We start from the raw sequence: 144,179 nt of genomic DNA on the forward strand, positions 1-144,179 counted from the left end.
GCGCAACGCAGCGCGACACAGGCCCAGGGGCGCGTCAACTTTGGCGTAGTCGGCAGGATCTCGTGCCCGCAACCACCGGGTACTGCGTGCCTGAAAAGCAAAGACTGTTCAAACTTACCTGTGGTGAAGATTCCCGCCATCCGGCGCCATCTTCAGCCTTCTTCCCGCCATCGGTGAAGTTTCCCGCCATCCGGCGCCATCTTCTGCCTTCTTCCCGCCATCCGTGGAGTTTTCCCGCCATTGGACGCCATCTTGAGGACGCCGCGCGGGAAGAAGAGGGGCGTGGACTCCGAAAGCGCGCGAGAACTGAAGCCCCGCCTCACGTCCGGACGTTGCGTAAGGTCCTGGAAGGAGCCCAGCAGACGCCGACGTCACCGGAGCGCGACGGAAGGTCCTCAACCCTGACGATCCACTGCGGAGCCGCGGCCTACGGAACACGATCATCGCAAGGTAGGCCACGGTCCACTAGGGGGGAGGAAGATGTCGGATACGGAGGAGAGCTTCACTGCCTCAACCCCCGCCAGCGCCACCGCTGCTGCAGTTATGCCCTTCACCATGCCCTATATCCCGGGAGCAGCTTGGCTACCCCAGTACTCAGGGGAGTCACATACCCTGAATGACTTTAGAGAAAAGCTGGATAGCCTCTTCCAGGTGTACCCCCTCACAGAAGAGCAAAAAGTGAGCATCCTGGTGGCCCAACTAACTGGGGCAGCCAAAAGGGAAGTAAAATCCTGGCCACCTGGGAGGAAGACTGTCGCAGGGATACTAACCCGGCTGAAGGACACCTTTGATACCCGCACCTCAGCCGAGATTAAGCTTAGATTCTACGGGTGCAAGCAGCGAGCGCATGAGAGTATAAGGGACTATGCACTAAACCTACAAGAGGCCCTGAGGGCCATAAAGTAGACCGACCCTGATGGGGTGGGAAACGAGGACAGGCTGTTGACTGAACAATTTAAAGAGGGTTTATATTGCAATGCCCACCGAACCCAGTTGCGGGCAATGGCCTTACAGGATCCCCATCTGGACTTTGCACAGTTCAAGGACAGAGCCATCCGGGTGCTCCGAGAACCGGCACCGGGTGGCGTTGTGACCCACAGGCGCCCAGCTATCACTTACCACCAGGAGGCGGCGCCCTTGTCGGCAGGGCCTGTGGGAGCTGATGCGCAGGCTTTGGACAATGACCCGGCTCCAGACCTACGCCATCAGGTCCAAGAGCTAGCTAAGAGCGTTGCTGCGCTAACCCGAACTGTGCAGTCTTTACAGGTTTCCACCCCAGGGAAGATCCAGCTGGCATCCGGACCGGAGGACATCCCGTGGCGTCGACCAAGGAGGACCCCACCGGCCAGAGGAAGACCCAGTGACCGATACAGCGAGGACGGACGACCCATCTGCCGCCGCTGCAATCAACCTGGACATATGGCAAGGTACTGTTCTTTAAACGGGCACAACCTGGGGTAGAGGGCCAACCCCCAGGAAAAAGATCACCAGGCCCATCGAACTGGCGCGACAGATATGTGGGAGGACGTCCAGTCTTGCCTGTGGTACTGGATGGCATTCCCATGAGTGCCCTACTGGACACCGGGTCACAGGTCACCACCATCCCGTACGTGCTCTTTAAGCAGTACTGGAATGACTCGGATATTACCCGCTACCCTGACGACGACTTGAGTATCATCGCCAGCAATGGCCAGCCCGTGCCACAGATCGGATTTAAAGAGGTGACCATCAAAATCGGTAGAGTCGAACTGGCAGCACAGGGACTGATCATTGTAGATATTGACAAGCATGAGAGCCACCCAAAAATAACTCTAGGAACTAATGTAATTGAGAATTGTCTTGCAGAAGTGATTTTCCTTCTACAGCAGGTTGCCAAGAACGCCAGCTCCGGCGAGCAGCGAGTGCTCCAGAAAGAGATCCGGGCACTGATGCGACGGCAACAGGTGGAACTCTCCGGCGGTGAGATTGGTAGCGTAAGAATGTGTGACCCTTTCCCTATTGCCATGCCCCCAAAAAGTGAAATGATGATTTGGTGCCGGGCAGCTATTGGTCTGAGAGGTAGAGATTACCAGGCAATGGTAGAACCAGTTTACTCAGACAGTAGGCCCACCATTTTGACAGCACGGGGGGTGGTCAATGTACGCCATGGGAGGGTGCCCGTTCGCATAATCAATATCGGGGAGAGGGAAGTGTACCTGCCCCGGTAAGCCACGCTAGCAAAATTGTATACCATCAACCAAAACTCTATACAGTCTGTGGAACCCTTGCCTCCATCTCACCCGGAGGAAGGTAACGGCTCTAAGAAAGTAATGGAGGATTGGTGTCAGCAACTACACTTGGGAACTGACTCCACTCCCTCCCACCAGAAACAGGGAGTCTACCGGGTGGTTCAAGAGTATGAGAGAGTGTTTAGTAAACACCCGTTAGACTTCGGGCGAGTCAAGGGGGTAGAACACCGCATCCCCACGGGAGATCATCCTCCCATAAAAGAGAGGTATCGACCCGTACCCCCTGCACATTACCAACACGCCAAGGGGATGCTTAGAGACATGAAGGAGGCTGGGGTAATCCGGGATAGCTGTAGCCCCTGGGCAGCCCCGCTAGTTTTAGTCAAAAAGAAAGACAACACCATGAGGATGTGTGTAGATTACCGGAAAATCAACCGTATCACACACAAGGATGCGTACCCCTTACCAAGGATAGAGGAGTCATTGGCTGCTTTAAGGTCTGCTAACTTCTTCTCTACCTTGGATCTCACTAGCGGGTACTGGCAGGTTCCTGTAGCAGAGGCGGACCGGGAGAAGACCGCATTCACCACCCCGATGGGACTTAGCGAGTTCACCTGCATGCCGTTCGGACTCTGCAACGCCCCAGGAACCTTCCAACGATTAATGGAGTGCTGTCTGGGCCACAGAAACTTCGAGACGGTCCTGTTGTACCTGGACGATGTCATTGTATACTCCAAAACTTATGAGGACCACCTGAAACACCTGGCGGAGGTGTTCGAAGCTCTGGCGAGTTACGGCCTAAAGGTGAAACCCTCCAAGTGTCACCTCCTGAAACCAAAGGTGCAGTACCTGGGACACGTGGTGAGCGCTGACGGAGTGGCTCCCGACCCCGATAAGATCACCGCAATTAAGGGATGGCCAAGCCCCTCCAGCGTAAAAGAAGTGCGGCAGTTCCTCGGGTTGGTAGGCTACTACCGAAGGTTTATTCCCGGTTTCACCAAAAAGGCAGCGCCTATGCAGGACCTCCTGATAGGCCAGTCCCGGAAGGCCAAGAACCAGAAGCCGCCCTTCAAATGGGAAGAGCTAGAAGAAGAGTCCTTCCGCCAGCTGAAGATGGCCCTCACGGGGGATGAAATCTTGGCGTACCCGGATTATAGCCAGCCCTTCATCCTCTACACCGACGCCAGTAACATCGGGCTAGGAGCCGTACTGTCCCAGATCCAGCAGGGGAAAGAACGAGTAATCGCCTACGCCAGCCGAAAACTGCGACCCACTGAAAGGAACCCCGAGAATTATAGCTCATTCAAGCTAGAGTTCCTGGCCGTGGTATGGGCAGTCACTGAGCGCTTTAAGCATTACCTTGCTTCTTCCCGGTTCACCGTGTACACGGATAACAACCCGTTGACACACCTGGACACGGCAAGACTCGGTGCCCTGGAGCAGAGGTGGATGGCCCGTCTGTCCAACTACGAGTTCATAATCAAATACCGGGCAGGGCGCTCCAATACTAACGCGGACGCCCTGTCCAGGATGCCCAACCTGCCGGACGAAGGAGAAGATCCGGAGGGACTGGAAGAGATTGAACTCCCTGCGTTCCACCGTCATGGGACTATCCAGTATTCCCACCGGGTAAGGAGTAAGCAGGCTGCTACGTTGAACCCCTTACCTCACTACAACTGGGCGGAAACGCAAGACAGCGACCCTGCCGTCCGACTGGTGAAGGAGATGCTGACTCGGCCGGAGGCTCGCCTTGAACCAGACGCTCCGGAGGAAGCCAAACAACTATGGGCAGAGAAGAGTCGACTGTTCCTTTACAAAGGGAAGTTGTGCCGCAGAATGGTTAACTCCCGGACGCATGAATTACTCTGGCAAGTAGTGGTGCCACGAAGAGACGCAGCCATGGTGATGGAGGCATACCACGACGGAGCTGGACACTTCGGGTGGAAGAAGCTGGAGTTCCTGCTGCGCGAGCGATTCCACTGGGTAGGCATGAGGGGAACCATTGAGAAGTGGTGCAGAGACTGTGGCCCGTGCAACCTGAGAAGGAAGGACCGCGCCAGTCAGAAGACTCCCCTGCAGTCCATCGTCACCCGGCAACCGTTGGAACTGGTAGCCTTGGATCATGTAAAACTGACCCCAAGCAGAAATGGCTACGTCTACGCGTTAACCATCGTGGATCATTACTCCCGGTTTCTGGTTGTCGTCCCCGTCAAGGACTTAACAGCTCAAACAGCAGCTAGAGCCTTCCAGCAGCACTTTTGCCGTCCACACGGGTACCCGGACCAAGTGCTGACGGACCAGGGACCTGCCTTTGAAGCGGAGGTCTTCCAGGAATTCTGCAATCTGTATGGCTGCCGGAAGATAAGGACGACACCCTACCATCCGCAGACTAATGGACTTTGTGAAAAAATGAACCAGGTGGTAATGGATCTTCTAAAAACGTTGCCCCTGGAAGAACGCAGTCTGTGGCCTGAAAAGTTGCCGATCTGGTGGACCTATACAACCACATCCCGGTAGGTTCCACCAACTGTACCCCGGCTTACCTAATGAGGGCAAGACCTGGTAAGTTACCTGTTGACCTGGAAATGGGAGTCCTGACACCCGAGGACACTTCACCAGAAACAGACTGGGACACAGAGAGGCAGCAGCAGTACCGGAGAGTACAGGAGAGCGTGGAGCGAAGTCTCTGTCAGGCTAGGGAAAGACAAGAGAAAACTTATAACCAGTATGCTCCCGCTGTTCCCCTGGTACCCGGAGAGCAGGTCTTGAAGAGGAAGAGACGGCTCCACAAGTTGGACGACCAGTGGGAGAAGGACCCGTACACCGTACTGCCCTCAAGCCACGAAAACCCGAAGGTCTGTACCATCAGTAAAGACGGAGGGGAAACCACAGCCATTGTATCCCGGGACCACCTGAAGAAGTGTCCCGAACAACTGAGGAACCCTGAAGAGGAACAAGAAGATCATCGACCCGTAGAGGAAAGGGAAGATATGGTTAGTACCGTGCTCGGGGACTTCCCTCGGTCTTGGACTCAAGTCAATGGTGCAGTTGTGGTACCCGTACTCACCTTCCTCCAACCATCATCCCAAGAACCTACGGAGCAACCGGTAGAGCTGGAAGAACAGCCGGTCCAGGAGGCAGAAGACTCTACATAAGCAGACCCGGAAAATCAACCCTCTGCTTATAGTGAGCCTGCCATACCCCTAGTGAGCCAGAGGGCCCATAGACAGCTGCCCAGTTTACCCTTGACAGCTCCTACACCCTGTAGTTCAGGGCCAGACAGTCAGCTCCGTAGGTCCACTAGGGCCACTAGAGGCCAGCTACCCGCACGTTGGAGGATCTAAATGTTTAAGCTATCTTATAATGTTTACTTGTTTATAGTTGCTTGTGTATAATTTTGTGTTTCTAGTTCTTTTTAGGAGTCCTTGGTGGATTTACCGGGAATCCTTGTACATAGTTGGAGCGTAACCCAGGATGGACTAAAGACTGTTAAGGACTCGGGGCAGGACAGGCCCCTACCTGGTTACGTCTCCCTGTTTTGGTGAAATGGACACCTTGCTTTTCAAAACTGCACCCGGTTGCGGACACGCCGTAACCATCTTATGTGTTTTTCTTATTGTATTGTTATTGCTATACCTTGTTATGTTTTTCTAAAAAAAATATGTTTAGTCCCGGAGTACTAAATTTCACTAGGGGGGAATGTGACACCCCAGGGGTCTGGTTGCCACAGTGATAGAGATATTACGTCTGAGAGCAGGTGGGAGGTCCTTTGGTCAGGGATCCTGTGCATGCCACACCTCCTGCCCAGTCTTGGGAGGGGAAGGACTTCCCCTATATAAACCCGGGGCTGAGGCAGAGTGAGTGAGAAAGAAGACAGAACAAGAGTAGAGAAGAGAAGCAGCATAGCAAGAAACATCAGGAGCTCTGTGGGGAGCAGTGTTACAAGGAGTCAGGGGCTGGCAGCTGCAGAGCTCGCCCTGACGGAGAAGATTTCTAACCGGACCCGGAGTCCGAGGCTGTGGGGACTAACTCCTACCCAGCAGCAGAAACCGTCCGGCAGAGGATTTCAGGTCCTCTGGCCCAGAAGCCCGAAGGCACGGTCACACGCGTGGGACCAGCACCGCCATCGTGGAGCGGAAGCCATTAGAAGGCCCCGAGTCACCGGCCATACGGGTGAGCACCACACGGTACACTCAGGGACGTGGGCTACTTATTCCCGCCTCTAGCAAGGTAGCCAGAAGAGTACAGTTAGTTGGGAAGGCCTACAACTCCGCCTGGCCAGGGGAAATCCCATCTGCTCAAGGACTGACCAGGCCCCTATCACTAGCAAGTACTCCGGGAGGGTCTATCTTTGTCACCAGTAAAGACCCTGAACTACACCGCACCGTCTCTGAGTGGTTCCTGCTACCCCCATCATCCACGTCGGCTGCCCTGAGGCCATACCCCTCCCGTTGGGGGTTATACCATCCACGCTGCACCATCCTTCCACCGGCCTCAGCGGTCTGCCCTGCAGCGGCAGCTCCATAGCTGCATTCAACGGGTGGCGTAGTCACCAACCATCTACTGCTAGTACATCGCCGCTCAGTTTGACTCCCTGGGCACGGACCGGGTCGCCGCCACGAGACTACAACCCTCAAGAGATCCGGCTCCGGGTAAGCTCCCGCGTGCGCAACGCAGCGCGACACAGGCCCAGGGGCGCGTCACTTACCTTCCGGTGACTGGTCGCCATGTTGTAGTGGTCGGCACTTGTTAGTGCACATCAAACTGCCATTCAATTGAATGGGAGGCGGATGTGCAGTACCCCGCGGCGGCCACTACAGATGGATGGCCAAACACCGCAGGCAAGTACTTCCGGCCGGTGGCCGCCGCCGCCAGCACCGATAACTTCTGATCGGCAGGGGTGCTGCGTGCAGGACCCCGGCCGATCATACATTGATGCCCTATCTTATGGATATGACTCGCCCCCTTGGCCGTGTGTTACCCGGAATCCGGCAATAGGGCAATAATGGGGGTAGTAGTGGCAACCCGGTCCATGGCTCAGGGTGGTCATACCAAATGTTGTGGCAGTCTATTTGTAGGGTTTTAAATGTCCGACTACGCCACCCATGGATTGCGGTCAGGGTTAACCGCCGCTGCAGTGCAGACCGCTGGGGCAGATGTAGGTGTGCAGCACTAAGTAGTATAACTCCCCACGGGAGGAGTGTGGCCCCAGGGCAGTATATAGATGGATGATGGAGGGGATGATTCTGACCGCAATAGCCAGGAAACGGAGGCCTCTTAAACAGTTCAGGGTCTTTATTAGAACAGGTGAGACGACCCAAAAACAGTCCCGGCTAGGAGGGGGCCTGGATGTCTGAGAACAAGTGGGAAGCTGGCCCTGGTCAGGGTGAGGGTGAAGGCCTACCATGCTCTCTGCGCTCTTTCTGGCTATTTCCCTCCTTGTGGTGTAACAGCCCACGTTCCTGAGCTCACCGTGTCTTCTCGCCCGTATGGCTTGCAACTTGGGTCCCTTTCTACTCTTGGCCTGGTGCAGCTTTGCTGGTCCCTTCTGCTGTGGCGGAACCTCCGGGCTTCTTAGGCCAAGGAACATACAGTCCCCTGCGGGCTGGTTATTTGCTGTAGGACTTGGATTCCTAACAGCCTCGGACACCAAGTCCGGTAGATCAGTTTCTCTCTCAGCCAGGACAGGCTCTCCTCGCCTTCCGTCCCTGGCTCGTGGCTCCTCTACTGCCACACGACCTCCTCAGCTTCAGCTGAACTGGCTCTCCCTTCTCTGGGACACTTCTCACTCCAGAGACAGGTCGTCCAGAACTCTCTAACCCTGCCCCCAGTTCCAGCTTTTATAGGGTCAGCCTGCTCCCCCTACTGACTTGGGACAGGAGGTGCTGCATGCTAATGGTCCCTGACCAGAGAACCTCCCCCTTGCTCTCAGAAACAGCTTTATTATACATTTGTGGCATCCAGGCCAGGGTGACACATTCCCCCCTAGTAAAACTTAGTACTCCGGGACTAACAGGAAACACAAATATAGGTTATAAACAACAACATAACATATGTACAAGTGCATTTTGTCCTTAAGGAAACGGCGCTTCCGCGACCGGGTATCCATTTCACCCAACAAGGCGAAGTCTTTGAGCGATGTGGGGACCTGTCCAAAGCAAACCCCAAACGTTGGGCGTGGCTGCAAGGCAAAACTACCTACTTTGGACCACACGGGGCCACGCCAGACAGGTTTTTCTTCCGTGGCCGTCTTCGCAAGAGGCACCAACTGCAACTATCTACATGATAGTTCCGGTTATTCATCGTCCATAACCTGTCAGTCCATGAGCTAGAAAAACTAGAAAAACATAATTAATAACCAGGGTACAACATAACACATTAAATACATACATTATCCACTTAGATCTTCCAGCGAGCTGGCATTTGCCCCTTAGTGCTTCGGGTTGACCTACGTAACCCACTGTCTGGTGGTGGTCTAACCTGGTTTTTCTCACTAGCGCTCGGGGTGCAGTCACTGGCTAAACTTACAGGCAGGGCAGGCAGCTGTCTGCGGGTCCTCTGGCTTACCGCAGGCATGGCAGGCTCACTGTCAGCAGAGGGTTGACTCTCCTGGGCTGCTGGTACAGGCCCTTCTGCCTCTGGAACTGCTTGTTCTTCTCCACCTTCCTGCTCTGGTGTAGGTTGTTGCTGAGCCGGTTGCAGGAAATGCAGGACGGGTACCACTATGGCACCGTTTATTCGAGTCCAGGACTGAGGGAATTCTCCGAGAATGGTGCTGATCATTTCTTCCTTGTCCTCTGCGGGTTCAAGGTCACTTTGATCCTCTTCTGCACTACGGAGTTGCTCGGGGCACATTTTTAGGTGGTCTCTGGAGATGGTACTAGTGGTTTCTCCTCCATCCTTAGTGACCACGCACACCTTCGGGTTGTCGTGATCAGACTGCAGTACTGTGTAGGGTTCCCTTTCCCACTGGTCATCCAGCTTGTGTAGCCTTCTCTTTCGCTTCAGAACCTGCTCACCAGGTTCCAGGGGACAAGCAGGGACGTGTTGGTTGAAGAGCCTCTCTTGCTTTTGTCTCGCCTGGGCCAGGCTCTTCTCCACACTCTCCTGTACCTTCTTGTACTGCAGTCGCCTTTCCGTATCCCAGTCCGCATCTGGGGAGGTGTCCTTGGGTGTTAGGACTCCCATCTCCAGGTCTATGGGCAGCTTACCTGGTCTGGCTCTCATCAGGTAAGCCGGGGTGCAGTTTGTAGCATTCACCGGGATATGGTTGTATAAGTCTATCAGGTCCGGCAGTTTTTCTGGCCACAGGCTGCATTCCTCCAGGGGCAACGTCTTCATGAGATCAATGACTATATTGTTCATTTTCTCACACATCCCGTTGGTTTGTGGGTGGTAAGGCGTTGTCCGAATCTTCTTACAGCCATAGAGGTTGCAGAACTCTTGGAAGATTTTGGCCTCGAATGCAGGACCTTGGTCTGTCAGGACCTGTTCTGGATACCCGTGTGGGTGGCAGAAGGTTTGCTGGAAGGCTCTGGCCGCCGTTTGAGCTGTCAAGTCTTTTACCGGGACCACCACTAGAAATCGGGAATAGTGGTCCATGATTGTCAGGGCATAAACGTATCCTGACCGGCTTGGAGCCAATTTGACGTGGTCCAGAGCTACCAGCTCAAGAGGCTGCTTGGTGACGATGGGCCTCAAGGGTGTCTTCTGGCTGGTGCGGTCCTTCCTCCTTAGATTACAAGGGCCACAGTCTCTGCACCACTTCTCTACAGCCCCTCTCATGCTGATCCAGAAGAACCGTCCTCTTAGCAGGAACTCCAGTTTCTTCCAGCCGAAGTGCCCCGCTCTGTCATGGTAAGCCTCCAGGACCATAGCTGCATCTCGCCTTGGGACGACTTGCCAGGTCAGCTCGTGCGTCCGGTGGTTGACGAGTCTTCTGCACAGCTTACCTTCATAGAGGAACAGCCTGCTCTTCTCTTTCCATAGCTGCTTGGCTTCCTCTGGGGCATCCGGATCTAGACGGACGTCTTCTCGGGTCAGCAGGTCTTTCACCATGCGGACTGCAGGGTCACTATCTTGGGTCTTGGCCCAGCTGTGGTGAGGTAGGGGATTGATCATGATGGTTGTTAAGTCTTCCTCCTTCACGCGGTGGGAATATTGAGTGGCCCCATACCGGTGGAATGCAGGGAGCTGTTATGAACTGCTACAAACACTAAGGAAAGAAAGGAAAACTGTCCCTACCATAGGACTAAGCTGATTCCCTACGATGCAGCGGGGGACCTGTTCCTTGTGAACAGACCCGCCTAAGTCCTCGGCTAGTCCGAACGCTGACCTATAGATATAAGGGAGGGGTCCCTACAAGAACTAAGGACTGGGATATAGTTGGACACCTCCTAGCAGAAATTGTAGCAGAGCAAAGACAAACAAACAAACAGAAGTACTAGTGGTCAAAAGACCAAGCAAACTACAGAGTAAGGTACAAGGCACCTGGCTAGCTTAAGAGTAAATGTAACACTGAAGTCCTGCAAGGCCAGGAGGGCGGAGCTGGATTATATAGGCAAAAAGTCATGTGACCAGCAAAATAGAAAAAACTAACAGGAGGGTTCTAACAGTACCCCCTCTTCAATGAGGATCCTCCGGATCCTCCAGGCCCAGGTCTATCAGGAAACCTCCTGTGAAACGCTCCGACAAGTCTAGGAGCAGAGACATCATCCGCCCTTACCCAGGAGTTATCCTCGGGACCGAAACCCTTCCAAGCGACGAGATACTGCAATCTCCCTCGATGCCATCTAGAATTAAGAATGCGAGAAATTTCATATTCACCTTCTTCCTCCACCGGAGGAACAGAGACAGTGGCGTCCCTATCAGAAACATCAGCTTTTTTCAATAAGGAAACATGAAACACCGGATTAATCTTCCAGGAGGTAGGAACCTCCAACCTAACAGCAGATTGGTTAACTACCTGAAGCACCTTAAACGGACCTACAAACTTCGGGCCCAATTTCTTAGAAGGAATCCTCAACCGCAGATTCCTAGAGGACAACCAAACCATGTCACCAACAGTAAACAAAACCTCTTGACGTTTCCTGTCAAAGTACCTCTTGGATTTTTTGTTGGCCTCTTGAAGGTTACGACGTACATCAGTCCAAACTCTCTCCAAATCATCGGAAAAATTCTCCTCCTCCTGCACAGCCGATACCAATTTGGAGAATGACCCAAACGACGGATGTCTCCCAGTACAACAAAAAAAAGGAGAACACCCAGCAGAAGAGGATGTATGGTTGTTAAGAGCAAATTCAGCCAGTGGCAGAAACTCAGACCACCCCTCTTGATTGTCAGCCACAAAACAACGCAAAAACTGTTCAACATCCTGGTTCTTTCTTTCTGTCTGTCCATTAGACTCAGGATGATAACCAGACGAAAATGACAAATGGACTCCCAACCTGTCACAAAAGGCACGCCAAAAACGAGCCACGAACTGAGGTCCCCTATCGGAAACAATGTCGGAAGGAACGCCATGGAGCCTGACAATTTCTTTAACAAAAGCCTTAGCGAGTGTCCTGGCGCAGGGCAGTTTGATGAAGGGAACCAAGTGACACATCTTGCTAAAACGGTCCACGACCACCCAGATAACAGTGAAACCCTCAGAGGCAGGAAGGTCAGTAATAAAATCCATAGCAAGATGCGTCCAAGGAGCACTAGGAACCTCCAGAGGGCAAAGCAACCCCGCAGCAGGAGCATGTGAAGACTTAGATCTAGCACACACAGTACATTGACGCACCCACTTAATGACTTCCTTCTGCCACCCAGGCCACCAAAAACTGCGACCTACAAGTCTCTTAGTCTCCGAAATTCCTGGATGACCTGCCAACCGAGACTTATGACAGTCCACAAACAAATCTCTCATAAAGTTCCTAGGCACAAACAACCTTCCATGGGGAGTGTTAGATGGGGCATCCTCCTGGGCTTTCAGAATCCCATCTTCCAAAACGGAGTCCAATGCTGCTATCACAACACCTTCCTGTAAAATGCTCTCCTCCTCCTCGGTACCAACCATGGGAGAAAAACTGCGAGATAAAGCATCAGCTTTTACATTCTTGGTACACGGGATGTAAGTAACAGAAAAATTAAACCGCGAAAAAAAAAGTGCCCACCTAGCTTGACGGGCATTCAAGCGCTTGGCAGCATCAAGATAGATCAGATTCTTACGATCAGTAAAAACCTGAATGGTAAATTTAGCACCTTCCAAGAGATGACGCCAATGTTCAAATGCGAGTTTAATCGCCAGCAATTCCCGATTACCGACATCATAATTAAGTTCGGTCTCAGAAAATTTTTTTGAAAAAAAAAGCACAGGGATGTACTCCATCCTTGTTTTCCTGAGACAAAACAGCACCGACCCCCACCGAAGAAGCATCAACCTCGACCAAAAAAGGCTTGGTCTCATCAGGCTGCTTAAGGATGGGGGCAGAACTGAACCTCTCCTTGAGATACACAAAAGCTTCAATGGCCTCAGTAGTCCACTGAACCGTATTCGCACCTTTCCTGGTGAGATCGGTCAGCGGCTTAACAATTATAGAAAAATTCTTAATGAATTTTCTGCAATAATTGGCGAAACCCAAAAATCTCTGTATTGGTTTCAAACTAATAGGCCTAGGCCATTCCTGCACCGCCTGAACCTTCACCGGATCCATCTCAAAGCCCTCACTGGAGATAATGTAGCCCAAAAAACTAATTCTCTGCACAGCGAACTCACATTTCTCCAGCTTAGCAAAAAGTGAATTGTCGCTTAACAATTGCAATACCTCACGTGCGCTCTGCCAATGAGACTCCAGATCCGGCGCAAAAATCAAAATGTCATCCAAATACAACACCACATTCTTACCGATCAACGGTCTTAGGATGTCATTAATAAGGTTCTGAAAAAAAGCTGGTGCGTTGGTAAAACCAAAGGGCATAACCAGATTCTCAAAATGACCCACTGGAGTGTTAAAAGCAGTTTTCCACTCATCACCTTCCTTCATACGTAACAAATTGTATGCCCCCCGGAGATCAATCTTAGAGAACCACTTGGCCCCCACTAACTGGTTGAACAAGTCAGGAATTAATGGCAGTGGGTAGGAATTGCGTACTGTAATTTTATTAATTTCGCGAAAGTCCAGACATGGACGTAAACCGCCGTCCTTTTTTTTTCCCAAAAAAAATCCAACAACCACAGGTGACTTAGAAGGTCTAATGTGACCGGCGGCCAAGCTTGTCTGTATGTATTCCTCCAAGGCCTTTCTCTCAGGGATAGTAAGATTAAATAAGCGACTCTTGGGAAGAGTTGCTCCAGGGACAAACTCAATAGTACAATCATAGTCCCTATGAGGAGGCAAAACTTGCAACTCCTCCTCTGAAAAAACCTTCCAAAAATCCTGAATAGGTACAGGTAATTCCCCTCTTTCCACAGCAGCAATGCGACCGTTACAACATCTATCATAACACTTAGGACTCCAAGACTTAATTTCATTGGTAGACCAGTCCAGTACAGGATTGTGCAATTTTAACCAAGGTAACCCCAAAACCACTGGAGCAGGCAAATTATTTAACCGGTTCCCGACCGCCCACTGTAGATAAACGTCGGCGTTTGCTGGGCTCTGTGCAGCGCCGACGTTTAAAAACGGTGGGCGGTCTCGCAGCGCTCAGGACCCCCAGGGTCCTGCAAGCGCTGCGATTCCTGTGCAGAGCGTTAGCTCTGACAGGGGACATCATCGGGACCTGATTGGATCAGGTCCCAGTGATGTTAACCCTTTGCTATGTTCTATATGCCGCAATCTATAGTGATCGCGGCATATAGAAGATAGACAGAGGAGAGGGGGTCGTCTTACTTACCTCTCCGACGACCCCTGATACCTTCCAGGACCTGGGGTAGCTATGGCAGCTGGAGGTCACATGACCACCTCCAGATCTGCCAAATAAGGTGTCCTGCCTGGCTCAGCCTGCAGCTGAAGCCTGGCAGGAGACACGGTGTGAAACAGTCAGCAAAGATCTCATGTAATGTAATACATGTCTATTACATTACATGAGATCAGTGATCAGAAAAATAAAAATTAATGTCCCATACAGGGACTAAGTAAAAATGTAAAAAAAAGTTAAAAAAAAGTTTTTAAACTGTTAAAAAAAAATCACAAAATAAATAAAAAATAAATAAAATATTAAACCAATAAATCCGTATATTTTTACAAAACCAAAAAAAGTACACATATTTGGTATCACCGCGTCGGAAACAACCCAAGCTATAAAAGTGTCACACTAATTAACTCCTTCTGTGCACACCGTAATAAAAATAAATAAAAAACGGGGCAAAAAAATATGCTTTTTCATCATATCGCCAAACAAAAAGTGGAAAAAATGCGATCAAAAAGCAAAATAGAAATAAAAATGGTACCGCTGAAAACGTCATCTTGTTCCGCAAAAAAAAAGCCGCCATACAGCTCCATCAGCCGAAAAATAAAAAAGTTATAGCGCTCAGAATAAAGCAATGCAAAAAAAATATTTTTTTCTATAAAATTGTTTTATTGTGTAAAAGCGCCAAAAAATAAAAAAAACACAGTAAGTGTAGCATCGCTGTAAATGTACTGACCCGAAGAATAACGCTGCCCGATCACTTTTACCACACGCAGAACGGCATAAAAAAAACCCCTCAAAAAACAATTCCTGAATTGTTGGTTTTTGTTAATTTTACCTCCCAAAAAACGGAATAGAAAGCGATCAAAAAATGTCACGTACCCAAAAATGGTACCAATAAAAATGTCAACTCGTCCCGCAAAAAACAAGCCATCACATGACTCTGTCAGCCAAAATATGGAAAAATTATAGCTCTCAAAATATGGTGATGCAAAAACTAGATTTTGCAAAAAAAAGCGTCTTTTAGTCTGTGACAGCTGTCAATCATAAAAACCCGATATGATTCTGGTATCGCTGTAATCACACCGACCCGAAGAATAAAGTAATCTAATCAGTTATATCACACGAGGAAAGGAGTAAAAAATAAATAAAACCAATTCTTCACCGGCTACTGATTTGTTTATTATGTCTCCCAAAGATCGCAGTAAGGCTCTGCCCACATTTATCCTGCGCTCTGCGCTGAGCGCTTACACAAGAGTTTCCGTGTAAATCTCTGAAATACGTGATTCAGACAAAACCCATGACGGAAGATTCCCTCTAATGAGGCAGATATAGGCCACTGTGGATGCCGTCTGGCCTGGGATCCCACGGTGTCATTTGTTTTAGGCGTGCATAAAAGTGCGGTTGGCCACAGTTTTGTGCACTTCTGAAAAAAAGGACACCGCTAAACAGAGGCCAGACGGAGTCCAGAGTAACTCTGCTGCCTCATTATAGTGAATGGATCCCGCAGGGGTTTCATCTGAATTACATCACTTGGAAATTTAGATGGAAACCCCGATGTAAGTGCTCAGCCTAGAGCGCCGGATAAATGTTACGTAAAATGTTCCCAATAAAAGCTTCAACTCAGTCCTCAAAAAAAGCTAGTCCCCACTCAGGTCCGTCATCTGTTAAAAATATAAGGGACTTCCAAGTTACTGGTAGCAGAAAGGCTCTGGAAAAGCGAAATGGCCCTTGCCCCCCAAAAGAAATTCAGAAAATGTTGTGCTCCCAAATTCAAATGCCTATTCTACAATAATTTGTTCTCCAATTGTCAAATAGCACTCCGTCCCCCCAGATCTCGCCGTATGGCTGAGCGGTACAATACAGCCACATATGGGGTATTGCCACTTTTAGTAGAAATTGTGTGACACATTTCGGCACCATTTTTACCCATTGCCCTGTGTGAAAATGGAAAATCTGAGGGTAAAACATTTTTTTGTGGTAAAAATATAATTATGCTTTTTTCACTGCCCAATGGTATAAATTTAAAAATTAAAAAATACTCACTACTTCCCTAGATGAATTCCTTGAGAGATGTAGTTTACAAAATGGGGTCACTTGTGGGGGTTTCTGCTGTTTAGGCATGTCAGCGACTCTTCAAATGTGACATGGTGTCTGCCACCTATCCCAGCCAACATAGCGCTCCTTTCTCTTCCGAACCCTGCCGTACACCAAAGCAGTGCTTTTCCCCCACATATGGGGTATCGGCGTACTCAGGAGAAATTGCACAACAAATTTCATGGTGCAATTTATCCTGTTACCCTTATGATAATGCAAAATTAGGGAATGAAAAACATTTTTTGTGGGAAAAATGTGAAAATTGTATTTTTACGGATCAATATTATAAACTTCTGTGAAGCACTTGGGGTGCAAGGTGCTCACCACACATCTAGATAAGTTTCCTAAGGGGTCTAGTTTCCAAAATGGTGGCACTTGTGGGTGGTTTCCACTGTTTAGGCACATTAGGGGCCCCCCAAATGCGACATGGCGTCTGCTAATTATTCAAACAAATTTTCCATTCAAAAAGTCAAATGGCGCTCCTTCCCTTTCAAACCCTGCCATGCGCCCAAACAGTAATTTGCCTTCACATATGGGGTATCGGCGTGTTCAGGAGAAATTGCACAACAAATTTCATGGTGCAATTTATCCTATTACCCTTATGATAATGCAAAATTAAGGGATGAAAAACGGTTTTGTGGGAAAAATGTGAAAATTTTATTTTTACAGCTCAATATTATAAACTTCTGTGAAGCACCTTGGGGTTCAAGGTGCTCACCACACATCTAGATAAGTTCCCTAAGGGGTCTAGTATCCAAAATGGTGTCACTTGTGGGGGGTTTCCACTGTTTAGGCACATCAGGGGCTCCCCAAATGCAACATGGCGTCCGCTAATTATTCAAACAAATTTTACATTCAAAAAGTCAAATGGAGCTCCTTCCCTTTCAAACCCTGCCGTGCGCCCAAACAGTGGTTTTCCTCCACATATGGGGTATCGGCGTGTTCAGGAGAAACTGCACAATAAATTTCATGGTGCAATTTATCCTATTACCCTTATGATAATGCAAAATTAAGGGATATAAAACGTTTTTGTGGGAAAAATGTGAAAATTTTATTTTTACAGCTCAATATTATAAACTTCTGTGAAGCACCTTGGGGTTCAAGGTGCTCACCTCACATCTAGATATGTTCCCTAAGGGGTCTAGTTTCCAAAATGGTGTCACTTGTGGGAGGTTTCCACTGTTTAGGAACATCAGGGGCTCTCCAAACGCAACATGGCGTCTGCTAATTATTCAGACAAATTTTACATTCAAAAAGTCTAATGGCGCTCCTTCCCTTCCGAGCCCTGCAGTGCGCCCAAACAGTGGTTTTCCCTCACATATGGGGTATCAGCGCGCTCAAGAGAAATTGCACAAAAAATTTTGGGGTCCATTTTTTCCTGTTACCCCTGTGAAAATAAAAAAAATTAGGTCTAAAGTAACATTTTTGTGAAAAAAGTTAAATGTTAATTTTTTTCTTCCACATTCCAAAAATTCCTGTGAAGCACCTGAAGGGTTAATAAAGTTCTTGAATGTGGTTTTGAGCACCTTGAGGGGTGCAGTTTTTAGAATGGTGTCACTTTTGGGTATTTTCTGTCATAAAGACCCCTCAAAGTGACTTCAAATATGATATGGTCCCTAAAAAAATGTTTTTGTAAATTTTGTTGGAAACATGAGAAATCGCTGGTCAACTTTTAACCCTTATAGCTCCCTAACAAAAAAAAAATTTTGGTTCCAAAATTGTGCTGATGTAAAGTAGACATGTGGGAAATGTTATTTATTAACTATTTTGTGTGACATATCTCTCTGATTTAAGGGCATGAAAATTCAAAGTTTGAAAATTGCAAAATTTTCAAAATTTTTGCCAAATTTCCGATTTTTTCACAAATAAACGCAAGTGATATCAAAGAAATTTTACCACTATCATGAAGTACAATATGTCACGAAAAAACAATCTCAGAATCAGGGGAATCCGTTGAAGCGTTCCAGAGTAATTACTTCATAAAGTGACAGTGGTCAGAATTGAAAAAATTGGCCCGGTCACGAAGGCAAAAACAGGCTCTGGAGCGAAGTGGTTAAAACATTATCTTTCTTATTATTCTAACATTTGGCAAATATTAAAAATTATGGTAATCCTAATTGACCTAAAACGGGAAAGGTTTATTCTTATTTCATGTCAGATTTTGAGAAAAACATGCATATGTGTCTTTTTATATAGTGTATGTAAACTTCTGGTTTCAACTGTATATATGTATATATGTGCACATCTCATTGCTATAGCAAATCAGTGGGAGTCATCAACAGTGATAAAATAATAGAAAAAAAGGAAGAAAATTGAATCCTTAGAGGAAAAGTAAGATGATTTGTCTAAAAAATGCCAGTGTAAGGAGGCTCGTAAGCTCCCCGGGGAGCCATTGCATGGTTTATAAGCCTCCTTACTCTGGCATTTCACTCTCCTCACTGGGATCTAAGGGGTAAAGTTTTTCCTTCTGAAGTCTCTCACACAGCTAAATCAGATCTCATGCTTTGCACTGCTGAGGGGCAACACCCCGAAACACCATGGCTGCAAATTGAGATTCTAGTTTCCCATTTATCCTAAATCATGTGGAAAGGCTTGTTAAAAGGTTGATATTGACTTTTAGGATTGCTACTTCCAATAGGTGGCACTGGAAGAGACAGTTTGCAAGTTTTGGGTAGAATTTCTCTTCAATAAAAATACTTTTTGATTACACCAGTGATTTTTTTCCTTTCTTACAGACTGGACCAGTCATTGGGGAAGCCGTCACTGTTTCTTTCTGGATAGATTCCACTTCCTACCACTATGAAATGGAATAAATGCTATGTTTTAGAGAAATTAACAATAGTAATGGTAATAATCTGACACCATATGATAGCAAATCCAAGCAACATGCCGTCATTTGTAACAATGGGAAAGCCTTTTTTTTAAGAGGTTGTCCAGAATAAGGATGCCATATTTCATCGCTTTGTGGAAGAATAGGTAAATCGTTTCTCATGTTATATTCTCTGAACTGTAAATCGTAAACAGTTTCACAAATTTGGTTGAATGCCAGTAGACCCAAAAAAATGCTAATTTCTAATAGTAAATTTAAAAATGACTTTTTTTTACTTTTATTTATTTCCAGATAAAGTGAAAGATCGAGGCTCTAATACAATTGGGTCAAGATTGAACCGTGTCGAGGACAAGGTAAGAAAATAAGATAAAACCATATATATTTATATTATGCACAGCTACTACTTACACATACACACATGGAGTACAGGATATACAGACAATTACCACATACTACATACAGAATATTCCTCACTCTCTGAAAAAGTGTAAAATACATAATGGTGCATCCAGACACCAATTCTACAGCGCTGCTCATACACTGCAAAGAGTCTAAATACCTGTGGTCATCTGTGACTTGCACACACAAGTTAAGGTGGCCACACACAATAACTGAACGTTGATTGCTGGTTCGGCCGTCCACTACCTCTCCCAACTCTCATACACGAGAAGTTTTGGCTTGGTTAAATGTTCATGTGTTTTCAAAGTGGAGAACTGTGAAAATCACTGCCAAACGGCTCTGGCAGCAGCTTATCACCTGAATAACAAAAGGGTCGGGCATTAAGGGTCAGGCAGTTTGAATTTTACCTCCTCTGACCTCATCTGTCAGGGAAGAGTCTGGATGTCCCCTTAGACTATTAGCTTAGTCTATTGTGTATGGAGGCTTAAAGGGGTTTTCCATTACTCAGACAACACCTTCTCAATCCATATGTGTGTCCCCCAGTAAAATAATAACACCTATACTCACCTCCAGTGCCAGCACTATTCCAGCGGTGTCTGCACTGGCTCTCCTGGGGATTGCATGTGTCATGGGTGTGTCAGAAGTGACAGACAGTCATCCTGCAGTTGGTTGCAGGAGATCTCTTCATTTGGCCTTACAGACTTCTTAGAATATGTATCTCTAGGACCCAGGGGCTAGCTTCCTCGGGCTAATTAACACCCTGGCCTGGATGTATAAATACCTGTTGTGAGCCAGAGGGAGGTGCCAGCGATATTCATTGCCCCTTGTGAAGGCTTGAGCAAGAGCAGTACTTCTATCTCTCTGGTGCTAGAGAACGTGTGCGCATTTGTCTGGAGTCGAGTAAAGCTAAGCGATTTTCCCTTGTTTGTCCCCCCTTGTTGTCTTTAGTGTTCAGTGGGGATCAACTAGTGCTCATCCTTTCTGTTCCCTAGCCTGAGCCTAATGCCAGGGATAGACAGGCTGAGGTATGCGTGCGGCGATTGGTGAAGAACCAATAAAGGGACATTAGTGGAGACAGGGTGACACTAGATCAGCCTAGGAGTTCTCCACTCCCCACTTTCCCTAGTCTGGGTTCCCTTTCCGTTTTACCTTTGTGTTGCACTTAGTCTTTCCCACACCTTGCGTGACAGCATGACATTATGTCTCATGATTCCTAGGGGCAATCAGTGCTGACTTTACTCTCCCCGCCTTTGGCCAACTTGCATACATCCAGAGGAAGTGAGAGATGTTGCTGCTCTTACTTCCTCCGGATGTACAGGTATGTGCTATAACTGGAGGCAGGAAGAGTGAAGCCAGCGTTGATTGGCAGCAGGGATCACTTGACATAACAATGTCACATGATCCCAAGGAGAGCCAATGCCGACACGGCTGGAACACTGGAAGGGAGTATAGGTGTTATTATTTTACTGAGGGCAAAAATATATATATGGAGAAGGAGATGTCCGAGTAGTAGAAAACCCCTTTAAGTGTTGGCTACTACTTTCATGGATGTGGACAGAAAGCTCTTTCTGAGTTCATTAAGTAGTTCAATCTGACAAAGGTTTCCAATAGAGTTGGTGCGAGTCAATTCGCAGGACCCAGTCCATCAGCCACATCCATAATCTGTGACGGCTGCATCGGAGCCCTGAGAACCACCTCCTGCATCCCGGCATCCTCAGCTGTTCTACTGATTAGCCGGCCTGATGCAATGTCACATATGCATCATGCTGTAACCATAAAGATGCAGCTAATCAGAAGAGAAGCAGGGAATCTTGGAAGGTAGAAGGCAGGTCTTGAGGCTCCTGTCCAGCATCCAAAGATTACTGACATGGCTGATGGACCCAGTGCTGCGAAAAGAATCGCACCAACTATAGTTTTCAATTAAAACAACAATGTCTAAATGGCTAACCAATATTGCATTAAAGGATCTATCTACTTTATTTCTCCCCAAAACTGTGCCTCTCTTGTCCATGGGGTGTGTCTGGTATTGCAACTCAGTGCCCCATTGATTTGGTTAGGGATAAGCTACAATATCAGGCAGCGCTCACGGGTAGTGTGAAATGTGTATGGAGTGTGGTCTGTATCTATGCTATTCTCTTTGTTTGAATTTTTTTTTATACATTTGTAGGTAACTCAAATGGATCATAAACTCAATCTCATAACCGATATGATTCACCACCTGATAGCAAACCAACAAAGCGGTCAGTCTACCAACAGAACACCGCACCGGAGCAACTCTCTGAACGACGGGAGCAACCTCTCCAGTACTCTGCCTACCTACCAACAGTTAACAGTGCCAAGACGAGACCAAGATAATGCATCTTGATGAACAAACACAAACTAGTTCTTCTACTGTCCTCAATGCAGATATTCATTATTTTAATGAATGCATTTATAAGCAGAAAGTAAAATGAATGATGAAATTAGACTGAGTATCGAGTAAGTGAGTAACACTGTAAAGGACGTCTTGTCTATTCTCTGTAGATCCTATCAGGGCTCATTGAAGGTTTCTTAGAGGAAGGGACATGGAACATATGGGTATTGCTCCATGTAGAAACATGCAAGAAAGCATCTGATACATTGATGAATCCTTTCTCAGGAAGATTGTAGCTCATCGGCCTGTGGGATCGTAAATCGCTACGGGTCGTGCTGTAAAACTGGCAATACAACTGAACAATTACCCTGATTTTTTTTATTGTATTAAAATACACTTTTTACATTGATTTTCAATTTTTGGGGGGCCTAAAATGAAAATTCATTTGAGAAAAATAGAAATAAATATTGTACTGTAGAAAATTACACTTCTTTTTTTTTTACAATGTATTTTTGGTAAAAATGGTATTAAAGAGTTAATTTTTCTTTATGATTTCTGATCACAATTTTTTTTTTCTGGAATATTTTTTGACATCTGATCAAATGTATTGTATTTTCTCAAAAATGTTGATATTTGCACATTGATTGGTTTAAAACAGTGATGGCGAATCTTTTAGAGACCGAGTGCCCAAACTGCAATCCAAAACCCACTTATTTATCGCCAAGTGCCAACACGGCAATTTATCCTAAATATTGAGGTTTTACTGATACAAACAACTGATACAAAGAGCAGGCGAGGGCAGCATAGAGCAGCCACAGACAGGAGCAGGGGTAAGAGACTGCAGAAATAAAGAATGTGCTGACCCACATCCTGGTATATATGCTGGCCCTCCCCTCAATCCTGGTATATATGCTGGCCCTCCCCTCAATCCTGGTATATGTGCTGGCCCTCCCCTCAATCCTGGTATATATGCTGCCCCCCCCCCTCAATCCTGGTATATATGCTGGCCCTCCCCTCAATCCTGGTATATATGCTGGCCCTCCCTTCAATCCTGGTATATATGCTGGCCCTCCCCTCAATCCTGGTATATATGCTGGCCCTCCCCTGAATCCTGGTATATATGCTGGCCCTCCCCTCAATCCTGGTATATATGCTGGCCCTCCCCTCAATCCTGGTATATATGCTGGCCCTCCCCTCAATCCTGGTATATATGCTGGCCCTCCCCTCAATCCTGGTATATATGCTGGCCCTCCCCTCAATCCTGGTATATATGCTGCCCCCCCTCAATCCTGGTATATATGCTGGCACTCCCCTGAATCCTGGTATATATGCTGGCCCTCCCTTCAATCTTGGTATATATGCTGGCCCTCCCCTCAATCCTGGTATATATGCTGGCCCTCCCTTCAATCCTGGTATATATGCTGGCCCTCTCTTCAATCCTGGTATATATGCTGGCCCTCTCCTCAATCCTGGTATATATGCTGGCCCTCCCCTCAATCCTGGTATATATGCTGGCCCTCCCCTCAATCCTGGTATAAATGCTGGCCCTCCCCTCAATCCTGGTATATATGCTGCCCTCCCCTCAATCCTGGTATATATGCTGGCCCTCCCCTCAATCCTGGTATATATGCTGGCCCTCCCCTCAATCCTGGTATATATGCTGCCCTCCCCTCAATCCTGGTATATATGCTGGCCCTCCCCTCAATCCTGGTGTATATGCTGGCCCTCCCCTCAATCCTGGTATATATGCTGGCCCTCCCCTCAATTCTGGTATATATGCTGGCCCTCCCTTCAATCCTGGTATATATGTTGCCCCTCCCCTCAATCCTGGTATATATGCTGCCCCTCCCCTCAATCCTGGTATATATGCTGCCCCCCCTCAATCCTGGTATATATGCTGGCCCTCCCCTCAATCCTGGTATATATGGTGGGCCTCCCCTCAATCCTGGTATATATGCTGGCCCTCCCTTCAATCCTGGTATATATGCTGGCCCTCCCCTCAATCCTGGTATATATGCTGGCCCTCCCCTCAATCCTGGTATATATGCTGCCCTCCCCTCAATCCTGGTATATATGCTGGCCCTCCCCTCAATCCTGGTGTATATGCTGGCCCTCCCCTCAATCCTGGTATATATGCTGGCCCTCCCCTCAATCCTGGTATATATGCTGGCCCTCCCTTCAATCCTGGTATATATGTTGCCCCTCCCCTCAATCCTGGTATATATGCTGCCCCTCCCCTCAATCCTGGTATATATGCTGCCCCCCCTCAATCCTGGTATATATGCTGGCCCTCCCCTCAATCCTGGTATATATGGTGGGCCTCCCCTCAATCCTGGTATATATGCTGGCCCTCCCTTCAATCCTGGTATATATGCTGGCCCTCCCCTCAATCCTGGTATATATGCTGGCCCTCCCCTGAATCCTGGTATATATGCTGGCCCTCCCTTCAATCCTGGTATATATGCTGGCCCTCCCCTCAATCCTGGTATATATATTCTGGCCCTCCCTTCAATCCTGGTATATATGCTGGCCCTCTCTTCAATCCTGGTATATATGCTGGCCCTCTCCTCAATCCTGGTATATATGCTGCACCTCCCCTCAATCCTGGTATATATGCTGCCCCCCTCAATCCTGGTATATATGCTGGCCCTCTCTTCAATCCTGGTATATATGCTGGCCCTCTCCTTAATCCTGGTATATATGCTGGCCCTCCCCTCAATCCTGGTATATATGCTGGCCCTCCCCTCAATCCTGGTATAAATGCTGGCCCTCCCCTCAATCCTGGTATATATGCTGCCCTCCCCTCAATCCTGGTATATATGCTGGCCCTCCCCTCAATCCTGGTATATATGCTGGCCCTCCCCTCAATCCTGGTATATATGCTGCCCTCCCCTCAATCCTGGTATATATGCTGGCCCTCCCCTCAATCCTGGTGTATATGCTGGCCCTCCCCTCAATCCTGGTATATATGCTGGCCCTCCCTTCAATCCTGGTATATATGCTGGCCCTCTCCTCAATCCTGGTATATATGCTGGCCCTCCCCTCAATCCTGGTATATATGCTGGCCCTCCCCTCAATCCTGGTATATATGCTGGCCCTCCCCTCAATCCTGGTATAAATGCTGGCCCTCCCCTCAATCCTGGTATATATGCTGCCCTCCCCTCAATCCTGGTATATATGCTGGCCCTCCCCTCAATCCTGGTATATATGCTGGCCCTCCCCTCAATCCTGGTATATATGCTGGCCCTCCCCTCAATACTGGTATATATGCTGGCCCTCCCCTCAATCCTGGTATATATGCTGGCCCTCCCCTCAATCCTCATATATATGCTGGCCCTCCCCTCAATCCTGGTATATATGCTGCCCTCCCCTCAATCCTGGTATATATGCTGGCCCTCCCCTCAATCCTGGTATATATGCTGGCCCTCCCCTCAATCCTGGTATATATGCTGCCCTCCCCTCAATCCTCGTATATATGCTGGCCCTCCCCTCAATCCTGGTATATATGCTGGCCCTCCCCTCAATACTGGTATATATGCTGGCCCTCCCCTCAATACTGGTATATATGCTGGCCCTCCCCTCAATCCTGGTATATATGCTGGCCCTCCCCTCAATACTGGTATATATGCTGGCCCTCCCCTCAATCCTGGTATATATGCTGGCCCTCCCCTCAATCCTGGTATATATGCTGGCCCTCCCCTCAATACTGGTATATATGCTGGCCCTCCCCTCAATCCTGGTATATATGCTGGCCCTCCCCTCAATACTGGTATATATGCTGGCCCTCCCCTCAATCCTGGTATATATGCTGGCCCTCCCCTCAATCCTCGTATATATGCTGGCCCTCCCCTCAATCCTGGTATATATGCTGCCCTCCCCTCAATCCTGGTATATATGCAGGCCCTCCCCTCAATCCTGGTATATATGCTGGCCCTCCCCTCAATCCTGGTATATATGCTGGTCCTCCCCTCAATCCTGGTATATATGCTCGCCTTCCCCTCAATCCTGGTATATATGCTGGCCCTCCCCTCAATCCTGGTATATATGCTGGCCCTCCTCTCAATCCTGGTATATATGCTGGCCCTCCCCTCAATCCTGGTATATATGCTGGCCCTCCCCTCAATCCTGGTATATATGCTCCTCTCCCCCCCCCCCAGCCATTGTGCATCCCATATTAAAAAAAAAAAAAAAACATAATAAACCCTCCTCCTCACCTTCCTTCTTCTCCCGCGCACCGTCCTCTCCTGTAGTCGGCATATCTAGCTGAAGTGTATTGCCGCACGTACTAGCCAGGCCCGTGCGCGCTGCAGTACACGCTGCCGGCCAATCAGAGGACAGCGGCCGCTGGCCTCTGATTGGCCAGCCGACGTCATGCTGGCCTCTGATTTGCCGGCAGCCGCTTCTGATTGTCCGGAAGTCGCTAGCCTCTGATTGGCCGGCCAACGTCATGCTGGTCTCTGATTGGCCAGAAGCCGCAGACCTCTGATTGGCCGGCCGAATTCATGCTGGCCTCTGATTGGAAGGAAGCCGCTGGCCTCTGATTGGCCGGCTGACGTCTTTCTGGCCTCTGATTGGCCGGCAGACGCTGGCCTCTGATTGACCGGTCGACGTCATGCTGGCCTCTGATTGGCCGGCAGCCGCTTCTGATTGTCCGGAAGCCGCTAGCCTCTGATTGTCCGGCCGAATTCATGCTGGCCTCTGATTGACCGGCCGACGTCATCCTGGCCTCTGATTGGCCGGCAGCGTGTATTGCAGCGCATGGGCCTGGCTAGTTCGTGCGCTGCAATACACTTCAGCTCGATGTGTTTCCGTCCGAGAGAGATCGCACATCTAGCTGCAGTAGCGGAGCTGGTGCCGGCACTCGGCGGCTCAGAGTTCTCCCCGCCGGCCCGATCCAGTAGCGCTAGTGCTGCGGCCATGGTGCCCCCCAGGAGGGCTCTGCTGCCCCCTCTGCACGCTGCCATAGGTTCCCAGCACTGGTGTAAAGCATTTCTTCTTTTACAGCTGACGACCCAAAATTGGGGATATTCTGAAAAAAAATAAAATGGCCAGTCTGCATTATATATGGTGGAAGTGAGAATGTATCATCTGGATAAGGGGGTGGTCTTCACAGAGGGGTCTATGGAGAGATGTCTCTTTATAAGGAGCACATAGCATGGAATACCGGGGGGAAGCCTTCTGGCTCCTTATGTTGCTCCAGTCCGGAATGCTCCACTATGGTCCATCCTTCTATAGTTCTTCTCTTACACTTTCTGCTGGTCGGTATATGGACGTATTCGCTCTATGCTGACAGGCGCTCCCTTAGTATAGCTCATGTAATGCACGGCACCACAATGTTGTAGGTTTTGACTACTGTGTAAAAAAACACCCACCCAGAGACCGGCCATAATCTTATAGTCTGGGTGTGAATACGCTGTAGGTAGAGCTACACTTTTGTTGTGGAAATTTTGGTAATTTTATTTACCTTTTTGCATTTAGGCTATGTGCCCACGATGCAGAAATGAAGCAGAAAATTTCTGCAGCATTTCTGTATCTCCCTGGCAGAAAAAACGCATGCAGATTGACAAGCGCTTTCCAGGCGATTTTAGCATCACTTGGAAAGTGCTTGACAACTAGGTTACACTGTATAAATCCATGGAAACAGCATGGATTTATACAGTGTGAACCGTAAAAATGAAAACAAATAAAGCTATACTCACCCCTGATGCCCGACGTGGCTGCAGCGCTCATTCCTCTCTGGTTCCTGGATGCCGGCATATCGCGAGACAGAGCGGTGAAGGGTCTGCGGTCACATGACTGTGACGTCACCGCAGGTCCTCAAGCGATGCCGGCATTCAGAGAGAAGCCGCCGGACAGGTGAATATAAACTTTATTTGTTTTTTTATTCTTTTTTTACAGGTACAATGGTACCCAGGTCTGGATGAGAGTCTCCTCTCCTCCAGAACTGGGTACCATCTGCACATAGAGACGCATAGAAGCCGCTTGTAAAAATGTACAGTCGCGGTTTCTATGCGTCTCAATGCAAGTCAATGGCGGGAGTTCCGCTGCGCTTCTGCAAAATTAAATGACATGCTGCGGATTTTTGTACGCAGCATAAACGCTGCGGAAAAATCCGCAGCATGTGCATAGAACATGCGGAATCCCCTTGGGGACCATGGGGTGCGGATTACCTAGCGTTTCACAAGCGTTTATGCTGCGGAAATTCCGCAGCATAAACGCTTGAAAAACGCTACGTGGGCACTCAGCCTTACCCGAATGAGGCTTGTGAGAAATCCTTAAATATGCAGCAGATTTCTCCTGTATGATGCTGACCAATCATAAGCAAGCAGCAACACTCAAAGAAAAGAAGAACACGCCCCCACCATAGCTCAAAGCGGGTTTCTTAGGGTATAAAGCTACGTTCTCACTATGAGTTTTTAGTGAGTTTTTACGCTGCATATTTTAGAAATAATGCAAGTAACCTATCTTAATGGGTGCAGAAATTCTGCAACATCAAAAACTCACCAAAAGCTCATCGTGGGAACCTAGCCTAAGATGTGTAATGATGGAGAGTCCTGATCTCCTGGTCTAACCTTCTGCATGATTAGAAAGCAGAGGTAACAGCTCTTAGACAAAGAAGGAGCCGCACAGCTGAGTTTCTCTGTGTCACATTACAAACCCTTTTATTGACTCTCCTGATTATGGAGTGTGCCAGTATCACACTTATGTCTTCTGTGCTCAAGCAACTTGTATTCTTTCTGCAGTGATATTAGGCTGTTATTACACCTCACACAGGAGCAGTGTGTTCTGGGTTACTTCTATGGTGAAATGCAATGACAGTCTGCTCTAATCTCACTGCAGAATGAGTACAAGTTGAGCACAACGGATCTAAGTGTGATACTGACACTGTGCTCTCATTTCTGGACAGGCAGTTTGGGATAGGCGCAGAACAGCAGAGGTGAGAGTGCCATAAGAGGAGGAAAGCTGTTTGAAAGGTTTGCAATGTTGCACAACTAAACTCTCTTGTGCTGCCCCTTCACCCACAGAGACCTTAACTGAAAGGTATTAGTCAGTTGTGTGCTCTAATCATGCAGGAGGTTAGCCCAGGAGACCAGGTCTGTATCCTTACATCTTAGACACTGAGAAATCTGCTCTAAGCTATGGTGGGGATGTGATCATCTTTCTTTTCAGTGTTGTCGTCTGCTTATAATTGGTCAGCATCATGCAGGGAGAAGAATTTCGCACCCCCAGTGAAAACTCTGATAACATCTACTTGGACTTAATTTTTTTTAACTCATTAGGCGCCAAATACTTTCATTGCTAATATCTCTGCAAATGAAAGATAAAATAGAAAGAGCATGGATGAGATACCAGGACACTGTGTGTGGCACTTTATTATTATTATTATTTATTATTCTAGCTCCATTTATTCCATGGTGCTTTACATGTGAAAAAGGGGGTATACATAGCAAACACAATTGCAAAAATCTTGAACAAAAACGCAATGGCAAACTGGTACTGGAGGAGAGAGAACCCTACCTGCGATGTCTCACAATCTTCAAGGGATGGGTGAGGATACAGTAGGTGAGGGTAGAGCTGGTCATGCAGCGGTGTGGTGGAGCAATGATTACTGCAGGTTGTAGGCTTTTCGGAAGAGGTGGGTTTTCAGGTTCCTTTAGAAGGTTTCCACGGTAGGCGAGAGTCTGATGTTTTGGGGTAGAGAGTTCTAGAGTAGGGGGGATGCACGGGAGAAATCTTGTATGCAATTGTGAGAAGAAACGATAAGAGGGGAGTAGAGAAGGAGATCTTGTGAGGATCGTAGGTTGCGTGTAGGTGTGTACCGGGAGACTAGGTCACAGATGTATGGAGGAGACAGGTAGTGGATGGCTTGGTATGCCACGGTTAGGGTTTTGAACTGGAGTCTCTGGGCAATGGGGAGTCAGTGAAGCATTTGACAGAGAGGAGAGGCCGGGGAGTAGGCGGAAGGCAGGTGGATTAGTCGGGCAGCAGAGTTTAGGATAGATTGGAGGGGTACGGGAGTGTTAGCGGGGAGGCCACAGAGCAGGAGGTTGTAGTAGTCGAGGCGGGAGATGATGAGGGCGTGCACTAGTGTTTTTGCAGATTCATGGTTGAGGAATATGCGGATCCATGTTTTTGAGTTGGAGTCGGCAGGAGGAGGAAAGGGCTTTGATATGTGGCTTGAAGGAGAGGTTAGAGTCCAGGGTTACTCTGATGCAGCGAGCTTGTGGGACTGGGGAAAGTGGACAGCCATTGATTTTGATGGATAGGTCAGATGGGGAGGCTGAGTGAAATGAGGGAAAGATGATGAATTCTGTTTTATCCATGTTAAGTTTTAGAAATCTAGCAGAGAAGAAGGATGAGATAGCGAACAGACATTTTGGGGTTCTGGTTAGTAAGGAGGTGATATCAGGTCCAGAGAGGTAAATCTGTGTGTCGTTAGCATAGAGATGATACTGAAAGCCGTGGGACTCTATGAGCTGTCCCAGGCCGAAGGTGTAGATGGAGAAGAGCAGGGGTCCTATGACTTAACCTTGGGGAACACTGACAGATAGGATGCGAGATGAGGAGGTGGTGTGTGAGTGAGAAACACTGAAGGTTCTGTCTGTTAAGTATGAGTAGATCCAAGATTATTATGATCTGCAACATAAACTAGGGAAAGAAGGGGAGAGCTGTCCCCACAGTAAGACTAAGCTGAGTCCCTACGTTGTAGCAGGCAACCTGTTCCTTGTGAACAGACCCGCCTTCGTCCTCGGCTAGTCTGAACGGAGACCTATAGAGAAAGGAAGGGGTCCCTAAAAGAACTAAGGACTGGGACAAAAATGGGACACCTCCTAACAGAAGTTGTTGCAGAGCAAAAGAAAAACTGACAAAAGTACTAGAGGTCCAGAGGACCAAGCAAACTAGAGATAGATAGGCACAAAAGCACCTGGCTAGAAAGACAGTCTAAACAACACTGAAGTCTAGCAAGGCCAGAAGGGTGGAGCTGGAATAAATAGGAAGATGGTCACGTGACCGCAAAACACAAGATAGAAACAAAAACAAACAGGAGGGTTCTAACAGTACCCCCTCTTTTATGAGGATCCTCCGGATCCTCCAGGCCCAGGCCTATCTGGAAATCTCCTGTGGAAAGCTCTGACAAGTCTAGGGGCAGAGACATCATCCGCCTTAACCCAGGAGTTATTCCTCGGGACCGAAACCTTTCCAAGCGACGAGATACTGCAATCTCCCTCTATGCTCTCTGGAATTCAGGATACGAGAAATTTCATATTCGCCGTCTTCCACCACCGGAGGAACTGTGACAGTGGCCTCCCTATCCGATACATCAGCCTTTTTCAACAAGGAAACATGAAACACAGGATTAATCTTCCAGGAGGAGGGAACCTCCAACCTAACAGCAGACTGGTTAACCACCTGAAGCACCTTAAAAGGCCCCACAAACTTCGGACCCAATTTTTTAGAGGAAATCCTCAATCGCAGATTCTTTGAGGACAACCAAACCATGTCACCCACAGTAAACAAAACCTCTTTACATTTCCTGTTAAAATACTTCTTGGACTTTTTGTTAGCCTCTTGAAGGTTACAACGTACATTAGTCCAAACTCTCTCCAAGTCACCGGAAAAATTCTACTCCTCCGGCACCGCCGACCGCAATTTGGAGAACGAACCAAAAGACGGATGTCTCCCAGTACAACAAAAAAAGAACACCCAGCAGAGGAGGATGTATGGTTGTTAAGAGCAAATTCTGCGAGTGGCAGAAACTCAGACCACCCCTCTTGATTGTCTGCCACAAATCAACGCAAAAACTGTTCCACATCCTGGTTCTTTCTTTCAGTCTGTCCATTAGACTCAGGATGATAACCAGACGAAAATGACAAATGGACTCCCAACCTGTCACAAAAAGCACGCCAAAAGCGAGCCACAAACTGAGGTCTCCTATCAGAAACAATGTTGGTGGGAACGCCATGGTGCCTGACAATTTCCTTAATAAACGCCTTAGCGAGTGTCTTAGCGCAGGGTAGCTTAATGAATGGAACCAAATGACACATCTTGCTAAAACGGTCCACGACCACCCAGATGTCAGTGAAACCCTCGGACACAGGAAGGTCAGTAATAAAATCCATTGCCAAATGCGTCCAAGGCGCACTAGGAACCTCCAGAGGTCAAAGCAACCCCGCAGCAGGGGTATGGGAAGCCTTTGACCTAGCACACACCGTACACTGACGCACCCACTTGATGACTTCCTTCTGCCACCCGGGCCACCAAAAACTGCGACTGATAAGTCTCTTAGTCCCAGAAATTCCTGGATGACCTGCCAACCGAGACTCATGATACCCCACAAACAAATCTCTCCTAGAGGTTCTAGGCACAAACAATCTCCCATGAGGAGTGTTAGATGGGGCATCCTCTTGGGCTTTCAGAATCCCTTCTTCCAAAACAGAGTCTAATGCTGCTACCACAACTCCTTCCTGTAAAATGCTCTCCTCCTCCTCGGTACCAACCATGGGGGAAAAGCTGCGAGATAAAGCATCGGCTTTAACATTCCTAGTACCAGGGATATAGGTAACAGAAAAATTAAACCGAGAAAAAAAAAGTGCCCACCTAGCTTGACGGGCATTCAAGCGTTTGGCAGCATCCAGATAGATCAAATTCTTATGATCTGTGAAAACCTGAACAGGAAATTTAGCACTTTCCAAGAAATGATGCCAATGTTCAAACGCAAGTTTAATAGCCAACAATTCCCGATTACCAACATCGTAATTAAGTTCGGTTTCTGAAAATTTTTTAGAAAAAAAATCACAGGGATGTACTCCATCCTTGTTCTCCTGAGACAAAACTGCACCGACCCCCACCGAAGAAGCATCAACCTCGACCAAAAAAGGCTTGGTCTCATCAGGCTGCATAAGGATAGGGGCAGAACTGAACCTCTCCTTGAGATACACAAAAGCTTCAATGGCCTCAGTAGTCCACTGGACCGTATTCGCACCTTTCCTGGTGAGATCAGTCAGTGGCTTAACAATTATAGAAAAATTCTTAATGAATTTCCTGTAATAATTGGCGAAACCCAAAAATCTCTGTATCTATTTCAAACCAATAGGCCTAGGCCATTCCTGCACAGCCTGAACTTTCACCGGGTCCATCTCAAAGCCCTCGCTGGAGATAATGTAGCCCAAAAAACTAATTCTCTGCACAGCGAACTCACATTTCTCCAGCTTAGCAAAAAGTGAATTATCACTCAATAACTGCAACACCTCACGTACGCTCTGCCAATGGGAATCCAGATCTGGTGAATAAATCAGAATGTCATCCAAATACACAACCACATTCTTGCCAATCAAAGGTCTCAGGATGTCATTAATAAGGTTCTGAAAAAACGCGGGTGCATTGGTAAGACCGAAGGGCATCACCAGATTCACAAAATGACCTACCGGAGTGTTAAAAGCAGTTTTCCATTCATCACCCTCCTTCATTCGTAACAAATTGTATGCCCCCCGGAGATCAATTTTATAGAACCACTTGGTCCCCACTAACTGGTTAAACAAGTCTGGAATTAACGGCAATGGGTAGGAATTGCGTATGGTAATCTTATTAATTTCATGAAAGTCCAGACATGGACGTAAACCACCGTCTTTTTTTTTAACAAAGAAAAATCCAACGGCCACAGGCGACTTAGAAGGTCTAATGTGACCAGCAGCCAAGCTCGTCTGTATGTATTCCTCCAAGGCCTTTCTTTCAGGGATAGTCAGATTTAATAAGCGACTCTTGGGAAGAGTAGCTCCAGAAACAAACTTAATGGTGCAATCATAGTCCCTATGAGGAGGTAAAACTTGCGACTCCTCCTCTGAAAAAACCTTCCAAAAATCCTGAATAGGTACAGGTAATTCCCCTTTTTCCACAGCCGCAATGCGACCATTACAACATTTATCATAGCACTTAGGACTCCAAGACTTAATCTCATTAGTAGACCAGTCCAGTAAAGGATTGTGCAGTTTTAACCAAGGCAAACCTGCACATGCGGATTTCAATTGGGGAACATTGCTGCCCTTCTACCATGCGTTTTTCATGCGTTTCCGCGGCGTTTCTGCAACTGCAAAAACGCCGCGGAAACGCATGAAAAACGCATCGTGTGAACTCAGCCTCAGGCTATGTGCCCACGTTGCAGAAATGAAGCAGAAAATTTCTGCTTCATTTCTGCAAGTCCTCTCCCGGAAAAACGCATGCGGAATTCCGCACGCATTTATCGCGCGTTTTTCATGCGTTTATTTCGCGTTTTCCACATGCGGAATTGTCTTGCGTTTTTAATGCATCGCACAAGGCAATTCAGCTTGCGGAAACGCAAAATTAATTGACATGCTGCGGATTTTTGAACGCAGCATAAAAGCTGCGGAAAAATCCGCAGCATGTGCATAGAACTTGCGGAATCCCCTTGGGGACCATGGGGTGCGGATTACCATGCGTTTTACAAGCATTTCCGCTGCGGAAATTCCGCATCAAAAACGCTTGTAATCCGCAACGTGGGCACGCAGCCTAAAAGCAAAAGTATAAATACTAATTATTTATCAAAGCTGGACAAAATCTAGAAACCATATAATAAAACTGGCATAAAATATAGTGCTGAGCAAGAGTTTAGGGAGAGATGTACAACTGGCACTGGCCTTTAAAAGGGATTGTGTAATCGCACAAAACTAGCAAAAATGTAAAGTGCCTGTAAAACAAGGAACGTGCAATTTACCTCTTAGTAAAAATCCTATTCTTTCTCAAGAACGGGAGGAATTTTAATTTCATGATTTTTTTTTAATCAAATAATTTTTATTGAAAAACTCCAAATACAAATTTTCCATCTTTCAAATAACATACATGACATAGTAATTCCATAGTATAAAACATGAACAAAGTATCTGAACTTCAATTCCCTAACCCACCCTAAACCCAAATCCCAACACTCCAGAGAGAACCATTTTCAGAGCAGTTCTAGAATAATGGACTACAGCATTCGTAGAAGGGGGAAGAAGATAAAAAAGTGACTAACAAAGGGATAGCAGCGTTTTAATTTTATCATTTACTGCTTGATGCCTGAGCCGGGAAGTGCACGCTTGAAAACTGTTGCAGGCTGCTGTAATCACAGGACACAAGCAAACAGCATGGCATTTCCTATCAGCAGGGAGGAAGTAAAGGGAACAGTAATGAAAGTCTCCTCCTACTCCGCTCCATAATGAAATGAACAGTGTGCATCCTACAAATGCGATGCATACAGCAAACAATTCATTTTCCATACACAGGTTGTGAGTTGACCACTGGATATATACATGTGTATAACTAATTACCAGAACTGGAAATCGAAAAAAAAGACGAGCAAGTTTGGGGTGAATCCTGCCTTCATTACTGCACAGCCGCTCATAGAGGGATCGGTGCTAGGAACAGCAGCAGTGCCGGCGATGTTCACAGATTTACCTGCTGCGGGACTGAAGGAGTCTGATAGTGTTCGGCTCTAAGCTTTTTACCTTGTTTACGACAGGAATAATTGAAAGCTGTGCTTCAAAGGCGAGGAAGAAGTTGGTCACTGTCTGCGCTTGAATCCCCTTAAGGGGGGAAAAAAATATATATACATATATACAAATACTGAAACATCTAAATGCATTAGAACATCAAACCTGGTGAAGCGGTAAATGACTTGTCCTCCAGGGATACAGGCTACTGTCATTCAGTAATTATTTAATAGGAATTTTACATTTTATGTGATCACCACGCTAGAATGTAAATGATGAAAACACAACACAACTCCTCACCATATGAAGATATTTTGTGTTTTAGGCTATGTGCCCACGATGCAGAAATGAAGCAGAAAATTTCTGCAGCATTTCTGCATCTCCCTGGCAGAAAAAAACGCATGCAGATTGTGCATGCGTTTTTCCTGCAGAATACATGCGGATCCACATGCGGATTCACATGCATTTCCGCATGCAGATTGACAAGCACTTTCCAGGCGATTAGCATCACTTGGAAAGTGCTTGACAACTAGGTCACACTGTATAAATCCATGGAAACAGCATGGATTTATACAGTGTGAACCGCAAAAATTAAAACAAATAAAGCTATACTCACCCCCGAGGCCCCGGCGTGGCTCCAGCTCTGCTTCCTGGCTGGTTCCCGGCTGCCGGCATATCGCGAGACAGAGCGGTGAAGGGCCTGCGGTCACATGACTGTGACGTCACCGAAGTTCCTTCAGCGCTGCTGGCATTCAGAGAGAAGACGCCGGACAGGTGAATATAAACTTTATTTGTTATTTTATTCTTTTTTTTACAGGTACAATGGTACCCAGGTCTGGATCAGAGTCTCCTCTCCTCCAGAACTGGGTACCATCCGCACATAGAGACGCATAGAAGCCGCTTGTAAAAATGTACAGTCGCGGTTTCTGTGCGTCTCAATGCAAGTCAATGGCGGGAATTCCGCTGCACTTCCGCAAAATTAAATGACATGCTGCGGATTTTTGTACGCAGCATAAACGCTGCGGAAAAATCTGCAGCATGTGCATAGAACATGCGGAATCCCCTTGGGGACCATGGGGGGCGGATTACCTAGCGTTTTACAAGCGTTTCCGCTGCGGAAATTCCGCAGCATAAAGGCTTGAAAAATGCTACGTGGGCACACAGCCTTATAGAACAGCATTTCTGTGGAATAACACGACTGATTTACTGTGTATGCACCATAGCCTTCATTTGATGTTGACGCGCCCCTGGGCCTGTGTCGCGCTGCGTTGCGCACGCGGGAGCTTACCCGGAGCCGGATCTCTTGAGGGTTGTAGTCTCGTGGCGGTGACCCGGTCCGTGCCCAGGGAGTCAAACTGAGCGGCGATGTAACAGCGGTAGATGCAGGACGACTACGCCACCCGTTGAATGCAGCTATGGAGCTGCCGCTGCAGGATAGTCCGCTGAGGCCGGTGGATGGATGGTGCAGCGTAGATGGTATAACCCCCAACGGGAGGGGTATGGCCTCAGGGCAGCAGATGTGGATGATGGGGGTAGCAGGAACCACTCAGAGACGGTGCGGTGTAATTCAGGGTCTTTACTGGTAACAACGATAGACCCTCCCGGAGTACTTGCTAGTGAACGGGGCCTGGTCAGTCCTTGAGCAGATGGGATCTCCCCTGGCCAGGCGGAGTTGTAGGCCTCCCAAACTGACTGTACTCTTCTGGCTACCTTGCTAGAAGCGGATATAAGTAGCCCACGTCCCTGAGTGTACCGTGTGGTGCTCACCCGTATGGCCGGTGACTCGGGGCCTTCTAATGGCTTCCGCTCCACGATGGCGGTGCTGGTCCCACACGTGTGACCGTGCCTTCGGGTTTCTGGGCCTGAGGACCTGAAATCCCCTGCCGGTCGGCTTCTGCTGCTGGGTAAGAGTTAGTCCCCACAGCCTCGGACGCCGGGTCCGGTAAGAAAGCTTCTCAGTCAGGGCGAGCTCTGCAGCTGCCAGCCCCTGACTCGTAGTAATAATGCTCCCAATGAGCTTCTGCTGTTTCTTCCTATGCTGCTTCTCTGTCTCTACTCTCCTTGACTGACTAACCCTGCCTCAGCCCAGGGTTTATACAGGGGAAGTTCTTCCCCTCCCAAGACTGGGCAGGAGGTGTGGCATGCACAGGATCCCTGACCAAAGGACCTCCCACCTGCTTTCAGACATAACATTACATTACTGTGGAAAACCAGACCCCTGGGGTGCCACATTTTCCCCTAGTGAAATTTAGTACTCCGGGACTAAACATATTTTAGAAAAACATAACAAGATATAACAACAATAACAGTACAATAAGAAGAAACACATAAAGGTGGTCACGGCATGTCCGTAACCGGGTGCAGTCTTTGAAGAAAAGCAAGGTGTCCATTTCACCAAAACAGGGAGACGTAACCAGGTAGGGGTCTGTCCTACCCCGAGTCCTTAACAGTCTCTAGTCCATCCTGGGTTACGCTCCAACTATGTACAAGGATTCCCGGTAAATCCACCAAGGATTCCTAAAAATAACTGGAAACACAAAATTATACACAAGCACCAATACACAGATAAACATAAATAAAACAATTTATACACTTCAAATCCTCCAGCGTGCGGGTAACTGGCCTCTAGTGGCCCTAGTGGACCTACGGAGCTGACTGTCTGGCCCTGAACTACAGGGTGTAGGAGCTGTCAAGGGTAAACTGGGCAGCTGTCTACCGGCTCTTTGTCTCACTAGGGGTACGGCAGGCTCACTATAAGCAGAGGGTTGATCCTCCTGTTCTGCTTGTGTGGAGTCTTCTGCCTCCTGGACCGGCTGTTCTTCCAGCTCTACCTGTTGCTCCGTAGGTGCTTGGGATGCTGGTTGGAGGAAGGTGAGTACGGGTACCACAACTGCACCATTGACTTGAGTCCAAGACCGAGGGAAGTCCCCGAGCACAGTACTAACCATATCTTCCCTTTCCTCTACGGGTCGATGGTCTTCTTGTTCCTCTTCAGGGTTCCTCAGTTGTTCGGGACACTTCTTCAGGTGGTCCCGGGATACAATGGCTGTGGTTTCCCCTCCGTCTTTACTGATGGTACAAACCTTCGGGTTCTCGTGGCTTGAGGGCAGTACGGTGTACGGGTCCTTCTCCCACTGGTCATCCAACTTGTGGAGCCGTCTCTTCCTCTTCAAGACCTGCTCTCCGGGTACCAGGGGAACAGCGGGAGCATACTGGTTGTAAGTTTTCTCTTGTCTTTCCCTAGCCTGACAGAGACTTCGCTCCACGCTCTCCTGTACTCTCTGGTACTGCTGCTGCCTCTCTGTGTCCCAGTCTGTTTGTGGTGAAGTGTCCTCGGGTGTCAGGACTCCCATTTCCAGGTCAACAGGTAACTTACCAGGTCTTGCCCTCATTAGGTAAGCCGGGGTACAGTTGGTGGAACCTACCGGGATGTGGTTGTATAGGTCCACCAGATCGGGCAACTTCTCAGGCCACAGACTGCGTTCTTCCAGGGGCAACGTTTTTAGAAGATCCATTACCACCTGGTTCATTTTCTCACAAAGTCCATTAGTTTGCGGATGGTAGGGTGTCGTCCTTATCTTCCGGCAGCCATACAGATTGCAGAATTCCTGGAAGACCTCCGCTTCAAAGGCAGGTCCCTGGTCCGTCAGCACTTGGTCCGGGTACCCGTGTGGACGGCAAAAGTGCTGCTGGAAGGCTCTAGCTGCTGTTTGAGCCGTTAAGTCCTTGACGGGGACGACAACCAGAAACCGGGAGTAATGATCCACGATGGTTAACGCGTAGACGTAGCCACTTCTGCTTGGGGTCAGTTTTACATGATCCAAGGCTACCAGTTCCAACGGTTGCCGGGTGACGATGGACTGCAGGGGAGTCTTCTGGCTGGCACGGTCCTTCCTTCTCAGGTTGCACGGGCCACAGTCTCTGCACCACTTCTCAATGGTTCCCCTCATGCCTACCCAGTGGAACCGCTCGCGCAGCAGGAACTCCAGCTTCTTCCACCCGAAGTGTCCAGCTCCGTCGTGGTATGCCTCCATCACCATGGCTGCGTCTCTTCGTGGCACCACTACTTGCCAGAGTAATTCATGCGTCCGGGAGTTAACCATTCTGCGGCACAACTTCCCTTTGTAAAGGAACAGTCGACTCTTCTCTGCCCATAGTTGTTTGGCTTCCTCCGGAGCGTCTGGTTCAAGGCGAGCCTCCGGCCGAGTCAGCATCTCCTTCACCAGTCGGACGGCAGGGTCGCTGTCTTGCGTTTCCGCCCAGTTGTAGTGGGGTAAGGGGTTCAACGTAGCAGCCTGCTTACTCCTTACCCGGTGGGAATACTGGATAGTCCCATGACGGTGGAATGCAGGGAGTTCAACTTCTTCCAGTCCCTCCGGATCTTCTCCTCCGTCCGGCAGGTTGGGCATCCTGGACAGGGCGTCCGCGTTGGTATTGGAGCGTCCTGCCCGGTATTTGATTGTGAACTCGTAGTTGGACAGACGGGCCATCCACCTCTGCTCCAGGGCACCGAGTCTTGCCGTGTCCAGGTGTGTCAACGGGTTGTTATCCGTGTACACGGTGAACCGAGAAGAAGCGAGGTAATGCTTAAAGCGCTCGGTGACTGCCCATACTACGGCCAGGAACTCTAACTTAAATGAGCTGTAATTCTCGGGGTTCCTTTCGGTGGGTCGCAGTTTTCGGCTGGCGTAGGCGATTACTCGTTCCTTCCCCTGCTGGATCTGGGACAGTACGGCTCCTAGCCCGATGTTACTGGCGTCGGTGTAGAGGATAAAGGGCTGGCTATAATCCGGGTACGCCAGGATTTCGTCCCCCGTGAGGGCCATCTTCAGCTGGCGGAAGGACTCTTCTTCCAGCTCCTCCCATTTGAAGGGCGGCTTCTGGTTCTTGGCCTTCCGGGACTGGCCTATCAGGAGGTCCTGCATAGGTGCTGCCTTTTTGGTGAAACCGGGAATAAACCTTCGGTAGTAGCCTACCAACCCGAGGAACTGCCGCACTTCTTTTACGCTGGAGGGGCTTGGCCATTCCTTAATTGCGGTGATCTTATCAGGGTCGGGAGCCACTCCGTCAGCGCTCACCACGTGTCCCAGGTACTGCACCTTTGGTTTCAGGAGGTGACACTTGGAGGGTTTCACCTTTAGGCCGTAACTTGCCAGAGCTTCGAACACTTCCGCCAGGTGTTTCAGGTGGTCCTCATACGTCTTGGAATATACGATGACATCGTCCAGGTACAACAGGACCGTCTCGAAGTTTCTGTGGCCCAGACAACACTCCATTAGTCGTTGGAAGGTTCCCGGTGCGTTGCAGAGTCCGAACGGCATGCAGGTGAACTCGCTAAGTCCCATCGGGGTGGTGAATGCGGTCTTCTCCCGGTCCGCCTCTGCTACAGGAACCTGCCAGTACCCGCTAGTGAGATCCAAGGTAGAGAAGAAGTTAGCAGATCTTAAAGCAGCCAATGACTCCTCTATCCTTGGTAAGGGGTACGCATCCTTGTGTGTGATACGATTGATTTTCCGGTAATCTACACACATCCTCATGGTGTTGTCTTTCTTTCGGACTAAGACTAGTGGAGCTGCCCAGGGGCTACAGCTATCCCTGATCACCCCAGCCTCCTTCATGTCTCTAAGCATCCCCTTGGCGTGTTGGTAGTGGGCAGGGGGTACGGGTCGATACCTCTCTTTTATAGGAGGATGGTCTCCCGTGGGGATGTGGTGTTCTACCCCCTTGACTCGCCCGAAGTCTAACGGGTGTTTACTGAACACTCTCTCGTACTCCTGAACCACCCGATAGACTCCTTGTTTCTGGTGTGCGGGAGTGGAGTCAGTACCCAGATGTAGTTGCTGACACCAGTCCTCCATGTTTTTCTTAGAGCCGTTACCTTCCTCCGGGTGAGATGGAGGCAAGGGTTCCACAGATTGCATAGAATTTTGGTTAATGGTATATAATTTGGCTAGCGTGGCATACCGGGGCAGGTACACTTCCCTCTCCCCGATATTTATTATGCGAACGGGCACCCTCCCATGGCGTACATCAACCACCCCCCGTGCTGTCAAAATGGTGGGCCTACTGTCCGAGTAAACTGGTTCTACCATTGCCTGGTAATCTCTACCTCTCAGACCAATAGCTGCCCGGCACCAAATCATCATTTCACTTTTTGGGGGCATGGCAATAGGAAAAGGGTCACACATTCTTATGCTACCAATCTCACCGCTGGAGAGTTCCACCTGTTGCCGTCGCATCAGTGCCCGGATCTCTTTCTGGAGCACCCGCTGCTCGCCGGAGCTGGCGTTCTTGGCAACCTGCTGTAAAAGGAAAATCACCTCTGCAAGACAATTTTCAATTACATTAGTTCCTAGAGTTATTTTTGGGTGACTCTCATGTTTGTCAATATCTACAATGATCAGTCCCTGTGCTGCCAGTTCGACTCTACCGATTTTGATGGTCACCTCTTTAAATCCGATCTGTGGCACGGGCTGGCCATTGCTGGCGATGATACTCAAGTCGTCGTCAGGGTAGCGGGTAATATCCGAGTCATTCCAGTACTGCTTAAAGAGCACGTACGGGATGGTGGTGACCTGTGACCCGGTGTCCAGTAGAGCACTCATGGGAATGCCATCCAGTACCACAGGCAAGACTGGACGTCCTCCCACATATCTGTCGCGCCAGTTCGATGGGCCTGGTGATCTTTTTCCTGGGGGTTGGCCCTCTACCCCAGGTTGTGCCCGTTTAAAGAACAGTACCTTGCCATATGTCCAGGTTGATTGCAGCGGCGGCAGATGGGTCGTCCGTCCTCGCTGTATCGGTCACTGGGTCTTCCTCTGGCCGGTGGGGTCCTCCTTGGTCGACGCCACGGGATGTCCTCCGGTCCGGATGCCAGCTGGATCTTCCCTGGGGTGGAAGCCTGTAAAGACTGCACAGTTCGGGTTAGCGCAGCAACGCTCTTAGCTAGCTCTTGGACCTGATGGTGTAGGTCTGGAGCCGGGTCATTGTCCAAAGCCTGCGCATCAGCTCCCACAGGCCCTGCCGACAAGGGCGCCGCCTCCTGGTGGTAAGTGATAGCAGGGCGCTTGTGGGTCACAACGCCACCCGGTGCCGGTTCTCGGAGCACCCGGATGGCTCTGTCCTTGAACTGTGCAAAGCCCAGATGGGGATCCTGTAAGGCCATTGCCCGCAACTGGGTTCGGTGGGTATTACAATACAGTCCCTCTATAAACTGTTCGGTCAACAGCCTGTCCTCGTTTCCCACTCCATCAGGGTCGGTCTGCTTAATGGCCCTCAGGGCCTCTTGTAGGTTTAGTGCATAGTCCCTTATACTCTCATGCGCTCGCTGCTTGCACCCGTAGAATCTAAGCTTAATCTCGGCTGAGGTGCGGGTATCAAAGGTGTCCTTCAGCCGGGTTAGTATCCCTGCGACAGTCTTCCTCCCAGGTGGCCAGGATTTTACTTCCCTTTTGGCTGCCCCGGTTAGTTGGGCCACCAGGATGCTCACTTTTTGCTCTTCTGTGAGGGGGTACACCTGGAAGAGGCTATCCAGCTTTTCTCTAAAGTCATGCAGGGTATGTGACTCCCCTGAGTATTGGGGTAGCCAAGCTGCTCCCGGGATATAGGGCATGGTGAAGGGCATAACTGCAGCAGCGGTAGCACTGGCGGGGGTTGAGGCAGTGAAGCTCTCCTCCGTATCCGACATCTTCCTCCCCCCTAGTGGACCGTGGCCTACCTTGCGATGATCCTGTTCCATAGGCCGCGGCTCCGCAGTGGATCGTCAGGGTTGAGGACCTTCCGTCGCGCTCCTGTGACGTCGGCGTCTGCTGGGCTCCTTCCAGGACCTTACGCAACGTCCGGACGTGGGGCGGGGCTTCAGTTCTCGCGCGCTTTCGGAGTCCACGCCCCTCTTCTTCCCGCGCGGCGTCCTCAAGATGGCGTCCAATGGCGGGAAAACTCCACGGATGGCGGGAAGAAGGCAGAAGATGGCGCCGGATGGCGGGAAACTTCACCGATGGCGGGAAGAAGGCTGAAGATGGCGCCGGATGGTGGGAATCTTCACCACAGGTAAGTTTGAAAAGTCTCTTTTTCAGGCACGCAGTACCCGGTGGTTGCGGGCACGAAATCCTGCCGACTACGCCAAAGTTGACGCGCCCCTGGGCCTGTGTCGCGCTGCGTTGCGCACGCGGGAGCTTACCCGGAGCCGGATCTCTTGAGGGTTGTAGTCTCGTGGCGGTGACCCGGTCCGTGCCCAGGGAGTCAAACTGAGCGGCGATGTAACAGCGGTAGATGCAGGACGACTACGCCACCCGTTGAATGCAGCTATGGAGCTGCCGCTGCAGGACAGTCCGCTGAGGCCGGTGGATGGATGGTGCAGCGTAGATGGTATAACCCCCAACGGGAGGGGTATGGCCTCAGGGCAGCAGATGTGGATGATGGGGGTAGCAGGAACCACTCAGAGACGGTGCGGTGTAATTCAGGGTCTTTACTGGTAACAACGATAGACCCTCCCGGAGTACTTGCTAGTGAACGGGGCCTGGTCAGTCCTTGAGCAGATGGGATCTCCCCTGGCCAGGCGGAGTTGTAGGCCTCCCAAACTGACTGTACTCTTCTGGCTACCTTGCTAGAAGCGGATATAAGTAGCCCACGTCCCTGAGTGTACCGTGTGGTGCTCACCCGTATGGCCGGTGACTCGGGGCCTTCTAATGGCTTCCGCTCCACGATGGCGGTGCTGGTCCCACACGTGTGACCGTGCCTTCGGGTTTCTGGGCCTGAGGACCTGAAATCCCCTGCCGGTCGGCTTCTGCTGCTGGGTAAGAGTTAGTCCCCACAGCCTCGGACGCCGGGTCCGGTAAGAAAGCTTCTCAGTCAGGGCGAGCTCTGCAGCTGCCAGCCCCTGACTCGTAGTAGTATTGCTCCCAATGAGCTTCTGCTGTTTCTTCCTATGCTGCTTCTCTGTCTCTACTCTCCTTGACTGACTAACCCTGCCTCAGCCCAGGGTTTATACAGGGGAAGTTCTTCCCCTCCCAAGACTGGGCAGGAGGTGTGGCATGCACAGGATCCCTGACCAAAGGACCTCCCACCTGCTCTCAGACATAACATTACATTACTGTGGAAAACCAGACCCCTGGGGTGCCACAATGTCACTTACTGTCACCTGTCACCTTGCCCCAACTCTGCAATCCCCAATATCAGTCCATGACCTCAATGGGGTCACTATAAAATTCTAAAGAGGACTGGTCATGTCTCTATTAGAAAATAGATAAACTTAGGATAGAAACAATATGAGCATATACCCTGCTATAAGTAAGTAAAAAGCAATAGTGAATATATATAATATAGGGTACTTAGTAAACATGGTTTTTGATTTAAAAAAAGCCATCCCACCCGCACCAAGGTGTATCCAGTCAGTTATGTGAAATATATAATAAAATACACTTTAGTACAATATTAGTGTTTTGTCCCTTTAAATCTGCTGCTACTTCTGTCACCATGGTAACTGCATTCATACTCAGCCAATAGGATTGCTCGGTTTGAATTTGGAAAAAAAAAAAAAAGTCCTATATCGTCAGTTTGTTCCTTCTCATCTGAGTGTGAAGACAGACACCTGCGATCAGCGAGAGATTATAGGTATAAGACGTGATATAATATAACGGACGGAGCCACATCCCATCACACGCACTCAGCGACCACAACTGACAGGAATCAGCACATTTACCAGACAATAAGTTATTATTCCCCAACACATAATACGCTGAGACACCAGTGGGGGGCGCCGCACTCGTTACATCTCCCATCTGGATGGATCCAGCGACGAGATCCTGATATTTCCCCCCAGCTCCGCTCCTCCATAGGGAATGGCCCAGATGCACGCAGAACGGACCGAAGTGTAATACTGCTAGAACTCTGCATGATATCACATCCTCCATATATACCACATAATAAAGGGGTGCTCCCACTGGGACAGGTCATCACCTATCCAGAGATCAGTGATAACTTGTTCCAACTAGACATCCCCTTTAATGGAAGAGATCACATCTCTAACAGTCAATACGCTATTCATTCCCAATCTTCCCTGGCCCAGTAATGCCCCTGAGTATATCGCCAATATGAGCCAATCATCAAACCCTCTGCTGACTGTTCCCGATGTTTTATAGAGTTTGGAGACGTTGCTACAAGAGAAGATATCAGCGGACACCATGGGGGTGGAGTATTCTGCCAGCGATGGAGCAGGTAGTATCCACCAGTCTGTGATATCTGGCCTTCCTCCATATTCTGCTCTTACATGCGTTTCTTCAGCTTTACCCCTTCCCGACATAACCAATTTATGTTTTTTTTCTGTTTTTTCCTCCGCTTTTTCCAAGGGCTATAACTTTTTGATATCTGTCCACATAGTGTGAGGTCTTGTTATTTTGTAGGATGAGCTGTCCTTATAAATGACACCATTCATTTACCACATAGTGCTAGAAAACGGGAAAAACATTTCAAGTGCAGTAAAAGTGCGAAAAAAAAAGCCTGACATTGTTTTTCTGGGAACGATTTTAACGGCGCACATTGTGTGGTAAAAATGACCTGGTAATAGGATCCTACTCCTCAGTGTGATTACAGCAAGACCAAACTTCTCCAATAGTTTTGGCAAAAGAAAAAAACTTTTTTTTGATGCTGTCACCATTTTTTCTGAGACCCGAAACATTTTCAGTTTCCAGGTTGATGGAGCTGTGTGGGGGCTTATTTTTTGAAGGGCAAGAGGACTTTATTGATAACATTTTGGGACACATATGTCATGGTCATCGCTTCTTACAGGATTTTCTGCAGTATTGAGGCGAACGAAAAAATGCAATTTTGTCTTTTTGAATTTTTTTCTGTGTTCACTGATCGTTTTTTTTTTTTTATATTTTGATAGATTGTATTTCTCTGAAAGAGACCATACCACAAAATGTGTATATTTTTATTATCTTTATTTTTAGTGGGAGGTGAGTTGAACGTGTGGGGTTTTAATAAATATATATATACTTTTTTTCACTGTATTTGTATACATCATCTGATTGCTTGTGCTATATACAGCGATACCACAGTAATGCTCCATATAGCAAAACCACGGTCTTCTTTACAGCCCAAATGAAGCTTTATGATGACAGGCACGGAGGCTTCAGCAGACCCCCGGATGTCATAGCAGTCCATCGGCGCCCTATGATCGCGTCACAGGAGCGCCGGTGGGCGTATGGAACGACGCGTCCCAATGCTGGCACACTGTTAATGCTGCTGTTAGAGATTGACAGCAGCACTGAACAGGTTAACAGTGGTGGGCAGATCTTCGCTCCACTCGCAGCTGTTAGAGGCAGGTCCTGGTTGTTTGTCACAGCCACTATCTGCCATGTACGGGGCGAGCTGACCCTGCTCCATACACCCGCTACTGACTTATACCATACATGTACGGCAGATGTTGGTAAGGAGTTAAAGCGGTTGTCCAGCTTTGGGGCCATTTTTTTTACTTTAATGCAAGTATTTGGGGCTAAAATCGATTTCTGTAATTGAGTTTCATTAAAAATGTTGCCTTCTGTAGCATCTGTGCTGCACTGTCTATTGCTGGCTGCAAAATTAGCTAACTGAGAATCTATCAGTGAGCTCCTTAGTCTTAAGGGAGAGTTTGTAGATCTTTAATCTGTTTTTTTTTCCTGAGTGCCTATTAGCTGATCTATGCCCAAAGAAAACACAAAACTTGAATGTGCAGGGAAACAATAAGTCTGTAATAGCCGGTGAAAAACACTTAATGAAACCTAAATGTAAAAAATTACTTTTAGTAGTAAATACATGACATGAGAAAATATACACTGCTCAAAAAAATAAAGGGATCACTTAAACAACAGAATATAACTCCAAGTAAATCAAACTTCTGTGAAATCAAACTGTCCACTTAGGAAGCAACACTGATTGACAATCAATTTCACATGCTGTTGTGCAAATGGAAGACAATAGATGGAAATTATTGGCAATTATCAAGACACACTCAATAAAGGAGTGGTTCTGCAGGTGGAGACCACAGACCACATCTCAGTACCAATTCTTTCTGGCTGATGTTTTGGTCACTTTTGAATGTTGGTTGTGCTTTCACACTCGTGGTAGCATGAGACGGACTCTACAACCCACAGAAGTTGCTCAGGTAGTGCAGCTCATCCAGGATGGCACATCATTGCGAGCTGTGGCAAGAAGGTTTGCTGCGTCTGTCAGCGTAGTGTCCAGAGGCTGGAGGCGCTACCAGGAGACAGGCCAGTACACCAGGAGACGTGGAGGGGGCCATAGCAGGGCAACAACCCAGCAGCAGGACCCCTACCTCTGCCTTTGTGCAAGGAGGAACAGGAGGAGCACTTCCAGAGCCATGCAAAATGACCTCCAGCAGGCCACAAATGTGCATGTGTCTGCATAAACGGTTAGAAACCGACTCCATGAGAGTGGGATGAGGGCCAGACGTCCACAGATGGGGGTTGTGCCCAATGCCAGACCTCATGTGGCTGGAGTATGTCAGCAGTTCCTGCAAGATGAAGGCATTGAAGCTATGGACTAGCCCGCCCGTTCCCCAGACCTGAATCCCATTGAGCACATCTGGGACATCATGTCTCACTCCATCCACCAATGTCACGTAGCACCACAGACTGTCCAGGAGTTGGTGAATGCTTTAGTCCAGGTCTGGGAGGAGATCCCACAGGAGACCATCCGCAACCTCATCAGGAGCATGTCCAGGCATTTTAGGGAGGTTATACAGGCACGTGGAGGCCACACACAATACTGAGCCTCATTTTGACTTGTTTTAAGGACATTACATCAAAGTTGGATCAGCCTGTAGTGTGTTTTTCCACTTTAATTTTGAGGGTGACTCCGAATCCAGGCCTCCATTGGTTAATAAATTTGATTTCCATTGATGATTTTTGTGTGATTTTGTTGTCAACACATTCAACTTTGTACAGAACAAAGTATTCAATGAGAATATTTCATTCATTCAGATCTAGGATGTGTTATTTGAGTGTTCCCTTTATTTTTTTGAGCAGTGTGTATATATAATATAAATAATTACTGCAGCTTTAATGCTATTTATTACGTCTCAGGAGGAGGACGGAAGAGGAAGAGGACGGAAGAGGCGGAGGACGGAAGAGATGGAGGACGGAAGAGGCGGAGGACGGAAGAGGAGGAGGACAGAAGAGGAGGAGGACGGAAAAGGAGGAGGACGGAAGAAGAGGAGGATGGAAGAGAAGGAGGACGGAAGAGGCGGAGGACGGAAGAGGCGGAGGATGGAAGAGGCAGAGGACAGAAGAGGCGGAGGACGGAAGAGGCGGAGGACGGAAGAGAAGGAGGACGGAAGAGGAGGAGGATGGAAGATGAGGAGGACCGAAGAGGAGGAGGACGTAAGAGGAAGAGGACGGAAGAGGAAGAGGACGAAAGAGGCGGAGGACAGAAAAGGCGGAGGACGGAAGAGGCGGAGGACAGAAGAGGCAGAGGACGGAAGAGGCGGAGGACAGAAGAGGAGGAGGACGGAAGAGAAGGAGGACGGAAGAGGAGGAGGACAGAAGAGGAGGAGGACAGAAGAGGAGGAGGACGGAAGAGGAAGAGGACGGAAGAGGAGGAGGACGAAAGTGGAGGAGGATGGAAGAGGAGGAGGACAGAATAGGAGGAGGAGGACAGAACTGCACCTTAAGATCCCTAGGGGGAAAGGGATGGTAGTAATATAGTGGTAGTATATCCGTATTAGTGTAATATGAGTAATAATACTAGTGATAATAGTAAGAAAGTAATAAAATAACAGTAGTAATAGTAGTAGGTAGAATAGCAGTGTGATCCAGGGTCCTAGGACTGATCGCCTTTTCCCGGGGTCAAGAAGGAATTTTTCCCCTGTGACACAAATTGGCTGAAGGTGTCCTGGGGTTTTTGCCTTCTTCTGGATCAACACTGTAGGTATAGGGCAGTATTAGTAGTGAAAGGAAAGAAGAATAATACTGTAATAAGATAGCACAATGTAATAATAACCATATCAAATAGATTTATAAAAACAAATTAAAATAACTCCAGTAGTACAATAATTAGTGTAATATTATATAACTTGTAATAACATTATTAGGTTTGATCCAGGGTCCTAGGACTGATCGCCTTTTCCCGGGGTCAAGAAGGAATTTTTCCCCTGTGACACAAATTGGCTGAAGGTGTCCTGGGGTTTTTGCCTTCTTCTGGATCAACAGCTTTAGGCATAGGGATTTTAGTAATACCATTATTAGAATCACAAGGTTAATTAAAAAAAATTAGAATTACATTTTTTTAATTCGTTTTATAACAGTTACAATTAATTGCATTAATGCAATAATAATAAATAGTAAAAATGGTGGTAATAATAATAATACAAAAAACTAGTCCCAGTTAGTAAGTTAGTGTAATGTTAGTGTAGGGACCCATCTGAAGAGGTCGCCTTGACGTTGGCAGATGGGCTCGCACAATTTGCTCAAAATGTGCGCTAAGAACCTCATATTTCTATGTACAGGAGATCTAGCAGTAATACCATTCAGTAGATATCTGTGTACACACATTTTGTTATATACTTTTGTGCAGCACACAGGGCAGGTATACAGGTACAGGGCGAGAGTGTTACAGTGATATTATAACTCGGCCTTAAGGATAAAATGCTGATAACTACAGATCCTGGAAACACATTCGAAACTAGACCTTGTAAGTAACTGGTTCCCAGCTAGTGGTAAATATGTACAGGGCAGTCCGGTACCAAGACCTGCTCTATAGGACACATTATCATCAGGCAGGTCCTTACAAGATCTGCGGCAGAAGTGTGGCTGTGTAACACAGTCCTGCTCCTGCCTCAGCTGCCCACAGTGGAGCCAACCTTGATCCTGGCAGCTTAATCCATTGTATGACACAGTAGGGGGCTTCCACAGCATTTAGGCACTTTAGACAGGAGAGGGAGGCATGATCATGGTGCCAATGAGTTTCTATGGCAGCTGAGATCTAACAATGGACCCCATGACGGCCATTTTACTGCTCCTATTAGACCCCGGCTGAGGAAAGGTCTATGAGGACACCGGTCAGACTTATGTCGCCTGCTCTGCACATATTAGAAATACCTAGGGCTGATTAGTTTGCCATTTGTAAATCTGATCCAGCAGCGTTGGGCTACCACTGACGTGATCAGGGCTATTGAGCTCCTAGATTGGGCAGAGGAGCTCAGTATTCAGCAGGAGCTGGCCGAGGAGAGCAGAGCAACTTGCATGGGGCTGCTGCACAAGAAGCAACTCACAAGGTGGAGATTTACCCGGAGACGCTGTGCTCGGGCTGTGATCTGCTGTGCAGGCTGCATAGTAGATGCCTCGAAGGACCCGAACTTCACCCCTAACAGGCACAGCAGAGCTCGGACGGCTGCAAGTGAACAGAGAGCGGCTGATTAGTAACTGCTGCGTCTCCTGCAGCTCAGATAAGAGCCGCACAGAGCGGGGGTTCAGTAATGATGAATATGGGAAGTGTCCGCCCCTCACATGCCCTAAATGCGGCCTCCAGAGGTAAAGTTTCCCCTGTAACCAGCGCCTCCTCCCACCTTCTCTGCTGGCATGCTCCATTACTTAAAGGGGATGTCTGTAGAAAACAAGTTATCACTTATCCACAGGCTCGGTGATCACTTACTGATCGTGGGGTCTGACCGCTGCGAGCCATCGTCTGATCGGGAAGGAGTGGAAAGTCAGGGATCAACTGCTGCTCCATTCATTCTCTATGGGGCTCCGGAAAAGCCGAGCTCAGCGCTTGAATGCCACATAGGGAATGAATGGAGCGGATCCTGGAGTAATAACATGCCCTCCTCTCCTCAGCTTTCTGTCTGTGTAAGTGGCTCAGCCCTTGTCTCCCCTTCTGCTCCGGCTTCTGTGCTGGTCCTTGTGAGGAAGAGGAAACCCTCTGCCCTTCTGCTCCGGCTTCTGTGCTGGTCCCTGTGAGGAAGAGGAAACCCTCTGCCCTTCTGCTCTCAGTCCTCTGCGACTTTTCACAATCGCTCAGTGCACCCATTATATGTAATAAGGATCATTCTTCATCCCTTGTCCAGCTTTCATCCCCCCCAGTCTGACCAGCGGACAAGATAATAAACATGTGAGTGGAAGGTTCACAATTATTAGATGTGTTGTGAAAAGTCTCCACAGCATTATCCGGAGAAAACTGCAGGGTGACCGCTTGTGAAACCAGCACAAAATCCAGCGGACAGCGCTTCCCTGTCCCCCGCCGGTCTCCGTATCCTGGCATTCAGCTATTCCATTTGGTGCTTATTCTGGAAGGAAAACAAAAATATGATGTTCTTACACAGACGCCTGAAGACGCAGCTTTTCATCATCCATGTTGGGCTGTTGTATGACGTGTGGATTACTCTGCTTGCTGGATTCTTGCATTACCACAAACAGTGCCTTTATTTTGTGATTTCTGTGCCGCTTCCCACTTCTATTGGCACTGTGATATATCAGCACGTGAGGGCTGCCACAATCATGTGTCAATAGGTTATTGCTGGAGCCTGTGATATAGAGACCATCCTGGACCAGGGAAGACTTGGTACAGAAGCACCTAGAGAGGGGGGTACAGGGGCTTCATTTCAATTTTAAACTTAGCTGGATTGTGTTTAGCTACAAGAATGGAAAGTAAAATAATAAAATCTTAATTTTTTTTTTCTATTTGGCAAAATCGTCCATCAGAGGTTTGGCCACTACCAAAAAGTTTTTGATGAACTTACAGTAGTAGCTGGCGAAACCCAAAAAACTTTGTAATGCCTTTAAGTCTTGAATATAATACCAATCCAGTACCGTCCGGACTTTGGCCAGATCCATGCAAAAACGGTGAATGATAAGAACTAACCCTGAATGGAGAACATACATTTCTCTGGTTTGACAAATAATTTATTATCTTTGAGTATCTGTAAGACCTGCCTGATATGTACCTGATGTGACTGGAGGTAAGTAAATTAATATGTCATCAAGATTGGTTTGTTGTGATCTACCTGCCAGATGACTAAAAATGTCACTAACAGTGTTGAAAGAAAGCGGGAGCATTAGTCAACCCAAATGCCATCACAAGCTTTTCATAGTGCCCCTCAGGAGTATTGAAGGCCATCTTCCACTCATCTCCTCAATGTGAATGAGATTATAAGCCCCCCTGAGGTCTAGTTTAATCAAATCGTAGGAGCCAAAGTTTTTTCTAAAGAGGTCGGGGATGAGAGGGAGAGGATATGCATCCCAGACCGTGATCCGATTAAACTCGCGAAAATCAAGGCGGGGGCGCAACCCCCAGTCTTTTTTTTTTACAAATAAAAACCCCACTGCAACGGGAGATGAAGAACGTCTTATAGGGTCCAATGGTAGACTGACTGACCATTCTGTTCTGAACTGCCACCCTAAGATGGCTTCCCATTATATACCTACTGTATAAGTGCTCCCTCTAACGGCTTCCTCCACCCACACCCACTACTGGTTCCCCCTACCTTTGGGTTCCCCCCACTCCAGCCAGGGACAGGGCTCAGCAGCTGCACTCTGCATGTTGGATGCAGGTGTTTTGGGGGGTTCTGTGCAGCACTCCCATCTTACCTGAGTGAAGGGAGACACCACACCTCTGGGTGAGGTGCAGTACCACTGTGGCGACTGAACACTCAGGGGCGCCACATTCCCCCCCCCCGGTAAAACACAGCACGTCCGCGGGCTGGAACAGAGCAAAACCAGTCATAACTGACATGCAAAATTTTTAAGATGCATCAGCATATTTGACCATAAAACAACATTTCTTCCCTTTATGGGAGGCACATTTCTTTTAACGTTACTGGTTACATTATAAAACATCATAAGAGTATTGTCATATAAAACAATTTTCAAGACAGTTCCAGCACCAGGGTGCAACAGTAGCAGCATGAGGGACCCGTCCACAAACCCTCAACGTAGGCCCTAGGCATGGCTGCAGGGCATAGACGATCCAATCCTGGACCTCGTCTTCCGCCACGCCAAACGGGTTTTTGTTCTGAGGTATATTTGTAATTATAAAACCAATAGGATGCACTTTAAGAAGTGCTAAACTATGTACAATGTCAACGTCCGGCTTCTCACAGTCCTCAGCCTGTCAGTCTCTGTACCCTGATGGGTAACTGGGTAGCAAACATGAAGTCAACTGCACCCTTCCGGGCAACTTATGTACAGTCCAGTTAACTAAAACAGTTTAACAGTGGGGCCCCCTCCGGGGGAACCCCTGGTTTCTGCAGGCTGACCCAGCCTGGTCATCAGCCTCAGGCTGCAGGGGGACCAGGGATGGAGCAGCGCCAGCCGCATTTGGGACAGGGACATCACTCCGACCTGCTCCCGCGACTGCGTCAGCTCGGCCTGACACCTCCCGGTCTTTACGCAGCTTCTCTCCACCACCTCTCCTCTTTCGGGGGCGGTCCCATGGCACTTTGCTGTCGGTCACTCCCTGTGTCGGCCTCCCCGCTTTGACGGACACATCTATGCGGACAGTCACTGTTGCAAGGGGCAGGGCCTGCTTTTGGAGCCATTCTGAGACCCGGCCCACGACGGGAGGTTCCTTTCTGTTGTTCTTTAGCACGCACATAATGACGCCCGTTCTTCTGGGGCGGGTGCCACATTCAAGGCAGAAAACACTTCTTTAGGCGCACATTACCCGCAGATGGCAGGCTGGTCACGTATCCTGTTCGTGACGCCAAGTGGTGACTCGCTGCCCCCTGGGCCGCGGGGCACACGGCAGCCGGGCCGTATGGCTGCTTTGGGGAATATCACGGTGGCTGGCCCGGGGCGGTCAGTGCAAAAGGGATTATTTATAGGATTTGTCGTGAAGCCACCTGTGGTGTCTGGTGAGGATCACCAGCGCTGCAACAGTCCTCTGAGGCAGATGTTAGGGCAGCTAGAGATGGAACGGCTCCCCACAGGTGGAGCGGGCCTCAGGGCAGTGTAAATAGATGGAGGGTGCGCTGGGCGTTGTAGTGCAGGGAGGGAAATGGCACCAGTGAAGGAATAGACGGAGGCAACTCAGTGCAGTCGTCCAAGATTTTAATTCACAGTTCTTCAGGAAACACAAAAGTGCAAGTTACAGGTGAAGGCCTCCCACGTTGCGCCGTGTTCACCCTGGCAGGGGTTCAATCCTTCCTCAGGAAGTTTAGGAATGCTTGGCAGAACCCCACTTTCTCGTGTTCCTACTTTGACCGTCTTCACACTAGGTCCTTCTCCCTGCTGCCCTGCGCTGCCCACTCTCAATCCCGCTCGGGTATGCTGAAGTCCTTCCTGTACGTCGGATCCGGGACCAACCTGACCCCCTGGAGATTAGAATGGGGCAACCGGTCCCTCTGTCTTCTGACAGATGCGGGGCGTATGGGTGCTGTCCTGCACGCGCCGTACCCCTGGGATCCCTTCTTAGAATGGAGCCTACTCCCTTCTCCCCTCCGGGGCCTCTATCCCGGGCCCTTCTTGTGGAGCAGAGCTCCTGCTGAGCCTCTGCTCCCAGACAGTCCTCACTGACCGTCTGTACTGTACTGACTGACCATTCTGTTCTGAACTGCCACCCTAAGATTGCTTCCCATTATATACCTACTGTGTGCTCCTTCTAACTGCTTCCTCCACCCACACCCACTACTGGTTCCCCCTACCTTTGGGTTTCCCCCACTCCAGCCAGGGACAGGGCTCAGCAGCTGCGCTCTGCATGTTGCCCTTCCAGCCGGTCTGAAGCAGTGTAATGTTGGATGCAGGTGTTTTGGGGGGTTCTCTGCAGCACTCCCATCTTACCTGAGTGAAGGGAGACACCACACCTCTGGGTGAGGTGCAGTACCTCTGTGGCGACTGAACCCTCAGGGGCGCCACATGCCCACGATGCAGAAATGCTCCGGATTTTTCCTGAGTGTTTCTGCATCTCCCTGGCAGAAAAAACGCATGCAGATTTTACATGCGTTTTTCCTGCCAGGGACAAACGTAAGTGAAGCATTTTTCACATGCATGTCCGCATGCGGGTTGTCAACCGCTTTCCAAGCGATTTTAGCATCACTTGGAAAGTGCTTGACAACTTGGTCACACTATATAAATCCTTGCAACCGGCATGTATTTATATAGTGTGAACAAGTTAATAGTTGAAAAAAAGAATAAAAATGGTAAAAAAAAAAAAATAGAATTAGACTTACCGGTAATTCTGTTTCTAAGACCCTCCACGACAGCACACCTGGAGGTAGCCTCCCCATCCTAATTAGGGACAGGAAAACAAGATGTTAAATAGCCCCTCCCTGCTACAATCCCCAGTGTTTTCAAAGGACCACACAGTATGAATGCTCTAAATATTTATTAACACTAAGGATTTTTCCAATCAAAGAAATGGAGGGAACTACCCATGCTGTTGTGGAGGGTCTTAGAAACCGAATTACTGGTAAGTCTAATTCTATTTTCTCCAATCCCCTCCATGACAGCACACCTGGAGTAATACCAAAGAATGAATTTTAGGGAGCGACAACAGCCTGAAGGACTTTCCTTCCAAATGCTAAGTCTCTATTAGATATTACATCTAGTCTATAATGTTTAGCAAAGGTATGGACAGACGACCATGTAGCTGCCCTGCAAATCTGCTCAATGGATGCACTAGCTTTTTCCGCCCAGGAGACCCACATAGCTCTAGTAGAAAGAGCTTTCAAAGATTTCAGAGGAGGCAAATCTTGAACTATGTATGTTTCACAAATTGCTTTCTTAATCCAATTTGTTAGCATATTTTTGCAATTTTCTTTCCTTTATTGGGGCTTCCATATTGGACAAATAGGTTCTGATCCTTCCTCCAGGTTTCAGTCTGCCTCAAATAGCGGATTATAGTCCTTCTTACATCCAACGCGTGGAATTCTTCTTCCTTGCTATTTGATGGATTTTGACAGAATGACGGAAGAATTATTGGCTGAGACATATGAAAATTAGACGACACTTTAGGTAGAAAAGAAGGATCCAACTGGAGGATGATCCTGTCCTCCAAAATACGACAATAAGTCTCTCTGATAGACAGGGCTTGGATTTCACTCACTCTTCTGGCTGTAGTCAGAGCTATAAGCAATGCCGCTTTCCAAGACAATTTGTCTATGTGTGCCTCGGCTATTGGCTCGAAAGGATGCATAGTTAGGCCTCTAAGAACTACGTTGAGATCCCAAGGTGGAACTATTTTAGCTCTTGTTGGATTAATCCAAGAAGCAGCTATCATGAACCTCTTAATCCATCTGTTTTGGGCCAAATCAGCATCAAAATAGGAACTTAAAGGCGAGACTTGGACCTTCAGCGTGCTTGGTCTTAATCCTTTAGACAGACCGTTCTGTAGGAAATCCAAGATTCTGGCCACGTCAGGCCGAAAGGGATCTAATGGACGAGGCTCATACCATAGCTTGAAAGCTTTCTAGATTTTTGCATAGATGGAAATTGTGACTGGTTTTCTGCTTTTCTGCAGTGTATGTGACTCGCCCCCAGGGGTGTCGCGGGGCACCCGGCAGCCGGGCCTAAGACTGCCTGCGGGGATTATCGCGGTGGCTGGCCCAGGGCGGTCAGTGCCAAAAGGAATTATTTGTAGGGAATTTGTTGTGACGCCACCTGTGGTGTCTGGTGAGGATCACCAGCGCTGCAACAGTCCTCTGAGGCAGATGTCAGGACAGCTTGAGATGGAACGGCTCCCCACAGGTGGAGCAGGCCTCAGGGCAGTATAAATGATGCAGGTTGCGCTGAGCATTGTGGTGCAGGGAAAGCGATGGCTCAGCAGGAGTAACGGACAGAGACAGGGGATTTGCTTCATTTCCTTTACTGGTACAGCTGTTAGGTACGGTCCAGGGTACTCCAGATGAAGGGCGCACTTTTGGACTTCTCCCCAGGGAGCAGGTATAGGGCCTCCTGATCCGTGTCTGTCCCTATGTATGCTCCTGGCCAGCCTGCAACTGGGCCTAGCTTATGTGTCCTGCTTTTACTTCACCAGATGCTCAGAAATAGGACCTCTGGTTGGTAACCACTTTCCCTGGACGTCGGGGCCTTCGTGGTTCCTGATCCTGTGTGTGTCTAGCCTTCAGGTTTGTCAGGGACTTGTAGTCCTCCTGTAGGCGCGGATCCGGTGTCCGGTAGATATAATGGGGTGAGCTTATTGTGCTCCTCTGCCCCCTTGGTTTCACTCCCCTTTTTCTCCTTGCCGTCGGCCAAACTCGGGGCCCTCACTACTAGGCAGCTGACGTGCTGCGTCTTCACCGCTATCTGAGTGTCGGCACGCTCTCAGGCTCTCTCTCAGCCTGCCTGCTCTGCTCTGACTCTGAGCACTCACTAATCAACTGAGCTGCCTGGCTCCACCTTCCCTATATATATCCCTATCTGGGCTCCCTCTGCTGGTATGAGTTGGAAGGTAGAGGTGTTTGTATCTAATGAGGGCCTCTTGTGGAGAAATCCATCCATGCACCCTTCTGGGTTCTGTGGCACCAATGCACAGCAGGGCGCCACATTTGGATCACCTGTACTGAGAAACCTCTGGCTTTTCAGAGGGTGGTCTCAGAAGCCAAGCTGCTAGAGACAAATTCTGAGGGGCCGGATGGAAAATCTGGCCCTAATGCAGCAGATCGTGGATTCGAGGAAGCATCAATGGATCATCCATTCTTAGACTGCTCAATGTTCCGAACCATGCTCTTTTTGGCCACATTGGAGCTATTAGGATAGTCTTGAGCCCTTTCGACCTGATTTTTTGTAAAGTCCTTGGTATTAACAGAATCAGGGGAAAAGCATTAGCGAGCCCAACTTTCCAAGGGTGAGCGAATGCATCTATCCCTGTTGCTGAATCCTCGGGTTTCAAAGAGAAAAAGGCTCTTACTTTTGTGTTTTCCTGGTTCGCAAACAGGTCCACATCTGGGTATTCCCACTTTTGAACAATCATCTGAAATATCTTCGAGTTCATGCTCCACTCCCCTGGATGAATGTATTTTCTGCTCAGAAGATCTGCATGATAGTTGTCGGAGCCCCTCAGATGCAGAGCCGATAAGGATAGTAGATTATGCTCCGCCCAGTGGAAGATCCTTTCGGAGATCATCTGTAACCTCCTGTTTCTTGTACTTCCCTGATGTCTCAAGTGGGCTATAGTTGTCATATTGTCCGAGTAGACTCTGACATTCGACCCCTGAAGCACAGTAGTGGCTGCCCATAGGGTTTCTTCCACCACTTTCATTTCTCTTAAGTTTGAGTACTGCTCTGCTATTTCTTGCGACCAGACCCCTTGGAAGGCCATGTGGGAGACTACTGCTCCCCATCCTCTTTTGCTTGCGTCTGTTTTGATGGATAACAAGGGAAGTTGAATCCATGCTGAACTTTTCTCCAGATTTCCTGGACAGAGCCACCAATTTAAAGATGCTTTCACCTTCTCTGGCAGATGAATTCTGTTGGAGAGGGAACTTGGAGATCTGTCCCAACAGGAAAGGATGTAGTTTTGAAGGACCCTTGAATGCGCTTGAGCCCAAGGTACCGCCTAAATAAATGAGGTCATGGACCCGAGGACGGACATGGCGAATCTTAATGACACTCCTCTCTTAGTGCATAAACTTTCGACCTCAACTGAATCTGCTTCTCTTTTGGCAGAAAAGAGGCTTGTTGCTGAGAATCCAGGAGAATTCCCAAGGAGGTCTTCCTGGTGGAGGGAATCAGATCTGACTTTTGGTAGTTTATCAACCATCCCAAGGATTCCAGGATCTGGAGGGTCATCTGGAGGTCTCTTTCCAAACTTGAAACCGAGGGAACCATCACCAAAAAATTGTCTAAATATGGGACGATGCAGATATTCAGTTTCCTTAGATAAACCTACTACCTCTGCCATGATCTTTGTAAACAGGCGGGGTGCTGACGAAATGCCGAAGGGGAGTACATTGAATTGAAAATGAAGTACCTCTCGGTTCTGAGTTACAGCAAATCTGAGAAATTTTCTGTAATCCTGATGAATTGGCACGTGGTAGTAAGCCTCTGGCTGGTCTACTGTTGCCACGACAAATCCTTTTCCAATCAATAAGCTGCCATTGAGGAAGGAAGCTCGCAATTCTGCCTCCTACCTTCTTGGCGTCATTGTCTGTCCTGCCTAGAACCTTGAAAGATATTCCTACCTCTTCCCCCTTTTGTGTAACTCCAGCGACCAGTTTTACCCTTGCCTCTGTACTGAAATGCTTGCTGCTGTTGTTGTTGAGGGAGAAGAAATGGTCTCTTTCTGAAACTTTTTGGATTCTTTGGCTCTGGCAGAGACTTCTTCTTGTCGGATGCTTTCTCCAACAACTCGTCTAGCACCGCCCCAAACATATACTCTCCTTTAAATGGAATGGAACAAAGCTTAGATTTTGATGCGTTGTCCCCACTCCACATCTTCAACCACAGAGCTCTTCTCATAGAATTTGATAATGCTGCCGATCTTGCCGCAATCTTGACCGACTCCGCCAAGGCATCCGCTAGGAATCCAGTGGCCTTCTGCAGAAAAGGAAGAGATGCTAGGAGGTCCTCTTGAGTGGTACCTTTCCAGAGATGTTCCTCTAGTTGTTGGAGCCAGAGGAACATGGAACGAGCTACACAAGTTGAAGCGATATTAGTCTTCAGTGAAGCCGCCGATGTTTCCCATGCCTTCCTTAGAAGGCTGTCCATCTTCCTATCCATAGGATTTTTGAGCTGTGACGAGTCTTCAAAGGGAAGGGTTGTTTTCTTCGCAACCCTTGCCACCTGTACATCAACCTTCGGGACTTCCATCCATAGCTTAGCCGCCTTTTCATCTAGAGGGAATCTATCCTTCATTTCTCCTGCCATACTAAGCCTTTTCTCAGGTGACTCCCATTCATCCAAAATAAGACTCCAAATGTTGTCATGCACAGGGAACACTACCTTCTTCTTGGATTTCAGACCGCCAAACATTTCATCCTGAACTGTACGGGTTTCCTTCTCCTCTTCCACCTGCATCGTGTCTCTCACCTGCGACAACAATTCCTCCATATTCTCAGACGAAAAGTAATATTTCCTATCTTCTTCATGATCTTCACTTAGGACCCCTTCTTCCGGTTCCTCCATAGACTGTAATTCTGAATCAGAGGTCTCCCTAACCGTATATTTTCTCCTTTTGGGGGGAGATGGACCTTCAGCTCTGGCTTGTGAGAAGGAGGCTAGGGAAGATTGTATTTCCTGCCGAACCATTCCCCTGACTTCTTCCATAAGGGAAGGCTGTTCTTCCTTCACAATGTTGTCAGTGTATTTCCAGCATATGGGTTTCTTGTGCCCTGAAGCCAGCTTTTTTATACAGATGGCACATTTGCAAACTGTAGTGCTTTCTCCCACTGTCGGTGCCGGATCCTTGTCTCCCTAAATTAAAAATAAAAAAGGGGAGATTTAAAATATATTTAGGATCCTGCTCAAAAGAGAGTGGGGAATAACCTAGGACCTAGTACTTACTGGGGCCGGGTTAGCGCTGGGCTCTGCAGACGCAGGCTTTGGAACAGCACCCTCCATAGTAGCAGAATATTCTGTCCTACCTTAATGGAGTCTTCTCATCTGGGTCTTTTATAGGGGAGACCGAGATCCAGTGCCAAATTTTCACCTATCTGGTGAAGGATCCTCATTTTCAGGGCAAACCGCGGCTTCTCCTTTTGAATTTCCCGCCGCGGCCCCATGCGTTCCACGGTGGAACGCACCAGAAGTGACGTCCCGCTGGCCAAAAGCCTGACTTCCGGCACGCCGCCATGGAGGACAGAGGAGACTCCGGCCGGGGAGCTACAGGAGGCCCCCAGCCCCCAAAACCCTACTCGGCTTTACACGCAGGCGAGTGTGTGTGTGTGGGGTCCCGCTCTCAAGGAGACACGGGAGCTGCAGCCCGGCAGGTAAATTTAATAGGGCCCTGCTTGCCGGCTGCAGGCACCCCAGGTAACCTCTTCATCCCATAGGGACAGGAAAACACTGGGGATTGTAGCGGGAAGGGGCTATTTAACCTCTTGTTTTCCTGTCCCTAGTTAGGATGGGGAGGCTACCTCCAGGTGTGCTGTCATGGAGGGGATTGGAGAAAATAACATTATACTTACCTTCTGATGGCCCCCGGTCTTCTCCACTGCGTCCGGTCTCTTGTACGGCTCGCGTTGGTGTGAAAGGACCTTCCATGACATCATTTAGTTATGTGACAGACAGGTCACGCGACCGCCGTGACCAGTTGAACATCCGCAACAAGACCACAGAGAAACAAATCAAGAAGAAACGTCACACTCACCGGAGTGTTGATCAGGTTCAGGAGATACTTCTTTCCCTCGTAAGTGTAAAACAGAGACGCAGTCAGGGCCTTCACCGTAATCCCGCACTCCCTCTCCACCTGCAGCTTGTCCAGAACTTGCTTATTGGAGGAGGCTTTTGGAATACACCCTGAGGGAAGGAGCGAGACACCAGAATCCACACTGTTAGCTCGTAGTGGCAGTGTCTCCCTCCATACTAGTCTGACAATGGTAGCTTGTTTCTGTGTTTTATATATGTATTTTAGGTGTGTAAACCCTCTTCATGTGTACAGCAGCCTGGAATGAACGCTGCTTAAAAAATAAATAATAGAGTAAGGCCTCATTCAGACTTTCATCAGCTTTGTTTTGCATCCGAGAAGCTCTAAACTTTGATTTGGATCAAAGTCCGACAGGTCAACGTGTTTCGGTGAAAAATACGCGGTCCACAGAAATATGTGAACAGCCCTAGACTATAATAGATATGAGCTCTGTGAAAAAACATGGATCGAGCTCGTACGAAATCCAACATTTCATTCTATAAATCTACATAAATTAAGTAACGTGCCAAATTGCTTTTTTTTTGGTTTATGTTTTGTTTATGTACGGAGGGAAAGTTCCCAGTGCTAGTGTCTAGCTCACTGATTTTCCTTGCTTGGTGCCTGACGTCCCAAAAAACTGACAGTGAGCTATCAATCAAGATAAAGAGGCTGGTGCTGGGCAGGGAAGCAACCTTGGAAGGCTGAGGCTTGGTTAGTGCTCCGTTACACCCAGAGCACTCAGAAATGCAGCAACAGATAAAAGATATAGAGGTGTCTATGGATTTAGCTTTCCAAATCCTGCATGGTCATGAATGGGAATTGGAGGGAGGGGTATATCTGATGGATACCCTTAAATTGTTAATTGGCAATTGCAGTTCACATAGTTGCATATTACTTAATCATTAGAGCTACAAAAATTTGCACTTCAAGCACCAGTAAAACAGAGGCCAAAAAAGATTCCTTAGAGGCATCTGGTCACTATTAGTGATGATCGAGCGTGTTCTATCAACCCCTTCGGCGAGCACGCTCAGGTGCTCGCCGAGTATTTTGGCATGCTCGGCATTTCTTTTAAGGTCGCCGTGCCTGCAAGTGTCACGGCTGTTAGCGTGCTCGCTGAATGGGTTCATAGAACACGCTCAATCATCACTAGTCACTATACATTAGTATACAATAAAAAAACACATATTACATAGTGAATAACACAGACACTATTCAATACAGCAGGGTTGAGGTGTACTTTGTGGGACAAAATTACAGCATTTTTGAAAGACGCCATTCACTTTACTGTGCAACATATAGAAAAAAAAAGGGCAATGAATTCCAAATAAAGTGAAATGGTGCAGAAGAAAACGAAAACATTTTACTGCTTTTAAAAAATTCTAAACTTTGCAAACAAATTGTTTGGCTTGTGTTTCAATTTTCTAAGACCGTTTTTAATACCATTTTGGGGTACAACTTTTTGATTGCTCCATCAAATGTATAGTCGTAAGTTACTTACCGGTAACGGGATTTTTCAGAGACAGCACCACGAGAGAGGGGATCCGCCCACCAAGGAGAGGAAACCTACAGGCTTAAAAGGGCGCCACCTCTCTCCCGCCTCAGTTGGGATTACAGAGCATTGAGAGGACTGCCAGGTTAATAAACACAGCAAACAATCACAAAATTGCCATACCAGACGACACCTATTGAGTGTGATATTATAATTAATAAAAGGGGAGTGTTCCCACAAACGTGAAAGGAGGAAATATAAGGGTGCTGTCATGGTCTCCGAAAAATTCCATTACTGGTATGTAATTTAAGATTTTATCGGTCGACCATGACAGCACCACGAGAGAATTACAGAGATGAAGTAATCTATTGAAGGACCACAGCCTGGAACACTCTTCTCCCAAAGGTGAGGTCAGCCGATACACCCATATCTAACCTATCGTGTCTATGGAATGTAGAGGGACAGGACCAGGTAGCAGCCTTAAATATGTCTTCTATCGAGACACCTGTCTTCTCAGCCCAGGAGGGGTGGGGTGGAATGAGCCTTCAGCCCTTCTGGCACTTCCTCGCCGCTAGATGTACAGACCAAAAGTTTGGACACATCTTCTCATTTAAAGATTCTTCTGTATTTTCATGACTATGAAAATTGTACATTCACACTGAAGATATCAAAACTATGAATTAACACATGTGGAATTATATACTTAACAAAAAAGTGTGAAACAGCTGAAAATATGTCTTATATTCTAGGTTCTTCAAAGTAGCCACCTTTTGCTTTGATGACTGCTTTGCACACTCTTAGCATTCTCTTGATGAGCTTCAAGAGGTAGTCACCGGAAATTGTTTTCACTTCACAGGTATGCCTTGTCAGGTTTATTAAGTGGGATTTCTTGCCTTATAAATGGGGTTGGGACCATCAGTTGTGTTGTGCAGAAGTCTGGTGGATACACAGCTGATAGTCCTACTGAACAGACTGTTAGAATTTGTATTATGGCAAGAAAAAAGCAGCTAAGTAAAGAAAAACGAGTGGCCATCATTACTTTAAGAAATGAAGGTCAGTCAGTCCGAAAAATTGGGAAAACTTTGAAAGTGTCCCCAAGTGCAGTTGCAAAAACCATCAAGCGCTACAAAGAAACTGGCTCACATGAGGACCGCCCCAGGAAAGGAAGACCAAGAGTCACCTCTGCTTCTGAGGATAAGTTTATCCGAGTCACCAGCTTCAGAAATCGCAGTTTAACAGCAGCTCAGATTAGAGACCAGTTCAATGCCACACAGAGTTCTAGCAGCAGACACATCTCTTCAGCAACTGTTAAGAGGAGACTTTGTGCAGCAGGCCTTCATGGTAAAATAGCTGCTAGGAAACCACTGCTAAGGACGGGCAACAAGCAGAAGAGACTTGTTTGGGCTAAAGAACACAAGGAATGGACATTAGACCAGTGGAAATCTGTGCTTTGGTCTGATGAGTCCAAATTTGAGATCTTTGGTTCCAACCACCGTGTCTTTGTGCGACGCAGAAAAGGTGAACGGATGGACTCTACATGCCTGGTTCCCACCGTGAAGCATGGAGGAGGAGGTGTGATGGTGTGGGGGTGCTTTGCTGGTGACACGGTTGGGGATTTATTCAAAATTGAAGGCATACTGAACCAGCATGGCTACCACAGCATCTTGCAGCGGCATGCTATTCCATCTGGTTTGCGTTTAGTTGGACCATCATTTATTTTTCAACAGGACAATGACCCCAAACACACCTCCAGGCTGTGTAAGGGCTATTTGACCAAGAAGGAGAGTGATGGGGTGCTACGCCAGATAACCTGGCCTTCACAGTCACCAGACCTGAACCCAGTTGTTTCACACTTTTTTGTTAAATATATAATTCCACATGTGTTAATTCATAGTTTTGATGCCTTCAGTGTGAATGTACAATTTCCATAGTCAAGAAAATACAGAAAAATCTTTAAATGCGAAGGTGTGTCCAAACTTTTGGTCTATACTGTATATGATAGAGAAATGGCCTCCTAATTCCATCTAGCTATGGTGGACTTCGTGACCTTAGACCGTTCCTAGCCCCTTGGTAGGATATAAACAACGAGTTATCTTTCCTAAAGCTTTTGGTAACTGAATTGTACCTAACCACACATCTCCTCACTTCTAACGTATGTAACTCCACCTCTTTCTGGTTACTAGGATGTGGACAAAAGGAGGGTAGGAGGACTTCCTGAAGTCTGTGGAAACGAGTAGCTACCTTAGGGAGAGAGAGTGATTTTTAGACCAGATCCTGCCTATCATCCAGAATTTGAGTAAACGGCGAGGCCATAGACAGGGTCTGGATGTCACTAATGCTCCTGGCCGAGGTTAAAGATATTAAAGCGGTCTTAAGAGAGAGGGATTTAAGGGTTGCTGACTATTAGCTCAAACGGCGAGCTAGTCAAGGCCTTTAGAACCAAATTTAAATCCCAGGGAACCAAGCTGCTTTTAATAATGAGTCTAGATCTAAAAGCTGCCTTAATGAACCGAGAAACCCAGTAGCTACAAGCTACATCACAGCTATATAGGGCACCCAAGGCAGAAATCTGTACTTTAAGGGTGCTGGTGGATAACCCTAGTTCAAGACCTTTTTGTAAAAACTCCAAAGATTTGTCCTATTGGCACCCCTTCCCCATCAACCCCAGAACCAGAGAAAGACAAAAACTTTCTCCAACTTGTGGCATAAATCTGGGTTGTAACAGGTTTTCTGCTGTGCAGGATGGTTACTAGACCTTTGGAAAAACCTTTCTGATTTGGCAGTGTCCTTTCAAGTTCCACACCGTCAAGTGGAGGCCAGTTGCTTGAGGATGGAATATCGGATCCCGGAGAAGGAGATATGGAATCTCTGGAAGAACCCAAGGATCAGAGATGGACATGTTCCTCAGGCATGAGAGCCAGGGCCTCCTGGGCCAAAAGGGTGCGATCAGCAGAACCCTGGCCTTCTCCTCCCTGATCTTTCTTATTACCATGAGAAGAACAGCCAACCAGGGGGGGAGGAGTCATACGCCAGGCTGAAATACCAACGTATCAGGAAAGCGTCCACAGCTAGAGGATTTAGGGAACACAAGATCTTTGTCTTCCGATTTAGTTTTGTGGCAAACGGATCTACCTGACCGGAGGCCCCCCCATCTTCGGCTATTTGGGTAAAAATTCCTTGATTTAGTTCCCATTCCCCTTGCATCAGAGGATAGCAGCTTAGGAAATCTGCTCTCATGTTTTCTTTTTCCATTATATGGAGGGCCATCAGGGAAAGGAGGTGACTTTCTGTAATCTGGAAGAGATGATCTGTCACTCTCATCAGCGATCTTGACCATGTATCCCCCTGGTGGTTCACATATGCTACCGCAACTAGATTATCCAAGAGGATCTTTACATTCCGGCCCTGAAGGAAAGGTAAGAAATTATTCACCGCCTTGTCTACCGCCAGAAGTTCTTTTGAATTGGAGGAGAGACCCTTTTCAATATCTGACCAGGTCCCCTGGGCTACCATATCTCCCAGATGGGCTCCCCACCCTCTCGGACTCGCATCTGTGGTAATTGTTCTAGTGACCCTAAGTACCCAGGGAACCCCTCGAGATAGGTTAGGCTCATCCTGCCACCACTATAAAGATTTTACTGACCGGGGTGATAAGGACATCTTCCAAGTGCCCCTTAAGAGAAACTTCATTATGTAGCACATCCCACTGTAGAACTGTGGCGCCCCTGAAGGTTCGACCGCCACAGGGATGCTGCACTTCTGTAATGGAGTGTAGTGTTCCTCCTCCGAGGTAAGAACAGCGTGATGGTCGGGACCCAACCTTTGCATCCAACACCACATTTCTCCACCAGGGGGGCTAGTATGCACCAGGTGCTGCCCTCCTGGTTACAGGGAGACTGGGGAACCAAGAGTGAGGGGAACCAGTTAGTGGATGAGGGTTGAGGACTTACAATTTAGTGACACTTTAATTTCATATTTAATAAAAAGCCATCTTTGGTTTTGGTCTTTGTGCTGTTAATTACTGTGAGGTATTGTGATCTCCCACCCTGAACGTGGATCCTGTGTGGACCTGCAGTGGATGGAGACACAGCCCTCATACCCCAGCCTTGGGACGGGGGGCAGGTTGCAGACGAGGAATGTCTCAACCCGGTCAAGGACCACGACCAAGAAGGCCCGGAGCTTAAGAGTGTAGCTCCACAGCTAATGGATCCCGGGGAGGATGCAGACGGAGCAGTGTACGCCACCTGTCCTCACCATCTGATATATTCAGAGGGAGTCCGGCTGCAAGAAGGGTACCGGCCCCGACATCCGACCTTGCTTCTCCATGTCCTGGTTGGTAAAGCGCGGTAGGCCCAGAGGATCCCATCGGGTATCGGAAGGAGCGGAGCTGCCACCCGTGCCCTTGTTCTGAGAGGAGTTCAGAGGGAGACCCGGCCTATCTACACACACAGACAGGAGAGGATACGGTCTGTAGTTCAGGAACACTCTGGTGCGGGGTCCCGATTGAATGCTGGACTTGCTCGGAGATTGTCGGACCCCCATCCCTGGTGACTGCAGGACTCCGTGGGGATCAGGGAGTCGCCTTCCTTCTGCCATCTCTAATGTGAGTAAAGCCTTGGAAGTTCACCCCTATGGCCTCCGGACTGTTTATTCTGCGCTACACCGCGCGACGTGGCATCCGTTCTTCCTCCACTACTACCCCCTCCATCCTTCCTGTCCCTCTGCCCTGAGGCCTTGCTCCGCCTGTGGGGAGTAGTAATAACTCTGGCCGCCGTAACACTATGCCTCAGCGGACTGCAGCGGCGCTGGTGGCCTTCACCAGGTGCCACAGGTGGCGTAGTCGTAAATCAGCCACTCAACCCGGATAAGCCCACACCATCTCTTTTAATGTGACGGCCCTGAGCACGGGTCGGGTCCGGGTCGGGTCCGGGCCACGGCTGCACCCCATCTCTCCATCACAGGACCCGACTCCGAGTCCCCCATCTCCCAGGGTAAAGAAAAGGGCTTTTTCGAGTAAGAGACGTCACGCTATCACTTGTGGGGGGTTTCTGCTGTTTTCGCATGTCAGGCGCTCTCCAAATGTGATATGGCATCCACTTTTTTCATATGGCATTTTGTTTTCATAATGGCATTACGGCATTCATTTTAATATGGTGATATGGCATTCAGTCTTTTTTTGCGTTCAAAAAGTCGAAACTGTGCTCCTTCCCTTCCGAGCCCTGTCATGTGCCCAAACAATAGTTTTCCCCCACATATGGGGTATCAACATGCTCAGTAGAAATTACACAACAAATTTTGTGGTTCATTTTATCTTGTTACCCTTGTGAAAATAAAAAAATTGGGGCTATAGTAAAATTTTTGTGAAAAAAAGTAAAATGTTCATTTTTCTTTCCACATTGCTTTAGTTCCTTTTGGGTATTTTCTGTCATAAAGGCCCCTCAAAGTCACTTCAAATGTGATGTGGTCCCTAAAAAAATGGTTTTGTAAATTTTGTTGGAAAAATTAGAAATCGCTGGTCAACTTTTAAACCTTCTAACTTCCTAACAAAAAAAATGTTTTAAAAATTGTGTTGATGTAAAGTAAACATATGAGAAATGTTATTTATTAACTATTTTGTGTGACATAACTCTCTGGAATTAAAAGTTTGAAAATTGCAAAATTATCAAAATTTTCACCAAATTGTCGTATCAAAATTGGTTACCACTATCATGAAGTACAATATGTCACTAAACACAATCTCAGAATCAGTGGGATCCATTGTAAAATAAGAAGAAAATAATAAAATCCTTATACTCACATGTCCTATGTGTCCCTAGCTGTAATTCTCTGACCGCTGACGCTGAGGAGCCGAGGAGAATGAGCCGCTCCGGCGAGCGGGCCCCGAAGCTGAGCTCAGGAGCGGTGTCCTGTTACTCAGTGAGCGCAGCTCCGGGGCCACTATCCGGGGAACACTTAGGACCATAGGCAGATTATAATGAGGGCAATCTGGGCTACCGCCCGGGGCCCCGGGGTCCATGGCCAAGCTTAAAGGATCCCTCACTTTACACACTTAACATCTTTTATCCATTGTTAAAAAGCGTCATAGATTTCAAGCTTTTTTCATAGTGTTTTTCACCCTTGAATTTGTTCCAGAAAATGAAGTATTGCTCCTGGAAAATTAATGTAATTACACATGTGTTGGTATAGATATGTGTAACGGGTCTGGGAGGCGGAACCTCTGAGCTACTATACAAGGGGGCGGTCCTTGTAAGGGAGCGGGTGGCAATCAGGGATGACGGGCAGGCAGTCACAGCAGGTGACCGGGACAGTCTCTGAGTGGACGGGCTGGAGGTCACGGAAAGTGACCGGGGCAGTCTCTGGATAAACGGGCAGGAAGTTACGGCAAGTGACCGGGGCAGTCTCTGGATGAACGGGCAGGGAGTTACGGCAAGTGACCGGGGCAGTCTCTGGGTAAAGGGTAGGTACGACCTGTGATGGCAGAGCCTCCGGGTAGGCTAGCAGGCAGATGGTAGATGTGTGCTCCCAGGTGAGCAAGCGAGAGTCTCTGGAATGGTAGGTGGTCACAGCACGTGACGGCGAAGCCTCCAGGTAGGCTAGCAGGCAGGTAACAGGTGGGCGCTCCCAGGTGAGCGGGCAGGAGTCTCTGGAAAGGCAGATGGTCACAGCACGTGTCGGCGGAGCCTCCAGGTAGGCTAGCAGGCAGGTAACAGGTGTGCGCTCCCAGGTGAGCGGGCAGGAGTCTCTGGAAAGGCAGATGGTCACAGCACGTGACGGCGGAGCCTCCAGGTAGGCTAGCAGGCAGGTAACAGGTGTGCGCTCCCAGGTGAGCGGGCAAGCTGGTCCATAGACAGACTGACAGGAGTTGGAAGGCAGACCGTCGGACCTCAGGCTAGCAGGCAGGTGACTGGATATCAGGCAGGACAAAGGCAGCAAGCTGGCAGGAATCTGGCAGGTAACTGGCAACGGGACCTGAGGGCTGAAGCACAGGTGAGACACAGGTGCAAACAACATTGCTCGGGCACCTCCATTTTGGAGGAGGTGCCCTTTATATGGGAGGTCCTCCGGCAATTGGCCGGGGACTCCTTAGGACGGCGCGCGCGGTCCCTTTAAGAGAGGGGGAGCGCGCGCGCGCGCGCCCTAAGCACACTGCCGGGGAAGGAGCGCGCGCCGGAAGCAGCGGGGAGAGCAGCGCTGGAGGACGCCGCGCCAGGAGCGGGGAGGTGAGAGGGACGGCGTCTCTGCCTAGAACGGGGCAGAGATGTCGATGCTACAATATGTTTATTTCATTTGTATGTAATGGAACAACACAAAAAAACAAACAAAAAAGGCAAATTGGACATAATTTCACACAAAACTCCCAAAATGGGCCACACCAAAATGTTGGCACTTTTCCAAAGTTGTAGGTAAACAACTTTGTTTCAAGCATATGATGCTCATTCAAACTCACCTGTGGCAAGTAACAGGTTTGAGCAATATGAAATCATACCTGAAATCAGATAAAAAATTGAGAAATTTACATATTCTTTGCATTGTATGACTGTGTGTGCCAAACTAAGCATGGAGAACACAAAGAGGAGAAGAGAACTGTCTGAGGAGTTGAGAACCAAAATTGTTGAAAAATATCAACAATCTCAAGGTTACAAATTAATCTCCAGAGATCTTGATGTTCCTTTGTCCATGGTGCGCAACATTATCAAGAAGTTTACAACCCATGGCACTGTAGCTAATCTCTCTGGATGTGGACAGCCGAGAAAAATTGATGAAAGGTTGCAACGCAGGATAGTCCAAATGGTGGATAAGCAACCCCAATCAAGTTCCAAAGATATTCAAGCTGTCCTGCATGCTCAGGGTGCATCAGTGTCAGCGTGAACTATATGTAGTCTTTTGAATGAAATGAATCACCATGGCAGGAGACCCAGGAGGACCCCACTGCTGACATAGATACATAAAAAAGCTAGACTACAATTTACCAATATGTGCGTGAGTAAGCCTAAATCCTTTTGGGAAATCATCTTGTGGACAGATGAAACCAAGATAGAGCTTTGTGGTGAAGCACATCATTCTACTGTTTACCAAAAATGGAATGAGGACTGCAAAGAAAAGAACACAGTACCTACAGTCATATATGGTGGAGGTTCAAAGATGTTTTGGGGTTGTTTTGTTGCCTCTGGCACTCATTGCTTTGACTGCGTGCAAAGCATCATGAAATCTGAAGATTACCAAAGGATTTTGGGTCACAATGTAGTGTCTATTGTCAGAAAGCTGGGTTTGCGTCCTAGGTCATGGGACTTCGAGCAGGACAATTACCCCAAACATATTTCAAGAAGCACCAAGAAATGGATGGGAACAAAGTGCTGGAGAGTTCTGAAGTGGCAGCAATGAGTCCGGATCTAAATCCTTTTGAACACCTGTGGATTTAGATCCGGACTCATTGCTTAGTCCGGATCTAAATTGCTCTTAAAATTGCTCTTGGGAGGAGACACACTACACATATGGGAGACCTGGGACAGTTTGCAAAAGAAGAGTGGTCTACATACTTTTATATATATATATATATATATATATATATATATATATATATATATATATATACATATATATATAAATATATATATATGTATAATACTTGACACCTAATGGGAGCCAAAGGCCAAAGAAGGGGGCATTGTCCTAAGTAGGGGCCACAGAGGGAGACATTATTTTAATTGGGGTCCAAGGAGGGGGACATTATTTTAAATGGGGGCCCCAAGAGGGGACATTATTGTAAATTTTGTCTAAAAAGGGGGGCATCATACCATGGGAGCAAAAGGGGAACATTATGATAAATGGTGGCCAAAGAAGGGGACTTTATTCTAAATGAGGACCAAAAAGAGAGACATTGTACTACAGGGGGCCAAAGAGAGTTATATATAATAATATTTTTTATTTAATTTCTATATTTAGTAGAGACATGTACAAACTGAATAAGACAATACAGATTATCACATAATTCATGACATACTAAGAGGAGTGAAGGCCCTGCTAACAAGCTTACAGTCTATGAAGATATAGGAGTGACACAAAAGATAAAAAGGTGCTTGTCATGTATGGTCCGGCCATGATTATTATAAACAGGGGAATTCAAATACCATTACATGAACCAGTCATCAGCCAGAATCTGTATAAGTACAGATACAAGGAGCTGTAGAGTGCATGGAGGCTGTGGATACAGATGAGTGAAGGGACCAGATTCTGGAGAAAATTAAGGAAGGGAGAACAGGGCATAGTTAGATTAACCATATTCTGTGGGATAGTGCATTCCAGAGAACTGCTGCAGCACAAGAGAAGTCCTGAAGATGGGGGTAGAAGGTTTCGATTACAGAGGATGCTAGTCTTAGGTAGATAGTTGATTTTACATTTCTGGATTCTGTAGATTTGTGATTTGTATTAAACAACAAAAAAAAAACAACAACAATCCGAGGTGTCAGTATTCTTTAATGAGGACATAGCCCTCATGGTTTGTAATTCCAGTGTGTGATGATTAAATAAATGTTGTGATTAAGGTGCAGTTACTGCAGTATATCACAGATCAATTAATCCACAGTCACACTAGCTATGTATACGGATGTCCCCCAGGCCGATACCCCAGCAGTTGTTTCGGGATGCCTTGGCTTCTGCTGCTTTAGAAGATGCAGGTCATCCTTGTACATTTATCTGTATAGAAATAAATGGTTCGAGGCATGGTCATTAATTTTCCACAAAGCACTCTGCTACTATGCAAGCCAAATAATTTGTCCCTTTTTCCTTTCTGTTAAATTTGGGAATTATACAATAGATAACAGTCACATATTATCCTGTATATGATATCTGACTTCTGTAATCACTGTATACCATATACCAGTCATATATTATCCTGTATACTGCAGGTGCTATACTATGTGTATAGACATCAGATGATATATAGACTCCTTCATCATATCCTATGAGCTTTATTTATTGTTGTGGAGTTCAATTGTTTCCCATGGTATTTAATGGGTATTTTTAGAAATTACTTTTGTTATGTTTTTATATTTATTTTTAATAAAGGCATTTTTTTATTGCTTCAGTTGTACGTTGTTATTGTGGCTACTAGAATGGGAGTAACACTCAATCAGGTCAAAGAAGTATAGATGCACAAGTTTGATAAAAAGATTTGGAACTTTTATTGAATTATTTAAAAGAAATTTATAAAACACACATAAAGGGGAAGTGAACCAATGAAGGTGCCTGCAGTGCTAGTAACAAGGGTAGTCAATCATTTATTCTGTTTAACAAGACTTACAAAAGGAGATCATATCAATGAACCCAGTGATAAATACATGAAGAATTAAATAAATAAATAAGTAAAAGGATCAGTATCCAAAATTCATTCATCTAGTAAGCATTAGTGGATAACAAGTACATACCTTAAAGTATCCAGCATAGATAAATGTAGTCAAAATGCCATGAAAGTATATATCTATAAATATGTCAATAGGTCATATAGAGAGAAGCCATAAAGCCCACAAGTGGTAGACAAGTGTCAATATAGGGCAAAGTCAATCATGGCCCACAAAATACAGATGGTATCACCAAGCATAGAGATAAACAGATGGAATCATCAGGCATAGAGATAAACAGAATGTAAATAAAGACAATACAACCTTTCAACTGCAGGTAAGGACAGCTGTATTGTCTTTATTTACATTCTGTTTATCTCTATGCCTGATGATTCCATCTGTTTATTTCTATGCTTGGTGATACCATCTGTATTTTGTGGGCCATGATTGACTTTGCCCTATATTGACACTTGTCTACCACTTGTGGGCTTTATGGCTTCTCTCTATATGACCTATTGACATATTTATAGATATATACTTTCATGGCATTTTGACTACATTTATCTATGCTGGATACTTTAAGGTATGTACTTGTTATCCACTAATGCTTACTAGATGAATGAATTTTGGATACTGATCCTTTTACTTATTTATTTATTTAATTCTTCATGTATTTATCACTGGGTTCATTGATATGATCTCCTTTTGTAAGTCTTGTTAAACAGAATAAATGATTGACTACCCTTGTTACTAGCACTGCAGGCACCTTCATTGGTTCACTTCCCCTTTATGTGTGTTTTATAAATTTCTTTTAAATAATTCAATAAAAGTTCCAAATCTTTTTATCAAACTTGTGCATCTATACTTCTTTGACCTGATTGAGTGTTTGTTGAATAGAAGTATTGTACCAAATAGGCTTTTTACTTTTTGGACTAATAGAATGGAAGTATTAGTAGGATATTTTGCAATTATTGGGCTTTTGTTTTGCAGTATATGACAACGCCCCCCTGAGGAAGCGATAGGTGAAACACGCATCAAGCTGTGGGTGGCTGCCCGATCTCCATCATTTCCACTTGATCACATTTGATTGATCTTTCTCATTGTGTACCTAGTGGGCACTTATGATTTTGGTTACTTAGTCCCACTTTGGTTTATGCCCACTATGGATAAAATGCACATTACTTCTGTTATACTATAACTGGGCTGCAATCCTCCTCCTCCTCCTAATCTTTGTGCAGTATCACTTCTAATTGTATATCTATATATTTTTATGCTCTAATAAAGATTGTTATTTTCCATGGATTTTGTATCGTTCGCCTTATCCGCATTGTTATACATAGTGGGGAAATCTGTCTGTCTTAGGGGATATATACAGTAGACATTATCCATTATGGAGTGTATAGGATTGTAGTGTTATAGGATTGTATTTTGCAGTGTATAGTAATATAGGAATGAGGCTTCAGATTCAGGATTGGTTATTACTTTCTATGGACGTCACTGTATTGTACAGATCTGTAATACTATAGTGTGCAGGGGCCCTGATGCTTTTTAGTCTAATATAAATATTTGTTAAAGTAATCAAATTATACAGATCATTACATTGCTGGAGCTACACAATACATCTCCGTATATTCCGAAGAAAACAGAAGAAACTTACAAAAGTCACCAACAATATAAATAATATAAATTACTACTTAAATAAAATAATCTATGACGATGTGTAATGTGAAGTGTAACCACCAGATCTGATGTTACTATGTAACCATTAGTGTCATTTACATTAGATACAAGGGGGCGGAGCTATTACCACTGACCCCTCCCCCAAATGTAGTGTCCCAGTCCTATATAAAGAGGCCTCTTCCATCTGCTCCTCACTTCTTACCTGTAGTCATACAGAAGCGAGGACCACCATGCAGGCCACTTACCTTCTCCTCCTCTGCTGCGTGACCCCCATATTTTCTGCACCTCGTAAGTCCAGTTCCTTTATCTATTGTCTGATTTCTTACAGCTTCTTAGTATATGTAATAGTTATATCATAATATCTTATGCTCTAGTGGTTTAATCCTGTAAGAATCTAAATCCAACATCAATGTCTTCAATTAATTAAACACTCAAATGCACAATGTTCCATTATATGTATCTATTGTCTGACTTCCTACTGCTTCTTATTATATGTAATATTTGTATGGTAATATCTTATGCTCTATTGTTGTAATCCTGTAAGAATATAAATCCAACATCAATGTGTTCATTTAATTCCAGTATTAATTACAGACTCTTCTATGGGGAATCCCTGGGTAGACCTTACTTTGGGCACAGCTTAGGCGGCATTATGTGTCTTTATGTGTGATAGCATTCTTGGACACACCAAGCAGTTAGATATTTCTATCTGTTGATGAATCTTGCTACAAGAACGGCTTCTGCGATTGTCGCCCTCCACATAATGTAGATAGTTTACATTGTGTAACTTATTTTCCAATAATTCTATTGGTCATTACCATAGGTAATAGTAATAGTATATACAGTTATATGAAAAAGTTTGGGCACCCCTATTAATCTTAAGCTTATTGTTTTATAAAAATTGATGTTTTTGCAACAGCTATTTCAGTTTGATATATGGAATAACTGTTGGACACAGTAATGTTTCTGCCTTGAAATGAGGTTTATTGTACTAACAGAAAATGTGCAATCTGCATTCAAACAAAATTTGACATGTGCATAAGTATGGGCACCTCACCAGAAAAGTGACATTAATATTTAGTAGATCCTCCTTTTGCAAAAATAACAGCTTCTAGTCGCTTCCTGTAGCTTTTAATGAGTTCCTGGATCCTGGATGAAGGTATTTTTGACCATTCCTCTTTACAAAACATTTCCAGTTCAGTTAAGTTTGATGGTCGCCGAGCATGGACAGCCCCCTTCAAATGATCCCACAGATGTTCAATGAACATGATGGAACCTCCACCAAATTTTACTGTGGGTAGCAAGTGTTTTTCTTGGAATGCTGTGTTTTTTTGCCGCCATGCATAACGCCTTTTTGTATGACCAAACAACTCAATCTTGGTTTCATCGGTCCACAGGACCTTCTTCCAAAAAGAAATTGGCTTCTCCAAATGTGCTTTTGCATACCTCAGCCGACTCTGTTTGTGGCGTGCTTGCAGAAACGGCTTCTTTCGCATCACTCTCCCATACAGCTTCTCCTTGTGCAAAGTGCGTTGTATAGTTGACCGATGCACAGTGACACCATCTGCAGCAAGTTGATGCTGCAGCTCTCTGGAGGTGGTCTGAGGATTGTCCTTGACTGATCTCACCATTCTTCTTCTCTGCCTTTCTGATGTTTTTCTTGGCCTTCCACTTCTGGCCTTAACAAGAACTGTCCCTGTGTTCTTCCATTTCCTTACTATGTTCCTCACAGTGGAAACTGACAGGTTAAATCTCAGAGACTGCTTTTTGTATCCTTCCCCTGAACAACTATGTTGAATAATCTTTGTTTTCAGATCATTTGACAGTTGTTTTGAGGAGCCTATGATGCCACTCTTCAGAGGAGATTCAAACAGGAGAACAACTTGCAAGTGGCCACTTTAAGTAGCTTTTCTCATGATTGCATACACCTGGCTTTGAAGTTCAAAGCTCAATGAGGTTACAAAACCAAAAAAAGTGCTTTAGTAAGTCAGTAAAATGTAGGTAGGAGTATTTAAAACAAGAAAATGATAAGGGTGCCCATACTTATGCACCTGTCAAATTTTGTTTGAATGCAGATTGCACATTTTCTGTTAGTACAATAAACCTCATTTCAAGGCAGAAACATTACTGTGTCCAACAGTTATTACATATATCAAACTGAAATAGCAGTTGCAAAAACACAAATTTTTATAAAACATTAAGCTTAAGATTAATAGGGGTGCCCAAACTTTTTCATATAACTGTATTGTAATCGTAATAGTATATATTATAATATTTAGAGTATTCTAAACATAATTACTGTATATATTATAGTTTACTGCTAAGAACAAATGTAATAATTTAACAAGTAATTACAAATTTATAATGTGATATATATTAACTTGATGTTCATGTGCACACTATCTATGAAGTGGCATAAGGAACAAAATGGCTGAATTTTTGCATTTCTACCATGGTTGCACATACACCAATGTGATACATTTGCTGCAATTAGTGACATTTTTAAAGACTAGTAAATTCATGCCCTCTCTCTGATAATTTTAATAAATATCCCCAATTGAGCTGTTTTATAATCTAATTCTTCCCAAGTGAATAAACCCCAGCGCGTTGTGTTCCTTAACACACAAAGTTGCTCTTGGATACTAATCTGCTTGTTCTTTTGTAGTTTTAATATTTTTTTGCTGTTTAGTAACTAATTATGAAATTGATGGCTGCTAACTATTGAATTTTTTAGTTTTTGAAGGATCTGGATTAGGATCTGGCGAGGAATTTGTCACAATAATCGGTCAAGATGAAGGATCTGGCATTGTCATCACTCCAGAAGGATCTGGCTCTGTAATCGGTCAAGATCAGGGATCTGGCATTGTCATCACTCCAGAATAAGGATCTGGCTCTGTAATCGGTCAAGATGAAGGATCTGGCATTATCATCACTCCAGAAGAAGGATCTGGCGCTATAATCGGTCAAGATGAGGGATCTGGCATTGTGATCACTCCAGAAGAAGGATCTGGCGACATAATCGGTCAAGATGAAGGATCTGGCATTATCATCACCCCAGAAGAAGGATCTGGCACAATAATCAGTCAAGATGAAGGATCTGGCATTGTCATCACTCCAGAAGAAGGATCTGGCGCAATAGTTGGTCAAGATGAAGGATCTGGCATTGTCATCACTCCAGAAGAAGGATCTGGTGCAACAATTGGTCAAGATGAAGGATCTGGCATAATCATCACTCCAGAAGAAGGATCTGGCACTATAATCGGTCAAGATGAAAGATCTGGTATTGTCATCCCTCCAGAAGAAGGATCTGGCACAAAATAATTGATCAAAATGAAGAATCTGGCATTTCAATCCCTCCAGAAGAAGGATCTGGCACACAATAATTGATCAAAATGAAGGATCTGGCATTTCAATCCCTCCAGAAGAAGGATCAGGCATTAGTTCTTTCTCTAAAAAATAAACTGGTTGAAAATATATACTATTGGGAAACCAGATCACTTTTGGACATTAAGGAGATGCCCCATCACATGTTTGTTAGTGTGATTTCTTCTTTTAGGTGCTTATTTTATGAACTTAATTCCACAAAGCCGAAATAAGGCAAAGTAATCCAACCTGCACTGTATTCATGCATTTATCTTGTGCCTTGTATCCAGTTCACAGTTGAATATCAGTATCTTATATTTTTTTCAATAATAAAAATAACTTTTGCAACATATTTCACTTCATTTCATATGAATTCTATTAATATTACAATGAGAAAATTAATTTAAAAAACTCCATTTGATCTCTGTAAACCAGGGCCGGACTGGGACAAAAAAGCAGCCCTGCAAGACAAACCCCACCAGCCCACATACTGTAACACTCATTACCCCAGATCAGTAAATTTGGCTTTACTTAGTCGTGCCCCTCATCACTCCCTTTAAGGAGTTATTTGATGAGCCACATGTGAATAGTGCAGCAGTGTGTATGATCCACCATAGCCCCACTAACATGGTGCTCTTCAGAGCTCTGGATCTCGGGATTATGGGGGTCTCAGTGGACGGACCCCCAGTGATTGGAAAGTTCTCAGGATAGGGGATACTTGGGATGTTTAAATTAGTTTTCCAATATTTATTCTTATTTTATCATAGGAATATTGAAAATAATAAACCAATATTAACCCAACCAAAGTCTAATGTTGCTTCACGACAACAGGACACAAAAAGTGGTACTGTGCAGTGTATATGTATATACAGGAAACAAGAAGTGGTACTGTGCAGTGTATATATACACGACAGGAGAAGTGGTACTGTGCAGTATATCTATATACAGGAAAGGAGAAGTGGGACTGTGCAGTGTATATAAACAGGAGAAGTGGTACTGTGCAGTGTATATACACAGGACAGGAGAAGTGGTACTGTGCAGGAAAGGAGAAGTGGTACTGTGCAGTGTATATATACAGGACAGGAGGAGTGGTGCTGTGCAGTGTATATATACAGGAAACAAGAAGTGGTACTGTGCAGTGTATATTTACACGACAGGAGAAGTGGTACTGTGCAGTATATATATACAGGAAAGGAGAAGTGGGACTGTGCAGTGTATATATACAGGAGAAGTGGTACTGTGCAGTGTATATACACAGGACAGGAGAAGTGGTACTGTGCAGTATATATATACAGGAAAGGAGAAGTGGTACTGTGCAGTGTATATATACAGGACAGGAGGAGTGGTGCTGTGCAGTGTATATATACAGGAAACAAGAAGTGGTACTGTGCAGTGTATATTTACACGACAGGAGAAGTGGTACTGTGCAGTATATATATACAGGACAGGAGAAGTGGGACTGTGCAGTGTATATATACAGGAGAAGTGGTACTGTGCAGTGTATATATCAGGAGAATTGGTACTGTGCAGTGTATATGTAGCGCCCCGAGGGTTCGGCCGCTACAGGGGTATTGCACCTCAGACCAGAGGTGTGATATTCCACTCCCGGGTAAGGATGGAGTATGGACCAGGGCTCAGTTAGCTGCATACAGCACACACACCCCATTTCCGAGGGACAGCTCAGCGGTGCTCCCACTAGACAGAAGTGCAGGCACGACCAACTATGTCCCTGTCTGGAGTGGGGAGGGGGGTGGAACACCCAGTGCTGTAGGGGCAGATAGGGGTTGGTTCCTGAGCGTAGATAGGAGCTCATTGGTTGCTGGTCCCCTGGGCTCATGGCTAGAGGGAGGTATAAAAGGTGGGCACCATCTTAGATCTAGGTTCTGTCCAGAGAAGAGAAGACAGGGAGTAGAGGCTCTGTAGGAGCTCTACTCCAGAGTGGGCCTAGTGAGAGGCCGAGGAGGAGAGTGGAGAGAGAGAGAGAGGAGGTGAAGTGGAGCTGAGATTACGTCTCATCCCAGCTCCACGAGAAAGGAACAGAAAAGGAGAAGAAGAGAGAGAGAGAGAAACAGAAGGGCTCAGGAACAAGAAGGTGGAAGGGACCCTAAGAACCCACGAGAATCCAGGGTGCAGGGTCAGGCAGATTAAGGGTACCAGATCCCAAGTTGGTGGAGGAGAAACAACCCTCAGCCAAAGACCGGAGGTCGTGATCATTTATTGGTGCGACACCTCATCAAACCTGCTAGGAAGGCACCATATAGGACAGCGGAGGACGGGGCCCACGTTTAACCGCACAAGTCCGCGGTAGCTGGACAAAAGTGGGTCACTGGTGAGGCAGGCCAGAGAAAGGACAAAAGGGGGTCTTGAGCCATACTCCTGAGCTGTCTGGGGGTTGACCGAGCCCCTCACCTGGTGGACGCAGCACGGCTCGGGCAGTCATTCCCCGCAGAAGTGACTTGGATATTAACTGTGAGTAAAGACCCTGGACTGCAGTACGTTGTCTGTGTGCTTTTTCACTCCTCCGGCATTACCGGTACTGGGACTCTCACCACCATCACTCCCACCATCCACTACACTGCCCTGGGGCCGCACTCTTCCCGTGGGGAGTCACACCATCCCAGCTGCATACATCATCGGCCCCAGCGGTCTGCCCTGCAGCGGCGGTTCCTAATAACCGCAATCCACGGGTGGCGTAGTCGGACATTATCTAAAACATCTAAAAGACTGCCACTGGTCTGACCACCCTGAGCCACGGGACCGGGTCGCCACTACTACCCCCATCGTCTCCCTATTGCCCGGTTCTGAGTGCCCCACGGCCCAGGGGGCGAGTCATATATACACAGGACAGGAGAAGTGGTACTGTGCAGTATACAGTATATACAGGAAAGGAGAAATGGGACTGTGCAGTGTATATATACAGGACTGTGTATATATATATAGTGTATATGTACAGTGTATATATACAGGACTGTATTCAGGACTGTATATATACAGTCTATATATACTGTATATATACAGGTATATATACAGGACTGTATATATACAGGACTGTATATATACTGTATATATGTATATATACAGGTACTGTGCAGTGTATATACTGTATACAGGAGAATTGGTACTTTGCAGTGTATATATACAGTACACAGGACAGGAGGAGTGGTGCTGAGAGTAGCACCTGCCTCCTGAGCTCAAGCACTTCCAGGAGGAGGGTCGTCGTCTGCCTCTCTTCTCCCTAGGGAGAGGCAGGCCTACTGGGAGGCCGGCATGGCTTCCCAGCCTCCTATCCCCCGGTCTATGTCGGCGGGGGAGAAGGAGCCTCAACAACCGGCCCAGAAGGGAGTGAGGAGATCGGGAAGGGTGAGGAAGAGTACATCCACCTACTCCAACCCCGAGACTGTTCACCGCCCGCCCAGAGAGGGAGACCGGGGCACCCCAGGCCCCAGGAACAAGAGCCCAGCAAGATCCTGGGGGGAGATGAGCTCTTGCGAGTCCACAAGTTCCTTCTCCTCCCGAGTGGTCGCCACGTTGCGAGAGTACGAGGACGCCGGCAAAGCACTAACCCAGCTGAAAGAGGAGCTGAGGGAGGCCTGGGTCCTGAACACCCGGGCGTCCAACAAGGAAAGACCCGCGACCTCCCAGAGGTTTAAAGCCCTCAGAGACGAGGTGGTCAGGTTAGTGCTCCTCCGGGAGGGGATTGAGAAAAGCGCAGGTCCCTTCCTGGAAAGGTTTAAGAACCAGCGGTGGTTCTCAGAAATGAAGGGGTTAAACACCTCAGGAGAACCGCCAACCGGCGTCCTTAGTGAAGAGGAGGAGGAGGATGAAGAGGTGACTGGAGTTTCAGTTGCTGGAGCCAGTGAGGGGCAGAGCCGGAGCCCAAGTGGTCTCCCTGCAGGGCAGAGGACTCCGACAGCAGAGGCTGGAGTGTTGGGGGAGGAGGAGGAAGGAGGATTGCTGAGGGAGATCCGACTGCTGGAGTTTCCAGTGGACCTGACGCGGTTTTCCTTCGGTGAGAACAAACCAGTGGAGGAGACCAAGAGGAGGAAGAGGAAGACCGGAGGAGCCGCACAGGAGGTGGTGAGTTACAAGTATGTACCAATGTCTGATGTTGTGCCTGCCACCTTCTGTTTAAACCCCACCAAACCTAAAGACACGGGCTCTGCAGTGGGCTCGATGCAGAGGCAAGGTGGGGAGAGAAGAAGGATGTCCGGCGATGCTGCCATCTGTGCAGGGAACAGTGCAGAGGGCGAGGCTGTGGAGGTACTCACAGCGCCGGACATAGGAAGTTCTGTGGAGTTTCCCTCCCTGCCCTCTGCGGCTAAGCCAGTTATCACCGGGGCTGGGGGGGCCGGGAGGGATGTGAAAAACACATCTGTGAGGAACACTGGGCACACTGCTGCGACAGGGGGGCAGTGTGCCCCAGCGCCCAAAAAGGACACTAAGACCCCAAAGTCTGTGGGTGCAGGGCGGGCAGCGGTGCCCAACAAACAGTCTGCCCAGCACAAGGACCAAAATGCTGCAGTAGGGGGGCAGGGCGCTCCAGGAGACGACCTGCAGAAAGCCAGCAGCAACCAAAGGGAAAAGGGTGTGGTGCTGCAGGGAAAGGAGTCCCTGGAAGTGCTCCCCTCCCCCGGCCCAGCAGGTGTGAGTGCAGAGACACCAGACACAAGGGAGGAAGGAATGGAGGTGACTGTGGAAGGTGCAGAGAACAGCAGAGGTAATGGGGTGACAAGTAAAGGGAATGGAAGTAGTGGTGTAGTGAATGATGGGAGTAGTGGTGGAGCAGATGGTGGGAGTAATGGTGGAGCAGATGGTGGGAGTAGTGGTGGAGTGAATGGTGGGAGTAGTGGGAATGGTGGGAGTAGTGGTGTAGCAAATGGTGGGGGTAGTGGTGGAATGAATGCTGGGAGTAGTGGGAATGGTGGGAGTAGTGGTGTAGCAAATGGTGGGGGTAGTGGTGGAATGAATGGTGGGAGTAGTGATGCAGCAAATGGTGGGAGAAGTAGTGGAGTGAATGATGGGAGTAATGGTCCTGCGAATGGTGGGAGTAGTAGTGAAGTGAATGGTGGGAGCAGCACTGGTGTTGGTGGGGGGAAAGTAGGTGCTGGTCCCGCTGCCCCCCCCAGCATTGGCGGGGGCTTCAGCCCAAAGCTATTCAGGAGCTGTCAGTGCTGGGGGTAGTAGTTCGCCCTCGTCTGGTGGCCCTGGGGATGGTGACTTGCAACAGCAGCTCCTGGACGCCCTGAGGAGAGGGGAGAGCTCCATCACTATAGAGGGGAGGGAGGTTGATCTGTCTTTCTGGATAGAGAGACATGGTCTTTCAGCCTTCCGAGATAGAGGGGCAGAGACTGTCTGGTCTCTGTCGACAACGGGGCAGAGGAGTAACCATAGGAACGTGGTCCGTCTCCAGTGGGTAAGCAAGGATGCCTGTCCTGATAGGTGGAAGGTGGTTGAGCTCCTGCTGGGGATGGGCTTTGCGGCATATGACATCTTTGCCTTGATCCATCCCTACGGGACCTCCTACTTCGATGTCAGCTTCATGAGACCGGAGGGCCTTGAGCTTTTCTGGTCTCGCCATGAGCTGGCTCGGAGTCACCCCGAATGGCATGGTCTCTTTCCCCTGGCAATAACCCACCAAGATTCAGTCAGGAAAGTGACCGTTTTGACTAGTAACGAGTCGCTTTCCTGTATGGACATTACGACCTGGGTGAGTCGATACGGAGAGGTCACCAATATTCCCGAAAAGAATCTGAATGGCCATAGTATCTGGTCAGGAGCCTGGACCTTCATGGTGAGATTGAAGGTTTCGGGAAACACTATTACCCATATCCCCTCCTCAACCTTTTTGGGGAGGGATAGGATCTTGATTTTCTACCGGGGGCAGCCTAAGGTCTGTCACAGGTGCGGTAGCCCCACACACTTCAGTGCGCAGTGTACCACCCAGAAATGCGCACTGTGTGGGGACCTTGGTCATCTTGCTGCTGCCTGTCGCAGGATTAGGTGTAACTTGTGTGGTGACCTCGGTCACCCGTTCAGTCGCTCTCCACGTTCCTTCGCCAATGCTGTCCTGAAAGCGGCGAGTGCGGGACAGGCGAAAGCCAGGACTAATCTTGCCGGTGAAGGGACCAGTAGAGGCGGGGAGGCAGGGAACCGGTGAGGAGCAAGCTGCCGCCATCCACCATCAGGCGGCAGGAGCAGCGCCGTGGGGACAGGGGGCAGGGAGTAATGTCCCTAAACTCTGACCCAGGTACTTCACTTGCAGCTGAGGATCCTAAAGACAGTGAATTGAGCGAGGAGGTCAAGAGACTTGAAAGGGAAGAGCGAGAGGACGCCACGTCTTCCCAGGAACCCTCTTCTGGTGACAGTCTAGATGAGGGAGAGGGGGAGTGGTCACAGAAAAAGAAAAAGGGTAACAGGAAAACGGCCAGAGGTAGGAGGGGGACCAGGTCTCGAGCTGCCTCTTTGGAGTGCGACCCCTCTGACTCTCTGGCCGTGATCCAAGCGCCATTGGAGGGTTCAGCCGCCCCCCCTCTGGTGGATCTCTCCAACCGGTTCGGGGCTCTCCAGGACCTCCCTCTGCAGGGGGGAAATGGGGACCCGGGGCCGGAGGTTGCGGACAAGGTGGTTGGGGCTCAGGAGATGGCTGGGTCTTCCTCTCGGGGGCAAATACAAAGCCCTCTGGGGGGACGACTAACCCAGGACCACCAGACGGGGGCAAGAATGTATGTAAGGAGAGAATGGACGAGTCTGTTTGTCTTAAGCGCACTAAAAACCCGTCATTATCGGAGGAAGAGGTTGGGACTGTCAGTGGTGGGAAGAAAAAGGCTATCTAATTCAACCATTCATGATGGCGGCACCCACCCCGTTGACGTTGGCAACTATTAATGTTTGCAGCATAAAGTCAGATGCGGCAAGGTACACGGCCTTTCATTTTCTCGGCCAACTTGACGCCGACATTTTATTTTTGCAGGAGACCAGGTTGACCGATATATCAACCTTGCATAAAGCAAGGCGGGAGTGGAGGCATGGGCCCTCCTACTGGTCTCTTGCGGCGGAGCCGTATAGCGGGGTGGCGGTCCTTTTTAAGACCGCAGCGGTTGAATGCAGACGAGTGATCGAATTAGAAATGGGGAGATGCTTGATCCTAGATGTCTCCATGGGGGGACAAGAGCTTCGGCTCATTAACATCTATGGTCCCCAGTCCAAGTGGGACCGCAAATGTCTCTTCCTGAAGATCAAACCTTGAAGATCGGCAGGTGGTCTTCGGAGGGGATTTCAACAATGTCACGAGATCCTGTGATAGAGGAGGTTCCGGAGACCGGCTGTCTTATGACTGGGTCGCGTTAAACAGGATAGTGAGTGAGGCTCGCCTGGTGGATGTCCACATCCGGCACAACCCGGGCAACACGGGATTCACCTTTTCTAGAGGTAGTCAGTGCAGGTCTAGGCTAGACAGGTTTTATTTGAAGGAGGAGGCCATCTCTTCACCGTTGTCGGTTGTGGAGGTGGAGTTCTCCGATCACTGTTTGATTATGTTTTCTTGAACGTTACAGAGACTCCTCGGATGGGAAGAGGTTATTGGAAGCTGAATTCGTCACTCCTTGAGGAAGAAGCTGTAAGACGTTCTTTTGAGGAATTATTTCAGAGCCAGGTACCATTGCTGGGCCTAAGTAACACTAAGTCAGAGTGGTGGGAGATGTTCAAAAATCGGGTGGCGAGATTCTTCCGGCAGCTCTCGAACTTCAGAAGCCTGAACAGGGATCGCCTGTATCAGAGCCTGAGAAGGAAACTCGAGCATCTTGTCTTGACTGGAGGTAGCCGCGAGGAGATCTCCAAAGTGAAGTCCTTGCTGAAGAGGTGTCAGTACGATAGGCACGCATCTATGGTTTTCGAGAGGGACTACGGGAAGTACTGCTCGCCCGACCCTTACAGAAACTGTAAGATGTCAGTGAATAGTAAGATAGTGACGGGGCTGGTGGACAGTACGGGGTCCCTGAGAAGGTCCAGGTCAGTGATCTTGGAGGTCGTCAGTTCCTACTACTCGCACCTCTTGGGAAAGAGGGAGCTTGATCGTGACGGGATGTCGGCTTTCCTGACTGAATCTGTTCCTGAGCCAGGGGCTGACCTCTCGCTGGGCGATTTGGCAGAAGCGATCAAAGAAGAGGAAGTGAGACTGGCGATCGATGGGCTTAGGCCCAAAAAGTCGCCAGGTCCGGATGGCTTAACATCCGAGTTCTTTAGGACCTTTAGGGACTCTTTGGTCCCCCTCTTGACTCAGGTGCTTAACGAGTGTCTCTCCTCGGGCACTCTGCCGAGATCGTTAAGGAGGTCAGCTTTGATCATTTTGTCAAAGGGTAAGGATCCGTCACGCATTGAGAACTGGCGTCCCATAGCACTTCTCAATGTGGAAAGGAAGATTTTGGCTAAGATACTTTTCAACAGGCTGGTGAAGTTTGCACCCCGGCTCCTTTCGGAGGTTCAGCACTGTTGCGTTCCTGGCCGTAGCACTTTTAGTGCTGTTCTAGGTGTCCGAGAGGCCGTGGAGCAAGGCAGGGCGGGCCTCTGGAAGGGGTTTTTGCTGACCTTGGATCAGGCAAAAGCCTTTGATCGGGTTAACCACGAGTACCTCTGGTCCACTCTTTTGAGGTATGGTCTGCCTGGAGGGTTTGTGGACAGGCTTAAGACCTTATATGCAGGGGCTGAGACTTTCCCTCTGGTGAATGGGTGGATTGGACGACCTTTCGGGGTAGGATCCGGTGTCCGTCAGGGCTGTCCTCTTAGCCCTTTGCTTTACGCGTTTGCAATCGATCCCTTCCTCAGAAGGATCGATTGTGGACCGTTGGCGGGGGTGCGGATGGGCGGGGCGGCACCGGAGGCTATCCTGAGGGTGGTGGCCTACGCGGACGATGTCACCGTATTTGTTTCTTCGCAAGGGGAGGCAGCGAGTGGAGCGCTACTCGGAGCATCCGGGTCCAAGGTCAAGCAGGATAAGTGTGAGAGTCTCTGGCTGGGAGGCGGAGATCCCGGGTTTGATCTTCCGGACACCCTCCCCGAACCCCAAGAACATGCCAAAGTCCTGGGCATCGAATTCGGCCAGGGTGATTACTCCACGAAAAACTGGGAAGGCAGAATCAAAGGTGTCGCCCAAAGAGTGGACCAATGGAGGGGATGTTCTTTCACCCTGAGGGAAAGGGTTGACCTGTGCAAAGCTTTCCTGCTCCCCTTGCTAATCTACCTGGGCAGCGTCTGTGTCTTGCCAGAGCCTCTCTGGACACGGGTCTACAGTCTGTTCTTCCAGATGTTATGGGGTAACAGACTGAACCTAGTCAAGCGGGAGGTCACTTACCACACGAGGAGACTAGGGGGTTTGAATATGGTGAACCCCGTGGTGTTCCTAGTGAACACCTTCTTGAAAGTGAACGTGTCAAACCTCTGGAAAGAGAGGGCTCCTCCGTGGGTATTCTCCTGCAAGGGATGGTTTCAGCCTTTCTTCCAGGAATGGGAGACAGGGGGAAGATTGAAGGATCTTCGCACACCACACGGGCATCTCCCGGCTTATGTTACCCCGGTTCTGAAAATAATCCGCCGGTGGGGTCTGGGAATGTGGGAGGTGAGGTCCCTCCCGAGGAAACTCCTCGATATGAGGGTCTTGGTTTCTCATTTTCAGAGTCCATTGGCCCTCAAAGACTGCCCAAGTCGGGATCTGGAGGTTGGGTTGAGTTTGTTAAATTCTAGCAGGATCCCCAAGAAGTACTGGGACTTGACTTGGCGCTGCTTCCATGGTAAGCTGTATGTGAGGGACAATTTGAAGTACAGGAGCTCCGAGGACAGGAATTGCCCCCGTGAGGCTTGTGCTAACGTGCTGGAAAGCATGGAGCACTTCCTGCTTCATTGTCCCTTTAATACAGAGGTGTACAACATGGTGGGGACTTCCATTGGTTGGCTGCGGCTGGCTACTCTGTCCTACCCCGGGTGGGCCTATGGAGCGTTCGGAGACCTTGGGAGAAGGGACCGAGACACTTTATTCATAGTCAGCGCAGTGGTCAGGTATTTCACGTGGAACGCACGAGTTTTAGTTTCGACGCAGAGTAAAATCCTCCATGTAGATGAAGTCTGTAGGAACATCCTAGGTGACCTGGTGAAGGTACATTCTCTGGAGTATGAAAGACTGGGTGCCCGGAGGGCGGCCCGTCTCTGGAGGGGCTTTTCCTTCAGGGTGCCTTAGTCCGGTAGTACTCCTATATCCTGGTGGTGGGCTGATGTCTTTCCACCCTAGATTTTTGTTTTGTATTTCTGTCTCCTGAATAGAAGGTTTGCCGGCATCGAACTTGAGCCTTGGATGGTGAGTGTGTAGGTTGTGTTCTGTATATATTGTATATAATGTATAATAGGGGGTTTTAGTTAGGTTGGGTGGGGGATTTGGGGAAGTTCTTCATCAGCGGTGATAAGAGGACTGATCTGGCCTGGTCCAGGCCCCGCCTGGGGAAAAACTTTGGGGTCTGATCCTAGCTCGGAGTAATCCTGAACTTTGTGGCCAGAGCTGGATCAGGGGTGGCGGGATAGTTAGTGTAGGTGTGTGTTTTATATATATATTAAAAAATTACAAAAAAAATATTAAAAAAAAAATAAAAAAAAAAAAAATATACAAAACAAAAAAAGGTTTAAAATTGTTCATGTCACTATTGTATATATTGTTATTTTTGGTTTTCTGTGGTGTGAATGAGGTGCGGTAAGGGGGTGACTGTAAGGTCAGGCAGTGGGACCAGTAGGTTAGTGTTAGTGTCCGGTTGTATATACGTTATATTAGGTTTAGTGTTTTATTGTATATAATCTTGTATATAGGACGGTGTTTTATGTGTATATAGGACGGTGTGAGCGTTGTGTGGGATTGTATATAGTAGTATGAATGAAGCTGGGCCGGGGGTTTTATAGGTTTTATAATATTTATTTCCTGTATATATATATATATTCCTGCGGTGATTTATTTTGTTTCTATTTTCTGTGATTTGTCGTCTTGTTTTGTTCTTATGTTCGGTGTCCTGTAATGTATTATTGTTCTGTCATGTACTGTACTTATTCTATCAATAAAAAAAAGACCTGCAGTGTATATATACAGGACAGGAGGAGCGGTACTGTGCAGTGTATATATAGAGGACAGGAGGAGTAGTACTGTGCAGTGTATATGTACAGGACAGGAGGAGTGGTACTGTGCAGTGTATATATACAGGACAGGAGGAGTGGTTCTGTGCAGTGTATATATACAGGACAGGAGAAGTGGTACTGTGCAGTGTATATATACAGGACAGGAGAAATGGTGCTGTGCAGTGTATATATACAGGACAGGAGAAGTGGTACTGTGCAGTGTATATATACAGGACAGGAGAAATGGTGCTGTGCAGTGTATATATACAGGACAGGAGGAGTGGTGCTGTGCAGTGTATATATACAGGACAGGAGAAGTGGTACTGTGCAGTGTATATATACATGACAGGAGGAGTGGTGCTGTGCAGTGTATATATACAGGACAGGAGGAGCGGTACTGTGCAGTGTATATGTACAGGACAGGAGGAGTGGTACTGTGCAGTGTATATGTAGCACCCTGAGGATTCGGCTGCTACAGGGGTATTGCACCTCAACCCAGAGGTGTGATATTCCACTCCCGGGTAAGGATGGAGTGTGGATCTGAGCTCGGTAGGCTGCATGCACTACATACATCCCATTTCCGAGGAACAGGCCGACGGTACTCCCACTTAGAAATGTGCAGGTACGACCGAGTCTGTTCCTGGCTGGAGTGGGAGGGGGGTGGAACATCCCAAGTAGTGTAGGGGCAGATAGGGGGAGCAGCCTGGGTAAAGATAGGAGCTCATTGGGTGCTGGTCACCTGAGCTCACACATAGAGGGTGTATATAAGGTGGGCACCAACTAAGAACAGGGTCAGTTGCAGAGAGAAAGTCAGCGAGCGGAGGAGAAGAGAGACCCAGAGTGAGAGAGGAGAGAGAGAGACCCAGAGGGGGAAAAAGAAGAAAGGACTCTAAGACCCCAAATTAAATCCCCGGGTGAAGAGTCGGCATCAGGGTACCGGAACCCAAGCTGGTGGGGGTAAAAACACTCCCCAGCCAGAGACCGGAGACCGTGGGCAGCGTTTGCCACGGTCACCCACCACATCCACCACGAAGGCATACCACGAGGAGGGTCAGGGAACCCAAGGCCAAGGGTCTCCCAACAGAAGGCCCGAGGGAGCTGGACCTGGGTGGATCAATAGTGGGGACGGCCAGAGAAAGGACTGAAGGAGAGCTCAGGGTCACGCTCCGGACTTATTTGGGAGTTGGCTGGATCCAGAACCTGTTGGACGCAGCACGGCTCGGGAGGTCACTCGAAGCTGGAGTGACCAGAACATCAGCAGTGAGTAAACATCCTAAACTGCATAACCCGACTCTGTCTCTGATTGCCGTCTACACTGCATCACCACAACTCCCATCCTCTGCACCTGATCCCCCTGAGGCTATACCCCACCCGTTGGGGGTTATATCACCAAAGCTGCACCTACACCACCAGCCTCAGCGGACCCTGCTGCAGCGGCGGCCACAGTGACCGCAACACAACGGGTGGCGTAGTCGACAATAAAGAACTTAATAACATCTGTAGGACTGCCACATACAACTCAGTTTGACACCCTGGGCACGGACCGGGTCACAGCCACTCGGAAGACTACAACTCCCATCTGATCCGGCTCCGGATATTCCCCCTAAAAGAATATGGCCCAGGGGGCGCGTCATATATATACAGGACAGGAGGAGTGGTGCTGTGCAGTGTATATATACAAGACAGGAGGAGTGGTGCTGTGCAGTGTATATATACAGGACAGGAGGAGTGGTACTGTGCATTGTATATATACAGGACATGAGAAGTGGTACTGTGCATTGTATATATACAGGACAGGAGAAGTGGTACTGTGCAGTATATATATACATGACAGGAGGAGTGGTGCTGTGCAGTGTATATATACAGGACAGGAGGAGCGGTACTGTGCAGTGTATATATAGAGGACAGGAGGAGTAGTACTGTGCAGTGTATATATACAGGACAGGAGGAGTGGTACTGTGCAGTGTATATATACAGGACAGGAGGAGTGGTGCTGTGCAGTGTATATATACAGGACAGGAGGAGCGGTACTGTGCAGTGTATATATAGAGGACAGGAGGAGTAGTACTGTGCAGTGTATATATACAGGACAGGAGGAGTGGTACTGTGCAGTGTATATATACAGGACAGGAGGAGTGGTGCTGTGCTGTGTATATATACAGGACAGGAGGAGTGGTACTGTGCAGTGTATATGTACAGGACAGGAGGAGTGGTACTGTGCAGTGTATATATACAGGACAGGAGGAGTGGTGCTGTGCAGTCTATATATACAGGACAGGAGGAGTGGTACTGTGCACTGTATATATACAGGACAGGAGGAGTGGTACTGTGCAGTGTATATATACAGGACAGGAGGAGTGGTACTGTGCAGTGTATATGTACAGGACAGGAGGAGTGGTACTGTGCAGTGTATATATACAGGACAGGAGAAGTAGTACTGTGCAGTGTATATATACAGGACAGGAGAAGTGGTACTGTGCAGTGTATATGTACAGGACAGGAGGAGTGGTACTGTGCAGTGTATATATACAGGACAGGAGGAGTGGTGCTGTGCAGTGTATATATACAGGACAGGAGGAGTGGTGCTGTGCAGTGTATATATACAGGACAGGAGGAGTGGTGCTGTGCAGTGTATATATACAGGACAGGAGGAGTGGTGCTGTGCAGTGTATATATACAGGACAGGAGGAGTGGTGCTGTGCAGTGTATATATACAGGACAGGAGGAGTGGTGCTGTGCAGTGTATATGTACAGGACAGGAGGAGTGGTGCTGTGCAGTGTATATATACAGGACAGGAGGAGTGGTGCTGTGCAGTGTATATATACAGGACAGGAGGAGTGGTGCTGTGCAGTGTATATATACAGGACAGGAGGAGTGGTACTGTGCAGTGTATATATACAGGACAGGAGGAGTGGTACTGTGCATTGTATATATACAGGACAGGATGAGTGGTACTGTGCATTGTATATATACATTTGTACCCTGCAGATGCCAGCCTCTATGACGACAATTCAGTTCCATAACAGAACATGAATCCGAAACATAACCACATGGGCTAATAAAGAAGAGTCCTCCATTTTTTTGACAATTAATCAGATTGTTGAGATATATACAGTACAGACCAAAAGTTTGGACACACCTTCTCATTTAAAGATTTTTCTGTTTTTACATGACTTTGAAAATTGTACATTCACACTGAAGTCATCAAAACTATGAATTTACACATGTGGAATTATATACTTAACAAAAAAGTGTGAAACAGCTGAAAATATGTCTTATATTCTAGGTTCTTCAAAGTAGCCACCTTTTGCTTTGATGACTGCTTTGCACACTCTTGGCATTCTCTTGATGAGCTTCAAGAAGTAGTCACCGGAAATGGTTTTCACTTCACAGGTGTGCCCTTTCAGGTTTAATAAGTGGTATTTTTTGCCTTATAAATGGTGTTGGGACCATCAGTTGTGTTGTGCAGAAGTCAGGTGGATACACAGCTGATAGTCCTACTGAATAGACTGATAGAATTTGTATTATGGCAAGAAAAAAGCAGCTAAGTAAAGAAAAACGAGTGGCCATCATTACTTTAAGAAATGAAGGTCAGTCAGTCCAAAAAATTGGGCAAACTTTGAAAGTGTCCCCAAGTGCAGTTGCAAAAACCATCAAGCGCTACAAAGAAACTGGCTCACATGAGGATCGCCCCAGGAAAGGAAGACCAAGAGTCACCTCTGCTTCTGAGAATAAGTTTATCCGAGTCACCAGCCTCAGAAATCGCAGGTTAACAGCAGCTCAGATTAGAGACCAGGTCAATGCCACACAGAGTTCTAGCAGCAGACACATCTCTACAACAACTGTTAAGAGGAGACTTTGTGCAGCAGGCCTTCATGGTAAAATAGCTGCTAGGAAACCACTGCTAAGGACAGGCAACAAGCAAAAGAGACTCGTTTGGGCTAAAGAACACAAGGAGTGGACATTAGACCAGTGGAAATCTGTGCTTTGGTCTGATGAGTCCAAATTTGAGATCTTTGGTTCCAACCACCGTGTCTTTGTGCTACGCAGAAAAGGTGAACGGATGGACTCAACATGCCTGGTTCCCACCATGAAGCATGGAGGAGGAGGTGTGATGGTGTGGGGGTGCTTTGCTGGTGACACTGTTGGGGATTTATTCAAAATTGAAGGCATACTGAACCAGCATGGCTACCACAGCATCTTGCAGCGGCATGCTATTCCTTCCGGTTTGCGTTTAGTTGGACCATCATTTATTTTTCAACAGGACAATGACCCCAAACACACCTCCAGGCTGTGTAAGGGCTATTTGACCAAGATGGAGAGTGATGGGGTGCTACGCCAGATGACCTGGCCTCCACAGTCACCAGACCTGAACCCAATCGAGATGGTTTGGGGTGAGCTGGACCGCAGAGTGAAGGCAAAAGGGCCAAGAAGTGCTAAGCATCTCTGGGAACTCCTTCAAGATTGTTGGAAGACCATTTCTGGTGACTACCTCTTGAAGCTCATCAAGAGAATGCCAAGAGTGTGCAAAGCAGTCATCATAGCAAAAGGTGGCTACTTTGAAGAACCTAGAATATAAGACATATTTTCAGTTGTTTCACACTTTTTTGTTAAGTATATAATTCCACATGTGTTAATTCATAGTTTTGATGCCTTCAGTGTGAATGTACAATTTTCAAAGTCATGAAAATACAGAAAAATCTTTAAATGAGAAGGTGTGTCCAAACTTTTGGTCTGTACTGTATATTATTATATTATGCGTGTATGTATGTACACACACACGCAAACATAATAAGAGCAGATACTGAGAATGACACCATGTATACAGGGCAGGGGAAGTATACAAATCATACACAGCTCCACAATATATTCTACAATCAATTATATACCCAGCTCCACACTATATACTGTGCAAAAGAATATAGAGTCGAGCTGTTTATATACTAGATATATTATATAGTGTAGGGATGTGCCTGTGTATATAGTGTGGATTCCAAACTATATACTACACTATGTACACAGCACCATACTATATAAACATCTCTACACTATACAGTACAGACCAAAAGTTTGGACACACCTCATTTAAAGATTTTTCTGTATTTTCATAACTATGAAAATTGTACATTCACACTGAAGGCATCAAAACTATGAACTAACACATGTGGAATTATATACTTAACAAAAAAGTGTGAAACAACTGAAAATATGTTTTATATTCTAGGTTCTTCAAAGTAGCCATCTTTTGCTTTGATGTCTGCTTTGCACACTCTTGGCATTCTCTTGATGAGCTTCAAGAGGAAGTCACCGGAAATGGTCTTCCAACAATCTTGAAGGAGTTCCCAGAGATGCTTAGCACTTGTTGGCCCTTTTGCCTTCACTCTGCAGTCCAGCTCACCCCAAACCATCTCGATTGGGTTCAGGTCTGGTGACTGTGGAGGCCAGGTCATCTGGCGTAGCACCCCATCACTCTCCTTCTTGGTCAAATAGCCCTTACACAGCCTGGAGGTGTGTTGGGGTCATTGCCCTGTTGAAAAATAAATGATGGTCCAACTAAACGCAAACCGGATGGAATAGCATGCCGCTGCAAGATGCTGTGGTAGCCATGCTGGTTCAGTATGCCTTCAATTTTGAATAAATCCCCAACAGTGTCACCAGCAAAGCACCCCCACACCATCACACCTCCTCCTCCATGCTTCACGGTGGGAACCAGGCATGTAGAGTCCATCCGTTCACCTTTTCTGCGTCGCACAAAGACACGGTGGTTGGAACCAAAGATCTCAAATTTGGACTCATCAGACCAAAGCACATATTTCCACTGGTCTAATGTCCATTCCTTGTGTTCTTTAGCCCAAACAAGTCTATTCTGCTTGTTGCCTGTCATTAGCAGTGGTTTCCTAGCAGCTATTTTACCATGAAGGCCTGCTGCACAAAGTCTCCTCTTAACAGTTGTTGAAGAGATGTGTCTGCTGCTAGAACTCTGTGTGGCATTGAACTGGTCTCTAATCTGAGCTGCTGTTAACCTGCGATTTCTGAGGCTGGTGACTCGGATAAACTTATCCTCAGAAGCAGAGGTGACTCTTGGTCTTCCTTTCCTGGGGCGGTCCTCATATGAACCAGTTTCTTTGTAGCGCTTGATGTTTTTTGCAACTGCACTTGGGGACACTTTCAAAGTTTTCCCAATTTTTCGGACTGACTGACCTTCATTTCTTAAAGTAATGATGGCCACTCGTTTTTCTTTACTTAGCTGCTTTTTTCTTGCCATAATACAAATTCTAACAGTCTATTCAGTAGGACTATCAGCTGTGTATCTGACTTGCCCCCTGGGCCGTGGGGCACTCGGATCCGGGCAATAGGGGGAACGATGGGAGTAGTAGTGGCAACCCGGTTCCATGGCTCAGGGTGGTCAGGCCAGTGGTAGTCCGTTATGTGTTGTTGATTATGTCCGACTACGCCACCCGTGGATTTGCGGTCATTAGGAACCGCCGCTGCAAGGCAGACCGCTGGGGCTGATGATGTGTGCAGCTGGGATGGTGTGACTCCCCACGGGAAGAGTGCGGCCCAGGGCAGTGTAGTGGATGGTGGGAGTGATGGTGGTGAGAGTCCCAGTACTGGTAGTGCTGGAGGCGCGAAGGAGCACACAGACAATAGGTTGCAGTCCAGGGTCTTTACTGAAACAGGTAAACTGACTCATAAACAGTCCCAGCTAGGAGGGGACCTGGATGTCTGAGAGCAACGGGGAAATTGGCCCTGGTCAGGGTGAGGGTGTAGGCCTACCGTGCTTTCTGCGCTCCTTCTGGCTATCTCCTCGTTATAGGGTAACAGCCCACGTTTCCGAGCTTTCCGTGTATTCTCACCTGTTTGGCCTGCGACGTGGGTTCCTTTCTGCTCCCAGCCTTGTACGGCTTTACTGGTCCCTTCGGTTGTGGCAGGGCCTCCAGGCTTCTTAGGCCAAGGAATATACAGTCCCTTGCGGACTGGTTATCTGCTGGAGGATGTAGAATCCTCCCAGCCTCAGACACCAAAGTCTGGTAAAGTAAGTCTTTTATCTGCCAAGACAGGCTCTCTTCGCCTCTTGTCTCTGGCTTGTGGCTCTCCTCCTGCCACACTTCCTCTTAGGTGCAATACAACTTTCTGTCCCTGCTCTGCTCTGGGACAAGTCTCAGTGCTGAGACAGGCCATCCAGTTCTCTCTAACCCTGCCCCCAGTAACAGCTTTTATAGGGGCAGCCTGCTCCCCCTACTGGCCTGAGACAGGAGGTACTGCATGCTAATGTTCCCCTGACTAAAGAACCTCCCCCTTGCTCTCAGACACAGCTTTAATTACACTTGTGGCATCCAGGCCAGGGTGACACATATCCACCAGACTTCTGCACAACACAACTGATGGTCCCAATCCCATTTATAAGGCAAGAAATCCCACTTATTAAACCTGACAGGGCACACCTGTGAAGTGAAAACCATTTCCGGTGACTACCTCTTGAAGCTCATCAAGAGAATGACAAGAGTGTGCAAAGCAGTCATCAAAGCAAAAGGTGGCTACTTTGAAGGACCTAGAATATAAGACATATTTTCAGTTGTTTCACACTTTTTTGTTAAGTATATAATTCCACATGTGTTAATTCATAGTTTTGATGTCTTCAGTGTGAATGTACAATTTTCATAGTCATGAAAATACAGAAAGATCTTTAAATGAGAAGGTGTGTCCAAACTTTTGGTCTGTACTGTATATACACAACTTTACATTATAATTAAGACCACATTATACTATATTATGAAACACACATCACAGGAGACACATATACATCACATAGGACACACAGCAACTGCTGAATATGTATCACAGATCCATAAACACATCAGTCAGCCCCGGAAGTTAGTAGTCAGCCCCCAGCCCCATAAGTAAGCCTCCAGCCCCATAAGTAATCCCCCAGCCCCAGAGGTCAGCCCCTAGCCCCATAAGTAAGCCCCCAGCCTCAGAGGTCAGCCCCCAGACCCATAAGTAATCCCCCAGCCCCAGAGGTCAGCCCCTAGCCCCATATGTAAGCCCCCAGCCCCAGAGGTCATCCCCCACCCCCCACCCCTGGGTACCAGAAACATGTTTTTTACTGGCTAAACAACAGCATACATCATCATGCCACTGTACTCACCCAGGTAGGAGCAGAGCTGCAGAGATCCGCTTCCTGATTCGGTACGGCACCGGGCTGCGCTGCACCAACAGCTGCAGCCGGTGTTGTAAAGGCGGGAGAGAGGATCGCGCTCTCCTCCCACAGAGAACGCTGATGTGTTCTTATATGTGACGCATGCAGCGGTTCAAATACTGAACCCTGCGTGCAGGCGCAGAGCGCCCCAATCCCGGCTGTGCGTCCAGATTTAAGGGGCCAGCGGCCAGAAAAGCGGGTCGGTGGCCGGATCAGCAGGCCGGTGGCCGGATCAGCGGGCCCCGTGGCCTACTACAATGCACACATCCGTGGACCACTGGGAAAATGCCCGGTGCGCCAGATTAGCAATTCTGGCCTGCTGTAAACTATTAATATGGGCATATAGGTTATGGACTGCAGAGGAGAGTGATGCCTGTATGCCTCATATCTTGTTAATATATGTGTCATGTTCGAGATCTGTGTTCTGCTGCTGTGATACCGCAATTTCCTCCGGGATAAAATAAAGTATATCTTATCTTATCTTATCTCTTATATCTGATGCCTTGTTGCTGATAAATCATCTTTTATCACTTTATGTAAATGACCTCTTCCTGGCTCTGGGGACGACGCTGCCTGGAAGATAACTCTGCCTCCTTATCTCACATGAAGGGGAGTTCCCAGTGTGATGTGTGATGGCCGCTCTCTGCTCTCCTGATCTCACTGCAGAGCTGTGTGCGCTTAGAACTGACACGTCTGCAGCTTCCTCTCAGCTTCCATCTCACAGGCAGACAGGGCTGCAATATAGGACAACAAATGTCACTACTTACACCAGACATGATGGGGAAATTCAAAGAACCATGATTAAACTACAGCAAAACATTTCATATCGATGTAATCATCCAGAATTATGATAGAAATAAATACCTTAAATGAAAACGGCAAAAACAATAATAACAATTATAAGAATCAGTCACACTCTAAATGGAGATGCCCCTAAGTGAGGGACAAACCACTTAGTAAGGAGCAAGCATTGTTCAAAACGCTGGTTTCACTGTTATCTTGACGTGTAATCAGGCTGCCAATCATTCCATAAATCAGTAAAACACTCATTCATTGGGGGAAATTATATTTTGTGCAAAACAAAAGATCATCATTCTCAGCTTGGCATCGTCCTGGATAAACAGGTCTCACACTGCCGAGAACTATGATCGATCACTCAGTTTTCATCGTTTGCTTTGGTCTGCCTGCGTAAACTGCCACTGAAACAACCATTGATACTTAGTTTATTGATCAGCGTTCATATAGTGCCACTGGCCAGTTCATGTAAACGGACCTTTAGATTGCAGAAAAGCTACAATTGGCCCTGTGTGGGGCTTCTGTGTGTCAGACCCCAATCACTCTTACATTGATGACCTATTCTAAGGGCTTGAGCAGACAACTGTATTATCAGTCCTAGTGTGATCCAACAAAACATAGGATTGCACTTAGATCATTATTATTGTATAGGGCTGTGCAAATGTCAGATTTTTTTCTCAGACAGAGCTGGTCCGAGGAAAACAATTGCAGCATGTACTAGTTTGATCCAAAATTCGGAGCGCACTTGGCAATGCAAGTCTATGAGTCGAAGGAAAATATTGGACTGCACTCAGATTACATTTGAGTGCAGTCCGATTTTCATGGACTGACATAATGGAGAAGATGGAGAAATTTTGTTCTCCATCTTCTCATCCAACAGAATCGGAACACACTATGATCATGCTCTGATAAAACTCTAATTAGAGTTTTATCAGAGTGTGATTTGTCTAATCGACCCAATTCCCTTGGATGAGACATATATGCTTGTTTGACCCTAGCCTTAGGAAAGGTTATCTGTTTTACTACAGTGTAATACATTTAGGGATATAATGGTTATGTTATATAAATTGTTTCATTATTATTATTATTATTTCATAAGTCATCTGTTGATGGAGGAAATAATCATCCTTTGTTCGCATCACTTGTCTGTGCCTTTACTACTCTATACTTTCTATACTGTACCCACAGTTCAGATTGCCATTGCATTATGATAGACACATTCATAAATTCCAATACATCACATAATATAAACAAATTTGGTTCTTCTCACAACTATACCTAAGTGTGCAATGCATGTCTGCATTTCTGCTCATTTTGCAATGATTTTGCAATATTCCCCATCCTGGCCGCTTTCTTTAATATTGTCCCCCATCTTGACCACCATCCTGTAATAATGTCCCTCTGTGGCGCCCTGCTGTGCACTGGTGCCACAGAACCCAGAAGGGTGCATGGATGGACTTCTCCACAAGAGGCCCTCACACATTCACACACCTCCACCCTACCACCTCAGACCACCAGAGGGAGTCCTTCAGGGATATATAAAGGGAGGGTGGAGCCAGGCAGCTCAGTCTAGTTAGTGAGTCTCTCAGACACAGAGAGGGACAGAGCTCAGAGTTGAGCAGAGAGCGTGCTGACGCTCAGAGAGCAGCGAAGAGGCAGCAAGCTGGCTGCTGTGCTTAGCGAGCCTAGGCCTACAGCACGTGTGAAGGCCTAGTGAGGGCCCTGAGTGTGGCCGAAGGATAGAGGAGAAGGAAGAAGTAGCCAAGGGGGCAGAGGAGCTTACCAGGCTCACCCCGAGATATATACCGGACACCGGGTCCGCGCCTACAGGGACCCTCAATACCCAGTAGGAACCACCGGAACCCCTGGAGGACTACAGGTCCCAGGTTCACCAAATACTGATTGCAGTACCAGGGCTAGGAGTCACGGAGGCCCCAGCATCCAGGGAGAGTGATCTGCAAGAGTAGGCCCTACCACCAGGTCAGCAGGTGCAAAAGAGAGACAGCAACCAAGCTAGGCCTAGCTCCAGGCAGGTCAGAAGCTTAGCGAGTAAAGCCACGGATCAGGAGGCCTTATACCCGCTCACTAGGGAGAGTCCAAAAGTGCGCCCTTGTCCGGAGTACCCTGGACCGTGCCTGCAACATCACCAGTAAAGGTACAGAAGCTTACCCCCGTGTGAGTGTCCTTCTTTCCTCCGGGACCATCCTGCCGTCTCTCCCTGCACCACCATCCATTACACCTCACGCTGCCCTGGAGCTAGCTCTACCTGTGGAGAGCCACACCATCCCTGCTGCCGTAACACCAGCTCCAGAGGACGGCTCCAGAACTTTCCAAATCCCCTATACATATTCCCCCTTTTACTGACCACCCTGGGTCACGGACCGGGCCAGCCACCGTGATATCCCCCATACCGGCATCCATAGGCCCAGCACCTGGTACCCCACGGCCCAGGGGGCACGTCACCTCCACCTACACCTCTTCCTGGTATAATTTCCTCCATCCTTTGCCTCTTCCTATTACAACCCCTGGAAAAAATTATGGAATCACCGGGCTCGGAGGATGTTCATTCAGTTGTTTAATGTTGTTGAAAAAAAGCAGATCACAGACATGGCACAAAACTAAAGTCATTTCAAATGGCAACTTTAGGGCTTTAAGAAACACTAAAAGAAATCAAGATTAAAATGTGGTACTCAGTAAGGGTAATTTTTTTCAGACCAAGCATAATTTTTGCCAGGGGTTGTATAATGTCCCCTGTCCTGTATTCTTTCTGGTAAAATGTCCTCCATCCTGAGCCCTTTCCAGTAATAATGTCCCCCATCCTGAGCCTCTTCCTGGTATAATGTCCCCTGTCCTTGACCCCTTATTGTAATAATGTTCCACATTCTGGTACCTTCGTGTAACAATGTCACCCATCCTGGTATAATGTCCCCCATCATGGGGGCTTCCTGGTGTAATGTCTCCTGTACTGGGCCCCTTACTGTAATATTGTACACCATCCTGACACCATCATGGACCCTTTCCTGTTATAATGTCCTCCATTGTATAACCATGTCCCAGAATTCCCAGCCCCTTCCTAGTATAATTTCTCCCATCCTGGACCCCTTCCTGGTATACTGTGCCCCTTCCTGGTATAATGACCTCCATCTTGGTATAATAATCCCGATCCTTAACCCCTTCCTGGTGTAATGTCCCCCATCCTGGGCTCCTTGCTGGTATAATAACCCCCATCCTAGGCCCCTTCCTTGTATAATGTCCCCCATCCTGGGGTCCACTGTTTAATTTTTTTTAACATAGCGTAAACTGACCAGCCGTGTGTGTTTGAAATCCTCAACATGTCAATTTTCTTGTGGACATTCAGAGTTTAAAGTCAGAATTGCATTGCATTGCATAAAATGCTGAAAATCCACAGGTAAAAATTAGAGATGAGTGAGCACTAAAATGCTCAGATGCTCGTTACTCGACCTAAACAATTTCTAATGCTTGGATGCTCATTTCAAGTAACGAGTATAATGAGCGTCAATGAGAAATCAAAGCATTTTTCCAGAAGACCCTACAAGGAGGTCTGGGGGGCACTGAAAATGATGAAATGGATGGTAAAAGTGCTGAATGGAAGGAGAACAGCATGGAGAAGACCCCTGGAAGCATCTCTGACTCCCAGATCGCTACTGAGAACAAATTTCCATGTCTCAATGTTATAAAATTCTGTGAGGCATCCATGGGTTCAAAATCTCACTACACCCCTAGATGAATTCCTTAGGTAGTGGAGTTTCCAATATGGGGTGACCTGGGGGTGGGGGTTCTTCTGTTTTGGCACCTCAGGGGCTAAACTAATGGAGCCCATAATCTATTCAAAAGAAATCTGCGTTCTAAAAGCCAAGTAGCGCTCCTTCCCATCTGATCCCTGCCGGGTGCTCAAACAGTAGTGTATATCCACATATAGAATGCTGCCACATGCGGGAGAAATTGCAGAACAAATTGTTGGGTCCAAATTTGGTGCTAAAACAGTGTTTTTGTAAAAAAAAAAAAAATTTGTTCTCACATCTAAATGTGTTATTCCTTGAGGGGGCTAGTTTCCAAAATGCTGTCACTTGTGGGGGTTTCTGCTGTTTTTCATGTCAGGGGCTCTCCAAATGTGACATGGCATCCACTCTTGATTCAGTCTTTTTTGCGTTCAAAAAGTCAAAACGGTGCTCCTTCCCTTCCAAGCCTTGTTGTGTGCCCAAACAATAGTTTTCCCCCACATATGGGGAATCAACATGCTCAGTAGAAATTGCACAACAAATTTTGTGGTCCATTTTATCCTGTTACCCTTGTGAAAATAAAAAATTTGGGGCTATAGTAAAATTTTTATGAAAAAATTTTCATTTTTGCTTCCACATTGCTTTAGTTCCTGTGAAGCACCTGAAGGGTTAATAAACTTCTTGAATGCGGTTTTGAGGACTTGGAGGGGTGCAGGTTTTAGAATGGTGTCACTTTTGGGTATTTTCTGTCATATCGGCCTCCCAAAGTCACTTCAAATGTGATATGGTCCCTATAAAAATAGTTTTGTAAATTTTGTTGGAAAAATTAGAAATCACTGGTCAACATTTAAACCTTCTAACTTCCTAACAAAAAAAAATATGTTTTAAAAATTGTGCTGTTGTAAAGTAAACATATGGGAAATGTTATTTATTAACTATTTTGTGTGACATAACTCTCTGGTTTAAAGGCATAGGAATTAGAAGTTTGAAAATTGCAAAATTTTCAACATTTTCACCAAATTGTCGTATCAAAATTTTTTACCACTATCATGAAATACAATATGTCACTAAAAACAGTCTCAGAATCAGCGGGATCCATTGAAGCGTTCCAGAGTTATTACCACATGAAGTGACACTGGTCAGAATTCAAAAATTTGGCCTGGTCATTAATGTCCAAATTGTCTCAGTCATAAGGGGTTAATAGACAATTTACACAGGAATACTGCGCTTCAGATACACTCTGAATGATCTGTATTAGACGATTGTTCATTGGCTGTCATTGTTCTCGGCAGCACAAGTCTTGTGCCAAGAATGATAATGTTGTGTGCATGCCAAAAGATCATTTCACCTGACGATTGAGCAGTTTGTTTATTCGGAGGATTTTTCGCAGCCGATTTAGGCCGGTTTCACATGTCCGTATATTTCGGTATAAACCGGTACCAGAGATATCCGTGTCTCATGTTTCCCTGTGTGTCACATGTGGCAACCATGTGCCACCCCTGAGCAGCATCAAGATCACACGGAACGGTGCCTGGGAATCACTGTACAGTTAGCACTGTTCCCATGCGCGGGGTGCTGAACACTGCCCTCATCATGGTTCCTACCGGTGCTGCGATCAGCACCAGCAGGAGACAATGATGAGGGTAGTAGTGTCTGCTCCCGCAGTGTCCACCTGTAAAAATAAGAATAAAATAATAAAATCCTTATACTCACATGTCCTATGTGTCCCTAGCTTTAATTCTCTGACCGCTGATGCTGAGGAGCCAGGGATAATGAGCCGCACCAGCGAGCGGGCCCCGGAGCTGAGCTCAGGAGCGGTGTCCTGTCACTCAGTGAGCCCAGCTCCGGGGCCATGTGTCTATAAATTCTTAGTGGGGTTTTTCCTAAAATTGTCAGCCGTTGGACTCACTGCATACCCTATAACTGTATAGCAGACTCTCTCTTTTCTAATGGGAACATGTCGTACTTGTTACTGTGGCCCTGCTCCATGTGTCTTTAAATTCTTAGTGGGGTTTTTCCTAAAATTGTCAGCTGCTGGACTCACTGCATACCCTATAACTGTATAGCAGACTCTCTCCTTTCTAATGGGAACAAGTCGTACCTTGTTACTGTGGCCCTGCTCTGTGTGTCTTTAAATTCTTAGTGGGTTTTTTCCTAAAATTGTCAGCCATTGGACTCATTGCATACCCTATAACTGTATAGCAGACCCTCTCCTTTCTAATGGGAACATGTCGTACCTTGTTACTGTGGCCCTGCTCTATGTGTCTTTAAATTCTTAATGGGGTTTTTCCCAAATTTTGGCAGCCCTTGCAGTCACAGCATGGGCATTACCACTTATAGGAGACCCGATCCTTTATAGTGGGAACATTTTTTTACTGAGACCCTCCTCTATGTCTCTTCAAAGGGGTATTGGGTTGCATCCAAATTTCTGGCAGCCCTTGCAGTCACTGGATAAGCTATAACAGTATAGGAGACCCACTTGTTAATAATGGGAACAACAAAGCATAGCCGGCTGATGGCTCTCTAACAATAGCTAGGGCCGACTGCTGGCCTTTTAAGAATAGTAAGGGCCGTCTGATGTCCCTATAAAAATAGGCTTTATGACTTTCAGAGTCCCTCCATCATAAATAAAACAGGAAGTGTCTGATGATGTGTCACACACCACATTACCAGCTAAGGTTGTAAAATGTTAAAATGACATTTCCCGGTGAATGCATTTGTCTTAAAAAAATACATAAAAAAAAACAAAACAATAGGATCTTTCTTTAGTATAAAAAACAGCGTCACCAATTTAGCAACAATGTAATCACATTGTTCAGCTCATGCACCTCCTCCTCCATCTCCGAAATGACCACATCAGTCACAAGCTGACAGCACTGCAGCACTGTCTTGGCCAAGCAGCAACAGGCTGTGCTGAAGATAACATGCTTAATACTTAATTGACAAACCGCCCAGCGCTGCAGAGTTGTTGAAAGCTGTAACACAGCAGTTTGATCTGTGGCTCTCACCGCTGAACATACAGCCAGGCATGGTCGTGTGTGTCAATGTCCGGAACCTGGTGACGGAGAAATGACACCCAGAATAGATATGGTTTCCCTCTATGCCAGACCTTTCGCCGAGCTAAATACAACTCTCAGCAAAAAAAGCTGTGGAGTGGCTCCATACCGTCCCTGGCCACATTCACCTGTCCACGTGTTTGTGGTTAGGCGGTCCTTCCCAGTAAGTGCACTGGGGAGGGCACTGGTAATGTTGTGGGACCCATGCTTGTGGAAGGCGGAGACGACACCGGGAGAAACAGTTGCGGCTGGGGACCGAGTATGGACACCCGGCCGCCGCAGGCATGAGGTTATGAAAAGCTTCCGCCTCCACGAGCCTAAAAGGCCACATTTCAAGTGCAAGCAGCTGTCAAAAATTTGGCAGTATAGTATTGCAGCCTGTGGGTGGGTGGCTGCCTGCATACTTGCGCTTGCATTCCAAGGAATGGGGTAGGGAAAACTGAATGCTGCACTGGGACAAGGACGTGGACGGTGATGTCTGCAACGACAGGTGCATGGCGGGAGGCATCTTCGCATGCGCCAAGAATCACTTATGATGGGCACACTTTTAGGCAGTGACCTGGGAGTCAGAAATGGTTCCAGAGGTCTTCCCCATGCTGGTCCCATGTCTTTTCAGCACTGTATGCATGTGTCTGATGATGTGTCACACACCACATGGCCAGATAAGGTTGTAAAATGTTAAAATGACATTTCCCAGTGTATGCATTTGTCTTTGCTGAAAGCAATGCAGAAGTGCAAAATCGCATCAAAAACTACGTGTGAACATAGCCCAATGTGTGGAGGAGTATTTTTGGTTTTGGTTATTTATTTTGCCATATATACAAGTCATTACCCTGGAAAGGATGTTCCTTAATATATTTCCCAGGAAAATCCATTTTGGTTTTGTTTTTGTATGTTTTATTGTGAGTCCGTAAAAGTGGCGTAATACTCTGACAACGTTGTTGACATCAGTGACTTGGGAGTCAGAAATGCTTCCAGGGGTCTTCCCCATGCTGTTCCCATGTCATTTGGGCACTGTTCCCATCGATTTGGGAAATTTTTAGGCCCTCTGCAGACCGCCGGGTGGAGCCGCCTGAAAAATGCTCGAGTTTCCCATAGACTTACATTGGGCTCGTTGCTCGGGTCGAGCACCCGAGTATTACAATGTGCTCGACCCGAGCAACGAGTACCCAAGAATTTTAGTGCTCGCTCATCACTAATAATAATGCCTACACACTGTAGCTCACTCCCAGAAGATTTAGGTCTGAGCCGAAAATACAACAAACAAGCGTTTTTAAATGAAAAAAAATTCTGTTGTTTACCCGAGAAACACTCAGGTAATCCTACCTTAAGTTCTTCATAGCATTCTGCAGGGTATTTACTCATGTACTGCTGAAGATCGGCAACCTCCAGAGTCAATCCTTTCAAGCATTGAGCAAGCTCCTGGATGGTACACATACTGAAGATAACCCAGGAAGAGGAGAGGAGAAAAAAAACAAAACTTTTTTTTTTTTTAAACAGGGCGGGACATACTGTTATGTACTGCAACTTAGAACTAAGGAATAGGAGGGAAAAGCTGTCCCTTCACTGAGACTCAGCTTAACCCTACGCTGGAGTGGGTGCCCTATTATGAATAGCCGCACCTAAACTCCTGCACTGAACTCAAACGAAGACATGAAGGAAGGGGAAAAGGGGTCCCTAAAAGATCTAAGGACTGGGAGCAAAACTGGAGACCTCCTAACAGAAAAGTTAGTTGCAGAAACGAAGATAAAAGGGAACAAAACTGGTGGAACAAGAAGTCCCAAGCAATCAATTGTCCAAAGCACAAAGAACTTAACAAGGCTACTTAGCCAGAGCACAAGCGTAACAACACTGATGTGCAGCATGGAATGGGAGACAGGTGCTAAGTAATAAAGATTGAAGAGATCACGTGACCAAGACACCCAGCACCAGAGGAAAAGACTAGAAGCCAGCAAACCACAACAAGATGGCCGATAGTAAAACAACATAGATTCTAACAGCCAGACTGCCAACAGCCAAGACTTCCCTTTCCTGACAAAGAGGACGACTGTCCATGCTTTCCTCCTCCCCATCCTCCACCTTTCCACCTCTTCATTCTCCCTCTCCTCACGCCATCCACGCTGACCAGGCGGTATGAATGTTGTGTGGGTAGTACATCTGTAGCGCATGAAACCAGCTCCTGTTCCTCCTCCTGTTCCTCCTTCTCCTCATTATCACCCAACCTGCATTGAGATGAGATGAGGCTAGGCTGTGTAGCATCAACCTGTATAGTTCCTTGCTCCATATCATGCTCCGCCTGCAATGCCTCCTCTTTAATTGTGAGCAACAAGCGTTTCATTAGACAGAGAAGAAGGATGGTGACGTCATCGCCGCTCACCATCTTGATGGAGTCCTCAAAGTTTTGGAGGATGGCACAGATGTCAGACATTTATGCCCACTCATCAGCTCTTATGTGTGGAGGCTGACTTGAATACCGACAGGCGTATTGAAGCTGGTACTCAACGACTGCCCTCTGCTGCTCACAAATCCTCCCCAACATATGCAAGGTTGAGTTCTACTGTATGGTGACATCCACACCAGTTGATGAGCTGGAAGCTGCAAGCGCTGCTGAAGCACAGCGAGGGTGGTGGAAGCTGTAGCTGACTTTCCGAAATGGGCAGACTGACGGCGTACTTTGACAACCAGCTCCGGCAGATCCGGGTAAGTTTTGAAAAACCGCTGAATCACTAGGTTGAGCACATGGACCAGGCATGGTACTTGTGCGAGGTTGCCAAGCTTCAGAGCCACCACCAGGTTCTGGCCATTGTCACACACCACCATGCCTGGCTGTAGGTGCAGCGGTGACAGACAGAGTTCTGCCTGCTCTGTTAAAGCTGTCAACAACACCATAGAGGTGTGCGGTTTGTCCCATAAGCATATCAGCTTCAGCACAGCCTGTTGCCACTTGGCCGAGGCAGTACTGCAGTGCTTCCAGCTTCCTACTGATGTGGTAATTTCGGAGATGGAGGCTGAAGAGGAGGAGGAGGTGCAGGAGCTTTATAATGTAGGGGCAACCCTGATTGACCCAGGGCCCACAATCCTTAGCGTCAGGAGGATGTGTTCCGTCCGACTGGGTCCCGGCTTCCCCTATTAACCCAGTGTGCCATCTGCGAGATGTATCGTCCCTGGCCACAAGCACTTGTCCATGTGTCCGTGGTTAGGTGGACCTTCCCTGTAACTGCATTGTTGAGGGCACGGCTAATGATCTGGGACACGTGCTTGTGTAAGGCAGGGACACCACACAGGGAGAAATAGTGGCAGCTGGAAACCGAGTACTGAGGGATGGCCGCCACCATGAGGTTGAAGAAAGATTGTGTCTCCACGAGCCTAAAAGACAATATTTAAAGTGCAAGCATTTTAGAAATGTGGCAGTTTAGTGCTATGGCCTGTGGGTGGTTGGCTGCATATTTGCGCTTGCGTTCAAAGGACTGGGGCAGGGACAAATGAATGCAGCCCTGGGACAAGGATGTGCACGTGGTTGCTGATGGTGGTGGTTGTGAGTGTCAAACTACAGGTGCAGGGCGGGAGGCATCTTTGCCTGCACCATGGACAGAGGATTGGTGTGCACGCACAACAGCGGTACAGGCAGTATTGTCACCCTTAGACACTGTTTCTGGACTCTGACATTACTAGTCGGGTGCTTTGCTGTCATGTGCCTGAGCTTGCTGGTGGTGGTCAGGCTGGTAGTTTTGCTGCCCCTGATGATGCTGGCATGGCAGATTTTGCAAATAGCCTTTATTTGGGTTAACTGGACAGTTTTTAAAAAAGAGCCAGACTCTGGAAGACCTAACAGTTGGACTGGCAACTTTCCTCGTGTTAATGTCCCACCTCGTCTTCCCCGTATGCACCCTGGGCCTCCTTCTGACTCGCTGGCAATTGTGTCTCATCATCATCATCCACCTCTTGCGACAGTAATTGCACTTTTCGACCGTCGCCTTTATGTAACCATGGCTGCTCAAATATTTGGGCATAGCTACATGTGATCTCTTCTTGCCCCACTTGAAACGGGCCAGGAGAGAGGCCCAAATCTATAAATGGGAAAGTAAACAGCTCTTCTGAGCGTTCAAGTGTGGGATCAGCTGTCTCTGGGCACTCGGCATAGTGGGAGTAAGGAGGATCAGGGTGAGGAATATGTGGTCCATACTCATGGCTACTGAGACTGGACAGTGTGAAAGACGGTGGTGGTGGTGGCAAAGTGACTGGAAGCATTATATGCTATCCAACCAACAACCTTTTCACACTGCTCTGGCTTTAAGAGTGGGGTTCCGCTGCCCCCTACAAAGTGGGACAGGAAGATAGGGTGACCATGATGTGGGTGCTTGTTGTGCTCACTCAGCAGACATAATTTCAGCTTGCCCACGGCATAGGCCTTTGCGTGCACCATCACCATTACGTCCACTTCACTGTCCCTTGCCAAGCGTTTTGCCCATTTTAAATGGAGTGTAATTTTTGGCCCGCTCCAAAAAATGTCACGATTATAACTGCAGTAATATCGGATCACGTCTGATGACCAGGGTTTTAGGCAATGGCCTTATAGATGTGGTATTGGTAAGCGATCAAGTGTGAATAGGATGAACAACACACAACTGGCAGACTTTAAATGGAGGGTAATATGTAGCTTGCTCCAAAAAATGTCACGATTATCTCCTCAGTAATATCGGATAACGTCTGATGACTACGGTTTTAGGCAGTGGCCTTATAAATGTGGTATTGGTCAGCGACCAAGTGTGAATAGGATGAACAACACACAACTGGCAGACTTTAAATGGAGGGTAATATTTGGCACGCTCCAAAAAATGTCATGATTACCGCAGTAATATCAGATAACGTCTGATGACCACGGTTTTAGGCCTTATAGATGTGGTATTGGTCATAAACCAAGTGTGAATAGCATGAATAACACACAGCTGGCAGACTTTAAATGGAGGGTAAAATTTGGCATGCTCCAAAAAATGTCATGATTATTACAGCAGTAATATCGGATAATGTCTGATGACCATGGTTTTAGGCAGTGGCCTTATAGATGTGGCATTGGTCAGCGACCAAGTGTGAATATGTTGAACAACACATAACTTGCAGACTTTAAATGGAGGGTAATATTTGGCATGCTCCAAAACATGTCACGATTATTACAGAAGTAATATCATATCACGTCTGACCACGGTTTTAAGCAGTGGCGTTATAGATATAAATAATCAGGATTAAAAGCAAAAAAAAATTTGGATGTGAATGTATTTTAATGCACATCTGAAACACACTTCTTTTTTGTGTAGCATCATGGGAAAGTGTAAAGAAATCAGCCAAGATATCAGGAAGAGAAATGTGGACTTTCACAAGTCTGGCTCATCCTTGGGTACAATTTCAAGATACCTGAAGGTGCCTCGCTCATCTGTACAAACAATTATACATAAGTACAAACAAGATGGGAATGTCCAGCATTCATACTGCTTAGGAAGGTAATGGGTTCTGTGTCCCAGACATGAACGTGCTTTGGTCCAACATGTGCATATAAATCCAAGGACAAAAGCAAAAGACCTTGTGAAGATGATGGCAGAAGCTGATAAGATTGTGTCAATATCCACAGTGAAACGAGTACTGTATCAACATAGGCTGAAAGTCCATGCTGCCAGGAAGAAGTCATTACTCCAAAAGAAACATAAAGAAACCAGATTAATGTTTGTAAATGTACACAGGAACAAAGACCTTAATTTTTGGAAACTTGTCCTGTGGTCTGAAGAAACTAAAATTGAACTTTTTGGGCATAATGACCATCGTTAAGTTTGGAGGAAAAAGAGAGAAGATTGGAAGCCTAAGAATACCATCCCAACTGTGAAATACGGGGGTGGCATCATCATGTTGTGGGGTTGCTTTGACAACCAGCTCCGGCAGATCCGGGTAAGTTTTGAAAAACTGCTGAATCACTAGGTTGAGCACATGGAACAGGCATGGTACTTGTGCGAGGTTGCCAAGCTTCAGAGCCACCACCAGGTTCTGGCCATTGTCACACACCACCATGCCTGGCTGTAGGTGCAGCGGTGACAGCCAGAGTTCTGCCTGCTCTGTTAAAGCTGTCAACAACACCATAGAGGTGTGCGGTTTGTCCCATAAGCATATCAGCTTCAGCACAGCCTGTTGCCACTTGGCCGATGCAGTGCTGCAGTGCTTCCAGCTTCCTACTGATGTGGTAATTTCGGAGATGGAGGCTGAAGAGGAGGAGGAGGTGCAGGAGCTTTATAATGTAGGGGCAACCCTGATTGACCCAGGGCCCACAATCTTTGGCGTCAGGAGGATGTGTTCCGTCCGACTGGGTCCCGGCTTCCCCTATTAACCCAGTGTGCCATCAGCGAGATGTATCGTCCCTGGCCACAAGCACTTGTCCATGTGTCCGTGGTTAGGTGGACCTTCCCTGTAACTGCATTGTTGAGGGCACGGCTAATGATCTGGGACACGTGCTTGTGTAAGGCAGGGACACCACACAGGGAGAAATAGTGGCAGCTGGAAACCAAGTACTGAGGGATGGCCGCCACCATGAGGTTGAAGAAAGATTGCGTCTCCACGAGCCTAAAAGACAATATTTAAAGTGCAAGCATTTTAGAAATGTGGCAGTTTAGTGCTATGGCCTGTGGGTGGTTGGCTGCATATTTGCGCTTGCGTTCAAAGGACTGGGGCAGGGACAAATGAATGCAGCCCTGGGACAAGGATGTGCACGTGGTTGCTGATGGTGGTGGTTGTGAGTGTCAAACTACAGGTGCAGGGTGGGAGGCATCTTCGCCTGCACCATGGACAGAGGATTGGCGTGCACGCACAACAGCGGTACAGGCAGTATTGTCACCCTTAGACACTGTTTCTGGACTCTGGCATTACTAGTCGGGTGCTTTGCTGTCATGTGCCTGAGCTTGCTGGTGGTGGTCAGGCTGGTAGTTTTGCTGCCCCTGATGATGCTGGCATGGCAGATTTTGCAAATAGCCTTTTTTTGGGTTAACTGGACAGTTTTTAAAAAAGAGCCAGACTCTGGAAGACCTAACAGTTGGACTGGCAACTTTCCTCATGTTAATGTCCCACCTTGTCTTCCCCGTATGCACCCTGGGCCTCCTTCTGACTCGCTGGCAATTGTGTCTCATCATCATCATCCACCTCTTGCGACAGTAATTGCACTTTTCGACCGTCGCCTTTATGTAACCATGGCTGCTCAAATATTTGGGCATAGCTACATGTGATCTCTTCTTGCCCCACTTGAAACAGGCCAGGAGAGAGGCCCAAATCTATAAATGGGAAAGTAAACAGCTCTTCTGAGCGTTCAAGTGTGGGATCAGTTGTCTCTGGGCACTCGGCATAGTGGGAGTAAGGAGGATCAGGGTGAGGAATATGTAGTCCATACTCATGGCTATTGAGACTGGACAGTGTGAAAGACGGTGGTGGTGGTGGCAAAGTGACTGGAAGCATTATATGCTATCCAACCAACAACCTTTTCACACTGCTCTGGCTTTAAGAGTGGGGTTCCGCTGCCCCCTACAAAGTGGGACAGGAAGATAGGGTGACCATGATGTGGGTGCTTGTTGTGCTCACTCAGCAGACATAATTTCAGCTTGCCCACGGCATAGGCCTTTGCGTGCACCATCACCATTACGTCCACTTCACTGTCCCTTGCCAAGCGTTTTGCCCATTTTAAATGGAGTGTAATTTTTGGCCCGCTCCAAAAAATGTCACGATTATAACTGCAGTAATATCGGATCACGTCTGATGACCAGGATTTTAGGCAATGGCCTTATAGATGTGGTATTGGTCAGCGATCAAGTGTGAATAGGATGAACAACACACAACTGGCAGACTTTAAATGGAGGGTAATATGTAGCTTGCTCCAAAAAATGTCACGATTATCTCCTCAGTAATATCGGATAACGTCTGATGACTACGGTTTTAGGCAGTGGCCTTATAAATGTGGTATTGGTCAGCGACCAAGTGTGAATAGGATGAACAACACACAACTGGCAGACTTTAAATGGAGGGTAATATTTGGCACGCTCCAAAAAATGTCATGATTACTGCAGTAATATCAGATGACGTCTGATGACCACGGTTTTAGGCAGTGGCCTTATAGATGTGGTATTGGTCAGCGATCAAGTGTGAATAGGATGAACAACACACAACTGGCAGACTTTAAATGGAGGGTAATATTTGGCACGCTCCAAAAAATGTCATGATTACTGCAGTAATATCAGATGACGTCTGATGACCACGGTTTTAGGCAGTGGTCTTATAGATGTGGTATTGGTCATAGACCAAGTGTGAATAGCATGAATAACACACAGCTGGCAGACTTTAAATGGAGGGTAAAATTTGGCATGCTCCAAAAAATGTCATGATTATTACAGCAGTAATATCGGATAATGTCTGATGACCATGGTTTTAGGCAGTGGCCTTATAGATGTGGCATTGGTCAGCGACCAAGTGTGAATATGTTGAACAACACATAACTTGCAGACTTTAAATGGAGGGTAAAATTTGGCATGCTCCAAAAAATGTCACGATTATTACAGAAGTAATATCATATCATGTCTGACCACGGTTTTAAGCAGTGGCGTTATAGATATAAATAATCAGGATTAAGAGCAAAAACAATTTGGATGTGAATGTATTTTAATGCACACCTGAAACACACTTCTTTTTTGTGTAGCATCATGGGAAAGTGTAAAGAAATCAGCCAAGATATCAGGAAGAGAAATGTGGACTTTCACAAGTCTGGCTCATCCTTGGGTACAATTTCAAGATACCTGAAGGTGCCTCGCTCATCTGTATAAACAATTATACATAAGTACAAACAAGATGGGAATGTCCAGCATTCATACTGCTCAGGAAGGTAATGGGTTCTGTGTCCCAGACATGAACGTGCTTTGGTCCAACATGTGAATATAAATCCAAGGACAAAAGCAAAAGACCTTGTGAAGATGATGGCAGAAGCTGATAAGATTGTGTCAATATCCACAGTGAAACGAGTACTGTATCAACATAGGCTGAAAGTCCATGCTGCCAGGAAGAAGTCATTACTCCAAAAGAAACATAAAGAAACCAGATTAATATTTGTAAATGTACACAGGAACAAAGACCTTAATTTTTGGAAACTTGTCCTGTGGTCTGAAGAAACTAAAATTGAACTTTTTGGGCATAATGACCATCGTTAAGTTTGGAGGAAAAAGGGAGAAACTTGGAAGCCTAAGAATACCATCCCAACTGTGAAATACGGGGGTGGCATCATCATGTTGTGGGGTTGTTTTGCTGCAGGAGGGTCTGGTGCCCTTCACAAAATAGATGGCATCATGAGAAAAGAAGATCATGTGACAATACTGAAGCAACATCTCAAGACATCAGCTAGGAAGTTAAAGCTTGGTAAGAAATGGGTCTTCCAAATGGACAATGACCTGAAACTGTAATGCACACGCCCGGGCTGAGCGGCGTGTGCGTGCGATTCCACTGGACCATGCCGGAGAGTGAATGCCTGGAGGGGCGTAACTAGGTATTCACCCGATCCGACCAGGGTCGCACGACGGCATACAATGCCAGTGCACCAAGGAGGAACCGAGCAGAGGGACCAGGTGCTACTCCAGGACAGACCGCGGACACAGCTGTTGACCCACACAGGGGAATACAGGAACAGACAGGTTAGGCTGGCACACAGACTGGTGGGTATAGGCAGGCACGACTGGTATGCAGGCAGGCGGGTATGCAGGCAGGGGGGTACAGGCAAGCACGGCTAGAGTGCAGACAGGGAGGCGCTAGCAGGTAGGAACACAGGCGGGATAGGACCCAGTACACAGTGGGACTCAGGAACAGAACCACAGATGTGGCGGACAAACACAGCAGAGTGAGGCCGCCCAGAGAGGCGAGCGAGAGCAGGGCAGGACGAGACCGCCTAAAGCGGCGAGCGAGAGCAGAGCAGGACGAGGCCGCCCGGAGCGGCGAGCAAGAGCAGAGCAGGACGAGGCCGCCTGGAGCGGCGAGCAAGAGCAGAGCAGGACAAGGCCGCCCGGAGCAGCGAGCAAGAGCAGAGCAGGACAAGGCCGCCCGGAGCAAGAGCAGAGCAGGACGAGGCCGCCCGGAGCGGTGAGCAAGAGCAGAGCAGGACGAGGCCGCCTGGAGAGGCGAGCAAGAACAGAGCAAGACAAGGCCGCCCGGAGCGGCGAGCAAGAGCAGAGCAAGACAAGGCCGCTCGGAGCAAGAGCAGAGCAGGACAAGGCCGCCTGGAGCGGCGAGCAAGAGCAGAGCAGGCTAGAACCGCCAGGAGCGGCGAGCAAGAGCAGAGCAGGCTAGAACCGCCGGAGCGGTGAGCAAGAGCAGAGCAGGCTAGAACCGCCAGAGCGGTGAGCAAAGGCAGAGCAGGCTAGAACCGCCGGAGCGGTGAGCAAAGGCAGAGCAGGCTAGAACCGCCGGAGCGGTGAGCAAAGGCAGAGCAGGCTAGATCCGCCGGAGCGGTGAGCAAAGGCAGAGCAGGCTAGAACCGCCAGAGCGGTGAGCAAAGGCAGAGCAGGCTAGAACCGCCAGAGCGGTGAGCAAAGGCAGAGCAGACTAGAACCGCCGGAGCGGTGAGCAAAGGCAGAGCAGGCTAGAACCGCCGGAGCGGTGAGCAAAGGCAGAGCAGGCTAGAACCGCTGGAGCGGTGAGCAAAGGCAGAGCAGGCTAGAACCGCCGGAGCGGTGAGCATAGGCAGAGCAGGCTAGAACCGCCGGAGCGGTGAGCAAAGGCAGAGCAGGCTAGAACCGCCGGAGCGGTGAGCAAAGGCAGAGCAGGCTAGAACCGCTGGAGCGGTGAGCAAAGGCAGAGCAGGCTAGAACCGCCGGAGCGGTGAGCAAAGGCAGAGCAGGCTAGAACCGCCGGAGCGGTGAGCAAAGGCAGAGCAGGCTAGAACCGCCAGAGCAGTGAGCAAAGGCAGAGCAGGCTAGAACCGCCGGAGCGGTGAGCAAAGGCAGAGTAGGCTAGAACCGCCGGAGCGGTGAGCAAAGGCAGAGCAGGCTAGAACCGCCGGAGCAGTGAGCAAAGGCAGAGCAGGCTAGAACAGGGCTCTGTTTACACGGAACAGACAGGAAGGGAAAGGCAGAACCAGATACCCACAGGGTACTTGCAGTGAAGTAGCGAGTGGACCACAAACTCACAACCGGGAGTACAGTGACAATGAGCAGGAGTTAGGTACGAGTTCAGACTGTGCAGAAAAAGGAAAGGTACGGACGTAGAGAAACACGGGAAAACAGGCTAGAAGAGTATACAGACAAGAACAGACACAGTAGCAAGATACAGGAGCGGGTCTAGGAATGCAGCCCCTAGAAGGTGGGAGGAACAGGCCAGGAGGTGTTCAGACAGGACAGACAAGATACAGGAGCGGGTCTAGGTATGCGGCCCCTAGAAGGCGAGATGAACAGGCAAGGAGCGTGTTCAGACAGGCCTGGAAATACAGCCTCCAGGATAGGCAGACAAGAGAACACAGAAGGGGACCTGGCACAATCAGAGTGAAAGACCACACTGAATAAAACACAATGCTCAGGCAGGGATTCATTGGAGTAGCTGGGTTAAATAGCAGATGACAGACAGCAATAGGCTGAGAACACACAAGGGGTGTGCCTGCAGCAGGTACAAGAAACAGGAAGTGATCGGGCGCCGCCCTTAAGCAGCAGACACAGAGGCAAGCAAACAGCATGGAGGGAAGCCAGGCTAGCAGACTGGACTGGAGATCAAGTGCGCGCTCTTGCACAGTGGGAGATGGACCACTATGCAAGGACGCCGCCAGGTATGTTACAGAAACATACTGCCAAAATGCTAACAAAGTGGCTTAAGGATAACAAAGTCAATGTTTTGAAGTGGCCATTACAGAACCCTCATCTCAATCCTATTGAAAATTTATGGGCAAAGCTGAAAACGCAGGTGTGAGCAAGGCGACCTACAAACCTGGATCAGTTACACCAGTTTTGTCAGGAGGAATGGGCCCGAATTCCGACCAACTATTGTGAGAAGCTTGTGGAAGTCAGATCCAAGTCATTCAGTTTAAGGGCAATGGCACCAAATACTAATGAAATGTATGTAAACTTTTGACTTTGTAGTAAGTAATAAAAATGCCTTAAAACATTCTCTCTCTCTCATTATTCTGGCATTTTGGCAAATATTAAAAATTATGGTAATCCTAATTGACCTAAAATGGGAAAGGTTTATTCTGATTTCAAGTTATATATTGAGAAAAACATGCATATGTGTCTTTTTATATAGTGTATGTAAACTTCTGGTGTCAACTGTATATACAACTCCAATTTATAAGGAGGTTTTTCTCTAAAATTCTGCAGGAATCAGAGTGGAAAAGATTGCATTAATTCTAGGGGAGAAAATCAACTTAAATACAACACATAACATTCATAGTACAGCAGGTCCTATTTCACAACTTCAAACTTTTACAGTCAACTTTTTACAGACTGATGATGTCATAACAGTCATGACAAATCAAAGGCTGTCCTAGAGACTCCGAACGTAAGAGATCCGCAGGCCTCCCGTCTACCTGCCAGGTGCCACTGCCCTGGAACATGAACCGGAGTCTTGCAAATCGATCCGCTCATCTCAAATTGGGACTTGGATTTATTTTTGTCATTTTTAGTTGTATCTGAAGCGCCCCCTGGGCCGTGGGGTACTCGGTAGCCGGGTCGGTCGATGCTGGGGATGTCATGGTGGCGGTGACCCGGTCCGCGACCCAGAGCGGTCAATTAAAGGAAAAGTAAAACGGGAATAAAGTTTTTGGAGAATAATATTTTGTGACGCCACCTGTGGTATGCGGCTATATAGGGCTACCGCTGCGGTGCAGATCCACTGGAGCCGATGGTGACGCAGCAAAGTTGGTTCAGTTCTCCACAGGCAGAGCTTAGCTCCAGGGCAGTGTAGATGGTGATTTTATGAGGTAGATGTTGTCGGTGCAGTGTAGTGCAGGGCAGTTGATGGCGCATCAATTATTCAAGGACACAGTGGGTCTTCAGGTTTTACTCACAGTTGTTCAAGACTCCAGGTTACAGTTACTGGTGTGTAACATCGTCCTGTGTCCTCCGGGGTAGGGGTCCAGCAAACCCTCAGGTATCTCAGGAGCACTTACACGGGACCCCATTCTATGTACCTTTTTCGGTCGTCTCACTGCGCTGGCTCTCACCCTCCTGCCCTGCACCTCACAATCAGTGTCCCAAGCTAGTGGCCTCGGGTCTTGTCGGGCGACGTGCTCTCAGTCCCCTGGACCCTATGCGGCCACCTTTTCGGCGATGTAATTGTGGATTTTGGCTGCAACACCTTGAAAATGCTGCTGCCTCCGGTTGGCTAGCTGAGAGTGGTTGTTCTCAACTAGTTTGGGGCCGGTCCCCTTCTGCAGCCTGATCCCTCCACGTCAGCGTGAATTCGGGGTCACGGGTTGCCTCTGCACTCGCCGTGCCTCTGGGATCCCTTCTGTCTTCCTGGAACCCTCCTCACTGCTCCTCTCTTCTTTCCTCTCTCTCTCTCTCCTCCTTGCTCTCCTGAGCAGAGCTCCTCCTGAGCTCTCACAGACTCCTCTCCACTCAACTCTTTCTCCTGACTCCAAGTCTGTGCTCCACTGAACTTCTTCCTCCATCCACACAAACTACATGGTTCCCCCTCTCTTGGTTCCCCCCCTTCCAGCCAGGGACAGGGCTCCGCAGTGAACAAGTGCATATTGCACCGCCTGCTGGTCTGGCGTGGTGTAGTGTTGGATGTAGATGTGTGGGTCCTGGGTAGTACTCCATCCTTACCTAAGAGTGGGGTACCACACCTCTGGGTGAGATGCAGTACCTCTGTGGCAACTGGACCTGCAGGGACGCCACATTAGTCAGAACTCTTTCATTTTTACATAAGCATCACTATATGACATCTGGCTTTTTTGGTGTCTTTAAGGCCGAGTTCACACAGAGAGTAAATACTCATTATTGCATTTTCGCTGCCTTTTTTATGAATTTTCTCCCTTATTTGATGTGTTTTTGGTGCAGATGTTGAAGCTGTATTTTAAATGTGTTTTTATAATACAGGAAAGCTTTGATTCTGCACGTATTTGGCTGAGTGCAGGCGCCGGGCAGCATAATAACGCTGTTATCCTGCAGATTAACCCCATATGTGCAGGCTAATAGCGTTATTTCTGGTGACGGTTTCCCTTTAAGCTGTGTATCTAATCCTATCATGTGCAGTTCAATCAAATAATACAGTCTGCTGAGCTGTGTATCTCATCCTATCATGTGTAGTCCAATCAAATAATGGAGACTGCGTTCCCCTTCATCTGGTATTAACCAGAATGCCCTGGGCACATTGCCATTAGGCTGGAAAAGCTCCTCGAAAATAATAAAAAAATATGAAAAAGATGACAGCACCGGGGTCTTTGAAAAATTGATACAATGTGGATTTGTTACCACCACAAAGTGCCCATATACAGATATAAATATAGGTCAAGACTACATTGATTATAGTATTTATTAGGAAAAAAGTGAACGAAGAATGAATTAATAAAGATCACAAAAAAATTATCAAACATGATTCATAATAAGGGCTGGTTCGACAGGTAGGCAGGGTAGGCACTAGCCTAGGGCGCTACCCCTTGTCTCCCCGAGGGGGCTCAGTTTAAAAAAAAAATGACATTGTTTCGGCCCCTTCCTCCAGTCACAGGCATTCAGTGAGTCACTAACACCGCTCACCGCCTGTCGCTCCCTCTCTGCACTGAATTGTATTTGCCTCTTTAAGACAATCTGAGCGCTGCCCAGGACAGGAGCAAAAGAGCTGTAATCAGCTCCCTCCCCTGCCGGTAACTCCAACAAGACGCAGGCTACTTCCGGTGTGTTCTCTGTTACAGGATGGCGCCACACAGGAATACGGCACTAGAAACGCCATCAGTTTTGTTACAAGTTGCATCTGTCACATGACCTTAATTGAAACCCACGGCCTCCATTATACTAACAGCTATATTAGTTTCCATCACTATCCTTGGGTAGGACATGTAAAATATAGAATGTCAGGGATGAATAACGCTATTTGTCCCTTGTAATGTGTAATTGGTCCACAAACAATGAACGATTCTATATAGAACTTTGACATTGCGCTCCCTTTTAAGCCTCATCCCTAAAGTACGCCACATTTTTTTTACTTGTGCTGGTATTTTTTTGGTGAGAAAAGTAATAATTTGAGTGGAAGTGGTCGTCAGAGATTATTATCGGACTGATCGGAGGGGGGAGGTGCAGCGTTAGGGGTCCTGTTACCTCAGTTTCTTGCCTATTCCTTTGGTGGGGGTCACCATAGGCTTCATTTGCCTAAGGCACCAAAATACCTTGTCCTTATCATGATATTAATAAAAATAACAAAAAGCAGGTCTGTATATGAGAAGAATTTAACCAAACGCACAAAAGACACTTAGATGTTTTATATATACATATATATATATTTGTGCAATAAAGTTGTTACAAATTTGCAATGATGATAAAAGAAAGTGTGTAGATACAGTGACTTTCTATAGAAAGGAGCAGATGATTCTGCTCCTCAGGCCTCGGCTTACACTTTTGCCGCTTTTGGACATCCAGGTCTGGATCACACATGAGAGAGGAGAAGAGCAGGAATGTGTGACTTGTGATCTGTATAGTTGGAGTTTTCCTGGATTCCTTCAGCATCGCGATTAGCCATATGGCCTTCTGTCTGACCATGGTCAGGAAGGTGAAGGAGCAGCCGCTTCCTTCTGTCTGACCATGGCCTGGTAGAGGAAGGAGCAGCCGCTTCCTTCTGTCTGTACATGGCCAAGTAGGAGAAGGAGCAGCCGCTTCCTTGTGTCTGTACATGGCCAAGTAGGAGAAGGAGCAGCCGCTTCCTTCTTTATGTCCATATCTTGTAGTCGTCTCCTTACCACCACATTGTAGATGAGTCGTCCAGATGGTAACATAGCAAGTATGGCTGAAAGAAGTCCTTCAATTTCAGCCTTTAATTACTTGCTATGTTGATCCAGAGGAAGGCGAAAAATAACCCTGAGGACTCGTTGCTGGATCATCCTCATATCAAGGGAAAAAAATTCCTTCCTGACCCCAAATATGGCGATCGGAATAAATCCCTGGATGTTTGGTGCTCAAATCTACTTGGATGTTATGTGGTGGAAGCTTGGTAGGTTTGTCACAGTCCGGTAAATAAGAAAGTCCAGTGTAATTGTCTCATCTGATTAATGTAAATCTTCATTCCTGGATGTTGCTGGAATGGGGCTGATTTTTATCAGCCTAATACTCCTGCTGTAAGAAGAGAAATATACACGTCTGAGAATCAGCCCCTCACATACAGTATATACAGTACTAGGGGGATATAGCGATAAGGTGTATAGTGGGTAAGTGTGTTACTGGGTAGTGATAACACTATGGATGTCTGTATGTGTTGTACTTACATAGCAATATGGGAATGGTGGGTCGGCTCTGCTGGACTCCACATCGCTCCAGTCTATAGAATAGAAAAACGGATGCGATCTGATGGATGATGTAATGGCAGATCGGGCAGATGGAGATTTGCAGAGAAGCTAGAAAATGATAGAGACCATTAGTCATTATATTATGTATTATTACTGACAAGTTTTTACACAATGTCTATGGACTATTCCCATCTTATCTTCTATCTCTTTTAGTAATCCCCCCATCATACTTATCCATCTGATCTTACTCACCCCTTTTATGATGTCCATGGTATGACAGCAGATCCCAGGTGGAAAATAAGGGATGTCATCACGCAGAGACTGGTGGTATTCATCCATTGTGCCTTTGCAATAGAATGGCTGGTCACCTACACTCATTATATATAAGATGACGCCGAAGGAAAAGGAGTCTGCCAGATGGTTGTAGCCTTTACTGTCCATTATCTGTGGAAACATGAGATTGGAGAGGAGCTTAATATACCGGGAAGGGGATTTACACACAGAGACTATGAGGACCGGTCTGTGATTAGATATCAGCAGGATACATTGGGATCAGATTATCCCTCAATCCTACTATTGGCATCAATCACACAGAGATGTTCCTTACCTCGGGCGCTATGTAACCCTTAGTGCCAACCTTGTTCTTCACTATGCCATCCTCAAATACATTCATGGCTGCTAAGCCAAAGTCGGAGATTTTGATGTGTCCGGTGTCTTGGAGGAGGATATTATCTGGCTTCAGGTCACTGCAGGGAGAAGGATCAGATACTGATTGTGAGGACAATTCATGGAAAGAACTTTCTACAATAGATATGTAAGGAGACAACAGAGAGTCACAGGTGACAGATTTATGAAGGTGAAATGATTACCGGTGTATGACGCCGCGTTCATGCAGGAACTGGAGTCCGCACACCATCTCTGCCGCAAAGAGTCTGTGGAGTAGAAAGGATGGATCAGTGGTTACATGCACAATCATACAGAGAACATGAGGAGATCACACACGTGTCCTTTTCATGTCATTATTTTCTCCTGTTGTCGTTGTCCATTGCTCTAGGACTACAGTGCGAGGGCAACGGATTATTAATATTCAGTATAAGACATTTACCTTGTTGTCCTTGTGTTAAACAGCATTGAATCTGCCATGTGGTCAAACAGGTCTCCTCCGGCCATATAGTCCATGGCTATCACATACTCCAATGGTGATTCCATAAACGCCCGCATAGTCATTAGGTAGGGGCATCCGGCAGCCATTCTCAGGACTTCTAGCTCTGTAGAGAATATGTCCTCTCTACAATAACTTCTGTCCATGATTTTAATGGCCTGAAGTCCTTCATTGACCAGATCTAATGCCAAGATGACCTGGAGAAAAATCACAACAGATCAGACCAAACTCCCATCTATTAGTGTGTAGTAGTTCTCTAGTTTATCTCATATATCATTACATATGAGCATCCTGTAATGAATATGTACAACCCTCCTGTGCATCTGGTGCAGGATACATTGGGGAACATGGTGGAGGATAAATTCACACTTACATTTCCGAAGCCTCCCTTTCCAAGAACTTTCTGGAAGTCAAGGCTGTCAAAGTCAATAGTATTATTAGTGTTGACCACTTCTCTCAGGGGTGAAATACAGATTCTAGCATCACCGTGGTCTTCTGCTGGCATGTCTGCTATGTCAGGGGGTATCATAAGGCCTCCATCTGCTGAGAAAATACAAGATTTATTAAACCCTTTGCGAACACATAATGGAAATGTTTGTCATGTTGTGCATAAAATGTATGAAGCGGGCTCATTAGCTGAGCATGCACCATATCAGGCAGATGCTGGCTGTATTACATAGCTGCCACTTGCCTATAACTGCAGCGACTGGAGCACACTCCAATTACTGTAGTTTAACCATTTCAATGCTGACAGTGATATTTAAATGAAGCTATTGCCGATTTGAGTGCACCAGCACCTATTAACCCCCCAGGACACTATTGCAGGGGGTCAATTGTTTAAAATGACTACCTGGGCCTACTGCTGAAAGCCCCAGTCTGTCACTTTTGGCCTAGTGTTAAGACCAGCCTGGCTTAATTTCATACGAGAATGTCAATTTATCTATATACAGTTCTACCACAGTATATAGTACAAGCGATCAGAAAATCACAGGTTTAAGTCCCCCAAGGAAACTAAAAAGTGAAGTAAATAAAAAAAAATAGTTTAAAAAAGAGGGAAAATGTAAAAAATATTTGAATCACCAAATTGACATAATTATAATCATATTTATAAGCACATCTTGTATCCGTATAAGTCCGATTTTGCAAAAATATAAAATTAAATATTGCAAACAGTAAACACTAACATGATAAAAAAATGAAACATTACAATTGCATTTTTGGGGGGCGCTGTATCCACCTAAAAAATTGCAATAAAAAGATATCACAATGTCCTGTCTACCCAGGAAAGGTATCAATAAAAGCTACAGTTCACCACGCAAAAAATCATCAAGTCCTCACACATCTCCATCCAGCGATCACAATCACACAGTTCCAATGTCTCAGAACATGGCCACACAAAGCATTTGTTTTAAATAAAATTCTTAAGTATTTTTTAGAAACCCCTATGCAAGTTCAGCAGTATCATAGCTGTAACTGACATGGAGAATCATTTTGTCAGGTCATTTTTACCACTCAATGAACATCTAGAAAAAAACAATGTTGGAATCACTTTTTTTCCACAATTTTACCACAGATTAAATCTTTTTCCCTGTGCTCCAGAACATTGAATGGTAAAATAAATAATGTTCAAAACTACAGCTCGGCCCCCTAAAAAAACAAGTCCACATACAGCTACATTGCCAGAAAAATTAATAAATAAATAGTTATGGGTTTTCAAAGGAGGGAGAGAAAAAAAAAGGTTGCCTGGTCAATAAGCGGTTAACAAATGTAGCTCCAGAGAAAATATTATAATTTTAAATGGCATTATGTAAATGAGCAGGAAATGTCTAATATTTGGGCTCTCATTTATCAAAACTGTCCAATAGCAAAACTGTCCCTGTTGTCCATAGCAACGAATCACAACATAGATTCCATCTCTTAACATTCTATGGAACAATGGCAGCTGCATTGTGATTGGTTGCTATGGGCAACAAGGACAGTTTTTCTGCACTTGTGATAATTGATGCCAGTACATAATATTAGGAGTATAATCCTCCTCACCCCCAGTCTTATTACACTGAGCAGATCCATCTTACCTGGTCCATCTGTATCCAGTGATGTGTTTGGTGGAGAAACACTCAGCTGTTTGTTCTCTGGGATGGAGATGTTTTCAGCTGATGACCTCGACCTCCGCAATGCACCATTCCCATTTATAATGGGGTTGGCATAGATGAGACGTCTTCTACATTGGACAACCCAGTCTCTGCTGTTCCTGATCCTCTTCTGGGCTGCCACTCTTTGTAGTTTCGGTGCCTCCAGACTTTCAGATCTGGAGGATGTGACTTGTCTCGGTGTCTCTTGGAGAACCTCTTCCAGCTCTAACTCTGCGCTGATGTTTCTCCTCTTATTGAGGATGGCTTCTTTGTTCCTCCTCCGTATTTCAGGGTCCAGATCTCTGAGTTTTTTCAAGGAGATAAGTATGGCCCTCTGAAGCTCAGCGGAGGCTGCAGAGTGAGACTCCATGAGGGTCTCCATTTTCCTTCTCTCTGTAAGGATCTCGTATCTTTTGGTCTTTCTCATTTTGTCCAGAGTTTGACGTTTGGACGCCATTTCTGAGGCGTCAGTGTCCACGTCCGGTAGTATAAAGTCTTTTCGCCCAATAGCGAACAATGGTACCTGCTCTTCATTTAATCCTCTCCTCTCACTGAGAACCCGATCTCTATGGGCTCTTCTTCTCTCTTTATCCATTTTATAATCAATTTTTGCTTCGTTCGCGACGAAAAACAAAAGGGGCTGCCTCACCCTTGGGAGTCTGTAAGGCAGTGATTTCCCTTAGGCCGGAACACAGGGATATAGAATGCGGTGATGTCATCACATCACTTGTGACATCATTTTTATTCTGATCTCACCTCACAATGAGATAGATGGATAGATAGATAGATAGATAGATAAGATAGATAGATAAGATAGATATGAAATAAGATAGAAAACAGCACAAGCAAAAAGTTTAGGTGAAAAGCCCCCTTGTTACATACTAGTCCTCTAATATAATCCAAAAATATGTAGGCAGCACACAGATGAATTAGAAAAATTTATATTATGTAATAGCCCATGTAGCTTCAGAAAGGTGCACAATACTGGACCGAAACGTCGCCACATGGGCTATTAAATAATAAAAAAAAAAATTTCTTCAACTGTGTGCTGCCTCCATATTTTTGGATTAGATAGATAGATAGATATCAAATTTGGAGGATGATGAACCAAACTTTTGCTTATAAATAAATAAATATATATATGTATATATTTTATATATATATATATATATATATATATATACATACATATATGACGCGCCCCCTGGGCCATATTCTTTAAGGGAATACCCGGAGCCGGATCAGATGGGGGTTGTAGTCTCCGAGTGGCTGTGACCCGGTCCGTGCCCAGGGTGTCAAGCTCAGTGTGTGGCAGTCCTTACTGATGTTACTAAAGTTCTTTATGTCGACTACGCCACCCGTTGAATTGCGGTCACTACGGCCGCCGCTGCAGCAGGGTCCGCTGAGGCTGATGGTGTTTGCGCAGCTTAGGTAGTATAACCCCCAACGGGAGGGGTATAGCCTCAGGGGGTCAGGTGCAGAGGATGGTGGTTGTGGAAGTGCAGGGATGATGGTAATGAGAGTCAGAGTCGGGTTGTGCAGTTCAGGGTTCTTTACTTACTGCAGATGTGTCGGTCACTTCGGCCTTGAGTGACCACCCGAGCCATGCTGCGTCCACCAGGTCCTGGACTCGGCCAACCCCCAAGTAGTTCTGGAGCGTGGTTCTGAGCTCCCGTTCTGTCTTGTCCTCGTCTCTGGCCTTCCCCACCAGGGATCCACCTATGTCCGGCTCCCTCGGGCCTTCTGTTGGCGAACCCTTGCCTCTGGGTTCCCTGACCCTATGCGTGGTCTGCCTTCTGAGTGGATATGGTGGGTGGCCGTGGCAGATGCTGCCCACGGCCTCCGGTCTCTGGCTGAGGTATGTTGTAGCCCCCACCAGTTTGGGATCCGGTACCCTGTTGCCAACTCTTCACCCTGTGATTATATTTGGGCTCTCAGAGTTCCTTCTTTCTCCCCCTCTGGGTCTTTCTCTCCTCTCTCACTCTTGCTCTGGGGCTGCTCTGCTCTTCTGCTTTCTTCCTCTGACTCTGCAAAAGGCTGACTCACTGACAGACTGACTGACCCTGATCTTAGATGGTGCCCACCTTAAATACTCCCTCTATGTGTGAGCTCAGGTGACCAGCACCCAATGAGCTCCTATCTTTACCCAGGCTGCTCCCCCTATCTGCCCCTACACTACTGGGATGTACCACCCCCCTCCCACTCCAGCCAGGAACAGACTCTGTCGTACCTGCACATTTCTAAGTGGGAGTACCGTTGGTCTGTTCCTCGGAAATGGGATGTGTGTAGTGCATGCAGCTTACTGAGCTCAGTTCCACACTCCATCCTTACCCGGGAGTGGAATACCACACCTCTGGCTTGAGGTGTAATACCCCTGTAGCAGCCGAATCCTCAGGGTGCTACATTCCCCCCTGGTAAATCACAGCACGTCCTCGGGCTGTAAGATATAAAAACACCAAACATACAATTTTTGCATAAACAACATAATAAAACATATAAAACAACATATATTAGCAGCATCATAAAACTTTTCATATAAAACTTCTTGTCTTCTGGTACCTCCGGTCACGGTGCAACTTGTGACCGGGTAAAGTGCGACAGTCTCTCTTGGAATCAAACAGTTTCCTATAAAACCGGAAGGGGGCGCTTTAGGAAGCGCAACTATATACAAGGGATATGGCCGCTCTCAGTCCTCGGTCAGTGGGATTAAGGGAAATACGGGTTAACAGTTCAGTTTGCTGGTCCCAACGGGGACTATATTTTAAATAAGTAACAGTTCTTGGTACCCCGACGGGCAACTTTATACAGTCTCTCTCTACCGTACTTCAACGACGGCATCCTCCTGCTCTTTCTTTGTGATTAACTTTAACTTCAGACCCGTCCGGATCCTCTTGCTCTTCCTCCTCACATCGCAGCTCCTCCTCTGTCAGGCGATGCACATGGAGGGCGTAAGGTCCTTTGGCACACTTGTGCCGGGTAAAGGTGACCTCGTCCCCGATATAAAGGTCACGACCTCTGTGCCCCTCCGGCAGATGGGACTCCACATCTCTGCGCGTGACAAAGACGTCGCCGGGGGTGTTGTGGTCTCTGATGAAGCCCCACCCATGCTGCATATTGAACTTAATTACAGTCCCGGTGGTGCGGGGACTGTGCGCTGCACGGGGATCCCTCCTGGTTCGGCTCTTCTGCTCCGCGCTCCTGACTTGGGCTTGCTGTTCCCGGACCCGCCTCTCTCTCCGCTCCCTCTCAAAGACCTCGAGCTGCTGCCGGCAGCACTCTGCGCGCTCCGCTGCGGCTGCCCGGGTCTCCTGAGTGAACCCCATGAGATCTTCTCCGGTGGGGTCCCACTCAAACTGTGCCTCCTCTAGCGGGGGCGAGGTCCTTTTTACGGGCTTTGGAACCGGAATCAGGGGTTCGTCTAGGGGTCTCTCTTTCCGGAGTCGGGGATGGTGAAACTCCGGTGGCCATATAAAGGGCTGCCCATCCGGGCACGTATGTTGGGCGAACAGATCTTCACCCAGGTGCGGTACTTTAGGTGTTATGGGCGCCGTGGTGGTAGCGGCGCCCGGGTTAACCAGGCCTTGCGACCAGGCCTGGGGTACCTTGAAAGTAAAGGGCACCGTAAGAACGGCGGCGCCCTGTGTTACTTGGCCCTGCGACCAGGCCGGGGGCTCCGCGGAGGTAGGGGGCGCTGTTGGTATTGCGGCGCCCGGGGGTACTAGGCCTTGCGACCAGGCTGGTGGTACTTCCTGCTTGGTCACGCTCGGGGTCGAGGCGTGTGACGTCACAGGGGTCGCGGCTGCGGCTTCCGGTTGAGGCCTAGTCTGTGGCGGTGACGTTGCGGTTACGGGCACGGCAGGGGGTACTTCGGGCTCTGCGACGGGGAGCTGGGGCAGGTACGCGGTTTCCCGGTTTGGGGTAGAGACGTCCCCTTTACCTGCCTCCTTTCGTTCGGCTCCCTTCTCGGCGCCGTCTCCGGCCTTGAGTCCTCCTGCGCCATCCTCAGAGGCGGTCTGTCTCCTCGTCTCGGGTGGCGTGCTCCGCGGACGGGTTCTTGTCTGCTGGGCCATCTCACGGCTCCACTCCGCCAACGTCTCTCGCTGCACCCGGGCCATCCTCCGTGCGAGGCCCTCCAGCGCAGTCTGTGCACACTCCCGATCTCGGGGGAGCTGTGCCAAGACCTCCACTAAGCCTAGTGGGGTCGTTGCTTCTAGCAGGCTCCTGACCAACGGGTCGGTGCTGCTCTGCTCTCCTCCCGCTGTCTCCAGCAGGTCTTCTGGAGTGGCGACCGGCAACAGGCTCCTGACCACTGGGTCGGTGCTGCCTGGAGTGGCGGCCCGCATCAGGCTCCTGACCACTGGGTCGGTGCTGCCTGGCTCTCCCTCCATCTCCGGGTAGGCTCTTTCTGGACTCTGCTCCAGGCTTCTTGTCTCCGGGTGCGCTCGCTCCAGACTGCTCCAGGCGGCACCCATCTTCGTTCTTTTCTTTCGTCTCCTCCCACTTCGAGGGCGGTCCCGGGGCCACTGGGTGACTGTCAGCTCCAGGGACGGTTCTTTCACGCCGACAGACACCTCTAGCATCACAGTCTCTGTTGGTGGGGGCGGTTTCCACTTTTGGCGCCATTTTCGGTCCTGGCCCACGATGGGAGGTGGCCTCTCGCCACCCTCTGGCACGCCTATAATGGCGTCCGCTCTTCCAAGGCGGGAAACCTTTGGAAATGGCGGGAATCGCTTCCCAGTGGCGGGAAACTCTGCAGATGGCGGGAAAAAGTTGTTAATGGCGGACAACCGGCGGGAATCGACTGGTGATGGGGTCCGATGGCGGGGACCCTCCGGAACCGGCAGGAGACTTCTTCTTGAGGTAAACTTGCACTTTTCTTCAGGCACGCAGTACCCGGGTGTTGCGGGCACGTAATCCTGCCGACTACGCCAAAGTTGACGCGCCCCCTGGGCCATATTCTTTAAGGGAATACCCGGAGCCGGATCAGATGGGGGTTGTAGTCTCCGAGTGGCTGTGACCCGGTCCGTGCCCAGGGTGTCAAGCTCAGTGTGTGGCAGTTCTTACTGATGTTACTAAAGTTCTCTATGTCGACTACGCCACCCGTTGAATTGCGGTCACTACGGCCGCCGCTGCAGCAGGGTCCGCTGAGGCTGATGGTGTTTGCGCAGCTTAGGTAGTATAACCCCCAACGGGAGGGGTATAGCCTCAGGGGGTCAGGTGCAGAGGATGGTGGTTGTGGAAGTGCAGGGATGATGGTAATGAGAGTCAGAGTCGGGTTGTGCAGTTCAGGGTTCTTTACTTACTGCAGATGTTCCGGTCACTCCGGCCTTGAGTGACCACCCGAGCCATGCTGCGTCCACCAGGTCCTGGACTCGGCCAACCCCCAAGTAGTTCTGGAGCGTGGTTCTGAGCTCCCGTTCTGTCTTGTCCTCGTCTCTGGCCTTCCCCACCAGGGATCCACCTATGTCCGGCTCCCTCGGGCCTTCTGTTGGCGAACCCTTGCCTCTGGGTTCCCTGACCCTATGCGTGGTCTGCCTTCTGAGTGGATATGGTGGGTGGCCGTGGCAGATGCTGCCCACGGCCTCCGGTCTCTGGCTGAGGTATGTTGTAGCCCCCACCAGTTTGGGATCCGGTACCCTGTTGCCAACTCTTCACCCTGTGATTATATTTGGGCTCTCAGAGTTCCTTCTTTCTCCCCCTCTGGGTCTTTCTTTCTCTCCTCTCTCACTCTTGCTCTGGGGCTGCTCTGCTCTTCTGCTTTCTTCCTCTGACTCTGCAAAAGGCTGACTCACTGACAGACTGACTGACCCTGATCTTAGATGGTGCCCACCTTAAATACTCCCTCTATGTGTGAGCTCAGGTGACCAGCACCCAATGAGCTCCTATCTTTACCCAGGCTGCTCCCCCTATCTGCCCCTACACTACTGGGATGTACCACCCCCCTCCCACTCCAGCCAGGAACAGACTCTGTCGTACCTGCACATTTCTAAGTGGGAGTACCGTTGGTCTGTTCCTCGGAAATGGGATGTGTGTAGTGCATGCAGCTTACTGAGCTCAGTTCCACACTCCATCCTTACCCGGGAGTGGAATACCACACCTCTGGCTTGAGGTGTAATACCCCTGTAGCAGCCGAATCCTCAGGGTGCTACATATATATGCACTGTGTGCTGAATTTGTATTTTTGATTATTCATTTTAATATTGAACAACTCCAGTGCAGTCGGTCAATTTAAAACGTTAATAAACCTGAACCCTGAATATTTAGGAAAATAAAAGTGAGGTTTTGTCTTTCTTATGAGAATATCTATGTGTGCAGAATTATTATTGTTTTTTTTAAACTCGTTTCTTGAAGAATTCTTTATAATAAATGTTACAAACATACAGCAATAAGATAGAAATCCGAATCCTGTTATAAACATCAGTAAATATCCATTTTAAAACAATGTTGCAGGTATTGTATCACACATTTAACAATAGGTAACTGCAATACAGTAAAATATATTAATATATAGGACATTGAAGTATCGGAATTATGTGAATATTGCAGAGATCAAAGTATTTATTATTCAAGACAGGAGGACAGTCTTCTTGATCCGTTTTATATCAGGAATCTCATCATCCCATGTATTTAGGAACCTGGAGCACATCGGGCTGCTACATATTTTTTAATTTCTTTGATTATTATTATTTATTCTTTCTGAATAAGCTATTATTTTTTATTCCTTATGGTTCATTTTTCATTATTTTTCTTTATTTTTCATCTTTTATCTTTATTTTTCCCCTTTTTTCATCTTTATTTTTTTATTTTATTTTTTATTAATTTTATTTTTTCCTTTATTTTTTTTTCATCTTCATTTTTATTTTATTTTTCTTTCCTCTTATTCAGTCTTTTCCTATGTTTTTTTCCCTTCCTCTACACTTTTTATCTGCTCCTAGCATGGTTTCATTTTCCACCTCTTTCTCTCTTCTGTTTTTTTATGACAATAAAACTACCCCTCCTGCTTTCCCACCCATTCCTCATGTTCTGCTCCATCCGTTAGTGGCCTGACATATATGATAAGGTTCCGCTTTGTATCTTATTTTACAGTTTGGGATAAATTAGTTCTATATCAGGACTCTCCAGTGGACTTTGGACTTGGGGCTTCTTTGTGACCACCATTCAATCCCCCCACCTTCTATGCACCATCTGTTTCATTTTTTATAGTCCCATGTTAAGTATTGCTTATTTCTATTTTGCGTTGTAGCCTGCATATTTATTTCCCCATAGAGACATAGTATGTTCTACACTATATATATTTTGGAGTTAGGGAACTGCCTACCTCCAACCCTGGTCTTCATGTATATTATTTTGTGGCTGTTACAAACTGCAATATATATTTTTCACCATTGCTCATAGACTTGGTGTCTGTATCTGCCAGATCTTGTGGTCCTCACTTAAGCATTACGTCATATCTATCTTTATAGTTTTACTAGATGGTGGCCCATCTAACGCATCGGGTATTCTAGCATATGTCTCCCGACCCTCCTTTATAATGCCCCATGCAGGAAGTCACATCCCCCCGTATATAATACCCCATGCATATAATACCCCATGCAGGATGTCACATCCCCCCTATATAATACCCCATGCAGGATGTCACATCCCCCCTATATAATATCCCATGCAGGATGCCACCTCTCCCCCATATAATGCCCCATGAAGGATGTCACCTCTCCCCCCATATAATGCCCCATGCAGGCTGTCACATCCCCCCTATATAATACCCCATGCAGGATGTCACCTCTCCCCCCATATAATACCCCATGCAGGATGTCACATCCCACCTATATAATACCCCATGCAGGATGTCACATCCCCCCTATATAATGCCCCATGCAGGAAGTGACATCCCACTATAGTGCCCCATGCAGGATGTCACATCCCCCTATATAATACCCCATGCAGGATGTCACCTCTCCCCCATATAATGCCCCATGTAGGATGTCACCTCTCCCCCCATATAATGCCCCATGCAGGCTGTCACATCCCCCCCTATATAATACCCCATGCAGGATGTCACCTCTCCCCCCATATAATACCCCATGCAGGCTGTCACATCCCCCCTATATAATACCCCATGCAGGATGTCCCATCCCCCCATAGTGCCCCATGCAGGTCCCCTATGGCCCCGTACAAAAAAAAAAAAACTCCAATACTCACCTCACTGCTTCTCTGGACTCCAGCGTAGCCGGCATCTTCACGCTGTGCGCTGTGACCGGTCAGGAGAGAGCGCGGTGTAAAGACTTCACCGCGCCCTCTGACCTGAGACGTCACAGAGCTGCAGCGGAAGACACAGGAACTGCTGCGCAGGCACGGGGAGGGGTAAGTATGACGCCGGGTGCCGGGGTCCTGATCGAGCGGGGGGAGGGACGGGAGGAGAGGAGAGGGGAGGGGAGAGGAGGGGTGGGGAGGGGTAAGTATGACGCCGGGTGCCGGGGTCCTGATCGAGCGGGGGGAGGGACGGGAGGAGAGGGGAGGGGAGAGGAGGGGAAAGGAGTGGAGGGGAGAGGAGGGGAGGGGCGTCACACTTGTCCTTGGGAGATAAGCGGCCGTAGCCGCTGATCTTCCGACGATAGCCGCATGTAGGTCAGCGGCGCCTGCGGTCGGGGGACTTATGCTGCGAGCAGCCGGCTGCATCTCCCGGCTGCATCGCCGCTGACCTCCGTGCCACACATGAGCCGCTAACGGCCGCCATGTTTTTCTTAGTCATCTTCTGCTTATAATTTAGATATCTTTTGCTCTGATTTTTAGTCTTATGCTTAATGTTCTTCCGCTTTTTGTTCTGCAGCTTCTTGTACTTCTGCTTCTTGGTTTTCTGTCTCTTGTTCTTCTGTATCTTGGTGGTTGTCTTCTTGTTCTTTGTTCTCTTGGTCATCTTCTTCAGGGTCATCTTCTTGGTCTTCTTCGGGGTGGTCTTCAGGGTTGTCGTCTTCAGGGTCGTCGTCTTCGGGGTCCTCGTCTTCTTCGGGGTGGTCTTCAGGGTCCTCGTCTTCAGGGTCGTCATCTTCGGGGTCCTCGTCTTCTTCGGGGTGGTCTTCAGGGTCCTCGTCTTCAGGATACTTGTCTTCAGGGTCATCGTCTTCGGGGTCCTCGTCTTCTTCGGGGTGGTCTTCAGGGTCGTTGTCTTCAGGGTCATCGTCGTCGGGGTCCTCCTCTTCGGGGTGGTCTTCAGGGTCCTCGTCTTCAGGGTCCTCGTCTTCGGGGTACTCATCTTCTTCGGGGTGGTCTTCAGGGTCGTCGTCTTCAGGGTCATCGTCTTCTGGGTCCTCGTCTTCTTCGGGGTGGTCTTCAGGGTCCTCGTCTTCAGGGTCCTCGTCTTCGGGGTTCTCGTCTTCTTCGGGGTGGTCTTCAGGGTCCTCGTCTTCAGGGTCCTCGTCAGGGAGATCCAGAGTGATTACCAAGAACCATTTCAAAAAGCTTGAACTTGGAAATGTAGCAGAAGGTACAAGAAGGCTGAGGAACTGCCGAGAACCAGCTGATGGTACTGGAACCCAGATGGGTAGCAGAAGGTACAAGAGCCAATGGAACTACCGAGGACCAGCTGACGGTACTGGAACTCAGTTACTAAGCAGGAGGTACCTGTGCCAGAAAGCACTACCAAGGACCAGCAGACGTTGGTGGAACTTGGATACCGAGAAGGAGGCACCTAAGCCAAAGGCACTGCCGAGAACCAGCTGACGGTACTGGAACCCGGATGGGTAGCAGAAGGTACCCATGAAAAAAAAAGTTGCAAGGTCGCGAGCCGGCCGCAGTTACCAAAACCCACAGTCCTACAGGGGGTGCTTGTCTTATTGGCACTATGGAATCAGCCTTCATTGCCAGATCCCGCAGCCCACATAGGAGTCACCTAAACTGTAGGCACCATAGAGTCGGCTAACACTACCGCAACACGACAGGACAACGCATTGGAGGCAAAGTGACGTTGACACTACTTGGAAACAGCTGTCGTGCTGGAACCAGGCTGGGCAGGAGGGAGTACCCGTGCCAAAGACACTGCCGAGAACCAGCTGACGGTACTGGAACCCGGATGGGTAGCAGAAGGTACAAGAGCTAATGGAACTACCGAGGACCAGCTGACGGTACTGGAACTCAGTTACTAAGCAGGAGGTACCTGTGCCAGAAAGCACTACCAAGGACCAGCAGACGTTGGTGGAACTTGGATACTGAGAAGGAGGCACCTAAGCCAAAGGCACTGCCGAGAACCAGCTGATGGTACTGGAACCCGGATGGGTAGCAGAAGGTATAAGAGCAATTGGAACTACCGAGGACCAGCTGACGGTACTGGAACCCGGATAGGTAGCAGAAGGTACAAGAGCCAATGGAACTACCGAGGACCAGCTGACGGTACTGGAACTCGGTTACTAAGCAGGAGGTACCTGTGCCAGAAAGCACTACCATGGACCAGCCGACATTGGTGGAACTTGGATACCGAGAAGGAGGCACCTAAGCCAAAGGCACTGCCGAGAACCAGCTGACGGTACTGGAACCCGGATGGGTAGCAGAAGGTACCCATAAAAAAAAAGTTGCAAGGCCGCGAGCCGGCCGCAGTTACCGAAACCCACAGTCCTACAGGGGGTGCTTGTCTTATTGGCACTATGGAATCAGCCTTCATTGCCAGATCCCGCAGCCCACATAGGAGTCACCTAAACTGCAGGCACCATAGAGTCGGCTAACCCGACCGCAACACGACAGGACAACGCATTGGAGGCAAAGTGACGGTGACACCACCCGGAAACAGCTGTCATGCTGGAACCAGGCTGGGCAGGAGGGAGTACCCATGCCAAAGACACTGCCGAGAACCAGCTGACGGTACTGGAACCCGGATGGGTAGCAGAAGGTACAAGAGCCAATGGAACTACCGAGGACCAGCTGACGGTACTGGAACTCGGTTGCTAAGCAGGAGGTACCTGTGCCAGAGAGCACTACCAAGGACCAGCAGACGTTGGTGGAACTTGGATACCGAGAAGGAGGCACCTAAGCCAAAGGCACTGCTGAGAACCAGCTGACGGTACTGGAACCCGGATAGGTAGCAGAAGGTACCCATGAAAAAAAAAGTTGCAAGGCCGCGAGCCCTCCGCAGTTACCGAAACCCACAGTCCTACAGGGGGTGCTTGTCTTATTGGCACTGTGGTCACTGCATTCTGAGTCTTCTATCCTTTGGATTACGAGCTCGGAGAGACTGAGACACAGGACAAGATGTGTGTCAAACAAGCTCTAAACTTTATTACAAAGCATGGGTTTATATCCACTCTGAAGGCAGGAAACGGATTTACCATATATGGTTTGATTATACAATTTTAGCACACAAAGACTAGTTTCTATTCTTGTGATGTCTATGCTTGTGTTGAAACATTTATTCGGACACATTTATTTAGACACATTTAATCAGATACATTCTGATGACTAGCAAGGACGCATTATTGATTCAAGAAGGAACATTCACAGCTGGTGTTATTTTGACCTAATGTAACTTTCAGACTTATATAGCATAGATGGGGTCTTTAAACTTGAGGGCCTCATCTTCTGCTCTAACATTCCATCCTTTTGTTCCTTCATTTATCAATATGTTTCTCTATATTTTCTTTTAGTACACCGCTGAATACACATTAGAAAAAGCTCAAAAACCAAATAAACCGCAAGACACATTAGCAAAACCTGTAAAATAGCTTGCACTATACCAGCCAACCACCCACCGATACCTTTAAACCAATTAGCAGGATTTAGAAAGGAAAAGGTGTTTGCCCACCAGGAATCCTGATTCTTGAGGTTGGCCTCATCATAAAGCTTCCTTAGTTTTACAACGTCCTCTAACTTATGTTTCAGCGTCAATACACTAGAATTGTCTATATAATGACAGCATGCGGGCCCTATTATCTGGCACATCCCTCCTTGTGCTGCTGTTAAATAATCTAGTACAAGGGTATGTTGGTTCGTGACAATAATCAATTGATTCTGTACTGCAAGAGATCCATTAACTTCTTCTAAAATATCCCAAATCTGATCATCAAGATAGTCCGTAGCTTCTACTAATTTATCCCACATTTGTGTCAACATAGGGTATATAAATAATGCACTGAAAAATTTGTTTACCCCTCCCATTTGAACTATATGGGGTCTCCCACTTGGTCTTTCTTTATTGTCTGCTGATCGCTTATGCAGTGTATGTTTTGGGATAGACAAAGGATCTAGCTGGTCTGGAGTAACAATATAAGTTGCGGGTGTCAATCTGGCTAAAGTACAAGTTCCTGTTACTCCTACTGGGAGCCACTTGAAAGCCTTGTCTCCACATACCCAATACATGGATAAGGGGAGATTCCATAATGCTGAATGTTGCAGTATTAGATGGTGAACTAAATCAACAAACTTAGAAACATTTGACATCATACACCACCCAGGCACTTGACCTATAGGGGAATAATAGCCAGCATCAGGATTGCCACACGTAGGTGCACCTCTCTGATAACTTGAGCTTTCATTACACTGTAGATTGCCAGGTATTTTGGCACAGGTATCACTTGTCCCGTTTTTAAAATAAACATTATTCACCCAATTAGAAGTGTGTAGATATCTTTCCAACAGGGAAGGTTTAAAGGCATCACTGCTTCCTGAAGTGGCATTAAAACTTATTTTCAATCCTTGTTCAGGTATTTTCCCTAGATCAGTAATTTTTGCTTTGTTACGAGGTACCCACTCCCCTCCTTTAAATGCTATATACAACCTGGGAATTATTTGACCCGTCAGGTTCCCTTGCCACCAGGGAAATTTTGTCCATCCTACTACGGGAATCCCAACAGTGGTATCCCAACAGTCTCTGTGTGGCATTATTGGCCCAAGTATCTGAACAGTTCACCCAAAAGTTTATCTCTTCCCATGAGACTGGAACAGAGAGAAAGGGTATGCTAGTGGATGTCACAGGGGCATGTGTACATATCCAACAATTAGCAATGGTCTGGTTTTGCTCCTTTAGTCCATCGATTAGAGCAAGATGGTGTTTAATGAATCTATTGTCGTCTCCATCTGTGGTGCTCAACCTAGTCCATGCACCTGTGGTCGCAAGGATGCAGGTAAGTATAAACAATGTCTTCATTCTTTGTCCGCTGGTTCTCCTAGTATCTTTTTGCAATGGGACGCGTGGATCCAGGTCTCTTTTCCCTCTAGCTTAACGGCTGTGCTTGTGGTCAGCAGAACTTGAAAGGGTCCGTCAAACCGTGGATCTAGGCTTTTCCTCACGTGTCTTTTTATAACCACCCAGTCTCCAGGTTGCAGCATATGGCTGCTAGAGTCTTGATCTGGATCTGGAAGAGAACTGAAGACATTGTCATGTACTTGCTTAATCTTTTTGTGTAAAGCCCTCACGTAGGAACTTAGCACATGGTTATTCATTTCTAATGCTTGCGGATAGAAACACCCTAGGCTGGGTACGCTGCCAAACAATATCTCATATGGAGAGAGTCCAGTCTTTCTATTAGGCGTGTATCTTACTGAAAACAGAGCAAGCGGTAAACAGTCCGGCCATGGTTTTCCTGTCTCAGCCATGGCTTTCTGAATTTTTAATTTCAATGTCCCATTCAGTCTTTCCACTTTACCACTACTTTGCGGGTGATATGGGGTGTGGAATGCTTGTTGAATTCCTAGAGCTGACATGACTTCATTCATTATTTCACTTGTGAAGTGTGTACCTCTGTCACTCTCAATTACCTCTGGTACCCCATACCTGCAGACCACCTCCGCAAGCAGTTTCTTTGCGGTTGCCGCAGCCGTGGCTTTGGCAATCGGGAAAGCCTCTGGCCATCCTGAGAATAAATCAATACAGACCAACACATATTCCCATGATCCTGACTTTGGCAGCTGAATATAATCAATTTGCAGTCTCTGGAATGGATACAGGGGCCGGGGGGTGTGTTTGGGTGGTGTTTTAACTACTCTACCCTGATTATGTGTAGCACATATCATGCACCCTTGTACCAGGTTTTCAATACAGGTGGAGAATCCTGGTGCCACCCAATGTTTCTGCATCACACTCATCACAGCCGTTTTAGATTGGTGTGTCGGCCCATGTAGCATCTGGGCAGCTGCTGGGTACAGTGCCCTTGGAAGGCATCGTCGTGTCCCTTTCCCCCATACCCCATTTGCTTCATTCAGGCATGCACCTTCCTTTAACCACTTATCAACCTCCTCCTTTTGAGCCTGAGCCTGCATTTGGGATAAGATGTCCTCCGACACAAAGGGGTTTTTAGGGGCACTTAACTGATATACTGTTGACCCTTGTTGCGGCTTACAGGCTGCTGTTTTTGCCGCTGCATCTGCCATCACGTTACCTCTGCTTACCTGGTCGGTGCGTCTGGTATGTGCTCTTACCTTTATGACAGCTACCTTTTTGGGTAGTTGTAGTGCATAAATTAACTGCTGGACCGCATCAGCATTCTTAATGGGGTGTCCTGCTGCCGTCAGGAAACCTCTTGACTTCCATATGGGACCAAAATCATGCGATATACCGAATGCGTACCTATAATCTGTGTAAATGTTAACATTATTACCTTCCGCTAGTTTACAGGCCTCGGTTAGGGCCCTAAGTTCAGCCTCTTGAGCCGATTGGTGTGGGAGCATTGGTTTTGCCTTGATTACTGCATTGAGGGAGACAACTGCATATCCAGTATGGAAAGTACCGGAATCGTCCTGATAACGGGATCCATCTACAAAAAATTCAAAATCTGCATTTTGTAATTCATGTTCAAATACAGTAGGTAAACCTGCCGTTTCTTGTGCCATCATTCGTACACAGTCATGAGGAACTTCCTCTCTTGGATCTTCCTTAAAAAGCACAGTACCTGACCCCTCCTTCAGATCCGAGAGAGGTAACAAAGTTGCTGGATTCAGGGTAGTACACCTCTGTAAAGAAACATTGTGAGGCATTAACAGTGCACATTGTAACCTAAGATGACGTGCTGCTGAGAGGTGAGAGGGTTGCACTTGATTCAATATAGTGTAGACATCATGAGGTGATAGAACGGTGAGCAGGTGGTCAAGAACAATGTCTGCAGATTTATGGAGTAATAGTCCAACAGCATGCAGAGCACGTACACAGGATGGTGCACCTCTGGCTACCGCGTCTAATCTGCCACTAAAATAGGCAACAGGTCTCTGATTATCACCGTGTGTTTGAGTTAAAACTCCTGCTGCATGTCCGGCTTGTTCATGAAGGTACAGAGTAAATGGGAGCTCATAATTAGGGGTACCCAAAGCTGGAGCAGCCAAAATACGTTTTTTGAGAGAATAAAAACAGTCTATTGCCTCTGGTGTTAGTACAAAAGGTGTTGGAGTAAGACAGTCATAGAGGGGCTGCATCTAAATAGAGACGGCATGAATCCACTGTCTGCAATAGGAAACAAGTCCAAGAAAAGTTCTGAGGGCTGCAACATTAATGGGGACGGTGAATGCCTGTACTGCTTGTTTACGTGCATTTGTTAAATGGCGGGCTCTTGGTGTAATGCAATGTCCCAAAAAGGTGACTGAAGATTTACAAAACTGAAGCTTATCTTTCGATGCCTTGCAGCCAGCGTGATAAAGAAACAACATAAGCGATATAGTTGCACTATGACATTGTTTCCTAGAAGGGGCACAAATGAGCAGGTCATCGACATATTGCAAAACAACGATATGTGGTTCAGACCATCCCTCCAGTATTTCGTGCAGACTTGCAGTTTACATTGTGGGTGAATTCTGGGCACCCTGTGACAACACTGTCCATGTATATTGACTGCCCTGGAACGTGAAAGCAAACAAGTACTGGCAGTCAGGATGTAATGGTACACTGAAAAATGCATTTGCCAAATCGACCACTGAAAAACAAAGAGAGTTAGAAGGTATCTGTGACAGAAGAGTATGCGGGTTGGGCACAACTGGTGTTAGAAGTTCTGTGGCTTTGTTAACCAACCGGAGGTCATGGACCATTCTATATGCGTCTGGTTGTCCTGGCACGCTCTTTTTCTTTACTGGGAACAGGGGAGTGTTGCAAGGGGACTGGGTTTTGACTAGGACTCCCCTGTGTAGTAATTTTTGGACTTGCTGGGCTATGGCATTCTCCTGAGCCGAGCTAAGGGGATACTGCTTCTGTTGAGGCAAAATTGCTCCTGGTTTTAATTTTACCATTACTGGTTGAACTCTTAACCTACCAACATCTGTTTTGTCTGAGGCCCAAAAATCATGTGGTACAGCATGCTCCAATATCAGGGGAAACTCATTTTTCTCTTCTATGCTGGCAATATCTAGTGACATAATTTTGCAAAGGGTACTTGGTTTTAAACCTGGGGTCATGGTGACAGTGCCATCGGGATGATACTCAATATGTGCTTGTAATTGGGACAACACATCATTTCCCAATAGATTACATTGGCCTCGGGGCGATACCATGAGCTGGCTATGTACAGTATCTCCTTGAATTTGCAGGGGAATTCTTTTAGTGACAGGGAGCAGGACAGACAGGGAATTGAAGGGGGTGGCAATGACATGATGTGAAAAATCAGTGTCAGTGTATGGCCAATCACCTTGCGTAATTACTGAATTGTCGGCTCCCGTATCTACTTGGAAATCGATTTCATGTCCCCCTGGTATGTTCACCTGCACTATACAGCTGGGAGTTGGGGGTAAGGAGATGAGGGGGTTCATGTGCAAGCTACCCTCATCCTATGGGGGCGTTGTTTGGTCAGCTGGAGGACCCGTACTCTGAGCATTTGGATACGGGTTGGTCCTACAGTCCTTTCTAAAATGTCCTGGCTTTCTACATCCGTAACACAGTTTCTGTCCTCCTCCTGCAGTCCGTCCTCTGCCTCTGTTGTTTCTGGGGGTCGTCTCTACTATGTGTATTCTGGCAGCTCTTTTTGCCTGCGCTATGTCATGCTGTGCCCCCTGAGCTATTCTAGCTAAATCTTCTGCCTTCACTGATCTCTAGTCCGGTCTACTTGCTTTTATCTTCTCTGCAATCTCCTTCTTTAGTCCATTCATGAAAGCACTTGCTAATACCCTCTCACTAGTCTTATTTCCGGGGTTGAACCCCATTTCTGACCAGGTTTTCTTTAATGCATAGAAATAATCCTTAGGATCTTCCTCCTTCCCCTGCACTCTATCTTCTAGTGTAACTTGGTTTTCTGCTTGCCTATCTTTACATGCTTTTACCAACGCTTTTACGTACAGAACCCCGGCTGCTGCATCATTACCCTCCGCTACATCAGGGCCCGTTCTACTGTCATATTGTTTATAAGTTTCGTCCGTCAGTCTGTCATACCGAGCTTCATCTGCCAATTTCCCTTTAATTACCCCTTGCAGATCTATTCTAGTGGCATGGTACGTATCCTGTATGGTGGTGATCATTCTAGCGAAACCCATAGGGGACTGGGATGGGTCTGGCAGCTGGGAGATCAATGCCAACTGCTCTGAAGGACTCCATGGTCTATACATTAACATTGTGCGAGCTTCCTGACCTGGAACAACTGCATCCCCCCCTGCTGCTGCCGCTGCTGCTCCCGGTGCTCCTGGCACAACTACCATCCTCATTGGGAATAGACTAGCTGGGTGGGGTCTCGGTCCTCCACATGCCACACAGATGTCTACTGTCAAAGGGTTCTGCTGTCCACATCTGGGGCAAACCCAACAATTGGGTTCCTGAGAATTCTGGTACTGGGGTGAGGGTGAGCTGGGTGACGTCGGGAGCGGACAGGGAGAAAAATCTGTCATTCCGGTTTTTGTCAGTCTGTAACGTCCGTCTCCTAATTCTTCAATTTTTCCTTTAAAATGAGCGCATGCATTCATCCATACATCCACTGTCTCCAACAGACCCTTATCTTTCAGCCATCCATGATAGCAGTTAAAGAAGGATTTCCATTTCTCTCCGTTCATCTCTCCATTCTCATTCATTCCCGCTTTACACAATATTTTGTCAATTCCAATTAGTGCCTGTTTCCCTTCTCAGCGTACCACTAAGTCTTTGGCTATAATGCCTTCCTTGGCATTTTGGTTCCCCATTTTTTTTCGGTTCTCCTCACTTAGAGTAGACTCCTCAGTCACTTAGACAATGGTCACTTAGACAATGGGCCACAAAGGTTTCTGAACCATTCCACTACTAGCCTTCCAGGACTTATACGCCAACCAGAAAAACAGACCAAAAACACCAATCCCGAGACACACCCACAACACAATCATCGGATCCATACTTTCATTCTTAAGTTTTTCCAAAGGATAGAAGGCAGGACTGTCAATTTATCTGAGGGAATTCTACTGGTTCAAAGGGACCTGAGCCAGACAACAATCTGTGAATTACCTGGGGAGCCGACCGCTCGGGGGTGAGGGAGTCTCTTCTATGCAGTGATATAATTAGGTAGAATATAACAGTTATTCTTACCTCAGCGCTGTATATATCACCAACAGAGAGCTTCACTAGTCCCACGTCTCGGACCGGTCGAGCACCCCTGGGTAGATTAACTCAAGGTCCCTGTTCGAGGCGCCAGCTGTGGTCACTGCATTCTGAGTCTTCTATCCTTTGGATTACGAGCTCGGAGAGACTGAGACACAGTACAAGATGTGTGTCAAACAAGCTCTAAACTTTATTACAAAGCATGGCTTTATATCCACTCTTAAGGCAGGAAACGAATTTACCTTATATGGTTTGATTATACAATTTTAGCACACAAAGACTAGTTTCTATTCTTATGCTGTCTATGCTTGTGTTGAAACATTCAATCGGACACATTAAATTAGACACATTTAATCAGATACATTCTGATGACTAGCAAGGACGCATTATTGATTCAAGAAGGAACATTCACGGCTGGTGTTATTTTGACCTAAAGTAACTTTCAGACTTATATAGCATAGATGGGGTCTTTGAATTTGAGGGGCCTCATCTTCTGCTATAACACTTGTATATATGCTGCTCCCCCATTCTTGTATATAAGCTGCTCCCCCATCATTGTATATATGCTGCTCCCTCATCCTTGTATATATGTTGCTCCCCCATCCT

This window comes from Phyllobates terribilis, unplaced genomic scaffold (genome assembly GCF_046119375.1).
Source record: "Phyllobates terribilis strain yellow unplaced genomic scaffold, ASM4611937v1 Scaffold_158__1_contigs__length_4374303, whole genome shotgun sequence".
Taxonomy (NCBI): domain Eukaryota; kingdom Metazoa; phylum Chordata; class Amphibia; order Anura; family Dendrobatidae; genus Phyllobates; species Phyllobates terribilis.